The sequence below is a fragment of the Tasmannia lanceolata genome, unplaced genomic scaffold (genome assembly GCF_043159265.1).
Source record: "Tasmannia lanceolata isolate RefF3 unplaced genomic scaffold, GAP_Taslan_0.1 ptg000003l, whole genome shotgun sequence".
NCBI lineage: Eukaryota > Viridiplantae > Streptophyta > Magnoliopsida > Canellales > Winteraceae > Tasmannia > Tasmannia lanceolata.
The window spans coordinates 61,838,837-61,958,066 of NW_027518680.1; the positions used below are offsets into that span (position 1 = coordinate 61,838,837).

Sequence of the window (119,230 nt, forward strand, 5' to 3'; positions counted from 1 at the left end):
GTTAGGATGATCCAATGAAGCCGATTTTTGGTTCACACCCTATCTATGATGGGGCCTTGCAAATGAATGGTTTGGATCACCACAAACAATGTGGGACCCATGTGTTTGGGCTCTCAAGCTCATATAAGCTATATGAGCTTCAAGCTCACGATCATTTTCCTCTATATATATATATGTATATATATATATATATATATATATATATATATATATATATATATTTTATTATTATTATTATTATTATTTTTTGGCTACACGCAAAGTAATCTAATTGGATGATTCGATAAGAAATTACACATTTTGCAAAAATCCACGGTTTAAAGCCAAAAAGTAGATTAAATTGGATAGATAGGATTGTTCAATTGGTGTGATACAAATTAGGATCTCCCAGTTGGACAGTCCAGATCAGTCAAAATTGGGGCCCACCACATAAAAACATAGAAACCCTGCCACAGCCGCAGGGAACTCATATTCCACCCCTTTAGTTTGTCTCTTTTGCAGAACGAAGAGAAAAACAAAACAAAACAAGATAGAAATGGGGCGGTGATAAATTCACCCCCTTCTATGACGAATTCACTCCCTATTTTTCAAAATGGACAGTACAGCCCACACCACAGGATGATCCAAACCGTCCATTTGATACGCCACAACGTAAATAGGTAGTGCCCCAAAATTCATTCCCATATGATGATCCGAGCCCTCCGATCTATATAAGCTTCCATATTATGAGTCCCTCTTTAGATCAGAGGGCTAGAATCATCCTGTGCTAATGATTTTTGGGGCACAACCTATTTACGTTGTGGCCCATTAAATGGACGGTTTAGATCATCCTATGGTGTGGGGTATACAGTCCATTTTGAAAAGTACGGGTGAATTCATCATAGAAGGAGGTGAATTTATCACTGCCCTTTTACTAATTGTACCCCTTTTTGTATGCATTTACAGAGCCCCGCATAGAAGAAAGAATGGAAAGAGAGAAGATGGAGAAAGAGGGAGAAGGAGATGAAACAGAGCAGGCTTTGAAGGCTTCTGGGGCTGAACCCCTTCCTGAAGGAAGGTCAGGGCTTATCCTCCGAGGTTGGCTCATTGAATCCTGCCATAGATCGATTCTCACCTCTCTTGCCGTTCAAGAGTAATCCCTCCTCACCCTTTTATTCCCTATTAGTATTGTTTTTATCATTTTTGTTATAAATAGATGATACCCAATTGATTTTATCTGTTTGGGATTCAATTCAAGTAGTTGAGAAAAATGAAATTTAAGACTATCAAGATATCAAGACATATTCTTCTTCTTTGCATTAGTTTTTCTGTTTCTTTCTTTTTGTTTTTGTTCTGGGATGATTCCTATTTGTGGGGTTCCTTCAGTTACTTCATACCATGTGATCTTCATGCGCATGATAATGATGGGGATGGGTTTTATATTAAACTCTAAATAAAATCTATGCTGATGCATATCTGGTAGGTTTACCGAATGGTTTAGGGATATCCAAGATTTTCAATGTTTCGGACCTATGTGGATCTCATGATGCACCTATTAGATCTGCAATGGAGGCATCACCACTTAACTCGAGGTCGAGTTCTCTTGAAATGGAGGGGACTGATGGGATCCACATGGAGGACCTTGGGTTAAACAACTCCAAGAAAACTAAGCTTTCTACACTATTCCTGGGGCAATGTTAAGTATAAAGGATTACATAATGCCTTCTCCAACAGCTTAAGCTTTTGGAGTAATTAGCTGTTTCACACAGCAAGATGGGCTTTCTTGCTGTGTGATAAAGGATTAAATATGATAGGGATGGGTTTTATACCCATTGATTATGATTAGGTACTCTTCCAACGGTACCATAATTGTCGTCAAGGTAGAAGATCAGTAAGGATTACACAAAGGAGTTCTACATAGACTATCATTTTGGAACAATATCTCAAAAACTGAGACACAATGTGTAGCACGCTGTTGAAGTCTTTGTCAGGAAATCCAAGACTAGGTCACTCTCCACCTGATTTGGGCACTATCTGAGGCTGTGAAGATGGCACATCGAGTGGAAACCATGCTCAACTGGCCGACCCAGATGTCTTCTTACCCAATTCAAGCATCAAGAAAATCGTAAACCTCATTTTTGTAAATGTAATTATGGCCTAAGGAAGGAGTATATTTGGGAAGAATACAGGAACATCCATCCAAAATTGCACTATAAGAGCAGCACCGGATCTAGAGCTAGTAAAATCTTCGTATAAGTCATATCTTGGCCGCCTATGGCAAGAGTATTTGAAAAAAGTTATCATGGAATCATCGATTGATGATTCGATTGATCTGACGGGTTTGACGAAATGGAATGAAAGCAGTTTTGGATTAAGTACATGTTACTACAGAGAATACAAAAATAGAGGGCCAGGGCAGATACAAGGCATAGGTTGAATTGGCCCGGGTACAAAATCATGAATAACTCTGATAAAGCTTTGACTTTTACTGTTAAAAAGTTTCTCAATGGTGAACATTGGATACCATGGACGAGTATACCATTTACATTAGGGTTGATTAGTTAGTTGCTTGTTGGGCGTCGGGTTTGATGTAGCTGGCTTTTGGGGTGATTTCTTTATATGGATTGTATTAGTGAGATGTTGGGTGGTGTATTATACTTATACTGATTAATAAAATTGTGTTATCTTTTAACCTTCTCTCTCTCCCACTCTTCTTGTTGGAAGAGTACGTAAGCATGTCTAGGCATTCTCGGCGCGAGGAAGAGGACGTGGAAGAGATGTACCTTAAACTTTGGCGCAATGACCTCAATTCCACAATGTGATCCGTACAATTCGCATCGTGTGCAGAGAATCATATGCTACAAGTGCAACCAATTGGGTCACAAATCCATCAGCCTAGACATTGGAGACGAACATGAAGAGGATGATCTAAAGCAGTGTGATGAAGAGGAGTAGCATACAAAAGGAGATCTCGTCCCTACTACTTGTGCTCCAGGGCGATCCTTGGTGATGCGGTGTTTGATGTGTTCACCAAAAGTAGAGGAGTTCACGCAACATAACAATCTCCTCAGGTGCAAGTGCAAGGTTATAGAGAGTTTGCATTGTTAACATTGATGGAGGTAGCATGGAGAACCTTGCATCAAAGTACTTGATGAAGAAGCTCAAGTTAAAGACAGAGAAGCACCTAACTCCTTACAAGCTCCTCTGGATTACAAAGGGAAATGAGAAGACCGAATGTTGTTGAATTCCTTTTGATATTATTGCTTACAAATACGAGGTTTTATGTGAAGTTATAGATATGGATACCTGCCATCTATTTTTGGGATGGATGAGGAGAACCCCAAAGCTTCTCAAGTGAAGGGCACTCATGTTTGACGTTAAAGGAATCCCTTTCCAAATCCAAGAGGAAGAAGCGGATACATGAAAGCATCAAAATGAATCAAAGAAACCTTAGTGAGGCTAATACTAACTACAAGGCCAAAAAGGACAAATGTCAATGAGTCTAGGGCGAGGTCATGGTCTTGTTGAGAAAAGAGCAGTTTTTGGTTGGTATTTATAACAAGCTCAAGCAAAGAAAGGTGGGGCCTTATAAGATTCTAAATATGATCAATGCTGAGCATATCTAGTAGGTTTACTGAATGGATTAGGGATATCCAAAATTTTCAATGTTTCGGACCTCTGTGGATCTCATGATGCACCTATTAGATATGCCATGGAGGCATCACCACTTAACTCGAGGTATAGTTCTCTTGAAGTGGAGGGGACTGACGGGATCCACATCAACTTAGTTACGGAGGAGGACCTTGGGTTAAACAAGTACAAGGGAAAGAAGCTTTCTACACTACTCTTGGGCAGCGTTAAGTATAAAGGATTCAATAATGCCTTCTCTTATAGCTTAATCTTTTGGAGTAATTAGCTGTTTCACATAGTAAGAGGGGCTTTCTTTAGCACAAAACCCTACCCAAGACATATAAATCAAAGAGTGAGTGAGAGAGAGGGTTAAAAGATAACACAATTTTATTAATCAGTATAAGTATAATACATCACCCAACATCTTACTAATACAACCCATATAAAGTAATCACCTCAAAATCCAGCTACATCAAAGTATCAAACCCAACGCCCGAAAAGCAACTAACTAATCAACCTTGATGTAAATGGTATACCCGTCCATGGTATCCAATTTTCACCATTGATAAACTTTTTAACAGTAAAAATCAAAGCTTCATCAGGGTTATTCACGATCTTGTACTCGAGCCAATTCATCCTATGCCTTGAATCTACCCCTGGCCCTCCATTTTTGTATTCTCTGTAGTACAACTCAACTCAACTCAACTCAACTAAGCCTTTGTCCCAAACTAGTTGGGCTCGGCTAATGAATCCTTTAGAAAATTTTCATGAAGAAGGTGAAAGAATCTACCCGGCTCATATTGACTAAGTCTAATCCTGACACCGGTTGGGTTCGTCTACATGGATCATTTTCTTCCATTCTATTCTATCCAAGGGCATGCTCTTTGTTATGTTCCTAGCCCTCAAGTCTTTCCTCACTGTTTCTACCCAAGTTGTTTTCGGTCTACCCATACATCTTTTTACTCCATCAACTTGGCACGAGTCACTTCTGCTCACTGGATCATCCATAGGCCTACGTTGGATATGCCCAAACCATCTTAAATGGTGCTCTCTCATCTTCTCCTCAATTGGTGCCACCCCTCTTTTTTATGAATGTCTTCATTTTTAATTCTATCTAACCTTGTGTGGCCGCACATCCACCTAAGCATTCGCATCTCCGCTACACTCATCTTATGCATATGCTGCTTCTTGGTGGCCCAACATTCTGAGCCATACAGTATGGCTAGCCTCACAACTGTCTTATAAAACTTGCCCTTCAACTTGGTTGGTATTTTACGATCGCACAGAACTCCTGAAGCATGCTTCCACTTCAACCAATGTGCTCTTATTCTGTGGTTAACATCCTCTTCAATCTCTCCTTCCTTATGTAGGATTGAACAAAGATAGCTAAAGATATCCCTCTTAGGTACCTCCTGCCCAGTCATATTTACTACATCCTTACATTACTAAAGTTGCACTCCATATACTCTGTCTCAGTCTTGCTCAGTCTAAAACCTTTGGATTCCAAAGTAGTTCTCCATAACTCTAACTTAGTATTAACTCATGCTTTGGTTTCGTCAATTAATACTATGTCATCTGCAAATAGCATACACCATGGCACCTCATCCGGGATACTCTCCGTAACATGTACTTAATCCAAAACCGCTTTCATTCTATTTCGTTCAACCCGCTGGGTTAATTGAATCATCAATCAATGATTCCATGATAATTGTCGTCGAATACTCTTGCCATGGGCGGCAAAGATACGACTTATACGCGGATTTTACTGGCTCCAGATCTGGTGCTGCTCTTATAGTGCAATTTTGGACGGATGTTCGTGTATTCTTCTCAGATATACTCCTTCCTTGGGCCACAATTACGTTTACAAAAGGGGTTTACGATTTCATTGGTGCTTGACTTATGTAAGAAGTCATCTGGGTCGGTCGGTTGAGCATGGTTTCCACTCGCTGTGCCATCTTCATAGCCTCAGATAGTGTCCAAACCAGGTGGCGAGTGACTTAGTCTTGGATTTCCTAACAAAGCCTTCCACAGCGTGCTACGCATTGTGTCTCAATTTTTGAAATATCGTTCCAAAACGATAGTCTATATAGAAGTCCTTTGTGTAATCCTTTACTGCTCTGCTACCTTGACGACAATCATGGTACTGTTGGAAGAGTACCTAATCATAATCAATGGGTATAAATCTCTCATGAAGGATTTGACCCATATGTGTCCATGTTTGGATTGATTGCTTTCCCATCATTGTACAAGAGAGTTGGAGTTGCTCCCACCATGTGAAGCACCTCCCCTAAGCTTGGCAATCTTTGATGTGGAGTAGGCCGTTAAACTCGGGCAAATCCACCTTAATATGATAGTCACAATCACGAGCTGCGGCTTGCGGAACACGACCTTGGGATGCCTCGAGCGGAAGAAGTCGTGGTGTTCCTTCTTGGTAGAGTAATCTCCTCAGGAAGAGAAGGAATTCTAGGTCAGCGTGTGGAAGTGCAGAGCTTGAGCATGCTGTCGCTGATCGCCGTCGTCGATATGGGGCTGCTCGCGCTCAAGGGGATTCAAACATGTCAATTGCTCTGCTATTTGGTTAACAGTAGCTTGGAGAGCGTTGAACATCTCTAACGTCACAATCACTTGATTTTCTCATTTTCTGTGAGAAGCTATAGAATGTAGCAAGGCTTTGACACCACTTGCTGTAGCCGGAAAGGCGAAGAACGAGTCGAGGGTTGAACATCATCGACCTTCAATTGATAAGCCTTTGAATCAAAGAAGGGTGCTCGTCGAATTGATGGCGCACGAGATAAAATTACTACTCTCTCAAGAGGAAAGAAAGGAATTTTCGTTGATTTAAGAACAAAGTGTAAAACTCATCCAAAACACCCCCCTGGACATGGGTTTTATAATATCTATTAACCTTATTCCAACTATGACTCAACTATCTAATTAAACTTGGACCCAATTTCTATTCCTACCTAAACTCAACTGCCCTTAAACTCTTAGCAAATAGTGAATAACCAAGAAATTTTGGACTCAACTACAAGCAAAAAAAAAAAAACATACAAATGTGTTGCATCTCTTTGGATTTGTATAAATCCTCCTTTTTTGAATGCCAATGATGTTTGGCTGCCCTATGAGTCGTGTAGAAATCTTCTTTCCGTGGACTTGTTTAACCCAAAGTCTTCCTCCTTTACTAAGGTGACGTGGATCACATCACTTTCTACTAGACAAGGAGACCAAATTGTGAAGATGATTCAGTAACTTCCCATGCAGAATCTTAAAGGGAACTTTTCTTTGCAATTGATTTCATGAATTATTGTAAGCGAATTCAGTTTATGACAAGTTGATCCCATTGGTTCAACACTTCAACTTCTATTCAACAAGGCTCTAACGTAAGTGGCCCAAACTTCGGTCTGCGATTCCTGATTGGCCATCCATGTGGGTGTGATATGCATTACTATATCATGGTTTTATTTGTGTTTACCTCTAGAATCCTTCAAACTTCACTTGGAAAATTCATGTCACAATTAGAAGTAATTGATTTGGAAACTTCATGAAGCTGAACTATCTCCTTGAAATAGAGATTAGCAACACAAGCGCATCCATGGTTCTTCAACAAGGAATCAAGTTAGCTATCTTGCTAAAAAAATCTGCAACTAAAGGTGCAACTCGGGTTGATTTTTGGAAATTCGGGTTGAGCTTTTACCTTAAAATCGGGTCGGGTTCAGGTTGATTTCTATTCAGTTTTTAGCAAAAGGTCAACCCGACCCAACCTGACCCAAGTTGCACCCCGACCACAAAGATTAGATTCTTTACCTCATTGAGTTTGTAGAAGACTCAACCAAGTCCATGGTAACATCTTACCAAGGTGCCTTGGGCATGGGAATGGAGTATTCTGTGATTGAACCTTAGAAGCTTGGCGTGTTGACAATTGATCATGATTTGTTGTTGACAATTGGTCATGATTTGTGTGAAAACACATAGGCTAAGTGCGTATGCATCTTGATTGTGAATTTCGGACTTCTGTGCTTCAACACAAATCGGTATTCTTTCAAAGAAGATATCCACATAGCATGTGAGAACTCTATTCATTGCTTGGGATGTTGATATACTTCAAGGCCTCATAATCTGAAAATGAAATTAGTCCTTTTGTATCTAGTTATCAACTTGCTTGCCCTATGGCATAAAATTCTATATCACCAGTAGAGGATTGCCTTCTTGCTTAAATCAACACCTATGTGAACATAGAGCACATCAGAGTCCACTTCAAAGATCTTATCCAAACTAGATATGGTTGGCATTGGAGCTTTCAAGATCTTTCTCATCACTCCTGAACATTCATTAAGTTCCTTGGTCCATGAAGAAGACCCTTCGTGCAATCTGTTGTAGGTGCAATGATGCTACTGAAATTTCATATAAAGTGTGCATAGAAAGTGATTATGTAATGAAAACTCAAACTTCACCAGTGTTACTAGGTGCTAATGGCCTTTGCTTTTATCAATCTAAATGTCGCTAGTGGGCACAATATTGGCCCAAAGAATGAGTTGAACCAACACAAAGTTTCATTTGTTAGATTTACCACAATTCCTTTTGTATCACATGGCACAACTGAAACTTCTTATAGATTGGTTTACATGTTCTCTCTTGTTTGTCCTAGAAACGAGAATGTCATCAAAATAGACAACATATCTGCCAACGATGGTTTTAGTTTAAAACATTCAACAATAACAAAAAAAAAACGACAGAGTTGAGCCCTTGGTTCATCAAATCCATAAAAGCGCTTACTAGTGTGTTAATAAGCAAATCCAATGATAGCACCCATACTAATGATCACCATTTCAAATGTGAATTTGGTGGTGCCCACCTCGTAGATCAATCTTCGGAAAGACTTAACAATGTGTATCATACCCAATTACATTCATTTAGTGAAAACCTATTCTTGATTGTCATCTTGCATATAGACCTACTTTCAACATACATACGAGAACTGTGATCCTTCTTTGGAGTCATATAATTATAACCCATAATTTCGTTTAAAGGCTGTTTCCCACATCATCGAGTCAAATGGAAGTTGTTGGTGTCCTATGAAATCTTAGAGAAGACTTAGCACCATATCACATATTAAACAAATAATTCAATCTCAAAATAAAAAACTTGTACTTGATTGTTATCTTGTTTATAGCCCTACCATTGACACACATATGCCACCTATGATCCTTCTCAATGCCAATAGTGATGGAGCAACACAAGAGTTCCAGTCTTCCTAATCATCCCCTTTCCATCAGGAAAGAGATCTATTTGGTGCTGAATATCCCTCATTAGATGCAATTCTAATGGCAAGACATCTGAGAATTCCTCCCAAATAGGCTTAGCACACCCTAGAACACTAGAAACATCATCACCACTTTTCTAAGTGCACTTTAGACACTAACATTAACACTTGTTTGAACTCATGCGAGACAGACATAACATACTCTTACTTCCTTGAGGTGCTTTCCGGTCACCTTTGGATGGCTCTTATGTGAACTTCTCTTGATCTCTGTAGAAAGTATTAGTGAACCTCCGACCATCATGTTGAGTGTTGTGATCACATTGCCATGAGTGGCCAAGCGACACATGACATGCATCCATCAATACAATATCACACCATGTGATTTTTTTTAGAGTGGCAAAAGTTTATGGTCGGCTGCCAACCTGACGCCAACCCTCCTCCTTTATCCTGGCTTGGGACATGCTTTGAAAAACACAGGCGGAGTTAATATCACACCATGTGATACTTTTCTTTAATAGAAAATGTACAAAACAACATTTAGTAACTCATGCTTAACTAGAAATTTTCAACTATGCTAGAGTGTGTGGTTAAGGATGCGACTCGGTCTTCACTGCCAGCTTTTGGACAACATCTTTTGAGATGACATTGTGAAAACTCCCGGAGCCAATTGTGAACTTGCAAAGTCAGCTCCAATAGTGCATGTCATGGTAAATATATCGTGGCACAATTAAATTTTTTCATCTTTCTTAGGGATGTAATACATCGTTGAGCGACCAGACTTTGGCCATGTCGATCTTCTCGCAACACATAATTTCCGTCATCAATATTCTCAACCACGTGAGTATGTTTTTACCATCAAAGACTACTTTCATCGAGTCCTTCATCCTCAGGAATTATAAGTTGTTACTGAATTTTAGGACATGAGGAGGAAAGATGACCTATGCTTCCACAAAGAAAACACTTGACATTACCTTTGTTGGAGGAAAATTTTGCTTGCTCGTTTTCTGCACTAGCTTGAGATCAAGTGAAAGGTCATTTGGATGAAACTGAACCCTAGCTCGACCTTGTGCTTTAGAGGTCAGATTAGGAGTATAGGATGATTTGTTGCTAGCTAAATTAGATGTGAATCGGTAGGTACTCACTTGCACTTTGACATAGGCCTCGGAATGGTATAGAAGGTCAGGTGTCCATGTGCAAAGTGTCTTGAATTGATGGTTTCAAGCCACTCAAGTATCTTGCTACTTGCCCTTGTGATACATCCAACCGGTTGTGAGAAATTAACTTATAAAATTCCTCGGTGTTCTGAGTTATTGTTTCATACCTTGGGTTAACCGATGTAACTTTTGGTACGCAATTTATTGATAATTGAATGGTGAAAATTCATGGTGCACTCTTTCTTCATATCCTCCCAATTGGTGATAGGAGGTTCTTCAAGTTGTGCTTGTTGAGATTTTAAAGATTGCCATCGTGTGGCTTGCCACCTCGAACTCTCAAGGCGATCAAAGGAACTTGTTCGTGGGAACTACTTCGAAGTGAAACGCCTCTTCAGTGCTCGTGCTCCAATCCAACCATTCCTCCGCCTTGAGTCCACCATGAAATCCTAGTATTTCAACCTTAATTCCCTCCTCATCTTGTGTTTTCACATGGAACACGAATTATGCCTTGATTATCATGTCTTGGTGGTTGTCGTTGGATCGTTAGATCAAACTCTGCATCTTCATTGTCTTGGGCACGGGCGAATGTTTGAACTAGACAGTAGACCCTGTGGAGGGGGTATAACTTGGGCTATAAATTGAGTCATTTGTTGAACAAGAACTGCAATTTGCTCTTGTTGTCGTCCTGATAATTCTTGTTCCCGTATTAAAAATTCTTTTTTTGATGATACAAAAGCTTCAAGATCTGATTTTGAAGCGGAGCTGTCACCTCCATCTCCAAAACCCAGGATCTATGACTTTCCTTGGTGCCATAACAGAGCTCTAATACCAAATAATGCGAAGGAGAAGGCTGTGAGGAAAAGAGATGGATGTGGAAGCACAATTTCAATCTCTTGGGGAAAAAATCAACTGTTTGGAAGATAGAAATCAGCCCTTGCAAAGAAGTAAATTATGAAGAGAGATGTTAGGGTTCATGTGAAACCCGATAAACTATGAAATTATTCAAGCAAATTTGCTTCACACTCTCAAAGAGCAATTTCCATATCCAAAACTGGTCAATTCATATGTCTTTATATAGGCTTACAAACCATTCAAAGAAATTTTAAATTCCTCTCTACTATTCTGGGGTAATAATATGAGAAAAGACTTCAAAATCTGTAAGGAAGCCTGTGAGAAAAACACAAGAAATCTAAAAATAAATTTTGGTAAAACCATTTCTGCTGCCATTGTTCCACAAAAGTCATCGATAGACAGTTGAAACTGTCGATCAACGCTCTTGTTCATCAATCGATGAAATAGATCATCGGTCGATGCTTGCCTGCCTTTATTTATACTGCTTTGCACAATCTGCACTGTCGATCTATTCTGCGATCTTTCTATTGATGTTTTTGTTTATTGATCGATGATTTGGACTATTGATCAAGGTCCAGGGTAGGTCACACATCTGACTTTGGTTCAGCTCCTTCAATCTTTGGGAATGGTGCAGGACCTTCAGATGGTTAAGGGGTTCCAGAAAGTCCTGCTCAACTTGCTCTACATTAGTTGCAGTTTAATTTTGATTACACTAAAGAAACTTCGAAGAGTAATTTTCATTTCTATTCTATTTTCGGAAAGCTTCTGAAACTTTTGGAACATCTCACTTCGAAAACAAATCCGGGACAAAAACTAGGATAAAGCATTTTGGATGGAATTCCAGAAAAATCTGGAAATTTCGATCATTTCTGATTGCTTTTACAAATTCTTTTAAGAAAATCCCATTTCGAACAGAACTACAGTTTTATTTGGCTGCCACAACAGGATTCCTTATTTTTTCGAATTACAACCATTTTGGCAAGAAATTAGATGATTAAGGGGTATTTGAGGCATTTCACCCTCCATAATGAAATGGCACGGTTGAAATTGCATCAAAACCCCATACTTATAGGCAGATATAGGGCTTTCTCTCTTTCCCAATACCTTATCCCGAGTTTGAAGACAACCACATTTCAGAATTTTTTCACTGGATTTCTTTGTTGTTCTCTTCTGAAGTTCTGATCTATCGCTAGGTGCGACCACATTGTTACCCTTGCAACCAAATGATTTGAGGTACAATTTTCTTTCTTTTTCTCATATTTTTTTGTCTTAAAAATTTGCGAATGAGTATGAGGCCTTCATGAGCCAATTTGGGGGTAGTCAAATTTAGTTAATGGTTTAACTTCTAAAATGATTTTTACTTGTTGCATTTGGTTGTAATTCTTTTTCTAAAATCTGCTGTTTCTTTTTCTTTTTAATATTCCTTTTAAATATTTTTTTTCAAACTTTTCCCGTGTGTTTTCCGAAATGGAACACCGGAACGGGCGGAACACTGAAACATTCTAATCTGGAAGGAAAATGTTACCACCTCTGGAACAAAATTGACAACTATGATTAGAAGTAAACAACTGAGAAGTAAACATATATCATTTGTTCTTCTGATAGGCATGGACTTATCTTTGGGGATGAAGTCCTTCTAGAGTTCTTAAATACGTATAAAATGGTAAAATGCTGAAAATTCAAGGTCTAGCCATTCATATATCTGTTTATTTTATCTAATCATTAGGCTGGCTTTAATTCTTGATATATGGTTGCAGGTGGGAAGACAAACTCGGATCATCCCACTTACCTGAGATGGTTTTTGGGGAGAGTTCATTACTTCTTTTACATGTGGATAGTGGCATTAAAATTCACTTTAATGCATTTGATGCTCTTAACGGTTGGAAGCAGGAAGCTTTACCACCAGTTGAAGTCCCTGCGGCAGCAAAATGGAAATTCAGGAGGTACATAAATGAAAATTTTGTCACTTTTGCCTTGGTTACTTTTGAATTTGTTTGGATAAAAAATATGCACACATCTTGAAACTGGGAGCATGTTACACCTTTCATGTACTTCTAGTTCTAGGACACCTTTGGTGTGCAATGCTGTCATATTGACATGGTCTTTTTGTAGCACTTATAAGTGTTACTATCCAAGCTTCAGCCTCCCAGTTACAATACTAGGACTCCTCATGGCTTCAAACTTTAGGGCCCATTGAATTTGTTATGCTTTGGCCATGGTTTGAAATTTCGGCCGGAATACCAAAATTACGAAATTTTGGTATTTCGGTTGGGACAGAAACTGAAATCCCCTGAATCCGAAATTTTGGAAATATCCCAAATTTCGGATATTTCGGAAAAATATTATTTTTATTCAAAATTTTACCAATTTTCCAAAATTTCAGCCGAAATTACCAAAATTTAGGAAAAAAATATTTAATTCGTTTTTTTCCTGAATTTCGGGATTTTGGCCGAAACCGAAACTGAAATTTAAATCCATGGTTGTGGCTATTGATATTCAATCCCTTGTATATGCTTTATTGCCTTTAAAAATGTGGACATTTCGATTGATTTTTCTACCTATTTTTATTCATCTCTAAATTTATATACTATGCATGTTCCTTCCACAAAGGAATGGTTATCTCCATCTTACATTTTCTTTCTGGCTTTGCAGCAAACCCTTTCAGCAGGTGATACTTGATTATGACTATACATTCACAACGCCATACTGTGGCAGTGAAACAGTTGAGCTAAATACAGATAAGGTTCATATATGCCCCCGACTCATGTTTGTATTATCTTGTTTGAGAAATTGAAAAGATACAAGAGTTATTCCAAGTTGACGGTCTGGATGTATAATGTCATTTTGGCATTTTACCTTTTTATAGATTCTGATTTCTTGTAAATTTTATTTGCTCCAAATTAAATTCCTGTTCCATGCAGAACCCTTTGTGACATAAAAAGTTTTAAGGTCATTTCCATTCTTGGGCATCTTAAGTTTCCCATTTATCGGAAAAATCCCATTACCGGCACACTCTTCATCTGGGGTCCATAAAATCGCTCATTTCTCTGGAAAATCATATTTATATGTGGAGATCTGCCGCTCACTTGAAGAAGCAAGATTACCTTTGATACCTTTAGAACAAACTAAAGGGGAGGAGATGATGTATCTAGTTCGTGATTGCCAAAAATTGTTAGAATAGCACTTACTTGGTTCGAGACTGATTTCCAGGGAGACATCATTAGAAGCAGAATCGAAGGAGGCTTCACTACAGAAGAAATTCTCTGGTCTCTTGACCCCTCAACGATCACTGCAAGTGATCCAAAAGCATTCTGGTTGAGGGTGTGATGTTGCTGATTATGGGCATTTTGAGCTCCCTCTCAAATCAGTTTGGGCTTGAGCGTCTCTGCCATTGAGGATGCTAGTGGAGGTGAATTGCCAGCAATAGACCCTGTCAAATCTTGGGAACATCCAGGGGGTGGAGAGGAGTAGCAGCAGGGAGGACCTTGATTAGACGTGTATTTTTTTAGTGAGGGCTATGAGCATTAATCAAGAACCGGTAAGGAAGGGAAAGACCAGAGCATGAGAGCCCTTGTACAAACATTCTGAGGGCTTTAAGAAGCAAGGAGGACCACATCATCCATCGACTGACATTGGAAGAGAGTCTCAACCCGTAGGAGCAATGAAGACCCTTCATTTCCAAATCCTCTTCATCCTGTCTAAAAGGAATTTGAACTCTTGGTGCAACTCGGAGAATTTTCAGACCAAGCATCTCTTTAGGCTGTCAATTACGGGGCCGTTGGTTCTTCAAGGACCTGCATCCATTTGGATCCATCATCCTGAATAGCAGATTTAGCCATTTAGGGGAGGAGTCCCTAAATCCTTGAGGAAAATTATCTCCCATCACCGCCTCAACATACGTGAATGGTCTATATTTCAGCGAAGGGGATAGGTTGGTTGGAGGACTCGAGCCACCTCTGCCCCTTATTGGGGCATTAGACTCCCACACAAACATCAGAAACGAGGAAGCATAGGGCTGCCAGGTAGGCACCCACAAGCCTCGATGCACTCACCAGAAGCTTACAGGTGAGAGGTTGCAAAAGGCTTATACAGACAATAAGTCCCAAAGATTTTGCACAGAATCACAGAAGGGCAGTCTCAGGAGCTGCAAGATGTCGATAAGAGCACTCCTTGGGAAGTTGCAGGACACACTCCAATTTTTCTCAAACTATGTTCTCTCCGTATGCATTGCTGCATGGGCATGCCACATCAGAGGAACTTGTTGATTTTATTTCCTTTTTAAAAAACAAATTTTTATAAATTGCTAATAGTATTTAGCAATTGCTGCTCGTGATTTCTCTTGCTCCTTGGCTGGTCAGCCTACGGGGGTATTGGAGTGTTGGTAATGAAAGTCTGGTGTTTTACCGAGACTAGGGTTCTTTGGGTTTGGGGAGTGGTTGCAATCCCGATGTCTCTTCTGGAGGTGCAATGTGGGGCTACAAACGGGAGTTTTAAAGATCTTACTGATGGTGTTTTTTCCTTTTTCTTCTCTTTTTGGCGATTGGAGAATCCTCCTTTGGCAGCTCATGATGTTATGTAATGGGGTGGGACTACTTGTCCCCAAACTTTGTACATCTTGTTATTATGAATAGACTTGTCATTTTTAAAAAAAAGTATTTTTCCTCTTAATGATGTAGCGTGTTAAGTTGAAACCCTGCATTACCTATTAATAGCGATATTGCATGAACCTTACCTACTGCATATTTGTATATCTACGAAATCTCTCTACATTTGGGTAAAATTGTGTGTTTCAAAATTCGTTTGACTTTTAGTTGACCAGTGGGATCGTGAAGTGAACATCCTTTTGTAGTATGGTTTTTTTTTTCTACATATTCAATTCTAAAGAACCGAATATATAAGAATGGAACCATGAATTGATTCTTACATTTTTCTATAGGCAGCTCCGTTTGTTACTTTTGAGGTTGCAATTACATTAGACAAAAAACAATGAAGAATACCGTATATGAATAGTGTTTTTTTTATCAGTTTGGAACGAGGACAGTGTCAGGAGATGGTCACTGTGGTCTACAGTGGGAAGATTGTGAGGAGGGAATTGATTTGGTTGCACTGGCATCAAAAGAGCCCATTCTCTTCTACGATGAGGTAAGTAGCTGGGATCATGGTTTTAAATTTCGGTCGAAATTTAAGATTTAGGCAGTGGGGACCGAAACCAAAATTTCAGAAAATCCCAAATTTCAGATATTTCGACCGAAATTATGGAAAAATGTTTTTTTCTTTCAAAATTGTATGATTTTTCTGAAATTCCGGCCGAAATTTCGAATTGAATATAAAATTCTCCCCCCCCCCCCCAAATTTCGGCTGAAATTTCGGGACTTTCGGTCAGGGACGAAACCGAAACTGAAATTTAAAATCTTGGCTGGGATACAATTGTGACAAGAGATATCATAAACTCATTTTTCTGTTCTGCTCTAGCTAGTTCTTATCTGTGTTCCACAGTTGAAGTCTTTGATTTGACCCAACAGGTGGTTTTGTATGAAGATGAGTTGGCTGATAATGGTGTTTCACTCTTAACAGTAAAAGTGGTGAGTAAATTTCTGAGCATCTCCTGTTATGGACTTGGCCATCACAATATCTAGGAACTGACATATCATCTTACCCATGCTCATAATCTTGTAGAGAGTAATGCCGAGTTGTTGGTTTCTTCTCCTGCGCTTCTGGGTGAGTTTCTCTACCTTGGCTCAGCATTTACATGTTCATGATTTCAATTTTTTAAACTATGAAATCGGGATCCTTTAACACGGGTGGATTACCTGACTCAACAGGATGTGATAAGGGTGAGGAATATGTGTCGGATACGGCTGATCCATACCCTTGTTTTGGCCTTTTTTGTTGCTATTGTTTGGTGCCTGGTCTTTCAGATATAGACAAAAGAAAGATAGCCTTTTGAGCATATATATATCTTTATTATTTTACAGGGAAATGATATCACCACAACCATGTTTTGATATTGCTGCTAATGCATCTTGTCTTTTAACATTTAAGGAGCTGTCAAAAGGTTACTACAGCTCCCAAAATGCTCTCACAAGCCAATTAAAAGAGAAAAGACAAGCTAGGCCCGTGCAACTATTAAAAAATGGTTGTGCTGAAATCATTTCCCATTTTATATTCCTCATCATTAAGGAAATGAAAATCCTAAGAATACTAAGTTGTAAATGCGTCTTTATTCATTTCATACTTCTCATCATAAAGGAAACTGGAATCCTAAGCCAGAGAGATGTCTCTACGAAAGGATACATTGATTAGTCGTACAACAGAGACATGTGCTTTTCAAAATTCAAACTATGTTTTCTGTATGTTAAGTAGTCTGGGACCCGCTGATTAACAGAAGAAAAGATTATGTTGTGAAGAAGGGTAGTACATTTCCAATGGTCAACACATTTCCATTGGTGGACACCATGGGACCTCTACGAAATTACTCGGGACACACTGATGTAGTATACTAGTATGAGACTATGAATCCTGTTGGTTCCATCAGTGAGAGCCCGCAGGCAATAGATTCATGGCCCACATGGGCCTTGTTATGGCATCTTCTAGGGAATTGATAAATAATTAGTGGAATTGGAGTTCTTACGTTTTGTATGTCTAATTATTATTTTTCTTATATCTTGGTTCCTCTCATAATTTTTCAATCAGCTTTTGGGAGATCATGTAGCTGAAATGCACCCATAAGTTGTGAGTGTATATACATGTTTATCCGTTGATTCGTTTCTTATTGCAGCTTAGAATTGATGGAGTGCTTATGAGATTAAGAGACACACGCATGTATTGTTCTTTTGGGAATGAAGCCAGTGTCGCCACCATTATTCGAGAGAGCTGCTGGAGAGAATCCACATTTCAACACTTATCTGCTGTGAGTCCATAAGGCTTCTATCATTTCGCAATCATCTTTTTATGCATTTGCCTGTGTTAGTAAGACACTTGGCTAACACAGACATTAGCTCAGTCCCTTCTACCTCAACAGTTCTTCTCTGTTGGACTTTTAAAGTTATTTTATCTGGTTACGTTCAATTGTTTCCTCCGAAGATTGGAAAACCTTGTGTTTCTCAATGCTTAACTCATATTTTGTTCCAAACATGGATGCGAAGTGTCAATAGCATATTTTGAAGAAAATTTTAAAATACTATACCCATGATGGGGTAAGTTTTGTGTAGATTCCCGGTGTCTGCATAGAAAGTGTTTTCTGTTACTAATAAATTGTTGTCTTGTTGGTCACGCAGAAAGGCTTTCCTTCTGACCCCGCGGCATATAGTGATCCAAATCTCATCTGTCAGAGGCTTTCCATTGTCAAGCAGAAGACCCAAAAGCTGACAATCCCCCGGTAATCTGTAACCAACCCTTGGTATCAGAAAGAAGACACTTTTTAACTTTAGTCTTCTTGCCAAAAATTATTGTCAGTCACATTATGTCATATTTATGGTTGTAGGAAAAATCAGAAAATTCTTATTGGAGAGATCTATGTTTAGAAGATATGCAATTAAATATCCATGTTATATTTGCTTTATTTATTTCAGTGAAAGAATCATTAGAAAAGCATCGATAGGGATAATATAGGAGAAGACGAACACCATTACACAATAAATTGAAATGTTTATTTTCAAAAAAAAAAAAAAAAAATGGGAGAAGAAGAACCCGCACCATCAGCAGTGACTGCAATTCCCTCCCAGAAAAGTCATCTTATCCTCCAGCATTGCATTTTTCCATGTTGCAAAAAATTTGCAAATAAATATTCATGTTTTATTTTATAAAAGTAACGAAATTCATTAATATGCCATCTTTCACAAAAGAATATGCTTCATGTAGCATTAGCCTACTTCCAAAGAAGCAAAACTGTGAATCCGAGTATACATTTTATTTGACATGTGTAATATGGGTGATACATTCAAATATGGATATAGGAGAGATATAGTAAGGCGGATAGCAAATATAAATATTTAATGATTTTGAATCTATGGACTTTCAAAAATGGATTTGAAAAGAAATTCTTATTTTTTTTAAAAAAAACAAGACATTTATAAAACGAGTTTCTGATTTGGTTGTAGCTATGATGGCCTATAGATGTTGGTTTTGCTTATTATTATTATTATTATTTTTTGAATGGTAAATGTTGGTTCTGCTTATGGTTTTCAGGAAGAGTTTTTGTCAGTATTTGAAGATTAATTTAAGTTTTTCGTGAAAGAGAGTTATCTGCAGAACTTTGTTGATTTTGGGTTTTGTGAATTGTGATGAGAGCTAACATGGGAAACCCTAGCTTTTGATGTTTGAGAGTTGAACATTTGGATTTTGTTTTAAAGTTCAAACTTTAATTATCGAGTCTGGATGTTGAAGATTTGAATATTGTGGTCGACTTCGATTGTTTTGAATTTGAATTTTGATTCAAAGGATTGTTTGAATATTATGGTGTTCATCTTCTTATGATCCTTTAAATTATTGTTTGAAGTTGACCTATATATAGGTTGTGCCCGAATCAGATTTTTGAGTTCTTTATTTCTTTTTCATAAATAAAAAATATATACATATCACACAGAGATTTGTCCCTCTCTTATGGTCACATCCCTTTACGGGCCAATGACTTTGTTGGCTAGATATGGAGTTGATGGAGAAGCTTTGTGTATCGGAATGAGCTACTTGCTGAGTAGAGGTTTTTGGAATTTTCAGGTTCTTTCTTGTTTGTTGTAGGGTCTATTGCAGCAGTTCTTGGTATTTCTGTTTTCTATTTTTTGCAATGAAAGGTTCCTGTTATCTTTCAAGAAAAAGAAAAGAAAAGAATTTACATTTTATTACCTTTTTTCTGCTTATATGAAACTTTCTGTGTATTTTTCATGGTTGTCAAAATGCTTAAAAAGAAAATATCTCAACTCGATTGAGTCACCTGAGTCAACTCACCCAAGTCAAACTTAGGCCATGACCGAACTGAATCCAAGTCCCTAGTTTTCCAACCGTGGTCTGGATTTTGTGGATGCCAGATTAGTATTTGTCATCTCAAGAGGCGGCCGATAGCCTAGCAAAGGCAGGAGTCCGAAGGGAAGAAATATTGGTCGTATCTTTTTTGTAAATCGTACTGGGACTAAGGTCTAGGATCCTATTTCTAATTTCCGCAGGCCGGGGGGGGGGGGGGGGGGGGCACCTTGTCCCAACCATATTATAATAAATTGTCAATTTAAAAAAATATATATTTGTCATCTCATTCAAGAGTCAGCAACTGAACATGTGACACTTTTTAGAGAGTTTGGAGGATATATTAACAAATTTTAGAGTTAAAATTCTTGCTTGTCCATCAAGACGTAAACTCCAAGGGCGGTCCAAGGGTGGACAATTTGATAGAGTTAGAAGAAGCAAGAAAGTACCAGGGAGCACAGTTGCAGAGAGGGTGCCATGTCAAGGAAGCACCAGGGAGCAAAGTTGCAGACAGGGTGCCATGTCTAAGTGATAAAAGCATTGATGAGGGTGGATACTTAAGGTCCATTTTCGAGACATGGTGCCATGTCTCGGGCACTGATGAAGGTGGATAGGGAAGGATCATTTGGGACAATGAATGGTTGTGGAAGAGCTGGTCATGTCTCTAATGAGTTTCTTGTCTAAAGACTAAAGTAAAGTGGGTGAAGAAAGATCATGAAACATCTGGCAGATTGTGACTAGTAAAATGATAGATCAAGTATAGTAATTTAATTTATTTATTTTTAGGCGAAGTGGCTTATGATTTATAAGCTTCTTGTTCCTTTTTTTTGAGTTAGGTAAGATCTCAACATTGCGACATGGAGCACCTTCCAATTGAGCTCAGGTATCAACTAAAATGCTTGTACATCTGCCCTTTGAAACGCAAGGGTGCAAAGCTATGGCCAGTATTTTTACATGTGGGTTATGGGTTTCTCACCATAACAAACTCCTACAATTGGATCCCATATTTTCTGGCCAGTTATTAATTTTAATTGGTTTATCTCTTAACATAATAAGTAGGTAGAGTTGAAGCAAAATGTAGAAAACTGGTACTGCGAAAATATCTTGGTCTGAAACTTCAGGAAATCATTGACAACTTAGTTATGGGAAACCTAATGAAGAATTGAAAGTAGGATACTTAGATTTTCGAGTACAAGCTGCATAAATAGTTGGAATTCTCGGAATTCATTATTGATGAGAACTTCATTCCAGGCGGAAATCTTATCATTTCTTGTTGGACTTGTACCTATCTCAGTTAGTTTCTTTCATTTGTGGTTGAACAAATGCAAGATGAAAACATAGAAAGGACAACAAGGGAGCATCCGATAATGGGCAGTCCTAATAAATGGATGGATGGATGCAAGCATCAAAGTCGGAGATTCAAATCGAGCTCGAGCTCAGATGGTTTCCTGGGCGGCAGCAAATCCCTGTGAAAGCTTCCTTGCCACATCAAATCCATTGCTTCTTCGAGTGTGAAAGGTGTCCAACTCATCGCAAAGTCCGTGGCACCATCATCAAATCTCGCCACCATTGGAGTCCCATCTCTGTGTGGCTTGTGTACTAGCGAGTGTGGTCGAATGCCCAGCGAGCGGACAAGGGGTGTATTGAGTGGCATGCCTAGCATCATCATCCTCTGAGACTTAGACCTTCTAGCCATTCCTCTCTCACGCTTGTGGGCGTTTTGGTGTCCACCTAATGCTTGTGAACTAAAGAACTTTCTCATGCAGAAATTGCATGAGAAAACCTTGTTGGACGTGGGTTTCGATTGGGAATCAGAACTCCCATCTTGTAATGGGTCAGTTCCACCAAGGCTCAAATTCAACCACCCTAACAAAGTACTATCACCACCTTCGTCAGCTTTGTTGATGATATTGGAACTAGCTTTCTGATTGTTTGCCAATTTCTCTCTCAGTTCTGCCTCTTGGGAGATCGTCATCGCAAATCAGAGAAGGGTGGGTGGATATGGAAATGATAAGAGGCTTTGTGGGATGGTGGTGATTGCCCTTAAAAAAGGAGGAGAGAGCAAGGAAAGGAATAAAATGGAATGGGAGGGGAAGTGGTATCAGAAGGGAAAGGAAGTGGCAGTGGATATCTTTTTATTTCTATCTTCTTCTATCAATATTAAGTGGCCCACGAAGTGATGCTTGGTATTCTAGGGGCAATGTTTTGTCATGTTTACTGTGGCTCTTGTCAGGCCTGGGATTCCTTACTTCACATCTTTTCTTCATTTAATTCACACCAACTTTTCATGGTTCTCATAGGTGTAAAATATAATACCAGGTTGACAATCCAACACCAATTTCTTTTCCAGTCAAATCAATAACTTATAGCTTTGAATCAGTTGCCATGGATGTTAGTCCTTCCCAAATAAAAAAGAGGTCTGCTGCTAACCAAGTACTGTAATCTATCATTCTAAAAATCTAAACTAATCATTGGGTAAAAAATATCTTTTTGGGTAAACAAGGTGTACATAAACAAGAGTTTATGAGTTGGGGAATCTGCAATCCCCTGTGCAGTAGTAGTTTGAACTCTACTTGAAAATTATCTTTTATCATAAAGGTATAAAAACTAGTAGGTATGAAATATAATAAAGATGGAAACTTCAATGAAAATAAAGGTGAAGAAGAAAAGACATATGTTCATATGTATATAAAAATGGTTTTATCTGCAATAAGTGAGTGAATGATAAGCTTCTCAGCAGGCAGGTATTGAATTGAGTGGAGATGATATTATTTTATCATGTTATATTTATGAGGCCCACATAACTGCCAATAATGGTAATAAAAAAAGGGTTTCTAGAAGTGGGTGGTATTTATTTTTTATTTGATTTTCAAATATCTTTTTTGGGTGCCTTCATGTGGGCATTTGGCCCTTCTTCAAGAAGTGGGCAATGTATATGCACAGGAGGAGAAGTTCATTGAGAACCACTTGTTCTTATTCTTAGAATATTGTTGTTATAAAACTAAGGAGAAGACAAGGGGGAGCCCAATTACCCAAAAAGGGTATGTATTTGTTTCTCTCTACTGAATAATTCAAGCTTTATGGCCAAGTTTCCTAAGAGATAAAATTCTTGTGGTGTGTATTTGATAGGTCAAAAGCATGAGCATGAAACTTGTCTCACACCCATAACTGCTACAGGCAATGTCTCCATATTGGGGCCAGGATTATTTTGTTATTATTTTTTTTGCCATTAAGTATTTGTGACTGTATTGGTGGGCTCCACATATGGTGCAGAAATAATAATTTCAGGCATTGATATTTACAGCCAAAACCATTGTTGATATTCATTTGCAAATTGGAGAGCAAAATATGCTTGAATAGCAATAAAACTAATTATGATGCTATCAAGTGGAACCCAAATGGAAGCCTTACCCTTTTCAAGATGGAGAATGGGTTAGCTTTTGAAGAAGTTCCTTACATCAAAGAACAATGGAATGTGAAAGAAAAGACCCAAGAATCTCCAAAGTAGGAAGCTTTGTTTGGTTGCTTTTGATGTGTTGTTGGGAGGTTTTTGTGTGGGTCGTTGTTATAAGAGAATATGGAAGAACTTTGCACGTCATTGTCATGCTTACGTTTGTGGATTCGGTTCCCACTGGATGTTGATGGAGATATAACACAGTTGGAGACTGAGTCATCTAAACATAGTCATGTTAACTACATGCGAGAGTCAAAAGCTCACATGGGTGAAATTGAGAAGTTTAGATGAGTTGACTCGGCAGAAAACCTGGTCGAGTTCTAGTATAACTTTGCCCCAAACAACGCTGAGTCAAGTTTTAATGGACCTGACCAGATTTTGGCAATATTTTAGCTTTGGTGAAACACTAAATCAGTCTTGATCAAGGGTCTGGTATCATCAGATCAAGGTGTTCTAAATGGCATCTAGCCAGCCTTCTGGTTGCCGTTTGGATCAATATATCTGAATCACATAACTGAGACAACATGTACTTAAAATTCCATGTAATAGCTAGTAATGAGTAAGGGTAGATAAGATACATTACACCTACGGATTCTAAATAAATGCTTGTACGATTGTGTGTCCATCGTAAAGGGGACAATCAAGTAGTAATAATTAGGGTTGCAAGTTGGGTTGGGTTTTATCTGACCCGCATCCACCCGACCCGACCCGACCCGGAAAGAACCTAGGTCGGGTTTAAAGAAAAACAAAACCCGAAACCCAACCCGACTATTATAGGTGTACTGTAACTTTCTTAAATCTCTTGAATAACATACCAAATTATTTTATAATATATTAATATAATTGTTTTCAGTGGGCTTGCCACGTTTGTGATGTGAAAAAAAGGTTTCCTTTTAAAATTTATATGCACTTGATGATATAAATTTAGGCCACGTTTAGATACCAGCAAGATTTAGATTTGGATTTAGTTGATATTTTGAACCAGATCAGATCCTTAGATTTCAAAATCAGCTACAGCAGTGTAAAAAATTCCAATTTTCAAATCTTTTCTGCAAGACATTATTTGGAAATCAACATTTGTGGCAACTTCCGTTACCATCTTACTCCTCGATGTTGCTCCGGCAGCAGCGAGACATCCCTCTCTCTCTTAAAACATGATCATGAAGATGATTGATGTGTTTTGTATCCAAAACTCAAATCCGAATCAAAATACAAATGCATGAGGTATCCAGACGGGCCCTTAGAGAATTTTAGCATGAGAATTTGTCATTTTCTACAATATTTGAAATTGGTGTGTCCCCAATTTCATAAAAAAGAAGAAAAGAAAAAAACACTCCTTACTTTTGATCATACCACTCCCCAATTCATTAAACACCTTTTTTTTCTCACTGGCTGCTGATAATTTTTAGGAACGGGTGGACAATAAATGCAGAATTTTCTCAAGGGAAATGATTTCAACACAACCAAGTTTTGATATATGCGCTAGCCTATCTTGTCTTCTAGTATTAAAGAGCTGTTAAAATGTCAATGTGGTTCCCAAAAAACCTCTCACAACCATGTGTTGATACCATTTCCCTTTTCCTACTTCCAATCGACTAGGTGTGTATTGTGTCCTTGCTATTTTTTTTCCATCCTTCTTCATCTTTAAGTCATATAACCACCCAAAAGGGGGGCACATTTATCACAAATTGGAACTGCATTTGATAGCTAGTTAGAGAAGTTTTAAATAAAGAGAAGGGTGTCATTATTAAAACGAGCAGCTCATATAATTTTCCAAATAAAAAAAAAAGAATTAAATTTCACAAAAAAAGAAAATAAAAGTTCTTCCTAGTTAGTGATAGTTGTGAAGAGGAATGTCATGCATAAATGTAATATCATTAATGTATCAATAAATAAGAAAAAGAAGATGAGCAAACAGAAGTGAAACAGGTCACAGTGAATATGAGGAGAATAATTATTAAAAGGCACTATGAACTCAAATTTTAACAGATACCAAACAATTTTATCCCAAATTGGGAAGTTCCAAAATTCTCCCAGAGCAAAAACAAATTTCTTGTTCTTCGTCCTACCGCAGATAAATAAAAAGCAGAAAATGTTTCTACTGGATACCTACTACCACCCATTGAGCTGCGTATTCGCTGCACCTATTGGAATGCTGTTCAAGTACCTGCACCATGGAAGGGGATTATCCAAATCAATAATAAACAATCTGCGCACCATGTAGCCTAATTACTTCAAGACAAGAGTTGATAACATAATTGCATGAGACAAACAGAAGGTGCCCCAAAACAGGTGCTTTATTGCTATTGTTAAAATAAGTTTTCTTGTAGAGATTTGTATATTAGATCTTGTCAGTATCTGTTCAGAAAAAAGAAAGAAAAAGTCCTGTTAGTTGGAATTGCCTGTGGTTCGGTGGAATGATAAAACTTGTTGAACTCTAGTAACATTTTTAAGTGGATAAACCGATAAAGTACCATGCAAGGAAGGGGAGGCTTTCAAAGACGAAACCAAACAAGACTGGAAGGAACAATGGAATTAGCACCCGTGCAACACGGGAACTTCCCAATAGGTCACCCCATCCTAATACTACTCTCGTCCAAGCATGCTTGACTTCGGAGTTGTGAAGGGATCCGGCCTCACGGAGGCACAAAGAGCTTTGTTCAATACTTTCAAGTTTCAACTTAGAATTCTTCTCTACTCGGACATTGATGTGTAGCATAGTCTAAAAACAAATTACCATGGAAGGAGAAGGTGAAAAAAAATCTAGCAGAAAGCAGAAAAGTAACACCATGCTGACATCACCAAGAGGTGGATGATATCATCCAGTGGGCGCTAGTGTCTCTAATACTGTAGATTATGTACAACAACATAGAATTTTATGTCATGGGTAGAATACTATCAACATGAGTTTTCTTCAAGCAACAACGATGGATAAGTTTACTGAAATTAATGTCGCACTTCATGTCCGTTCCATGGTATCAACCATTTCATGACTGAATCCACTTCTCTTCATAGACCTTGACGCCTTTGGAAGAAGTGGCATAGCCCAAAAAAGATTTAGGCTATTCGTCATTAAACTAAACATTTTTCAAATTAAAGAACAATGTTGCTTTTAGATAACTTCACGAAGGTGTTATAGATGATTTGATGCACAAGTTTGTACATAAGAATGTGGCCAAAGTAAACATAAACAAATTTACCAATAAATGGATGCACCAAGTGGTTCATGAGGCACATAAAAGTTCCAGGGTGTCTTGGAGATTCCAAAAGCAACACCAGCCACTCATAGAATACCTCCGTCTTGAAGGTTATCTAAAACGTGTCTACAAGCCTTATGCAAATTTGGTGGTAGCCACTTCGTATGACTAACTTCAAAAACACCTCGGCATTAGTCTTGCTATTCAGGAGGGGATTAGATGGCGACAACACACACCAAATGGCTCAAGAGGGTAAAAATGCAATGTATTTTCACAGCATCACCGATGTCGAATGAATGCTCATAAATCCATAGTTTTTTTGTTAATGGAGTTGGGACAGAGGATCCTAAGGCCATTTTGGATGAAATGTGGATTTCTATGCCAAACCTTACAAGAGGGAGGGTTTTAAGCCTACCTTTGATGGGCTAGAGTTCAGCTTGCTTAGCTATGATGCCAATAGCAGCATCTGTGACCCCGTCACGAAAGAAGAAATTAGAGGTGTCGTGTCCTCTCTAGGTTGGGATAGTGCCTTAGGCCGTGATGCCTTCTGTATGACTTTCTTCCACTCTAGTTGAGAGTTTGTTAAAGAAGATTTGATTGTGTTCTTCGCTGAGTTTTATGATAACCACTATTTCAGTAAGAGCATTAGTGCCTCCTTCATTGCCCTTACACCAAACAAAGTGGTTGGGGTGGAGACTCATCGTGATTTTCATCCAATCAATTTGGTGGGGAGCACCTACAAAATTGTTGCAAAGGTGTTGAAAACAGGTTGAGGAAGGTGATGAAAAGACATTATCTCCAAGCCCCAAAGTACATTATTGCAAGTACAAAAATCCTAGAAGGCGCTCTCATTGCACTATTCTATGAAAATTGAAATGGAGAAAGATTATGATCATGTTGAGTGGGATTTTCTAGACCACATGCTATCCGGGATGGGTTTTGGGTCACATGGTGGAGATTGATGGGTTCTAGTGTTTTTTGTTTGCCTAGTCCTCCACATTGATAAATGAAACCCCAAGGGTTTCTTCAAGAGCAGCAAAGGATTGAACCAAGGGGATCCAGTTTCTAATTTACTAATTTGAGGTGGTTGCGGAGACATCTAGCTGGATTCTATACATAGCTCATCATCGTGTTCTTCAAGAGGGTGCAAAAGAGGGTGAATCTGACCTGGAAATTTCCCATCAACATGCCGATGATACATTGATCTCCTGTTGTGCCAATTGAAATCAGATTTGAAATCTCAGGCAGAGCTTAAATGCTATGAGGCAGCTTTTGGGCTGGCAGTGGATTAACTTAAATAAATCATCGATTACGGGAGTTCGGATTGAGGAGGATCTTCACCAGTTTTGCTAGCATCTTGGGGTGGACTTTCGTGCAGCTTCCTTGAACCTACCTCAATTTGCCTGTGTGTGGGGTGGCCATCTGCGGCTCTATGGGATCCTGTGCTGGAGAGATTTGAGAGAAAGCTAGCTATGCGGAAAAATAGTCTGCCTTCCTTGGGTGATAGGATCACTTTGACAAAGACAGCCCTTAGTAATCTTATGATTTACTTCTCCCTCTTCAAATGCCTGATTAGTGAGGTAAACAGGCTTAAGAGCATCACCAAAACTTCATTTGGAGCTCGTTTCGTTGGTTTCGGTCGGGAAACCGGAACGAAATCCGGTCGGACTTCGTTTCGGTCTATTTCGGACGTTTCAGTCTCTTCGGTCGTTCTGGTCTGTTTCAGCCGAAATTGTTTGAAAAGGCGGAAAAAATAAAAAAAAAATTAGGGGAATGCCATTATAGTCGTTGAGACTGGTTTTGGACCATTCTACCCTCATTTTATGACTGTTTATGACCGTTTTATAGGCGTTGGAAGGGTATTTTCCGTCTTTTCGCATCCTCAAACATTCACACCACTATATATACCCCATTAACCATTGTTTTTCCACACTCCTCTTTCACCATTCTCTCACAAACTTCATTTACACACTTTCCCACCAATTAAGATCTACTCTAATTTTCTTTTAAGCTCTCCAAGCTTCTCTAATTTTCTAACAATTTCTGATTTTTTTTGCATTTTTTCATATTTTTAACTATTTTTAAAAAAATTCCCTTTGGAAAGCAGAATGAAAAGGCCGAAACCCCGAAGCATTCCGTTCTGGTGGCCAAAACGAAATGGCAAACGAAACGGATTTTACAACTTAGCTTTGGAGTGTTCCAGAGGCATCCACAAAACTTCCTTTGGGGTGATTGAGAGGAGCAAAGAGAGTACTAACTAGTGGATTGGAGGTTTTTTCCAGCCTACCTATCTTTAGAGTAGTAATTGAGCAATGTGTGAGCGTGACCAATTCTTTTGAATGGGAGGGGGGCAAGATCTATTGGAAGTTCCAGTTCAAAAGGCACTTTTTTGAGCATGAGATTATCAATTTAGAAGAGTTGACCAACCAATTGGAGACAATAAAAATTAACACCCAGATGTGTGCAATTGACATATCTAAACTCAGGGCCCACTTCGTGTTTCCTCTGTTATGACATTTTTTGGCTATCTTGTTGGTAGTTGTGGCAGTTGGGCTATGGTTGACTCCATCTTGTCTCTCCACGTTCCACCCAGAGCATCAATCTTCAATTGGACTGCTTGAATTGACAAGATTCTGGCAATTGATAGTCCCATCAATAGGGAGCAATTCATTATCAACAGGAGTTCGATGTGCTTGGCAGATGAGAAATTTACTCATCTTCTACTTCTTCACTGTAGGACCACTTCGCAAATCTGGGACTTCATTCTTCAGTTATTCTTATTCAAGATTTCTTGGGTGACGAATTGTTTGGCTTATGGACTGCTTGAATTGACATGATTCTCACTGTAGGACCACCCAGAGCATCAATCTTCAATTGGACTGCTTGAATTGACAAGATTCTCACAATTGATAGTCCCATCAATAGGGAGCAATTCATTATCAACAGGAGTTCGATGTGTTTGGCAGATGAGAAATTTACTCATCTTCTACTTCTTCACTATAGGACCACTTCGCAAATCTGGGACTTCATTCTTCAGTTATTCTTATTCAAGATTTCTTGGGTGACAAATTGTTTGGCTTATGGAGTAATTCACTGTGGCCTACTTGGGGGGGACTGTGCTTTCACAACTGTCCTTTGGTTGTTTGAAAAAAGTATTATAGGCCCATTTGGAGAGGAAAAATCTGATCCACTAACAATATCAGGACAATGATATTTTGCTGCACCATCCAGGGGGGTGTTGATTGCCTCAACCTTTTAAGGCATCTTCATTGCTGATATTCGTCATCATTGAGATTTTTGTCATCATTTATAGTGTATAGGGTGAATTTTGATGGCTCTTGCCAGGGCAATCTCGAACTTGTCATCATTGGCAGCATCATTAGAGATCAGTTTGGCCAAGTTACCTTGGTTTTCGCCCAAGTTGCCTTGGTTTTCTCCAGTCCTGGAGACGTGGTTGGTTCTTTTGAGGCAAAGGTGTTGGCATTAAGATGCGAGATTCATCTCCTTTGGGAGAATATCACTGAGCCACCATTGTGGAGGGTGAATCTTATTATCATTCAGCAGATGCAAATGAAGGTATCAGTCCGACGCTTTACTGAGATCAAACCTTTCGGCCTTGAGAAGAAGGAGCCTTTCATGGCTTGAGATGCCTCATCACATAGCCTTTGGGAAGGCTCGGGAGTCAAGGCACAGATCGGTCCGAAGCCCCCAATCGCCAGGGGCTCAGACAAGCACGCTCCGGAAACTCCATTAACTCAGAACTCATAGCTCCATTCATATCGAAGTGGACTGCCGCTTCACTGGTGAGAAGCACTGGGATAAAAAGCCTTCGGGGTTAGAGGACGGCTGCTATAATGTCTGCTATTAACTCAGAAGATCAAATATGATGTAAGTGATCAATGGACCTGGCACCTTAAGTGAGACCAGACGAAGGAGATATGAATTCACGGATGCTTTGAGGAGAGTTTTTGAATGGACAGAGGGGAGGTGTGACATTCTAACCAAGGTTTCAGTTTCGGAATGTGTTTCGACCATGATGGAAATGGAAACATTCCAGTTTCAGATGTAAAGTTTGGTGGAAATCTTGTAAAATTAAGGAAACTCCAAACATATGCAAATGATGAACATTTAAGATGAAACTTCAGGAAGTGATAGAATAAACACAAATACACACAATTTCCATCTTAAGTATTGTTTGGAAGTAATTTCAGTACTGTTTGGCTTTTGAGGGAAGGCGGGATGTCCCTTCTTGTATTTCTTTTCTCATCAATAAAATCTAAGGTGCCGGCCCGGGTCCTTAAATAAATTCCAGGTTAATAACACACAAATACGCACTAAAAAACCATCACATAAGTAGAAACAATTCACCCATACCTTAAATAAATTCCAGGTTAATAACACACAAATACGCACTAAAAAACCATCACATAAGTAGAAACAATTCACCCATAATGGTTTAACAACATTGAACACCTAGTGATATGCAGTGCATGTCTGATACTTCACAGATCATCAACATGTTGTTGAGACTCTTTATGTTCTTTAACTTTCATCAGATAGTGGGCTTGGTTTGCAAGATCAAACATAGGATTAGTTGAATATCGTGTTGGATGTCCCTCATAGGAGGTAATTCATCCAGCAACTATTCTGAAATGATTTCCATAAAGTCTCTAATCAAGGGTTCTAATTCCTATGTCAAAGTAGTTTTTCCCACTTCTTCCTTATACACAAATGTATACATCACATCAGCTCCTCTAAACCCAAACACCCATTACACTGGGGAACTGAAAACCTGGGATGACAGAATCAACTCTATAGAAATAACAAAGTAGAATCTTTAAAGGTGCAAGAGAAATTAAGGACATGCTTTGAAATTATTCAGATGATGAGAGACATGGGTTCGCTATATTTCTTTCTATGATTCAAGCCCGATGAAGCTATTGATAGGATAAGGCTTACCCATCATACAAACTCGCTAAATTTGTTATGCAAATGCAAAATGGGCTTAAATAGAAAACTAATGGTAAAGGTAGAAGTTTTAGAAGATTCCCTAATGCAAAGAAGTTTGACGCATTTCAGTACCCTAAAATGCAACCTTTCCATGTTTTCATGAACTGTAAACATTATGCAACCTTTCTATGTTTTCATGAACTGTAAACATTCTAATGCAATTTTTATCCGGTTATGATGCACTAGTTAGTGGGGGATTTTCCCACTGAGGTGCACTGGTTACTGAAGTGTATAATGGTAACTACCCTAATCGTTGAACTTCTTGGTAACTACCCTAAACGTTGAACTCATGCATATTCAAATGACATTAATGAGTCATTATTTTAGAGGATCATTTTTGCTTCTTTGCTTTCGTTCATTGCTTAGAAATAAGCAATAAAAAAGAGAACAATTGAAAAGAAAATTTATGTTGTATAATAAATATATAATGAATCAGCGTAAACCATCTAGAAAATCCTTCCAGAAGGAATGAGACCTCCAAAAAAATATCGAAGTGGATGCAGAGCAATAATACAAAGAAACAACTTCCAAGACCTACAAACCATGACCAAGCTCAAAATGAGGCATATATTGTCTCTTTCCTCTCTCAAATGATACCTTCTTCTCACAAAACAGTCCTGCATGGTGTCATTGCATGGAAAGATCTGAAAGTTAGATCAAGAAACCAATACCCAACCTGATGTTCATATATGGGACTTGTAGAAAGTTAGAAACAAAGGAAATAGGGGAGGCTTATATAGATCCATGGCAACTCTCTGGCTCTCCGGGTACACATACAAGAAAAGCGAAAAAAATGTAGCACCAACCAGATGATGCTATTCTGAAAAGATCCCTGTTGGCATGAATCTCCTAACTTAGCACATGAAGTGTCAAACAAGGAAACTCTGGCAAACCAAACATGACAACACATCCATAATTGTATGATATATTATTATGTAGCTACCAATTCATATAAGTATAAAATGACACGAAAATTCACGGAAGAAACGTACAATTGTTGTATATAAGCAAGAAAACGAATAAATTAAGATTTTCATCCAGATGCACGCCAAGCATGACAATTGTTTGCAAAATATTTGCAGGCATGCAAGTGTCAGCCACATAGAGACAACACAAAAAATGCACATGTTTGATGCACAGAAAAAACCAAAGATAACACTTGTACCTAAAGTGCAAGCATATAGATCCTTAATTTAGAAAATATAAGCAGATTTTTCGTTGAGCGAATTGGGAAAAAAGAAGTAGCTAAATCAACTAATGGAACCACTGTACATAGTAGCACATCAAATAAAAAAGCACAGACAGTGAGCAGTACAGAACACAGATGCAATAGTTAATAAAGAAATCAAATTTAAAGTAGAAAAGAAATGGAAGTTACTGAACAGTCCCAATTGTTTGCAACTTCATATGAACATATGACAGAGCAATTGAGAAGAGAGCCAACATAGTTCAACTTCAACAAACATGCTTGAATCTCATCATATAAAATGAAGTACCCAGTGGCAAAAACTCAGTGAATTTCATAAAAACATTTGCTTTATGGCCATGGCGTCAGATCAAAAGCCCACATGGAGCAAGAGAAAGCAGTTAAATCCACACAAAAAAATAAGCATGGAAAGCCAAAAGATTAACAAACACGTGCCACAATACAATTAACGTAATTAAATGGAAAACACCTTTTCTACCCTTTAAAGATTTGCTTCTCATGAGTGTTTTATTTCTACCAACCTATACAGAATCCCTAGCCTATGAACATTTATTGTTTGGAAAGATTAGGAAAAAAAGGGGACCTACACAATGCTTGAAACGGCTGCACCATTCTCCCGCATTGTGATGATTCGTGGCCTCTCTCGCATCACCCATCTTTTCCATTCCTCCCTATAAATCCCAATCCGGATTTCCAATTTCACCAACCAAACTAACAAACTTTAAATTACGGAAAAAAAAATCCCTAGCAAGAATTCTCCTCTCATATCACCATTCAGTCACAGTTATCTTCCGCAAAATCATTACACTACTTTCACAGGGTAAAAAACCTAACTTTGCCCTAAAACAAAAACTCACAAAGAGACAATTAGCGATCTTGACAAGTACGGCGAAAGGTACCCTGAGAGAGCTCACAACAAGCTCGCGAGGTGACAGAGAGATGAGACGTTAGACGGGCAGCAGCAACCACGCTATGCAGCGGCAGGAGCGATTGCGTGCATCCAAGCTCTCCAAAAGACCTGTAAAAGAAGAATAAAAGGGAGAAAGAAGAAGAAAAAAGAACTTTTTTTTCTAACCCTAGAAAAAAACAAAGCAAGATTTCAAAACGAGGATTAAAGAGAAAGGAAGAGGATTGGTCTTCTTTTCTTCTTTGTTTAAGGGTTTAGGGTTTCTTCAGAAAATGGAGAAAGAAGAAGAAAAAAGAACTGTTTTTTTCAAAACCCGAGAAATAAATGCAAGATTTGAAAACGAAGATGATACTTCTGCTTTTCTTCTTTGTTTAAGGGTTTAGGGTTTCTTTTGAAAATGGAGGAGAAAGAAGAAGAAAAAAGAACTGTTTTTCCCAAACCCTAGAAATAAATGCAAGATTCCAAAAAGAAGAGGATAAATGCTTCTGCTTTTCTTCTTCGTTTAAGGGTTAGGGTTTCTTTTGAAAATGGAGGAGAAAGAAGAAGAAAAAAGAACTGTTTTTTTCAAAACCCTAGAAGTAAATGCAAGATTCCAAAACGAAGAGGATAAATACTTCTGCTTTTCTTCTTTGTTTAAGGGATTAGGGTTTCTTTTGAAAATGGAGAAACAAGAAGAAAAAAATTATTGTTCTTCCCAAACCCTAGAAATAAATGCAAGATTCCAAAACGAAGAGTCTTCTTTTCTTCTTTGTTTAAGGGATTAGGGTTTCTTTTGAAAATGAAGAAACAAGAAGAAAAAATTATTGTTCTTCCCAAACCCTAGAAATAAATGCAAGATTTCAAAACGAAGAGGATTGTTCTTCTTTTCTTCTTTGCTTTAAGGGTTTAGGGTTTCTTTTGAAAATGGAGAAAGAAGAAGAAATTAATGTTTTTTCCCAAACCCTAGAAATAAATGCAAGATTCCAAAACGAGGATTAAAGCGAAAGGAAAAGGGTTTTAGGGTTTCATTTTAAAAGAAGAAGAAAAAATAAGAATTGTTTACAAACCCTAGAAAAAAAAACGAAATGTCACAGATGGAGAATTGAAGAGAAATAAAGAGGATTGCTCTACTTTTCATCTTTGTCTAAGGGTTTAGGGTTTCTCTATTTTTGTCTTATGAGTTTCTCTTTTTTTTTTACCTTGGATGGGAGAAGGAGAGGCGTCTCTGTTGAAGGCGAGGAGAAGCGAGAGGCGTAGATCGGAGGCGAGGAATGGACGGTGAGGATCGAAGGGAAGAAGAAGAAGAAGGTCTTCTTGCAGAGGCCATTAGAGATCGAGATAGAGAGCCACCACAACGCCATGCCATTTTTTTTCTAGAGAGAGAGAGAGGGTTTTGTGGAGAGATTATGCCAGGAAGGGTTTAAGAGAATAGATGTAAGGGTTTGGATCTCCAAATGATGATCCTAACCCTTCAATATTGGAGGGTTAGGATTATCTGGTGGAGATGATTTACAGGGTGCAGCCTATTTATGCAAGGGCTCCTGTGACTTTAGCATCCCTCTGAATTATATTGGGAAGTGATAAATCCACCCCTTTTGATTACTTGGGACACCCAGCACTCCTCACTTTATTAAAAAGTATGGTATGGCCCGCACCATAGGATGATCCAAACCGTCCATTAGATGGGTCACAACCTAAATAGGTTGCGCCGCAAAAATCATTTCTATAGTTTGATCCTAACCCTCTATAGATCGAAGAGTTAGGATCAATCTATATAAATGATTTTTGGTGTGCAACCTCTTTAGGCTGTGGCCCATCTAATGGACGGTTTGGATCATCTTATGGTGCGGGCCATACCATACTTTTTAATAGAGTGAGGAGTGCGATCATCAAAAGATGGTAGTGCTGATAACATTTCCCTATATTTAAGTGGTATTCTTTGATGAAATTTTATACCTTGGATGGCCGTGTATATAAATCTAGCAAAACAATATAGTAGGGCCCACATTCTTGGGTGATCTAAACCATTCATTTCTTGGGCTCAATATGGGTTAGGATTAACTCATGGAGAAGATTTTTAGGGCATGCTCTATGGCAGGGCCCGACAAATTAATGGTTTAGATCATCCAATAATGGGCCCCAGTGTAATGTTTTCTGCTACACTTGCATCCAATAATGTGGCACAAATATATTTCATTCACTACTCAAAAGCCATTTAAAAAGACAAGTTGAGTTGGTGCAATTATCAAAACATGGCAGTGCCAATATCATCAGTCTCAAAAAATAAAAAAAAGTTTTAAAAATACTTTAATCTAAAATAAAAACCAATTTAATTCCTTAAAAAATAATTTCCCAATTTTAAAAAGGGAAAATTACATTTACACCCCTCTAGTTTCTGACACATCCGCTTCCACCCGTATAGTTTAAAACGTGACAAATACACCCCTGCAGTTTCAATTTGTTTAAGGTAGGCCCCCTTAGTTGAAGGTTCGTCCATAGATTGAAGGGTTAGGATGATCCGATGGAGCTGATTTTTTGGGCACACCCTATCTATGTCAGGGTCCATCAAATGAACGCTTTGGATCATCCAAACAATGTGAGCCCACACTATTTGGATGCTTTTTTGGTAGTGTTTGGATTCGGGTATGGGCTCACATTATTTGGATGATCCAAAGTGTTCATTTGATGGGCCCTGACATAGATAGGGTGTGCCCAAAAAATCAGCTCCATCGGATCATCCTAACCCTTCAATCTATGGATGAACCTTCAACTAAGGGGGCCTACCTTAAACAAATTGAAACTACAGGGGTGTATTTGTCACGTTTTAAACTATACGGGTGGAAGTGGATATGTCAGAAACTAGAGGGGGTGTAAATGTAATTTTCCCTTTTAAAAATACAAGTATGCACAACCAATCTTTTTACCCATTCTTTTAACTTTCATTATGCCATTAAAAAAACCAATTAACTTTCATTAGAACACTCAAAGAGATAAACATAGTACATAGGGAAAAGAGAATCCTCATCTAGATATTTTACTCTTAAAATCCAACAACAAGCTCTCAGACACTCCAACAGAAATAACTCAATATAGTTATCTTACAAAACAACACACAAAAAAATAAAAAATAAAAACCAACCAAATAACTCTTTGTTTCCCAAAATTGATGAAATAGTGCACTTATAAATTGAACAACAAATGGACATAATCTGAACAAAAAAGAAATGCTTTACCCGAGATTCACGTGATCTCGAGTCTAGTCTCATAGAAAAGCTGTTTATGAGAGAGACCTTGTCTTGAAGCATTTCAGTTGCTTGTTGAAAGTGTAAATTTTGCCAGCGGATAATGTTATAGTAGCAACAGTTCCATCATAATGCAATCTTCTCATAGAATTTTGATTTGTTGCCCAAAGACCAACTTCATGAAGCTTCCCCTCGTTCCAATTTATGTTGACAGTCACACCACCACGACCCTTCAATCCTTTAACACGCCCACTTGGCCATTTATCTCGTGGAAGCGCAGGGAGTAAATACAAGTCTCTTTCAGTGCTCTGAACAAGCATTTCTGCTATTGCAGCCGTAAATCTGACATCAACAATCACATAGGGTGAGCAGTTTGTTAGTCACTAAGGCTCCGTTTCATTCATTCAATGTAAAATGGGCATGAAACAAATTTTACGCCCGAACATTTAATGGAAAAAAAAATTAATGGTCGCCAAACACGGCCTAAATGATTTGAGGTCTTTGTATATAGCATTTGCTCATGAATCTGTGTTTAGTGTAGAATTGTATTTTTCTATATATGGATAGAGAATGTTGTTTACGCGAAGTTGGCGTCAATCTGGAATGGGGGGTGTGCGGTGAATAAGTTACTGTAAAGTCCCCCTTCAAAATCGGCTTCATGATCAGGGTCTACCAAGTTGATCAAATGCTTGGTCATTCTGTATGCATGTTCACTGTTGTGTAGACGTGCCCAACAGGCCATCTTCCATGTAGTCGACCATCCTGGACCATCCTCCCCTGCCCAAGCAAAAGAAAATATATAGTTGAAGATATTTTTTTTAGCAGAATATAGTTGAAGATATTATTTGTTCATTGTCTGCCAAAGACTAAGATCCTGCATAACAAACTGAAATGTAGTAGTAACTCTAAAGAGATTGTGGTCCTGTAATGGAAACCATATCTAAAGTTGACTTGTAGCATTATATAACAAAATTCGCACAATTTAAGAGAACCATATGCCAAACTCAGATAGAAGGAGGCTACATATCTCCATGGTATTGATTAATTTATATATGCTAAACTGAATAGTTCACTAATGCCACTTCTATAAATCAACATTACTAATAAAATGAAAATAGGCGGAGGAAAAGAAAAGAGTAGCCTCATTCAGCCAAGTAGTAGGCAGATAGTGTACTTGAGCAAGACTTCAAGCGAAAGAGTTTAGTTGATCTACGCGATAATTAATTGATCATTTGCAGTCCATGATGCAACTTTCAAGAGTCTTCTTTAAGTATGATTTTATCTGCTCAAACTGTACTTGGTAGGTGTAGCTTGAAGCAAGGAACCATAGAGTAGCAAAGACTCAATGGTCCAAGAAAGACTCTCCCAAGTATGACTTGTAGACTTAAACATAGAATTTACACTTGTAACTTTTTGCCCATGTACTTCATCTTTTACAGCTCGAAGTATTAGTATTGAAGAGTATCACTCTAGGGATTTAATCTATTGTACATGTTTTTCTTTTGTTGAATGGCCAATTGCATAACTTAATCTATTGTAAATGTTGTCATTCTATTCTTGTTGCATTAGGTCATGTGAAGGCAGGTTCCTATTTGTTGTGCTAATTTCATTATAAATATTACTTTTTTCGTCAATGGAATATGACAGAGATTTACACAAAAAAGCTAAAAATAATCATGCATAAAAAGCATAAGGATGAAATGGTGGTCTAGGATGGTTTTGTAGAACAAACCTCGTTTATAGAGGCTGTTAGCAGCAGCTTTACACAAGTCCGGAGTTTTCTCAAGGACAATTGTATGGCCAGGAAAAAGCCCAAACAGATGTGATATATGCCGATGATGCACTTCTGGATCCTCAAAATCTTGAGCCTGCCACCCACACAAACATGCAGGGTTTCTTAGATTAATATAGAATGAGCATCTCATATTTTGCTTCCTATTATTATACAGAAAAACCTTCAATAAAGTTCGCGAAGAAATCTGAATTGCAAATCGAAATTCTAGAGTTTGCTAACCCATTCCATGATGGAACCATCCCTAGCAATCTTTGTTGGGTACAGCTTTAATTGTGCAGCTCTGACTTTTTCAACTAGTTCATTCTTGCTTCTTCCCAAAACCTAGGTATACAAGGAATTCATTGTGTTAGTATATATTAAATGAAAATAAAGGCAATTTAATTTAACGAAAATAGGATATTCAATTACTAAAAATTACCTCAGCAGCAGAAATAATTGCAGAGAAAATTTCTCTTATGATTGCCATGTCCATAGTTGACGAATAGCTCACACTTGCAGACTTACCATCAGGAGCAATAAAAGTGTGCTCCGGAGAGGTTGATGGATTGGTTTCTAAATATTCTCCACGGCCTTCAATCAACCAGTCCAACAGAAAAGATGCACATCCTTCCAAGAGAGGGTATGCTTTATTTTCGAGAAAAGCCTGAAAATACAAAAGAATCTTAGCTAGCAAAATCTATATAGTGGCTCCGTTCAAACCACGTTTGTATCCACTATATCCAGGTCGATAATCCTTCGGACTTTTCAGTTTTGTTCTAATCAGTGCTAAAGAGTACCACATGTGGACAGAAATGCACTTTTTAATGGCATGGACAGAAATGCATATTTACCATAAGTAATTTATTTACTACCTCAATTTATTTCCTAATGTGATTATATGAATGAAGATATGAGAAGTCAGATGTTAATAACACATGATTTGATACTGTGTGTGATATCTTAACACATCAGCAGGCTGGTCTACCACTCAGATTGTGCATAGATTTAACTCATAAGAATGAGATTTATGCATTTTTTGACTCAGTCTCAAGATATTAGAATTTATTGGCATGAGTGAGCCAGTTAGAGATAATAGGGATGACCTATTAAAATTTACATCATACATGATGGATAGTTGGAGACCCACCATCATCTAATCCAAGGTGGATCCCTCATACATGATGGATAGTTGGAGACCACTATCATCTAATCCTAGGTGGATCCGTAGCCCTATTGCCAACTTTAGTGCCCTTGATCTCTCCATTGTTGTATGTGTAAATATTTAGAAATCAACCAAATTCAATTCATATGGGAGAATAGAAATTTCCTGGAGGTTGAAGTCCAACCCCATGTCCTATTGCTTTTCAAATATATGGAGTCGTGGTAACTTACAACTATGGCCATTAGGGCCATCTATGATGGACCTTATTAACCTAAAATAACACTTTCACAAGTAAAAAATGGGCAATTAAATGATTAATCACTTAAATGAAGAAACTAACTAACATTAGTTTTCGTGTTAATTGAATATAACCACATGTATTCATTATCATTATATATACACTAAAATGAAGTGTGGAAAATGGATAAGTTTTCACTGAAATGTACAATTAATCACTTACATAAAGCAACTAACTAAAATCACTTAATCTATATAAAATGGATAAGTTTTAAGTAACATGTACAATTGACCACTTAAATAAATCAGCTAACTAAAATCACTTAATCTATATAGTAACTAGTATATAAGCCCATACCACTAACATAAATTAACTAACTAAAATCACTTAATCTATATAGTAACTAGTATATAAGTACATAACTTTATTCCATTTCAAAAAAAATAAGTACATAACTTTATTACGCATCAACATTTCTTTTTTTGGTAGGTAAGCTGGGATCGAACCCCTAACCTCAAGGTGGAAGGCCAAAGCCTTTACCATTGAGCTGGAGGCTCCATCCCTATTACGCATCAACATTACATACACATTAAAATAAAGCATGTAACTTATCTCATATATGAATTGTGAAGAATAACTAATTGACATATAATCTATCAATGTTATTTTTCAAAAAATCTTTCTCTCTCTTCCCCATCTTATTTTCTCTCTCTCTACTTTCTCTCTCATAATTTCGGCTCAAAATTGGGTTTCGTCATCAACACGACAGTTGTTCGTGACAACTTTTAGAGTATATCCAGCCCACTTTCAGCAGTCACTAGCGAGCGCAAGCACTACAACGACCAACTTTGGGCATCCGTCCATTTCGGTTTGATCGCAGATCTGAGCCATCCGGGCGTCCGATCTGAGATTCGCGAAAATCATTGTGTTCCTTTTGACATGACAGACAGATCAGACGGTTGATTTTATTTTTTTCAGCGCCGATCCTTATGGCTCCACCATTTGTTCCATATTTCTATGGTTATGATGAGACCAATATCCTTACGGAGATGTCGATGATGCGTTTCTAGAATGGATCAAGGCCCTTGATGCATTTCATAAGTACTATGGTTATAATCATCAAATAACCATTCGTTGTGTTAAGGATACAATATGCAGAGACGCCAGGTCGAAATGACAATTCTTCGTGCTAGAGCGCAGTGACCTAGGCAAGCCACGATTCCGTCTATGGGAAGAAATTCGTTATAAATTTATTAACATTTATGAATATCATTATCAGCAAAGATTGAAACATGAGAGAGCAACGTGTAAACAAAGATTGATACGTGAAGAAGCCACTCGATGAGAAAAAGCCGCTAAACTTGCACACGAAGCTGAAGTTTAGGCAATATTGGAAAGGATAATGCATGACTTGGATGAGAGGAAATCGACAAATCAATCAGCTGAGAAGGACTTTGCTAACACTACTGAGGAGTCACCTGATGATCCAGCTGACATTGTTGATGAGATCATTATAGTTGAGTCCTTGATTATGTCAGTTACTGAATCAGTGATCTCCGATATAGACCCAGAGAGTCTAGCGATTGTTGAGGTCGACGTCGACAAACATGACGATTTAGAGATTTCCCCAACACTAGTTGCCGAGCATTTAGAGAGACAACTTGACAATTCCGCAGTCGAGACAGTTATTGTGGCAGAGCCATGTGAGGCTGATTCTTTGACAGAGTTGACCGAGCACCGCTATGAGTCAGAGGCGAGTGACCTGACTGATGAGCCATTACCTGAGACGGATGATCGAGAGCATATTGCTGAGGATTGCCCTATCTTTGAGCCGCTTGAGCAGATTGTCGAGCTCTGTGCTGACACAGAGGAGCTTGTTACGCAGATTGATCAGGAGGTCTTACAATTTGCAGAGACTGATTCAGCTGGGCCAGATGAGACTACAAAGGGGCGTATTATTGAAAAGTTTTGCCGAGGCTTGCTAGAGATTGACCTTGTAGAGCAGGGATTGATGCTACCCATGGCCATCACTCTAGTACAGGAGGAGTATGTTGCTATATTCCCTGCATCATTACTTGTCAGGAGGGGTTCGTTTCTTTATGGCTCTTCATGGATGATGGCTTCTATATCACTACACTCGCATTCCATACCACTTTCACAGACACCACGAGCGTTGTACATCATTCCAGAGTTCGACAGATTACAACTCTTACTGCTTCAGTTGATCGTTTACATATTTGATCCAGGCAGACTAGAACTCGAGGGCAAGTTCTTTTCAAGCGGGGAAGAATGATGCAGATAGTAGGCCAATAAGTGGCATATTTTCCCATTAGGATTTATTTCCATGTTATTTAGATTCTAGGATATTTATTTCCATGTTTTTAGTTGTTAGGACTTTTATTTTCCATGGAATTTTATTTCCATCCCATTGCCTATATATAGGCCTAATTGTATTAGGTTTATTAACTTTGAATGAATTATTGAGATTATTGAGTGTTCTTCTCTCCCTGGAGAATTCTTCTTCTTCTCTTTCTCCCTAAATTCTCCTTTTCTACTTCTAATATCCTCTCTTTCTTCTTCTTTCTTTTTCTTTTTCTTCTTCTATTTCTCTTTCTAACCTGCATCGCCTTTACTCTCGTTTTGCAAGGTCTCCTGTGAGTCTAGCATTCCTCTAATTATATATATATATATATATATATATATATATATATATATATATATATATATATATAGAGCCTCTCTACAAAGCAGGGGTAAGGCTGCGGACATCTAGCCCTCCCCAAACCCCGCAATGGCAGAAACCTCGTGCACTGGGCCGCCCTTTATATATATATGAGGAAACTGTTGGTGCGCTTAAGCTCACCAACCTTATGGTGCGCTTAAGCGCCCAATCACATGGGTCCCACATTTTCTGTGGTGATCCAAACCATTCATTTGCAAGGTCCTTATGTACCAAAAATCAGCTCCATAGAATCATCCTAACCCATCCATTTTTGGAGAATCATCCTAACCCATCCACAAATCTACCCAGTTTTGTCCTCCACAAATGGAGGGGTTAGGATGATCCTATGGAGCTGATTTTTGGTACACCCCTTATCTACGATAGGACCTTGCAAATGAATGGTTTGGATCACCACAGAAAATGTGGGACCCATGTGATTGGGCGCTTAAGCGCACCATAAGGTTGGTGAGCTTAAGTGCACCAACAGTTTCCTCTCTCTCTCTCTCTCTCTCTCTCTCTCTCTCTCTCTCACTCTCTCTCTCTCTCTCTCTCTCTCTCTATATATATATATATATATATATATATATATATATATATATATATATATATATACACACACACACACACACACACATTAAAGTATTGAAGTGTTAAAAATGTAAATTAGTATTTTAATTTAATCAATGTCTCAATTCAAATCAACTTATTTCTTATGTTTCTTGATTCGTCTCTTCCCCGTCTTCTTATGATCAATCAATTAAGGATAACTTAGCCAATATTCAAAAAAATCAAAAATAAAGAAAAATAGAGAAGAGGGGAAATTAAAAAAAAAAAAACTTTAAATACATACAGCTTCTTATAATTAATCAATTAAGAATCTCCATGAATAAATACTTACGATTTAATACAAACTTAAATTAAAAAAAAAGTATAGGATGGAATCAATCAAAAAAGAAAAAAACAGAAAAAAATTCAGGAAATAAAAAAGAAAAAAACACGCTTCCCACGAATCAGAAAACGTGCTTCCCCAATTTTTGGGAAGCGCGCTTCCCACGAATCGGAAACGTCCTTCCCCAGTTTGTGGGAAGCATCGTGATTCCTCCTTCGGAAGTGCGATTTCCCGGAAGCGCATTTCCACCCTCCGGGGGCATTTCTTGTAACCTTGGTTTGACTTTTCAAATGGTAAGGTTGAGTAAAATGATTAGTTTTCATTGCATCACCGCATCATCAATTTTCCTTTCGGTAAGAATCATGATCTAGTTTCATTTGTAATACTTGTGCCTTTTTATTTTTCCTCTATTTAAGGCATTTATTTCTGCAATAGGAGTCTAAAAGAACTAGGAAAAAATAAAATCAAAGTTCAGAAATGTTACCTTAACAAGGTCACGTAAAAAAATTTCCTTACAAAGAATGGCAAATGAAAAAAATCAGCAAGGTCAAGTAAAAATGAGTCTTAAAAAGAAGCACAATATCTTACTGTATCCATAGAGAAAGTATAATGCTCCCAAAGATGGGTGCAAAGCCATGCTCCACCCATTTGCCACAAAGCCCACACAGCTTCACCTCGATCTGGTGATGTTTTCGCCCATATGTCCGAGACTTGATGGGCAACCCAACCACGTGCTTCATAATTGACCTGTCACCAATATGATCGGGAATCATATGCAAAGACCAATGCATAAAGAAATTGAAGAGTCGAATGAAAAAGAAAAATTAAAACCAAATAAATTTATTGATTCAAACAAAAGAAGGCAAACAAAGCAAAAAGAAGAATAGTTAATATGCACACCATGGACTCAAAGAAGGGAGAAACACCAAATATTTGACTTTCCTTTACAATTTTACATTTGAAGCATACAAACAAAGGAATTTTAAGCTCTTGTGAGACAAAAAGAGAAGAAAAAACGCTAAAGGGTATCGAAGGACATCTTTGATAAAAAGTACGTGGTTCCAGTAATCACTTCAATCATGGTCGAATAAATCTAAGATTTCCATTGCTTTTGATGTTGGGAGTGACTGTTGTATCACTCAAGTATAATTTCTTTGAAAACTTCAAGAAGAATAATTTTGATGGATTCAACTCAACTCCCCGAGAGCTTTGACCAAGCAAATCAAAGAGGCCATCGAATTTGAAGCAATTGTCATAGGTATCTAGCTCGATGGGAATATCTTGGTCAGTGGTAAGGCCGATGTTATGGTAAGTGGAAGGACAATATCTAAATCTCTACTACAAGGTCAAAACGAGTAGGATGAATATGTTAATTCTACAAACACAAATGAGCCAACTTTTTGTCTACAACAAGTTTAAAGCTTAAAGAATATATTGAAAAAGTGATAATGGAGAGATTATATCTACTATAATAAGCGATTTCCATAGGCATCTAGCTCGATGGAAATATCTTGCTTGGAGGAAACACACAATCATTCTCTGTTCGTATGTGGGTCATTGGCAATGAGTTGCAGCAAATCAGTCATGACTCCTATGACCACTATTGTTTCCCATACTTGATGGAATCTAGATCTTTTCAAGTAGGGGAGAATGATGGTGACCATCCTCTACAAGAGTTACAAAGGAATTAGACAAGAAGATGAGGACCATCATTAGTGTTTAAATGCCCTTTTTTATTTTAGTTACAGGGTTTTAATTGAGTATTTTATGCTGCTTTAAGTCATTAGGGGTAAAAAGGTCTTTTCCTATTCAATTCACTTAAGTCATTAAGTGATTTTTGAATTGAGATTCGGACGGAGGGGGGGGGAGGAAGACTTCACTTAAGCCACTTAGGGTGCTTTCCGATGTCTGGAATCATGCGATGGAATCAGCATCCTATTCTGATTCCAAGTTTCCAACATTTGGTTAAAAAAGAATGAACGGCATAAGGGTTAGAATCGTCGAATGGAAGTGGATTTGATGCATGGCCCAGCCATAGCAAGACCTAACAGATAAGTGGTTTAGATCATTGCAAAAGTGGGCCCCACTTATACTGCTACCTGCTCATATTTTTCTTGGAAAAATATGTGCTCTCATCATATAAGAACTCTTGAAAAATATACAACTCATGGAATAGAAAATAGTTGAAGAAAGCTAACAATTATTAGGAATGCAATTTGTAAATCTTTCACATGTAAACATATAAATTTAGACTTTTCAGTTATACCAGTGAACATGCTCTCCGTGATACTATGAAATGTAAAATGTGATAGCACGAATATTCTCAAGAAGACAGTGGAAACTATAGTTTGAAAATGGATGTTACCTTTGCTGTTTTACTCCCATTGACGGAAAGAGAGGAAACATAATCAAACAAGGGCTCCTGGCATTCGCTTAGGTTACAAGAAAGGGAAGGCCAATAGTTCATCTGAAGATTGATATTCAGGTGAGGAGCGCCACTGGAAAAGTAAACGAACAATAAATTTTCTGGATACAAAATTTCAGGTGGCACGACCCTTAACCACTCAAATTAATATTATCAAAGACTCCTAAGTATACCTGTTTCACAAGTAAAGCTTCTCAAATAATAAACTGGTTTCATAAAAATATTAACACCTGCTTTTATTTAGGAAATGCATTCAGAAACACATGGGAACTATAATGCAGGAATCTGGTATGAAGACCCCAGAATTTTCCAGGCAACTAGAACTAACCATTAAATGTGATATACGATTGGATGCAATAAATATTTTTTGAAAGAAATAAGAAAATAATGTGTGTGTGTGTGTGTGTATCATCTTATGTCTTTGAAACTGACAAGAGGCTCCATTATGCATAAAGAGATGATCTTCCTTAAATTATGTGCTCTACATGTAAAATAATGACACTATCTTATTCTTTTTAACATACATATGTGATCAGAAACATGAAACAAAATTATTCATTCAGGTACCAACAATTTTATTTTTTTTGGAAAAGCACTCACTACTCAGATACTAGCATTGACAATATGCACATCCAAAAATTATATTTTTCTATATAGGCCTACCTAGTAATTTTGCTACTTTGGATATGCATTCATAAAATGGTAATAACTTGATACTTTTGCCATGTCGAACAGAGTAACCTCCTATCTTATGTCAACAAAACAACAATTTGAGGGGAAAGAAATGAAACAACATACTCCCATGCTGGTTCAATGTCTTTGTTCCATATCCCTTGCAAGTTTGAAACCTGAGTTCCAGGCCGTGAACACGAGATGAGCAAATATCGCCCGTAGTGGAACAGAAGAGCCACCAAAGAAGGATCCTCATCATCTTTGAAAGATTTCACTCTTTCTGCGGTAGATACCACTACACCATTGATGTCTTCAGACGAAAAATTTGTTCTTTTTCTAACATGGGTGTCTGTAGAAAAAGTTGTTCTTTCTTCTCCACGTGCATTATTTGAACTTTTGGAAAGATTGAGTGAGACACGGTGAAAAAGTTTTTGATAGTCATCCAAATGATACGCATAAAGTTCAGAGTATGACATCTTTCTGATTGAATTAAGTATGTCCAGAGACGCTTTAGTAGGATCCTTTGTAGAATCTGAAGGTCTAATGAAAGGCCCGTCAAACGAGGATGAAGCCGCCAAAAGCAAAACAGCCCAATTTGCACCTTCTACTTTCACCTTCCTTCCCTCTATAGTCTTTATCACTCCTACATCATCACTAATCCGCAACTCAAGAACCGCGGATAACTGGATTCCTTTAGGGTTTTCATCTGAATTTCCTTTTGGTGGTATTCTTTTACCAGGACAACTTCCCTCCATGATAATCTGATTTTCACTATTTACATGCGACTGATGGTGCAATTTACTGTCCAGATATACTGTAAAGGAGATAGAACCTGATACATTTGAAGAAATCCTTGTAACGATTACTTGATGTGGATTTGAAGAGAAGTGTTCCCTCGTGAATTCTACATTACCACGAGCATACTTCACCTTCACTGTCGCAGTATCCAAATCAAGCTCTCTTTCATAAGTTTCTTCTGCGTACTTGGCATCGGAATCACTGAATTCAATATTAATATCACCTAGAGGCTGGTATACCTTCACCAAAATGTTAATCAAGCAGGACATTAGATGACTAACCATGTAAGTATGAAGCTTTATTTCTCAACTATTCCATACCATTTTTTTAATGGTTGCAATTTTATATAAAACTTACTTCAGTCAGTCATACAACCAAAGCATGATTCTCTGTTCCAGTCATAATGAAAATTACAAAATAGTGAAACATGTAACCAAGCAGAGAGGTTATTTTTCCAATCAGAGATAACTTAGAGTGAATGATAGCAATAGCTTCAACTGCTGAAGAATAAATTTAACAATAATCCACAGAAAATGCATCAAGTAGAAAAAAATCGATTGTGTCATTTTATTTTTCTTGAACAGACAAAAGAACCTTAAATAACAAAATCCCGAAGCAAGGGTAACGCAAAAAAAACAATACAAAAGGATCATGTCTAGGCACTACAGAAAGGCCCTACAAAAACTATAATTTTGGTATATAGCAGTATAGCACCAAGATACAATAATTCCAGAACAAAAAATCCAGAAGTTAGTAAAATTTTCAGCAACGAATTTCCTTCCTGATGGATAATTAGAAACCAGATACATGCCAAAAGCCTTCGCCAATGAGGCCATATCTGAAAAAAACCTAAGAAATCACCAATGAGGCTAGAAGCTTCTCCTTAACCAATTAATAACTAGCAATGAAACCCCCTAAATTTCAGACCATTACAAAGAGTATAAACAAAAAAGAGTGGAAAGACACTAAGAAGTAATTAAAGAAATTAAAGTCCTGTCACAAACAATCATAATAACAAGTATTTATAAGAAAAAAATTATTACCTTAATATTCATGCTGCGAGAGCATAAACAAGCTGTGAAATGGTCGAAATAGGAAAAATAAAGTTTAAGATTGTACCAAAATTCAAAATAATTAATGATCTTGATTTAAAATTTGCATCAAATATGCATGGCAGCTTGACTAATTAACATCACTAACAAATAAAGAAAAAGAAAGCTTACATCTGATGGATGATCTGCCAAGTCGACGGCTGCAGTTGTGGCTTCTGCATATTTACCATTATCAACAAGTTCTCTGACCTTAGATAGAACACTAGGCGCATTAGAATTGGTGTAGTTTCCTGGAACTCCAGTCCAGAGGGTATCATCTACAGGAGAAAGAAGAAAGATTACAAACCGAAAGTCATCTTTCAAAAAAAAGTACAAGGGAAACAACTAAAGTGAATATCAACAAATAGTTATTGTTGAAAAAAAAAAGGTCAAAGGAACACAACTATAAATGCTTAGAATCAGGATAGACAAAAAGTAAAGTGACTATATTAGAAACTTCAAACTTCCCAGAAGATTAGAAGGAATAATCATTCAATTCTTTATCTCTTCATTTCCTTTTGCGCAAGTGAATAAATATATTAGTAGACGTTGAGGAAATATGAGAAGAATCATACCTAGGGACAAGCAAGAAACGAAGAAATATCATCTGGCATATGATTCCAGTTCATTATATTTTTGTTCTGTTCGTTTTTTTGGGTGAAGATTCCATGTCATTATATCCTTAAAAAAAAAATTCTGCTATGTTTTCTACATTGTATTTTGCTTTTGATGTTGCTTTGCTCCTCTTTGTACCATCTCAATCCCCGGTAATAAATCTTCTAATACCATTCAAGAAAATAAGGAAATAAGTGCCTTCATATGTCAAATATTCCCAGATAGAACATGAGGTGGTATAATATTCAGTGAGGGTTTTATCAACTTTACGGCAATGGGAAAACCCTTTTGCATATCTCTAAAATGGCTTGGGAAGTTTTGCAGGTTTGGCTTTCTGAAGACGTAAAACTGTAGACATGTTGGTACTAATAAAGGCCCATCTTAGAATACCATGCTTTTAGAAAAATTATAAGGTAAAATGGGACTCTCATTTGATGTGCAATCCGATTACTGGATCAATATTGAAGTGGAAGGAGATAAGTCTGCTAAGTGAGCAGGGCTAGATCAATGTACTTGGGGAGAAGCCTTGAATCACCAACCATGGACCATAGGGTATTTGGATGCAAAATTCTCGATGTCGGAACAATAATAATAGGCTTTTACATATGTGGAAAGATCCGATGAAGAAGACCTTCTGATGCATTTGTCAGAAGTAATGTAATGCACTTATCCTTTTCCCTGTGGTAATTGGACTCGGGCTCTGTCATTCACATCTCAAGAAGTAAAGAAGGCTTCACTAGCACAAAGTAGGTCCCGAGAGGAAGTAACATTCATACACACGGAGCTATCAATGCCCAACTTGAACGGTACAGTATAAATGCACCCATTTAAAGAGGGGATTATAGAATCAAGTACAAGGTCAAATTAGTAGAATGTGGGGAAACGGGGAAAGAACCAATGATATTTACAAAACAAAAACTTGAGCTGAAATGAAACAAAAGTAGCCCATCTTCCTGAACGAACTTGCATAACTGAATATTCGGAATATGCCTAAATTCCATATCACAATCATTAATGGAATTAAAAATTGTCACATCAATCTCACCCAGCACAACCATTGTATCAAACAGAGTGAGAACTAGCATCTACAGAGAGAGCAAGCCTGCATGCTCACTCCATGTGATGAAACACAATGTGAGACAACCCATTACTCCAAAATCTTAAGCTGTTTGAGTTGGTGTTATTTAATAATCATTTATGCTTCAACACTCCCCCTCACGTATGGCCCCTCTTTTTTTTTTGGGCTGGCTATACACATGGATTTTTAATATCAAGGAATTGTTGCGTTTAGAACCCAGAACCTGTCATGAGGCAATAGCTTTGATACCATGTGAAGCAACCAATTACTCCAAAAGCCTAATCTGTTAGAGTTGGTGTTATTTAATTACTTATACTTCAACAAAGAAAGATTTAGCAAATTCAATGTAGACTATCATTTCATCATACATAAAGCAATCTAGAACTATCCTCAGTAAATAAATAAAAACAAACATTTAACATGTAAATGACAATGATTTGCAAATGGGTATGATTTAATCTTATTCTATCTGCTGTAAAAATACAAAATGGGCAAAAATCAGAAGTTATTTACTGACCATTGAGCTGGATTTTCTCTGATGCAACCCCACCCCAAACCATGGCACCTAGACGCCCATTCCCAATCGGAACAGCATCAGTCCAGTGCTTTGCTGGAGCAGAGAACAGAACCTTCAGAGGCTCATCAACGGTTAAGATTTCATCATCTATATTTGTTGTAGAGGCTTGATGAGGAACCAAAACCCACTCCCCTTCCTCTACCTCCATTACTCAAAAATCAACAAAAGATTAAGAATGTGAACCAGAAGGGGATACTGCAGAGCTTGATTTTCTTCTTTTTCATTATCTGTCCTTTTGTAAGATCTCATTATATTCACATGTGAAGAGAGAGAGAGAGAGAGAGAGAGAGAGAGAGAGAGAGAGCTGACAAAAACAGAAAGCAGAGGGACCCTGTTGTTATGAATCCATGCTACACTTAACTACTCACATGCTGCTAACAGCTAACGTCTGTATGTCTTTTTTTTCTTAAAAAAATGGGTCCCACTTTGTTGAATACGGTGTTGCCTGGCATGATCTAACAGTCAAAGGAGATCAAAATCAAGGCTTATGAGATAGAAGGTATGTGTTCATCTGGTGGGTCCTACATGATCTATGCTGAACCAAAAAATTGTGCCGATTGCATCATCCTAACCATCCAATAAAATGTATTTTTGGATCATGTATAGAGACTCTTGATTGACAATTGGGATCATCCTAACCGTTGGATCACAATCCATTTTAGCTGGTTAAAGTCTGAGGTGGGACCAAGTAGATGAACGGTTTGGATCGGATAATAATCAGATAAAACGTGGGTGGCTGGTTTGTTATTTTGTAACACAAACATTCCTCGTGAAATCAAATGTTTTTTGCTTTTTACAAGGAACGGATTCTTCACTGTCTTCAAGGCCAGTTTTTTATACTGAGTCGTTCAGAAGATCACAAGGGAAGATAAATGATACGGTCAGACTCGGTCTGACAGTAAATGTAATGGGGCCTACACAGTGACTTTAGCATCCCTCTAAATTATATTTGGAAGTGATAAATCCACCCCTTTTGTTTACTCGGAACACCCACCACTCCTCACTTTATTAAAAAAGTAAGGTATGGCCCGCACCATAGGATGATCCAAACCGTCCATTAGATGGGCCACAATCTAAATAGTTTACTACATGTTGGGTGATCTAATTTCAGTCATTGGGGCAGAGACCCTAAGCTGAGTCAATGGAGTTCACACACAAAATAGGATCATTTTTAAAGAACACCTTAGTTGATACGACTGTGACTTTATAAGGGGTTGTTTTGTATACATAAGATAATTAGGGAAGTGATATATTAACCCCTTTTCTTAGCCCCCTCCAGTGTATTTATGACTGCCTTTTTTGTTACACTTCAAGGGGGGTGGCCCAAGAAAGAAAAGGGGGCGAGTATATCATTTTGGAGCTCTCATAATGAAGAGCACACACTAGAGAATGAAGAGCCTGGAGCAAGGAGTGAGCAAGAGACCAACAACTCTGATTTTGTAGAGCACATATTAGAGAATGAAGAGGTTGGAGCAAGGAGTGAATTGAACAGAGGAACTTCAAGTTGTGCTTCAGATCCTCTACTTTGATTTATATTTAATTATTCAAGATGATCTGTTAAATAAGGCTGTTGACATTCACAGTTTCACGTTACCATTTTTTGACAATTGCACTAACTTACTTTGTCTTTCATTATTTAACCAGCTGTCAAAGGTTTATTAAAATTCCTAAAGGGCGATGAAGAATTCGCACCCCCTGTAGGATAATTCGCACCCTTCTAAAGGAGGGTATGGGGCAGACTTTTGATGTTTTATACGTTAAGGGGTGCGAATTATCCTACCCCAGGGTAGCTCTCAAAAGCCATTTCAAAAAGACAAGCTGAGTTGGTGCAATTATCAAAACATGGTAGTGCCATTATCATTAGTCTTAAATAATAAAAAAGTTTTAAAAATACTTTAATCTAAAATAAAAAGCAATTTAATTCCTTCAAAAATAATTTTCCAATTTTAAAAATACAAGTATGCACAACCAATCTTTTAACTTTCATCATGCCATTAAAAAAACCAATTAACTTTCATTAGAACACTCAAAGAGATAAACATAGTACATAGGGAAAAGAGAATCCTCATCTAGATATTTTACTCTTAAAATCCAACAACAAGCTCTCAGACACTCCAACAGAAATAACTCAATATAGTTATCTTTCAAAACAACGCACAAAAAAAAAAAAAAAAAAAAAAACCCCAACCCAACCCAATAACTCTTTGTTTCCCAAAATTGATGAAATAGTGCACTTATAAATTGACAACACATGGACATAATCTGAACTAAAAAAGAAATGTTTTACCTGAGATTCATGTGATCTCGAGTCTAGTCTAATAGAAAAGCTGTTTATGAGAGAGATCTTGTCTTGAAGCATTTCAGTTGCTTGTTGAAAGTGTAAATTTTGCCAGCGGATAACGTTATAGTAGCAACAGTTCCATCATAATGCAATCTTCTCATAGAATTTTGATTTGTTGCCCAAAGACCAACTTCATGAAGCTTCCCCTCGTTCCAACTTATATTGACAGTCACACCACCACGACCCTTCAATCCTTTAACACGCCCACTTGGCCATTTATCTCGTGGAAGCGCAGGGAGTAAATACAAGTCTCTTTCAGTGCTCTGAACAAGCATTTCTGCTATTGCAGCCGTAAATCTGACATCAACAATCGAATAGGGTGAGCAGTTTGTTAGTCACTAAGGCTCCGTTTCATTCATTCAATGTCAAATGGGCATTAAACAAATTTTACGCCGGAACATTTAATGGAAAAAAAAAAAATTAATGGTCGCCAAACATGGCCTAAATGATTTGAGGTCTTTGTAGATAGCATTTGCTCATAAATCTGTGTTTAGTGTAGAATTGTATTTTTCTATGTATGCATAGAGAATGTTGTTTACCCAAAGTTGGCGTCAATCTGGAATGGGGGGTGTGCGGTGAATAAGTTACTGTAAAGTCCCCCTTCAAAAGCGACTTCATGATCTGGGTCTACCAAGTTGATCAAATGCTTGGTCATTCTGTATGCATGTTCACTGTTGTGTAGACGTGCCCAACAAGCCATCTTCCAGGTAGTCGACCATCCCGGACCATCCTCCCCTGCCCAAGCAAAAGAAAATATATTGTTGAAGATATTTTTTTAGCAGAATATAGTTGAAGATATTATTTGTTCATTGTCTGCCAAAAACTAAGATCCTGCATAACAAACTGAAATGTAGTAGTAACTCTAAAGAGATTGTGGTCCTGTAATGGAAACCATATCTAAAGTTGACTTGTAGCATTATATAACGAAATTCGCACAATTTAAGAGAACCATAAGCCAAACTCAGATAGAAGGAGGCTACATATCTCCATGGTATTGATTAATTTATATATGCTAAACTGAATAGTTCACTAATGCCACTACTATAAATCAACATTACTAATAAAATGAATATAGGCGGAGGAGAAGAAAAGAGTAGCCTCATTTAGCCAAGTAGTAGGCAGATCAAGTACTTGAGCAAGACTTCAAGGGAAAGAGTTTAGTTGATCTACGCAATAATTAATTGATCATTTGAAGTCCATGATGCAACTTTCAAGAGTATTCTTCAAGTATGATTTTATCTGCTCAAACTGTACTTGGTAGGTGTAGCTTGAAGCAAGGAACCATAGAGTAGCAAAGACTTTATGGTCCAAGAAAGACTCTTCCAAGTATGACTTGTAGCCTTAAACATAGAATTTACCTTTCTTTTTGTTTATATATATAAATTTCAACAATTGAAAAAGGGACATGATACAAGAAAGACCTTAGAGTACCAAAGATATTCTAGAATTCTTACGTGCCCAAGACTAACACTGATAACTTTTTGCCCATGTACTTCATCTTTTACAGCTTGAAGTATTAGTATTGAAGAGTATCGCTCTAGGGGTTTAATCTATTGTACATGTTTTTCTTTTGTTGAATGGCCAATTGTATAACTTAATCTATTGTCTATTGTAAATTTTGTCATTCTGTTCTTGTTGCATTAGGTCATGTGAAGGCAGGTTACTACTTGTTGTGCTAATTTCATTATAAATATTACTTTTTTCGTCAATGGAATATGACAGAGATTTACACAAAAAAGCTAAAAATAATCATGCATAAAAAGCATAAGGATGAAATGGTGGTCTAGGATGGTTTTGTCGAACAAACCTCGTTTATAGAGGCTGTTAGCAGCAGCTTTACACAAGTCCGGAGTTTTCTCAAGGACAATTGTATGGCCAGGAAAAAGCCCAAACAGATGTGATAAATGCCGATGATGCACTGCTGGATCCTCAAAATCTTGAGCCTGCCACCCACACAAACATGTAGGGTTTCTTAGATTAATATAGAATGAGCATCTCATATTTTGCTTCCTTTTTTTTTTTTGAATGGTTGCTTCCTATTATTATACATAAAAACCTTCTATAAAGTTCACGAAGAAATCTGAATTGCAAATCGAAATTCTAGAGTTTGCTAACCCATTCCATGATGGAACCATCCCTAGCAATCTTTGTTGGGTACAGCTTTAATTGTGCAGCCCTGACTTTTTCAACTAGTTCATTCTTGCTTCTTCCCAAAACCTAGGTATACAAGGAATTCATTGTGTTAGTATATATTAAATGAAAATAAAGGCAATTTAATTTAACGAAAATAGGATTTTAAATTACTAAAAATTACCTCAGCAGCAGAAATAATTGCAGAGAAAATTTCTCTTATGATTGCCATGTCCATAGTTGACGAATAGCTCACACTTGCAGACTTACCATCAGGAGCAATAAAAGTGTGCTCCGGAGAGGTTGATGGATTGGTTTCTAAATAGTCTCCACGGCCTTCAATCAACCAGTCCAACAGAAAAGATGCACATCCTTCCAACAGAGGGTATGCTTTATTTTTGAGAAAAGCCTGAAAACACAAAAGAATCTTAGCTAGCAAATTCTATACAGTGGCCCCGTTCAAACCACATTTATATCCACTTTATCCAGGTCGAGAATCCTTTGGACTTTTCAGGTTTGTTCTAATCAGTGCTAAAGAGTACCACATGTGGACAGAAACGCACTTTTTTAATGGCATGGACAGAAATGCATATTTACCATAAGTAATTTATTTACTACTTCAATTTATTTCCAAATGTGATTATATGAATGAAGATATCAGAAGTCAGATGTTAATAACACATGATTTGATATTGTGTGTGATATGTTAACACATCAGCAGGCTGGATACACTACTCTGATTGTGCATAGATTTACCCATAAGAATGAGATTTATGCATTTTTTGACTTAGTCTCAAGATATTACGTAACATGTACAATTAACCACTTACATAAATTAACTAACTAAAATCACTTAATCTATACAGACATACAGTAACTAGTATATAAGTACATAACTTAATTACGCATCAACATTTCTTGTTTTTGGTAGTTAAGATGGGATAGAACCCCCGACCTCAAGGTGGAAGGCCAAAGCCTTTACCATTGAGCTAGAGGCTCCATCCCTATTACACATCAACATTACATAAACATTAAAATAAAGCATGTAACTGTAGAAAAATAAGGATCAAAGAAACAAGGCTTTGATACCTCTTGTTAAACCAAGGATCCAAAAATCAAAGCAAAAAGCAATACCCATAAAAAAACACAAACCACAAAGGACAAAGGAGATGGGGGGGGGGGACGGAGGGAGAGAGTTTCACTTTGATATTTTATTCAAAAGCATAAACCGTACATCACTCTTGTCTTCTCTTCAACACATAAAGTATTTTCACTACACTCACTGTGTATGCACGTTTTCACTTTCTTCTCTACAACTCTACTGTTCACGTTTTGGACTACTCTCTATTTATAAACTAAGACTCTAATTAAAATCCTAGTCTAATTCAACTTCTAACAGACCCTATTATAACTCAATTGAAACTCTTCAACAACTAAAGTCCTATTAGGACTTAACCTCTCAGCCCACACACAATTTTCATCCGGATAACTATTAACTTTTAAGCTAATTAAATATCCTAGTTTAACTAGGATTTAACAATGCCTGTGTAGGCCCGCATCGCGCCATGTCCGCACCGGCCCGTACCCTCCGGCACGTGTGTAGAGTCGGTGATGACTCTCAACAGGAACTTATCTCATATATGAATTGTGAAGAATAACTAATTAACATATAATCTATCAATGTACTTTAAAAAAAATAAAAAAAACACATACAGATTACAATCATATATATTAAAATAAACATTAAAGTATTGAAGTGTTAAAATTGTAATTTAGTATTTTAAATTAATCACTGTCTCTATATTTCTTTAATTTTTGATTTTTTTTAATATTGTCAAGTTATTCTTAATTGATCGATCACAAGAAGGGGGGGAAGAAACAAATCAAGAAACATAAGAAATAAGTTGATTTGAATTGAGACAGGGAAACAAACAAAAACTTTAAATACATACACTTCTTATAGTTAATCAATTAAGAATCTCCATGAATAAATACTTATGATTTAATACAAACTTAAAATAAAAAAAAGGATAGGATGGAATGAATAAAAAAACAGGAAAAATTCAGGGAAAAAAAGAAGAAAAAACATGCTTCCCCAGTTTTTGGGAAGCATCGTGTTTCCTGCTTCTGAAATGCAATTTCCCAGAAGCGCGCTTCCACCTTCCGGGGGTGTTTCTGGTAACCTTGGTTTGACTTTTCAAATGGTAAGGTTGAGTAAAATGATTAGTTTTCATTGCATCACTGCATCATCAATTTTCCTTTCGGTAAGAATCATGATCAAGTTTCATTTGTAGTACTTGTGCCTTTTTATTTTTCCTCTAAAGGCATTTATTTCCACAATAGGAATCCAAAAGAATTAGGAAAAAAAAATCAAAATTAGAAATGTTACCTTACACAAGGTCAAGTAAAAAAAATATCTTACGGTGTCCATAGAGAAGGTATAATGCTCCCAAAGATGGGTGCAAAGCCATGCTCCACCCATTTGCCACAAAGCATACACAACTTCACCTCCATGTGGTGATGTTTTCGCCCATATGTCTGAGACATGATGGGCAACCCAACCACGCGCTTCATAATTGACCTGTCACCAATATGATAGGGAATCATATGCTAAGACCAATGCATAAAGAAATTGAAGAGTCGAATAAAAAGGACAAATTAAAACCATATAATTTATTGACTCAAACAAAAGAAGGCAAACAAAACAAAAAGAACAATAGTTAACATGCACACCATGACACCATGGACTCAAAGAAGGGAGAAACACCAAATATTGACCTTCCTTTACAATTTTACATTTGAAGCATAAAAACAAAGGAATTTTAAGCTCTTGTGAGACAAAAAGAGAAGAAAAAATGCTAAAGAGTATCAAATGACATCTTTGATAAAAAGTATGTGGTTCCAGTAATCACTTCAATCAGGGATTTCCATAGCTTTTGATGTTGGGAGTAACTATTGTATCACTCAAGTATAATTTCTTTGAAAACTTCTACAAAGATGAATGACCCAACTTTTTGCCTACAACAAGTATAAGCTTAAAGAATATATTGAAAATGTGATACGGGAATATTATATCTATTATAATAAGCGATTGCCATAGGCATCTAGCTTGATGGAGATATCTTGCTTGGAGGAAAGCACAATCATTCTCTGTTCGTATGTGGATCATTGGCGATGAGTTGCAGCAAGTCAGTCATGACTCCTATGACCACTATCATTCCCCATACTCGACGGAATCTAGATCTTTTCAAGTAGGGAAGAACGATGGTGACCATCCTTCACAAGAGTTACAAAGGAATTAGATAAGAAGATGAGGACCATCGTTAGTGTTTAAATGCCCTTTCTTATTTTACTTATAGGGTTTTAATTGAGTATTTTATGCTCCTTTAAGTCTGCTTTAAGTCATTAGGGGTAAAAAGGTATTTTACTATTCAATTCACAAGTCATCAAGTGATTTTTGAATTGAGATTGGGACCGCGCGTTTGGGGTGGGGCGTGGGCGGGGGGTAACTTCACTTAAACCACTTAAGGTGCGTTCGGATGTCTGGAATCATGCGATGGAATCAGCATCCTATTCTAATTCCAAGTTTCCAACATTTGGTTCAGAAAGAATGAACGGCATAAGGGTTAGAATCGTCGAATGGAAGTGGATTTGATGCATGGCCCAGCCATAGAAGGACCTAACAGATAAGTGGTTGACAACATTGCAAAAGTGGGCCCCACTTATACTGCTACCTGCTCATATTTTTCTTGGAAAAATATGTGCTCTCATCATAAGAACTCTTGAAAAATATACAAATCATGGAATAAAAAGTACTTGAAGAAAGCTAACAATTATTAGGAATGCAATTTGTAAGTCTTTCACATGTAAACATATAAATTTAGACGTTTCAGTTAAACCTGTCAACATGCTCTCTGCAATACTATGAAATGTAAAATGTGACAGCACGAATATTCTCTTTGAATAAATCACAGGAAGACAGTGGAAACTATAATTTGAAAATGGACATTACCTTTGCTGTTTTACTCCCATTGACTGAAAGGGAGGAAACATAATCAAACAAGGGCTCCTGGCATTCGCTAAGGTTACAAGAAAGGGAAGGCCAATAGTTCATCTGAAGATTGATATTCAAGTGAGGAGCGCCACTGGAAAAGTAAAAGAACAATAAATTTTCTGGATACAAAATCTCAGGTGGCACGCCACTTAAACCACTCAAATTAATATTATCGAAGACTAATAAGTCCAGCTATTTCACAAGTAAAGCTTCTCAAATAATAAACAAGTTTCATAAAAATATCAATACATTTGCTGCTTTTATCTAGGAAATGCATTCAGAAACACATGGGAACAATAATGCAGGAATCTGGTATGAATACCCCAAAATTTTCCAGGCAACTAGAACTAACCATTAAATGTGATATACGATTGGATGCAATAAATATTTTTTGAAAGAAATAAGAAAATTATATATATATATATATATATATATATATATATATATATATATATATATATATATATAGAGAGAGAGAGAGAGAGAGAGGAAACTTATGGTGAGCTTAAGCTCACCAAACTTATGGTGAGCTTAAGCGCCCCAATCACATGGGTCCCACATTTTCTGTGGTGATCCAAACCATTCATTTGCAAGGCCCTATCATAGATAGGGTGTGTACCAAAAATCAGCTCCATAGGATCATCCTAACCCCTCCATTTGTGGAGGACAAAAATGGGCAGATTTGTGGACAAATAATGTCTGTCCATTTTGGCCTCCACAAATGGATGGGTTAGGATGATCCTATGGAGCTGATTTTTGGTACACACCCCATCTATGTAAGGGCCTTTCAAATGAATGCTTTGGATCATCCTAACAAAGTAGGCCCCAATGTGATTGGGCGCTTAAGCTCACCAACACTTTCCTCATATATATATATATATAGAGAGAGAGAGAGAGAGAGAGAGAGAGAGAGAGAGAGAGAGAGAAAACGGTTCCTACACATATGTGTAGAGAGTTCTCTACACACTAGCTTAAAATACAGTGGGGGTCCACATTGTTTGGGTGATCCAAGCCATCCATTTTAAAGGCCCTCACATAGATTGGTTGTCTACAAAAAATCAGATCCATAGGATCATCCCAACCCTACGATTTGTGGAGGTAAAATGGATGTCTTTAAACCTTCACAAATTAGTTCATTTTTTGCCTCCAAAGTTCGAATGGTTAGGATGATCCTATGGATCTGATTTATTGTGGACACCCTATCTATGTGAGGGCCTTAAAAATGAATGGTTTGGATCACCCAAATAAGGTGGCCCCCACTGTATTTTAAGCTAGTGTGTAGATAGCTTATCTACACATATGTGTAGGAACCGTTTTCTCATATATATATATATATATATATATATATATATATATATAGGATCCTTAACTTCCCATGTATACAATATACTGTAATGACCCGCTCCCAACAAGGGCCTATAAAGATTCAAATCCTAATTAAATCTAGACCGTAGATCTTTCGATCAAAGATTAACGGCTAGATCTGCAATTTTGAGTTTTCGGACAGTAAGATATGCAAATTAGATATTGGATCGATCCCCAATCTGTAAGATTCTTGTGTATTTCCTTTAAACGATCTTAAAAATCGACGGTCATAGTGTATTTTCGTCACTTTTAGTATAACCTATTTTTGGGGCATGATTTTGGTCTCAGTAGATGGGTATTTTAAATACCTATCCAATGGACCTAAGATTTAGCGATTCGGAAGTGATTTGATCAAGTTATGACCATTTTTCTATTAGGCTTAAGCATAGTTATGAGTTTTGTCTTATTAGGCAACTTTTAAGTTGTTTTATTTAAAAAAGATAAATGTAAAAGTACCCTAATATAATCAAAATACTAATAATATATTAGAATAAGCTAGGAAACCAATATTGATATTTCCACCCTCTTAAGTTAGTATTATATTATAATAAGGAATTTAGTAATTAGAAACCTTCTTAAAATAAAACTCTAGGCTAAGTTTATAAATAAACCCATCTAGGTTTATTTTTAATCACCTAAAATTTAAGGAAAGAGAAAGAGAGAGAAGAAAAGAGGAGAAAAAGAAAGGAAAAAAGAGAGGAAGATCAAGGGTTTTTCTCCGATCCGATTTTTCGTCTTTGAGTAAGTGCCCGAAAAACCTATTTTTCGTATTTCTTGTTCGAATTGAATGTTTTTGCTTTTATTTGTTCTTGATTGTTCAAGCTAGGGTTCTAGTGGTAGTTACTTATCGATTTTGGGTTTCTTTTGAATCAAGAAAAGAGTTTTGATTTTTCTTTTTAAGGTTTTTAAAGTAGAAATCCTATTTTTCTTGATTGAACTATTTCTAAATTTATTTTAGAGTGTTGGAGGGTTTGTTTATATATGTTTTAACCCACATGTGAGATTTAAAGAAAGTTTTTTCACCTCTCTATACATGCTGATTTTAAAGAGTTTTGTACCATAAAAATTGCTGATTTTTACAGTTTTATGTCCCTAATTAGTTGCTGATTTTGAGTATTAAATAGGTGCTGATTTTTCACAGTCTTTAGGACATAATAAGTGCAGATTTCTATGGTTTTTAATGCATGATTAAGTGCTGATTTTTGTAATTTTATTTCGTGATTTGTCGCATATTTTTATAGTTATTTGGACTGATTTAGTTGCAGATATTTAGAGTATTTTTATGAACACACACACACACACATATATATATATATATATATTTTTTTTTTTTTTTTTTTTTTTTTTTTTTTTTCGGTATGGAAAATATGATTTTTAGGACCACAAAAAGAGTAGTTGAACAAATAAATAAAAATACATATCATAAGACAATAATAGGCATATGTTAAATAACTTTAACATAAGACCGAAAGAAGAAATTGACACCAAGCTAAGTATTAAATTTGGACCTCAGGATTCTCATCTTCATATCAGGACTCCGTGCGATCACCTAGACTTCAATATCAAGGCAAGTGATGACTGACTTTTATAATATTAATTACAATTATGATTTCTGTAATTATATTTATGTTTCCTATGATTATTTGTATTCTTTTTGCACATATGTCATTGAATTAACTGATTATCCCCGTAGAATTTCCTGTAGTAGGACTTTATTTTTACGCCATAATCTATATACACGGTGTTTTGTTTATTATTAATATTACGCCTCGTACAATAGTATGGGAAGGCCATAGAGCTACGTGTAGCCACTTACGGACATGTTTGTGATGATTTCCACCATGTATATACTTATGAGGAGATAGATAAGACCCATATACCTCATCGAGATGATATGATACTTCTCATAGTTTACCTGTTTCTATATGTACTCTGTATGATTGACTCTCTCTAATATGATTCCATGATTTGCCATATTTAGTATATTCTCTTGACATTCTCACATACAAATTGATATTCGTTATTCTTAGCAATAAATCTTATAATTCTTATTGCTTTTCCTTATCACATGTAAATGCCATGAGAAATATCTTTATAATGCAGATTTTCATTCTTGTCACTTGTATTATCCAAGCTAGTCACATGAGCTTGCTGTTGACTTAGATAATTTTCCAGACTTTGTAGGTGAGGAACGTGAAGGAGCCTTTGTCGATGAACAGGTCTATGTGGCACTTAGGATGGGAGAGAGCACTCATATGATTTCTTTTGGGGTTGAGATAAATCATGTAATAGACATTCTGTTAATGTAATAGAATTTTTTTGTTGTTGTTTCCCTTTTTAGGGTAGCGATTCGGATTTTGGGATTTTGACAAAAAAATCATGTTTAAAAAATTTGACCCAAATCCTGGTCGTTACATATACACTACTGTGTAGAAACTCTTTTCTCCACACAGGCACACACACATATCATCTTTTGTCTCTGGAATTGACAATAGGCTCCATGATGCACAAAGAAACGATCTTCCTTAAATCATGTGCTCTACATGTTAAATAATGACACTATCTTATTGATGCAAATATTAGGATTTATTTCTGTATTATTTAGTTTCTCGTATTTTCATTTCCATGTTATTAGTTTCTAGGTTTTTATTTTCCAAGTTATTTTTAGGAATTCTTATTTTAGTAGGTTTCTATCTTTTAGGTTGTTTGTTTGCCTATATATAGGCCTCTTTACATATTATTTTAAAAACTTTTGATGATTATTGATATTGAATAAAGATTCTTCTCCCTCTAATTCTTGTTTTCTTCTTCTCTCTTCTGATTTCTTCTTCTTCCCCTCAATCTCTCTTCAATTATCCTGCATCACCTATTCTTTTTCACATACATATGTGTTCAGAAACATGAAACAAAATTATTCATTCAGGTACAACCATTTTTTTTTTTTGGAAAAGTACTCAGATACTAACATTGTCAATATGCACATCCAAAAATTATATTTTTCTATATAGGCCTACCTAGTAATTTTGCTACTTTGGATATGCATTCATAAAATGGTAATAACTTGATACTTTTGCCATGTAGAACAGAGTAACCTCCTATGTTATGTCAATAAAACAGCAATTGAGGGGAAAGAAATGAAACAACATACTCCCATGCTGGTTCAATGTCCTTGTTCCATATCCCTTGCAAGTTTGAAACCTGAGTTCCAGGCCGTGAACACGAGATGAGCAAATATCGCCCGTAGTGGAACAGAAGAGCCACCAAAGAAGGATCCTCATCATCTTTGAAAGATTTCACTCTTTCTGCAGTGGATATCACTACACCATTGATGTCTTCAGAGGAAAAATTTGTTCTTTTTTTAACATGGGTGTCTGTAGAAAAAGTTGTTCTTTCTTCTCCACGTGCATTATTTGAACTTTTGGAAAGATTGAGTGAAACACGGTGAAAAAGTTTTTGATAGTCATCCAAATGATAAGCATAAAGTTCAGAGTATGACATCTTTCTGATTGAATTAAGTATGTCCAGAGACGCCTTAGTAGGATCCTTTGTAGAATCTGAAGGTCTAATGAAAGGCCCGTCAAACGAGGATGAAGTCGCCAAAAGCAAAACAGCCCAATTTGCACCTTCTACTTTCACCTTCCTTCCCTCTATAATCTTTATCACTCCCACATCATCACTAATCCGCAACTCAAGAACCGCGGAGAACTGGATTCCTTTAGGGTTTTCATCTGAATTCCCTTTTGGTGGTATTCTTTTACCAGGACAACTTCCTTCCATGATAATCTGATTTTCACCATTTACATGCGACTGATGGTGCAATTTACTGTCCAGATATACTGTAAAGGAGATAGAACCTGATACATTTGAAGAAATCCTTGTAACGATTACTTGATGTGGATTTGAAGAGAAGTGTTCCCGTGTGAATTCTACATTACCACGAGCATACTTCACCTTCACTGTTGCAGTATCCAAATCAAGCTCTCTTTCATAAGTTTCTTCTTCGTACTTGACATCCGAATCACTGAATTCGATATTAATATCACCTAGAGGCTGGTATACCTTCACCAAAATGTTAATCAAGCAGGACATTAGATGACTAACCATGTAAGAATGAAGCTTTATTTCTCAACTATTCCATACCATTTTTTTTAATGGTTGCAATTTTAAATACTACTAACTTCAGTCAGTCATAAACCAAAGCATGATTCTCTGTTCCAGTCATAATGAAAATGACAAACCAGTGAAACATGTTAACCAAGCAGAGAGGTTATTTTTCCAATCAGAAATAACTTAGAGTGAATGATAGCAATAGCTTCAACTGCTGAAATATAAACTTAACAATAATCCACAGAAAATGCATCAAGTAGAAAAAAATCGATTGTGTCATTTTATTTTTCTTGAACAGACAAAAGAACCTTAAATAAAAAAATCCCGAAGCAAAGCTAAGGCAAAAAAACAATACAAAAGGATCATGGCTGGGCACTACAGAAAGGCCCTACAAAAACTATAATTTTGGTATAGAGCACCAAGATACAATAATTCCAGAACAAAAAAATCCAGAAGTTAGTAAAATTTTCGGCAATGAATTTCCTTCCTGGTGGATAATTAGAAACCAGATACATGCCAAAAGCCTTTGCCAATGAGGCCATATCTGAAAAAAACCTAAGAAATCACCAATGAGGCTAGAAGCTTCTCCTTAACCAATTAATAACTAGCAAGGAAACCCCCTAATCCAAATTTTGCTAGGGTTTAATTCCACATAAATTTCAGACCATTACAAAGAGTATAAACAAAAAAGAGTGGAAAGACCCTAAGGAGTAATTAAAGACATTAAAGTCCTGTCACAACAATCATAGTAACAAGTATTTATAAGAAAAAAAATTATTACCTTAATATTCATGCTGCAAGAGCATAAACAAGCTGTGAAATGGTCGAATAGGAAAAATAAAGTTTAAGATTGTACCAAAATTCAAAATAATTAATGATCTTGATTTAAAATTAGCATCAAATATGCATGACAGCTTGACTAATTAACATCACTAACAAATAAAGAAAAAGAAAGCTTACCTCTGATGGATGATCTATCAAGTCGACGGCCGCAGTTGTGGCTTCTGCATATTTACCGTTATCAACGAGTTCTCTGACCTTAGATAGAAAAGTAGGCGCATTAGAATTGGTGTAGTTTCCTGGAACTCCAGTCCAGAGGGTATCATCTACAGGAGAAAGAAGAAAGATTACAAACCGAAAGTCATCTTTCAAGAAAAAAGTACAAGGGAAACAGCTAAAGTGAATATCAACAAATAGTTATTTTTGAAAAATAAAAGGTCAAAGGAACACAACTATAAATGCTTAGAATCAGGATAGACAAAAAGTAAAGTGACTAAATTAGAAACTTCAAACTTTCCAGAAGATTAGAAGGAATAATCATTCAATTCTTTATCTCTTCATTTCCTTTGGCGCAAGTGAATAAATATATTAATAGACGTTGAGGAAATATGAGAAGAATCATACGTAGGGACAAGCAAGAAACAAAGAAATAGCATCTGGCATATGATTCCAGTTCATTATATTTTTGTTCTGTTTGTTTTTTTGGGTGAAGATTCCATATTTCCATGTCATTATATCTTTAAAAAAAAAATTCTGGTATGTTTTCTACGTTGTATTTTGCTTTTGATGTTGCTTCGCTCCTCTTTGTACCATCTCAGTCCCCGGTTATAAATCTTCTAATACCATTCAAGAAAATAAGGAAATAAGTGCCTTCATATGTCAAATATTCCCAGATTGCACATGAGGTGGAATAATATTCAGTGAGGGTTTTATCAACTTTACGGCAATGGGAAAACCCTTTTGCATATCTCTAAAATGGCTTGGGAAGTTTTGCAGGTTTGGCTTCCTGAAGACGTAAAACTGTAGACATGTTGGTACTAATAAAGGCCCATCTTAGAATACCATGCTTTTAAAAACATTATAAAGTAAAATGGGACTCTCATTTGATGTGCAATCCGATTACTGGATCAATATTGACGTGGAAGGAGATAAGTCTGCTAAGTGAGCAGGGCTAGATCAATGTACTTCTTGGGGTGAAGCCTTGAATCACCAACCATGGACCATAGGGTATTTGGATACAAAATTCTCGATGTCGGAACAATAATAATAGGCTTTTACGTACGTGGAAAGATCCAATGAAGAAAAGTTTCTGATGCATTTGTCAGGAGTAATGTAATGCACTCGTCCTTTCCCCTGTAGTGAAATGCACTGTCGGGTTCTAGCGCTCACATCTCAAAAATTAAAGAAGGCTTTACCATCACAAAGTAATTCATGAGAGGAAGTAAATTCATCCACATGGTACTATCAATGCCCAATTTGAATGGTACACTAGAAATGCACCCATTGAAACAGGGAATTAAAGAATAAGTACAAGGTCGAATTAGTAGCATTTGGGGGGGAGAACCCCTGATATTTACAAAACTAAAACTCAAGCTGAAATGAAACAAAAGTAGCCCATCTTCCTGAACGAACTTGCATAACTGAATATTCAGAATATGACTAAATTCCATATCACAATCATTAATGGAATTAAAAATTGTCACATCAATCTCACCCAGCACAACCATTGTATCAAACAGAGTGAGAACTACCATCGACAGAGAGAGCAAGCCCGCATGCTCACTCCATGCGATGAAACACAATGTGAGACAACCCATTACTCCAAAATCTTAAGCTGTTAGAGTTGGTGTTATTTAATAATCATTTATGCTTCAACACTCCCCCTCACGTATGGCCCCTCTTTTTTTTTTTGGCTGGCTATAGTTATACACATGGATTTTTAATATCAAGGAATTGTTGCGTTTAGAACCCAGATCCTGTCATGAGGCAATAGCTTTGATACCATGTGAAACAACCAATTACTCCAAAAGCCTAAGCTGTTAGAGTTGGTGTTATTTAATTATTTATACTTCAACAAAGAAAGATTTAGCAAATTCAATGTAGACTATCATTTCATCATACATAAAGCAATCAATATAGAACTATCCTCAGTAAATAAAATAAAAAAAACAGTTAACATGTAAATGACAATGATTTGCAAATGGGTATGATTTAATCTTATTCTATCTGCTGTAAAAAAACAAAATGGGCAAAAATCAGAAGTTATTTACCGACCATTAAGCTGGATTTTCTCAGAGGCAACCCCACCCCAAACCATGGCACCTAGACGCCCATTTCCAATCGGAACAGCATCAGTCCAGTGCTTTGCTGGAGCAGAGAACAGAACCTTCAGAGGCTCATCAACGGTCAAGATTTCATCATCTATATTTGTTGTAGAGGCTTGATCAGGAACCAAAACCCACTCCCCTTCCTCTACCTCCATTACTCAAAAAGTCAAAAATACAACAAAAGATTAAGAATGTGAAGAAGAAGGGGATACAACAGAGCTTGATTTTCTTATTTTTCATCGTCTGTCCTTTTGTAAGATCTCATTATCTGTACATGTGAAGACAGAGAGAGATAGCTGACAAAAACCAGAAAGCAGAGGGACCATGTTGTTATGAATCCACGCCACACTTAAACTACTCGCATGCCGCTAACGTCTGTATGTCTTTTTTTTCTTCAAAAAATGGGTCCCACTTTGTTGAATACGGTGTTGCCTGGCATGATCTAACAGTCAAAGGAGATCAAAATCAAGGCTTATGAGATAGAAGGTATGTGTTCATCTGGTGGGTCCTACATGATCTCTGCTGAACCAAAAAATTGTGCCGATTGCATCATCCTAACCATCCAATAAAATGTATTTTTGGATCATGTATAGAGACTCTTGATTGACAATTGGGATCATCCTAACCGTTGGATCACAATCCAGTTTAGCTGGTTAAAGTCTGAGGTGGGGCCAAGTAGATGAACGGTTTGGATCGGATAATAATCAGATAAAACGTGGGATCATCCAATTAGCATGCTTTTCATTTGTTTAGAGATCTTCAATTGGGGACTACCAAAAATGTACGGTCTGGATCGATCAATGATTGACCCCATTTTTTTAACTCGGGACAGCCCCTTATGGTGTATTTCGAACTAATTTTTTACATTAGAGGGGCTGTCCCAAGTAAAAATAGGTCCCTTTTCTTTTAAATATAATGGGGCCCACTTTGTTCGAAGATCCAAAACATTCATTTGATTCGACCCAACGTAAATAGGGTGACATTTGTTGATGGATCAAGCAGTTTGCGAGTCTAAAAATTCCCATAAAAAAAGCCACTTTCCACATTTCTTTCTTAAGAAAGCCCATCTTTGGCAACCATGAAAAGCTTTTTCTTGGATTTCATCCCAAACACGGATTTTAGAATCTTGGATTTCATTAAAATCATGAAGGGAGATGATATTTTCACCCCCTCTGCGATTATAAGGTGATTTGAGGTGAACAGTGTGCAATTTTAGTGCTTTTTGACATCAAATCACCTTATATGGGGAGTGCAGGCGTAATGCAAGGGGTGAAGCCCAATCATGAATGGTAGACTAAGAGAAAAAGGAGACCAGCAGTTGTTTTTTGACTTCACGCCCTTCTTTCCGACAGCAAGAGAGTAGACGACTGTCCCATGTTTCCTCGTTTTAGAAATCTCGGGATGGGGGAGAGATTTCTAAAACTGGTTTTCTTAAAATCCAAGAAACACTGCAACAGCTTGATCATGAACCCTCCTTTCACACTGTTTTCAAACTAAAATCTGGATTCTAAATTTTCAAACTAAGCTTCAAGCTAGTTCAAATTTCAACACATTTGATGCATGAATGTACCTCAATTTTGTCTAATTTGATTTCCAAATTTAATGCCATAGATGCTTAGTATGAGGTGCATTCTACACTCATTTGAAATGTATATTTGCGTTTGAGAAAAGCACTAAAATTCTATAGTTCAGAACAAGACCCAAAATTACAGGATGTTGTGCCAAGGCAAAAGGAAGCTCTATTGTTAAGTACCAAATAATAATAGCATTTCCCTAATAATAATCCACACCAAACCAGTGGGGATATCCCTAATAATAATAACAATAATTAGCAGCAAATTTGTTAGTTTGTTATGCTAGCTAGCAAATAATGCCTGATAATTCTATAGAAAAACTGGAAAAAAGTTCAATTAAACAGCACAGGTGGAAAATATGGTTTCCACAAAGTACAGCAACTGTTTAGGATACGTGAATCTCCGTTGCGAGCACATGTTCACTTGTCTGCTAGCCGTCCAATTAAGAAGAACAGCAAAGGAATGGTCATGAAGCAAATCTACGGCAACAAATGAATCACCAAGGACGCTCAATTGATACCACCTATCTTTGCTAAACTTCCCACATTGTGGGGGTTTGACACCTTACCGGTTTTCCATTGCATCAACCCCCTATGGATGCCGACATAGGGGATTTTCGATCTACATTCTGAAATCTAAGACACATACTGTGTTGTTTGAAAAACATGCGGCAATCTTATCGCCTTCTTTGTTCCAACACACTTCAAAGATGCCACCGCCACCTCTATACGTTTTCACAACCTTCCCTTCTCTCACTGACCAGATATGTATGGATCTATCGAGTGACCCACTTGCTAAATACTCCCCATTCGGGCTAAATGCAAGAGAATATACAGGGTCCCTGGTGTTTCCATCAGAGAATCCCACGGTAAGAATGCATATGATCATAACCAATCTACCATCATTACCTTTGACAAACATTAAAATGAGATTTTGATAGTTAGTAGGTGGTACCTGTGGCTGTTCAAGCTGTACAGAACGCTTCCTAGCTCCACATCCCATAGCTTGATCGTTGAGTCGAAGGATGCACTGGGCACAAGCCAAGGCCAATAGATTTAATTTGTAGAAATCATGAAAAATAAACAAGTGAAGGTGTTTTGATGATCAGAAGAAAACAAAAAATCAATCACTATCTCCTTCAAAAAAAAAGAAAAAGAAAACGCAAATGGTAAAAAAATCAATCATTATCCTTGCATGATTATTGAAAAAGAAAGAAAGAATTCAAACAAGTTGTTTATGGTCAAACGACCTAGCTCCTCTACGTTGGGCACAATGGATCCCAAATTCCCCACAACCATAACTTCATTATACTTACTTGGAAACACTCCATGCATGTCACAGGACCACAAATATCAGATTGTAACTCAGAAGAGATGCATCATCAGTCCTATTATAAAAATCTTCATTTTTAATTCCTTCATTAAAGAACATAGTCCACAAGTCTGAAATAAACCGTAGTATCAATGTGCTTTGAATCCTAGATTTTAGATATTTATGTTTTAATAGATAATTCATTATATTATAAAAAAAGATGAAAGCAAATTTGGAGGGTTATTTAGTTCAAGGTCAATGTTGCAGAACATTCTCAAGGCTGAGGAACCAATCAAAGGTATACTTCATTCTTTCAGACAAAAATATTAAAATTACAATTCCAGTCAATCCAAAACTCTGCAGAATTGAATCAGAAACAGTGGACAACTTTGATGACTAATAGTTCACATATTGTGTGGAATTGGAAATTGCTAAAGTGGGTATGGTGCATTCATATTATATGTTAAGATGTGTTTAAGTATTATCGTAATTTCGCATTATTTTATATCAGCAATGTACATAGTTGTCGACGGTGTGTGATTGTACCCAAATTTTTTGCTCCTCAAAATTGTCTTTCCTTCCTCTTTCTCTCTTTTATTCATTCTGCAACATGGTATCAGAGCTTAATCGAATCTTCGCCTGATCACGCTTCCGTCTTCTCTTTCTTTACCTTTCTCTCCTCCAAAGCAGATCTAATCTCACCCATACTCATATTTGACCTGATCATGCCCCATTTTTCCATTTTTGTGCAACAACCGTAATGGCCAGTTGCTGCGCCTGTGCCTTGTGGGATAAATATCCGGTCTTCTCTAGAAGACGACTCCCATAAAATTGTATACCATGTGCTGATTGTGCTCTGCTCGCTTGGATCAGATCTGATGCCACTCTTGCTCTGTGCTAATCGTGAAATGCATACTTGTCTTGACTCTTGACAGTGTTTTGATTGTGGGATCAACTCGTGTTTTGCATCTGAGGTCTGGAAAACACTCTACATACCAGATTTGGACCGTGTCCTGCGTATAAAATTTGCTTGTGGTCTGATTGTGCTGCTGCTACTTGTATTCTGGTCGTGTGATAAGATCTGTAACCGCTTGTCATGGGAGTGTAATCATATTAGTGATCAGTCTATCTCAGTTTTCCACTGTGGACCACACTACAGATTCCAAATATGGTGTGAGATTGTCGGGTGACTTGGGAGTGCAATCATATTAGTGAATACTGAATAGCAGAATTGTTGCAGTATGTGACAAGTCCCTAAAGGCAAGAGATGTAGTAACCACCCCCATCACTCCTCAAATGCTTAATACTAGGATGAATCTGATTTCATTAACTCACTGAAAGACTAAAACACCCTTAAGTACTTCTAACATGACTATCACTGCCAGATGAAATAAGAAATCAGGAATAATAACTCCAACAATAAATATACATCCATTACATTGAACTATACATTGCAAAGTTTCTTAAGAACCTGTATAAGTAAATTAAAAATAATAAGGGGAGAACTCATATAAGCATTAGTCGAATTACTTGTATCAAACTAAAACCAAATATCTGAACCATAAATATCAAATAAGAACACTTAGTTCGGCTAATAAAAAATTATGCGATACACTGTTATCAAAGCAGCAATCTGTGTTTACCTTGCTAGTACTAACTGCTGATTAGGGTTGCTTGTACCCATGCCAGTAGGACTCCATCTGATAGTATATATCTCCTGAAAGGGATTTAGCACTAGGCTTGTGAGTCTGTGGCATGATCGTCTAGAAATGAATGATACCAGAACCAAATAAAAAGTTAGGGAGAACCTTGGTGTGTTCTTTCAAATCATGCACGCATTTGTCTTGCTTCAAGCTCCAAATCTGTTTCATATTTTAATAAAGTTATCAAATATAATGCCACAATGAACTACAAAAGATATAACAAAATAATGAAGCCTTTTTTTAACAGTAAAACTGCATTGATAAAAGAAGAATTCTTGGTTCTTTCTAAGTGGAAAAAATAAAGCCTAGTTAATAGACATGTTGCTCTTCTAGAAAGTGAATAAAGAAATATAAGAAAATAATAGGTTCTGAGTAAGTGGAAAACATTTAAGTAGACATTCTAATTGCTAGTACTTGAGTTTTAAAGACAAAGAAATCACCTTTGCTGTGACATCGTCAGAGCAAGAAGCCAACAAAGTACCTGTTGGATCCCATTTGATAGCATTAACTTCACCCTGAAATATTAGATACAGATCTTTTAGCCTTGCCTGACACCAATAACATATCAAGTATGTTTATTGAGATTTCCAACGTTTTCCAATTAGTTTCATATTTTTACATATTTCCTCAAATTTTATTCACTGGATTATCTTTAATTTCATGATGTTATTTATCTATGTATTTTCAGGGAGTGTCCTTGTGCTGAATGTTACTTTTCCTCTCTGTATCAATGGCGCCTTAGATAGAAGGCAGGCTAAAATCGCCCCATCAGATGACCATAACCAACTGATGGAAGGCTTTTGACGATAACAAATGGACAGTTAAAAATCAAAATGACTGACAGTTCGCATTCACTAGCGAGTCCTCGAATCAGACAGTTATGACCATTTAATTGGTGTGACTTTTGTTCTATGGCCCAAAATGGACAGAAGTGTTCTCCTCAATGTTTCTTTTCTTTAACAGTGAACATAATCCCCGTCTCTTCATACGCCAGGCCAACATGTACAAGAGATCCCGACCTCTCATCCTGGTGGCCGTAGAGAAGATGGACCAAAAATGACACCAATCATACAACACAAACCATCCAATGGAAATAGGGACAAATGTGATGGTCGAGCAATTAGGGTCATCCGATCAGTTCTGAGTTTTGGTTGTAGCCCATCCACAGTTGACCACCGGGTGAATAATCAATATCGCATGTGTACATGCCATGTATACTGGGAGTAAGTTTGAGTCTGTGTCTGACATGGCTAGGGAATGACATCAAGCTTCAAAACTTTGCCACTGCTATTTTTGTTGAAGATTAACTATCAAAATCAGGAGCACCACAAAAGGAATAAAGAGACCTACCTGGGAATGGAAGTGTATCCCTCGAAGGAGGGAGTTTATTCATGCAATAAATTTTAGTAAACTTTGATTGTATTTTTTCACTACTTTTCAGGTATTTAGTTCTAGATTTTATATTTTATCGCATAGAATAGTTGTTGAGCTATAAAATCACAGAACTCTATGGAAATGGATAAAAATGATAGAAATTTGAGATGAAACATCAGGAAGCTAACATCCATATATTAATGATATTTGAGCATGTCTGAAACAGTAAGGTCCATTCTAAACTGAAAATGTTACAAACATAGACACAAGGTTAAAAAAAATACAAAATATAGGAAAATAGCCACTCCATTCATTACTTTCATAAAGATAGTACACTATAACAAAGGAGTACAGTATAATGATGGAAATTTAAAGGATTTTCTAACAAAAAAAGTAAATTATATAAAATTTGAAATGAAAAATTAATTTCAACCCTTAATTGGTAGATCGGGCAAGAATAACTCACATATAAAAAATTTGAAGCTAGCATCCATATATTACAAGTTTTTTCCAAAAAAAATGATTTTAAGTAATTTTTAAATAAAGCACCATAATTAAAGAATTAATAAAAAAGGCATAAAATTTAAAAAAAAGTTTTCCCCAATTTTCAAAACCATAAATCCATGAAAATTGAAAACCATAAATCCATGAGAATTGAAAAGTCATGCACTAACATAGTTGATGCATTTTGATCAAAATTAAAGAAACAAGAAAATAACATAAAAGGAAGACACTTCTAAAACGGAATCCCGTGCTGAAAATAAGGGGAGAAAATAGCCGATCAATTAGGCTATTTCACGATTTTTTGTGTATCTGTGGGGATACCTGCGTTTTTTTTGTTTTTTTTTTGCTTTTTGCGCACGTGTCACTATATAGGACTCCATGCTTTTTTCCAGCACGGGATCCCGTTTTCCTAACCCTAACATAAAATAAGCACCTATCAAGCAAAAATGTGAAAACCCAAGCTTCTCCATGCACATTGTTTGAAATAATGACGTGTTGCCCGAGGTTCTATAATTTACATATTGAGGTGGCAGTGTTTTGGCGGACATGATCATAACACTACCAAAGTCTATACATGTTTTTTTTTTTGAAATGGACCAAAGTCTATACATGTTGACCTAAGGATTTCGTCTCAGTGGGGATAGAAACAAAAACATGTTGGTTATTTTGTTTTGGTTTCGGCTAACATTTACAGCAATGCCCGAGGCATATTTTCCAACATGGCTGAGTCAAGTCCAACTCACAAGTTTCCAAAACTTGCATGACTAAACATTCTTGAAGTCAGACTAGGGAAATAATGAAAGAGGAACGCTAAGGGCATCTGAGTGAATAGGATACTCTTGATCTTGGTAGGCCATTGTACATGTGGGATATGAATGTGGTGATTAGGGCCATTATTCTACATCACCACCATCAGATAAAATTGGATTAGCTGGTCCTACATCGATGATCCTAAATCCTCAGCAGCGAATGTAACTATTTGGGGTTTTCCAAAGATATTTTGACCATTGATATTTGCAAGCCCGGATAGAGCGGACGGAACTTGCATATGGTGTAGGATTAGACAATCTCATGCGGTCCTATTGTGGCCCACTAATGGCACAAAAAACACATACATACCATGCTATTGTGTGAGTGCAAAGTTTTAAAAAAAATGTAAATTTTGCAAAATGCAAATGTTCTTAGCACAGGCACCATGAAAAAAATGAAGATTGCCTTTGCAACATATATTTATTTCAAATGAAGAAAATAGAAACAAAAAGATGTGGTACGGAATTATTACTATGCATATGAAAAGTCGAAAAAACTAGATGCCCTGGATGACTACTAAATAGATGAACAAACCTGATGCCCTGAAAAGGCCTTGATAGGTCGGGTCTCACCAAGCTTGCAAACATAAATCATATTGTCCGTTGAGCAAGTAGCAAAGGAAACATTGTTTCTCCAATCAACATCAAGTGTTGGAGCTACAAAGAGACATCAGATAGTTTAAATAAGACCTTACCCGATATGATAAAAAGCAGTATGCAATTTTGTCATGCACATTGTTTTAAATTTTGGCAAAAATTTCAGATTCCGGTTGGGACCGAAATCTGAAAATTTCGGATTTTGGTTTGGATTTCGGCCGAAATTTGTAAAGAAAAAAAATTCTGTTTCGGTAGGGACCGGAAACTGGAATTTAAATCCATGGTCATGCAAGTGGACATCCAATAGTTATATCTTCAATCACTAAAAAAAGGTGCAATACCTGTATGATGTTCAAATTGTTGTTTCCAATCCCCCGTCTTTACATCCCATACAATAGCTGTTTTATCCACACTTCCACTAAGAAGATAGTCACCTTTCTTATTCCACTTCAGAGCAAATACGGGTCCTTTATGTTTGATTAGAGTACTTTTAAGTTCCCCTGATATTCCCATCCAAAAAATGACTAGTATGAGACACCTTTAGTGAAATACAGAACCAACAATCTCATGCAAAATGTTACCAACAGATGGCAGCAGAAGTTATGTTCAAAAGATCATCTATCTAAGACTTTAGCAACACAATACGTTAGCAACACATATGGTTAAGCTAGTAATAAGGGATTACCAACAATTATAAAATTCTAACTAGCGATGAAACAACAAAATTCAAAGAACTAACTTGTGCGAAGGCTTTTAACTTTAAAGGACTGCTATAAATGATAAATTTCTAACTATTGATAAGCTAGTAAAAAGAGATATAGCACCGATGATTTATTATAGTTCTTGCAGCATTTTAGAGAACATGTGTGCACATTATAATTCATTATCAATGGAGTAAACAGGTACGGTCATTTTGCTTTCAAGATATTCAACATTTTGCCTCTTTATTCAGATTTTCTCCTCAATTATGGAATTTGAGGTGCCAAGGAATGGAAAACGAAAATATGTACAATCTCTAGTGCATTCTTCTACAGTCCACAATTTAGGAAATGAAGATAAGAAAGTAAGCCAGAGAATTCTATCATAGGTTTTTACTGGTGTTATAGTTGTAATTCAAGGTGTTTCTATTGAGGTATCCAAAAGGACTCGTATATATGATGCATTGATGGTGTAAAGATTTTGAACCTGGAAAGAAGGCCCCAGCATTTGGATCCCAACCCCCTATGACGCCACCCACCCAATTAATAGTAGGCTAGCTGAAAGTAAACTTCGACAGCAGTAACAAGACTGTTCAAAAATCAGTTGGGTTGGTCCGCCCTGATAAATTTGACGGAGAGAACACAAATGAAAAAGGTGAGTGAGTCCCACCCATACAATAGAGATAGAGATAGAGGCTATGCACTGTGGTACAAGCCAAGGTTTCAATGGATATATCCCATTTGGAAATATGGATTGAAAGTGACTCCTTGCACTATCATGGTCGAAGAAAATTTCAACACCGACATGGAGGTCTCATTAATTTAGATAAATGGGGTCTCACATCCAAGGTTAAGAGTCGTAATTAAACTCATTCATAAAAAAATTCATAGTCCAGTGGGCCACTTCGCTTTGTCATTTTATTTTAAACAGGCCATGAGTTTTTTTTCTCAAAAAGGTGAATGAGATTTTATTAGGCATAACATAAAATAAGGCCTATGACCGAGGTGGTCAAGGCCGAACAGAAAAGATACACAAAAGACCAAATATATGGTTTCTTTCCTGGCGCTAGTTATTTAAACCCTAAAAAAACCAACGTTATTTCTAGTCCTTTTTCTTGTGAAAATAAAGTATGATAAAGAAAAATCCGAGATATAAGAAGCGTGCCCCTAAGCTCTTGGAGGAGGAATTATGTAGGCCGGCAAAAAGGTAAATGACCATAACAAAGAAAACAAACCAATAGGATAAGCATGTGATCCGATGACAAAAAGAAAAGGGTAATGAATAACTTCGGTTGATTATAAGAAGATAGTAGTATGATCCTCTGCGGGTCTAGGCAGTGCACCTTGACAAAGCAAGGAAATGCTCCTCCCAAACTCTAGAATTTTTTTGACAGAAAATGCTCCTCCCAATATCTAGAAATTAAGAATCGATCTTTAATATATCGTAATTCTTTAGTACTAAGTATACTATCCATGACGTGTGTTGGGAGCAAAGGAGTCTTTGGACTGACACTTCATCCAATGTAAGGTCGCAGGCAAGGTGTGGTTGACTTTTCGAATGTCCCAGAGGTTTTAATGGGGGTCCTCGGCTTCAAATTTGGATCCCTTATTGGATGGAAAAAGATATGCCGGCATCAAAACAATATTATTTCAATTATTACTCAGTTTATGGTCTGTCGGCAGTTTGTGGTAGGGTCCATCCTTCCAGGTTAGTTGGTTGGTAGCATCAGGCTGATTGGCTGCCAATGATGCAGTGGACTCCATCCATGAAAGGGGTTGATTAGGCTAATTGCAACACTAAGTTACATTGCCACTCTTGTGAATGACACATGTTTTTTTTGCTTCTTTTTCCTTCCTTTCTTGAAGTTACCACGTGTTCTCTCATTTTTCTTAGAAGAAAAAAATTGATCTAATTTAAGCATTCTTGAATTCTCTTGATTGTTCATGATAGTAAACTACAATTCATTGAGAGAAAGATCCACAAACTTATTTCAACTTAAAATCTTTTTTTTTTTTTTTTTTTGAATTGAATTTCAACTTAAAATCTAAAAGCTTACACCTACACATTAGCAATTAAACTTCCCCTCTTTTCCTAATGGAATGCCTTGATCCCCTCCCGTCATCCACAAACACATCAGGAGACTCCAACTAAACTTCACCCTGTAAAATTCTTTCGATATCATTCAAAACTTTTCCAGGTCATTTGACTGATATACCAATGTTAGTAACCACTGAAATCCATCCACCGATAGTCCCATTTCTTCTCTATACTCCTCAATCTTTTCTTCTTTTTTTTTTGGAAATGGTTACACAATCAATTTCTACAAAAGATTATTTTTACCCATGTCGATCTCCTCACCAGAATGCACCTCCACGCAAAGTTCCTTTTCCCCAAAGGTCCACTATTACCCTGCAATCTAATAACCCACACCAGTAGGATTACACTTGTCCAGTTATCAATGTATTAGACAACACTGATGGCAGAAAGGTGGAGGACCTTGTGTTGTAGAACACAACTTAGAATTATACCATAATAGCCAAGATCAGCAATGATAAAGTTGTTGGATAGCTAAAATCTCAGAAGAGGTCACTCCAACAAGGAGATTGGGCCCTTAAGTACTGGGAGATGGAACATATTCTACTTTCTTTAGATTACAAAATCTCATAAATTATCACAAAACAAAAATCTGAACAATAAAACTTCAATCTTCACTGGCAATGCAATTCCCCAATAAGATGGCTCCCAATGCAAAATTGTTTAATTAGAATTTATTGGCTTTTTTTTTAATGGGAAAAGATTTCATTAAAGGGACCGAGATGGTCAAAAAATACAAAGGGAGAAGCAGATAGAAAGAATACAAGCAATATACAAACGAGGGCAAGGATTTGACGACTTATCATTTTATGAATATTTGAAGTGTATCTTTGTAATCATTTTTTTGGACAGAAGACTCATCATGTATCTTTATTTACTCCGTGTCTGAAGATTCAGCATGTACTTTATTTGTTTATTTACTTGCACACAATCGATAAACTGTAAATCTATTATTTTTTATAATTTAGCCGAAACTTTGTGTTAGAAATGAGATTAGGGTAAGAAGAGAGGAAGAAAAAGAGGAGTGAAGGATGGAGAGACTCCACTAGGGAGCTCCTCATGTAAATGATGTATATATAGGCCCAAACTAGGGCAACAATGTACAATGACTATAATATCCCTAACTACTACAAGTAATGTCTAAACTACCCTAATACATTACTCAACACTCCCCCTCAAGATGGACTGCATATGCTATGGAACTCCAGCTTGGTACAAAGAAAACTACAACAAACAACTAAAAATAACAAAAAATACATAATCTCATACACACATCCAGCTTGGTATAACACTCCTTAAGTTGGTGTGGTGAATACATAAGGTACGCATAACAAAAGATAACGGCCAGTCGGCCATCATGAGAGTACGGTTGACGAGATCAGCGGCCACCAAAAAAGGAACAGCTCCCCCTGAAATAGCACTACGGCGAGAGCAGTCACAACTGGGTCTCCCCCTGAATGAGAACCCGACAAATAAGTCTGGAACCACAAAGGATCGAACCGTGCACCTCGGCAGGGGAATAGCAACGATCCAACGAGCAAAAAAGGCACACCAAAGGTGCGCACGTGAGCAACGACGAAGAACCATGAGCAGTAACACCAGCTAAGCAGCACCACGCCAATAGAAGATAACCATCGATGTGGAAACCATCGAAGACAAGGTCGACGGGGAAACCATCGCCTGGAGAGAAGAAGAGATAGAGAAGATAACCAACCAACGATGGGGAAACCATCGTCCGGTGACAAGGTTAACGGCATGAACATCGTCGCCTAAAGACAAGAACATGGTTTCAAGGAAGCCGGATTCGCACCCGGAGTTGGGGATTCGCGATTCCCCGAATCGCGAATCGGAATCGCAATTCGATTCGATTCCCCGATTCTGGGGAATCCCGAATCCATACTATCGGAATCGCGAATCGTAATTTGGGAATCGCGATTCTGTTTACACCGGAATCGCGATTCGGGAATAGTAAAAACGCGTTTTATGGAAATAAAATCCGCGATTTTTATTCATTTGGATTCGGGAATCACATAATTGGAAATCGCGATTCCCATAAGATCAAATCCGGTCTTTTAGTGATGGGAATCGCGAATCCCAACTTTTGATGTGAAATTACTTATATAGCCTATTTTAACAGTAAGGGTTTTTTTTTAGTGGGGTTATTTTGGTAATTTCACTTTAAAACCTATAAAAGCTTTAAAAAAAACCGTAAAAAACGAAAAAATCAGAAAACCTAAAAATCTAAAATCCCTCTTCTCCTCCTCCTCACAGCCGCCCCTCTCCCCCATTCCTCTCTCGCCGCCGCCCCTCCTCGCCGCGATTCCCGCCGGCAAGAAGAAGAAGAAGAAGAAGAAGAAGGGAGTAAGGGTATGTATATTATTTTTTCTATTTTTTTTATAAATACTAAAAAAAACGGAAGGGTTTGAGAGGGTTTCTGTGTGGATGGTTTCTGTGAGAAACCATTCTCACACAGTTTATGTGAAATGCACAATTATGTTTTTGATTTTGAATTTTTGATTATGGTTTTGATTTTTGATGAGGGCACTCCTCACGGCATGGCCCGCACCACAGGATAATCCAAACCGTGGATTATCATCACGGTTTGGAACTTTGGAGTTTTGATTCTTTTGAATTTTGATAATCCATGATTTTTTATTTTTTGTATTTTTGATAATCACGGCATGGCCCGCACCAGAGGATAATCGAAACCGTCCATTAGATGGGTGGCCTAAAAATATTTTTTTTGCCCCAAAAATCATTTCCATAATTTGATCCTAAGTTCCTAAGTCTATGGATCCGAGTTAAACTGGGTTTTTTTTTCTGAATGGTTTAACTATCTGCAATACTTTATGTTCACAGATTCAAGCAAATCCATTTTATCCCATCTGTACACTCTACTTGCACATTAATTCATTAAATCAGCACCTATCATTTGTGAGGATAATTTAAAGTTAGTTTGAACATTTCATCTTCAACCTGAGGTTGCATCCCAATTTTTTGTGCAAAGTGGATCATGAATTACTGATACGTGTGTTATCTTAGCTTAAGAAATACTGTTATATTATGGGGTATTTACAAGGGATTTATTCTTCATATGTTGTTAATTTTACCTCCTGATTTTTATGGCTAATGTGTAAAGGGTGCTTGTGATTAGAGAAAAGGCTAATATAACTTGGTTTTCTTTATGGCTGTTCTTGTGTCATACTTTGGGAGTGTTGAAGAGGAAAGTGTATTTGAATTGGAACGCCAATAAGGAAAATTTGTGCTGACACATTGATTTAAATGTAGCTATTGTTATGTGACTTGAGATTTAGGTCCCTTTTCTGATTCTTTTATCACAGTTCATGTTGTTTATGTAGCCTCTAATGTAAGAATCAGACAGTAGGAGGAAATGTTCTGAAGGGGTTAGCTTTAACCCTAATCCTAATACCAATTCATTGTTTCTTGGCCCTCTAGAATAGTATCAGCACAATTTTGTTTGATAATTTCACAAGCTTTATCTGCTTCCATAGTGTCATTTTGAAGGGTTATAATTGTTGTAGTCTGTTGATATAAAGATAGTGAAGAAGTTGATGCAAATTGTCGGAGTGTGGTTAAGGGGACATTCATTCCATGAGTAGTGACATGGTGTATGCATCTGCGTGTGAGTGTGTTAGTGACATGGCGTGTGTATATGCGTGTGAGTGTGTGAGTAACATGGTGTGTGTATGTGTGTGTGAGTGTGTGAGTGTATGTTAGTATATATGTGTGTGTGAGTGTGTGAGTGTATGTTAGTATATATGTGTGTGTGAGTGTGTGCTAGAGCTGTGTGGTTCTTTACCTCAATATGGTTTGTATGTGATTGGATTTCTCTTATGTTATGCGTTTACTATCCACTTCATCAAGCTCGAATATTATGCACCTGTTTGAGCTAATAAGATATTGTTTATCATTTGCCATTCGATAATAGTACGAGACTACATAACGAGCCTACGTGGGGCCTTTATGAGTGATGGCGAGCGGAATGGCTGAAGTATCCAACAATGGTTTACTGGCATGGATCAATGGGTTGCATCAAGTGGAAGGAGTTAATCTTGGCACGGTGGGCTTATGCACCTTACGCAATATTGCCACTATCTGTGTCGATTGGGGTTTACTTCGTGCCGCAATTAGTTGTTGGGATCCAGATTCGCATGTGTTTCATTTTGGAATGCAAGAGCTTTGTCCGACTCATGAAGATATTTGCATGATGCTCTGCATTTCTCCAGATGGTCCCATATTCAAGCCTTCCTTTAAGGAAGGCTATGATAAGGCATTGAGCCGTCTGATTGGCGTGCCACAGAAGTCCCTACGTCACTACCGTCAGGCAAGTAGTATCTTCGTGCATAAGCTAGTACAAGTCTTTTCACCAAGTAGAGAACTGGATATGGAGTATCGTCGTTGCCGTGAAAATGCATTAGCATTGTGTGCTTATCTAATGTTTCTCTTTCCGGGCCGATCAGAGTCATCAGACTTGATTCCATTATATTTTGTAGACTTGGTTGATCAAGTTCGCCAAGGTGCAAATCTAGCTCCTACTGTCTTAGCGGAACTTTTTGATAGCCTAGATAGTGCTCGCCAATCTACTGGATCTGACTTCTTGGGAAGTTCCGTCATTCTTTATGTAAGTATTGGATGGTTTATTAAAAATGCTTGAATGATGTACTTGGTTATGGATAATTATTGTTTCTAACTTTTTTTTATTTAGGTTTGGCTAGTGGAGAGATTACGAATTTTGGCTCCACCACCTTTGCCAAGACGAGCCTGGACGAGGAGTTTTAATACTCGGGAGGTGTTTGTTTCATTCGATGATCACGACAGTTGGGCTATATGGCTTAAGGGTCGCGAAAGTAAGGACATTGAGTGGACTCTCCCATGGGCTCCCATTTCCTCTGCAGTCCTCGAGACTTCTGGCCAGAAGTGCGTTCGGATAATGGGTTTCCAGAACAGTTCCTTTTACTTGCCTCTTCGGATCCTCCGACAGTACTTTGGAGCCCAACATCACATAGCGATGATGAATGTTTCGGTACCAGACTCCATTCGCCCTCAATCCTTGAAGAAGATGACAGTGAATGCGATTGATAGAGACTGGAATCGGCGAACCATCGTTGTCGTTCAGAACAACCCCACCCCTGGAGAGGTGAACAACTATTTTTGGGAATGGTATGGGACCGGTGAGGCAAGTGATGCTCCCGAGTCAAGTGCTGCTTCTATGAGCGGTGCTTTTGAATTAGTTGATTGAGTGATTGACTGGTGAGGCACAGTCAAGTGCTGCTTCTATGACTGGTGAGGCAAGGGGGTGATTTATTTGTATTTTGATGATGTATTTTGTTGAATGGATATCAGATCTATGTAATAGTTAATTAGTTGATTACTATTTTATATTCTCAAATACGGCTTATGTAATGGTAGTTGGATACAAAATAGTGAACACCCTCCTCGGGAATTCCCACGGAAACCCAACCCTGAGCCTACCGCTGCATACCCTTGCATGCATGCATGTAAGAGTAAGACATTCACAGTAGAAAATATCTATCAGACTATTCTAATATTTTACAATTTGATTTTGTCAGAGGAAATTGAGGAAAGATGGATGAGACTGTCGACCAACAATTTCAAGGCCAAGGTGTAGGTGATGATGACATAGTTTTTGAAGGGGACCTGGAATACAACTATGAGGAAGAATATGTGGAAGAAGATTATGACGAGGACATAGTGTTGACTCCGAACGCAAGGTCAGCGACAATTTTATGGTCACACGTAGTCAAAGGAAAGAAAGCTAGCGAAGGACATGGGGGAACCAAAAAGTGGAAATGTAAGCACTGTAAGAAGGTTTACACTGGGACTTATACAAGGGTGCACGCACACCTTGTGAAAGCACCAAGAGGTCAAGGTCAAGGAATAGCATATTGCAGTGCGGTTGCAAAAGACAAACAATTACAAGAGCACATCAGAAGCCAAGTCCAAAGAGCAGAGAATTTACCTGGGAGACTACCACTGAAGAAATCACGGTTAGACATGCTTGGCAAGTCTTCCAGCTCCGGTGCGACTTCTTCAAGTAAGGTTGGTGAATCACCACTTGGCAAGTCTTTTAGAGCAAAGGATAGAGACGATGTTGATCATAAAGTGCTGAGATTTTTGGCCGCCAATGGGATTCCCTTTAACGTCCTCCGATCTCCATATTTTCAAGAGATGATAACTGCCGCCAATTGTGTGCCTGGATACAAGTTGCCTTCTTATGAGAAAGCAAGAACAACTTTATTGGACCATGAGAAAGATAATGTAACAAAAGATCTAGGTGTTGTGAGAGAAAAATGGCCTGAACATGGGCTTTCTATTGTCTCTGATGGATGGACAAACGTGAAGAACAAAGCCCTGATCAATGTACTGGCATCGAATATGTTCGGTTCAATGTTTCTCTATGCGCACGACTTCTCTGCCGTGGAGAAATCAGGGAAAAACATTGCAAAGATTTTGTTGAATGCCATTGAAGAAGTAGGGCCTTTTAATGTTGTGCAAGTGCTGACAGATAATGCAGCCAATTGCAAGCTTGCTGGGACAGAGGTTAATAAAGTTTATCCCCACATATTTTGGTCTCCTTGTGTGGTTCACACATTAAATCTGATATTCAAAGACTTGACCAAGCATAAACACCTAGGTTGGATTGGAGAGACTTACCGTTCCTGCAAGGATGTCGTCAAATATATTACCAATCATTCGCAGGCTCTTGCTATATTTAGAAGCAATTCGAAGTTTGAGTTGCTGAAAGTTGCGAAGACGAGATTTGCAACTCATTATACTACACTTAAGAGACTTCTTGATGTAAGGGAGGCGTTGCAGATGACAGTATTAACAGATGCTTGGAAAGATTGGTTGAATGCTTGCACCGACAAAGTGATGATAGAGAGGGGCGAGATGACAACTACTTGTGTAGTCTCTGATGAATTTTGGACGAACATAAAGTTGGCATTATTAATTACGAAGCCCGTCTATAAAATGATTAAGTTCACTGACCAGGAAGGCTGTCTGATATCAGAAGTGTACGAAGGCATGGACAATATGTTAGGACAAATAAAAGATAACTTGAAAGATGTGCCTGACATGTACAATCATATTCATGGTATTGTGGTGGGACGATGGGGGAAGATGAATGTTCGAATTCATGCCTTGGCTCATGTACTCACTCCAAAATATTATGACCCTGCATATCTCAATATTCCAGCACCAGGCGGTGGTAAACGAGTAACCCCAGGTATGTAATTGTTTCTCATATTGTGAATTTTCATAATGTAATTGTATTTATCTTCATTTATGTTATCGACTGATCGATTATTCAATTTTATTTTCAGATAAAGACCCTGAAATCATGGATGCTGTATATGAAGCCATTATGGATCTCTCCCCTGATGATGAGATGAGTGGTATGATTAGACGCCAGTTATATGATTTCATAGGAAGGGTTGGAAGGTTTTCCAGTAAATTTGCCAGGGACGATGCGAAAGATCCCAATGTGTGTGTCACCAAATGGTGGAACTTTCATGGAAGTCATGTACCAGAGTTACAGTCAGTGGCCATCAAAATTCTCTCACAGCCTATTAGCACATCTTCTGCAGAGAGAGTATGGAGCACGTATAGCTTCATTCACAATGTAAAGCGTAATCGCTTAAATTCACATCGTGCTGATACTCTTGTGTACATCCACTCAAATCTTCGACTCCTATCCAGGTTTAAAGTTTGTTTCGTTTTTGCATGCAATAATTGTTTTTTATTATTTATGTCAGATTATTTATTTAATTTCGAATCTATTATTTAGATTTAATGCGGCTGCATACAAAGAAGGACAATATAGAAAATGGGACATCAACCCAGAGCTCCCACTTATGGATGACTCCTCTATCAGAATGGAGGATATGCGATGGCAAGATCTCGATGATGATTTCCTTAGACCTTCTACATTTCGTGCGTCATCTCAGTCATTACTTTCAAGTCCTTCACTCACTATTCGTGACTTAGATGACAATGACGAAGCTGCAGGATCTGGGACTCCAAGAGTGGGCAGTAGCTCGGAACTTGAAATTGGACGACCATCCAACACTCAAGGTCGTATTACTAGTTTCCTGGGGCGTGGAGAACGTACAAGGGAAGGTACAAAATCTTTAACACTTGCAATTTCCCAGTGAAGATATTAGTCTTATAAATATTAATTCATTTATTTAAACTTTTCATTTACAGAAAGAAGAGGACGAGCTGATCATGCTTATTTGAAGGGAAAGAGAAAAGCCTAACTTTATTTCTTTTTATTTGAAAGTACTGGAGAAATTATGTAATAATTTTGATATTTTGCTTTTTGGAAACTGAATTTTTTGTTTAATGGTGGAGTCCTGGTTCCTGAGGACCTGAACTCCTGGCCTCCTGGCTCCTTAATGAAGAAAAACTGTTATAATTTCAGTATTTGGAGAATCATGTTTATGTTTAATGGTGTATAGTTGAATGCTTAGATTTTGATTTTCAGGTATTTTTCCTTAAATTTTATCTTTTATTAATTTTCTATCGCTCTCCGACGACTCTCCGGCGAATCCCCGGCGATCTCCGGCGACTCCCCGACGAATCCCCGGCGAATCTCCGGCGATTCTCCGGCGATTCCCCGGCGAATCCCCGGCGAAAAATCGAATCCCGCTCCCAGCCATCCCCGGAACCTTCGAATCCCGCTTTCGATTCCCGAATCGAATCCCGAATTCGAATCCCGACCTGGCAACCTTGCATGGTTTTAAATTTCGGTTTCGGTGGAAAACGAAACGAAATTCACAGTGAGTCGGAAAAGTACCAAATTTCGCCGAAACGTTTCGAAAATTTCGGCCGAAACGTTTCGTTTCGGTAAAATTTCGGTGAAACGTTTCAGAAATTTCACCCGAAATTTCGGAAATTTCTGAAATTTCACCCGAAATTTCGGAAATTTCACCCGAAATTTCGGAAATTTCACCGAAATTTCGGAAATTTCACCGAAATTTCGGAAATTTCACCGAAATTTCGGTGAAATTTTTACAAGATTTCGGCCGAAATTTCGTACCGAAACCGAAACGTCGGTGATGACCGAAACCGAGATTTAAAACCTTGGACAAGAAGAAAATGAGGGAAAAGATAAACCAACCAACAATGGGGACACCATCAATTGGAGAGTAGGTCGATGGCATTAACATCGTTGCCTGAAAAGAGCCGACCAACGATGGGGAAACCATCGCCAGGAAAAGAGAGGTCGACAGGAAAAGACAGTCGCTTGTAAAGAGAGCCGACTAACGATGGATGTGGAAGCCATTGCCCGGAAAAGGAGAGAGAAGGTAGCCAACCAACGATGGGGAAACCAACGTCTGGAGACAAGGTCGATGGCATGAACATTGTCACTGAAAAGGAGCCGACCAACGATGGGGACACCATCGCCCGGAAGAGAGGCTAACGGAAAAAGATCGTCGTCAGTAAGATAGCCGACCAACGATGGATATGGAAGCCATCGTCCGAAAAAGAGGGGATAAGGCATAAAGCCGAGAAGACAAAGACTAACTAGGGAGCAAAACAGCACTCCCTCTCGGGCGAAACTATATGAGCCCGGAGATGACAAGACAAGGAGGACAATATCAAGACAAACGGAGAGATAAGGCATAAAGCAGACAACATGAATAGACATAAAAACAAGACATGAAAACAAGAAAGACGATAATAATCACCAAGGGTACAAACGAATAACATAAAGAGAAGACAATAACACTCTCCCTCAAGAAAAGACAACAAAACAACATAGCAACACTCCCTCAAGAAGACAACAACACTACAATACTCCACGAAGAAAAGACACAAAGAACTACATGAGAACAACATGAGAACACTCCCCCTCAAGTTGAAGGTAAAATACCTTTAACTTGCAACGAAAACACGACAGTCAAGGGACCAAACCCCTTTGAGACATTTCATCAAACACTTGGAGGGCACCTTGGAGAAGAACACAAAGGAATGAAGACAAACAAGGCATTACACCTCTCCTAGACATTTGAGCTAACACTTCGCGTGCGCCTTGTAGAACTACATAAAAGAAACAGAAAACATAGAAGACAACACTAGACAAAGGACCATGGAAGACAACACAACACACAACACACAACACAAGAGATGAAGTAATGGAGCAATCACAAGACAAAGGAGTAAAAGGTAGTCGCAACTGAGAAATAATCGCAAGAAGGGGATAACATCATGTATACTAATTGTATCATGCGATTGGAGGGAGGAGTAATCGCACTATGCGATTAACAATCGCATGGTGAAGAAGGATATGGAAAGATACACAGAGAGAGCGAGATCTGAGAGACCCTAGGGTTTGTCGCACAAGTAGAGAACCCAAAGAGAAAATAGAAAAATAGCGAGAGAGACACGAGAGATGGAGTCGCAAGAATGAGAGAGAGATGATGGCGTGAAGGGAGATAGACTCTTCTTCTTTCCTTCTTGAGGATCAGCCCATTGGCTCTGATACCATGTTAGAAATGAGATTCGGGTAAGAAGAGATGAAGAAAATGAGGAGTGAAGGATGGAGAGACTCCACTAGGGAGCTCCTCATGTAAATGATGTATATATAGGCCCAAACTAGGGCAACAATGTACAATGACTACAATACCCCTAACTACTACAAGTAATGTCTAAACTACGCTAATACATTATTCACACTTTGAATGTATTATTGACACACGACAGGTGTCATATTGTGTCGACACAGACACACATGTAGACACATATCGACCCTCATTTTGACACTTGTAAATGTACTAGAAGTGCCAAGCTTAATGTGGTTGTTACAAAACATTTTTGTACCATGTCAAGTTTGACATTTTGTTTTAGGGCAGTGATAAATCGACTCCCAAATATCTTAAATCGACCCCCCGTGTGTCTAAGGAGAGACACACGGGAGGTCGATTTAAGATATTTGGGAGTTGATTTATCACTCCCCTTTGTTTTATTATTGATTATTGTATTTACCTCTTTTATTATTGTTAATTAATATTTGTTGTTATATCCCCTCCCCTAAATGAAACACCCTAAACAAACTCTTCTTCCAATATTATATTCATTGTATCCTATTGTATCTACAACATTGTTTAAAAACTCGTTGACTCGGCTCGGAACTTGGCCGAGTCGGCGACAATTTTTGGTGCCCGCGTCATGGTGTCACGAACTCGGCGAGTCCAGGCCGAGTCATAACAAGCTGCCATGAAAGCTCTGTAAAGAAGAAAGGGAAACGGAAAAAAAAATAGAGAGAAAGAAGAGAGAAGAAATAAAAATTTTTCATGAAGATATGAGTTGATATGACAGCTTGCTTCCACTTTTTCAACAACATATGTTGATTTTTAAGAGGGATAGCAGGAAAGTCAACCCAGATCCCAAAATAGCTGGGCTTGTCAAATGGACGGTTTTGATATATAGTGTCTGAAGCGAGATATTTCAATTTTTTTTTGTAAAATTAAAGTACTGTACTGCCCATAAGGTTGTCAATTTTGGCTCGGGCTCGGAAGCTCGCTCGAGCTCGGCTCGAATCCTTAACGAGCCGAGCCCGATTTAGGCCAGGCTCAGCTCGGCTCGGCTCGTTAAGGCTCGTTAAGAATTTAATATATTTAAATATATATATATATATATATATATATATATTATATATTAATATATACACTAAAAGGGTTGTCCAGGGAGTGAAAGGGGGAGGCAAAATATGTCACTTCATTTTTGGAACCCCATTTGTTACTTGGACCACCCCCCATAGTGTAAAAAAAGTAGTCAAATTACACTAGATAGGGCTGTCCAGGGAAGATGAGGGGTGTGAACTTCATATAACCCGAGCTCGGTAAGGCTTGCGAGCCGCTCGAGAGCCTGACCGAGCCGGGTTCGAGCCTGAGCCGAGCCTGGCTAAGCTCGGCTCGGCTCGGCTCGTTTACACCCCTAACTGCCCATACAAATATACAATAGCCCATAGAATAGGATAATCCAAAGGGTGATAATAAATGCGCGCCCTTTTTGGATAAATGCGCTCCCCCTCAAGAGTGGAAAATGGGAGTAATGGGTGCTGTATTTATCCAAAAAGGGGGCGCATTTATCATCTCCCTAATCCAATACTGCCCATACCATTGGATAATCCAAACCGTCCATTGCACATCTAGTATTTTTTTTTATTTTTTTTTTACAAAAAATTATGACTCAGCCACGTCAACCGCGTTCTTGACCGCGTCCGCGTCGAGTCGAATAGGTTTTTCTTTGGCTGCATTCCGCGTCGCATCCGTGTTTTTAAACACTGATCTACAATTCATATATATATAGCAGAAGAGAAAATGCTTGAATTTTTTCATTTATTTGTAAATTCTGTGAATTTAACACCTCACCCCAAATAGATAAATACCTCTTATGCCCTCAAATTCCAACGAGTCTAAGTGAAAAATACCTCCTATGCCCTCAAATTCCCACGAGCTCACGTCTTCTTCTTCTTTCTATTCTATGAAGATTTTTTTGGTCTTTGTTTCCACTGTGAGAGATAGAAGACTACATCAACCTCCATTCCCATCTTATCAACGTCCCTCTCTCTCTCTCTCTCTCTCTCTCTCTCTCTCTCTCTCTCTCAACACATAGATTAGGGTTTTTCATCATTTAAATTAGGGTTTTTCATCATCATTTTCAGTTTTTCTTCATCTTCTTCCTCTGTTGTTTGCCACCTAACAACAGATGTACTTTTTATTTTAAAGTTATGATTTTTTGTCCCCTTTTCCAAAATGAGAGAGAGGGCTGCTTCTGATCTCCCTTTTCCCCCTTCTCTTATTCAATTTTAGGGTTTTCCTGATCTTTTTTTCATCCTCTTTCTTCAATTTTGGGGTTTTTTAATCCGGGCATATGTGTTTTCTAAAGAATACATGAATACCTAGAGTGGTGTTTCCATCTTCTCTATGTGTTGCTTGATTGAGAAATTAGACATGGTATTTTTGGGATCTTTGCCAATTAGAAAACTCAAGCCTCAGCCCACACAAAAAATCAACCCGAATTACAGCCCTACTTTTATACATATTGATCGTTGTTGTAGCTCTCTATGATATTCGGGTTGGCTATTCCAAATAAGTCCGTACAATTTGGAGCATTAGAAGGATCTGAATGATATAGCTGCTCTAATTTAATTCAAGCTTATTTAACCCATTTACTTTCAATTGCAATATCTGATATATAGCTGCTCCGTTGAGTGGGAACTATAACTTCTTGAAGGTAATTTTTGCACCTCAACCCTCATTCAACTTCTAATTTTCTCAGTTATTTTCATTAAGAAAAAAAAAACCCAATCTCTTTTGTCAGGAAGGCATCCTACTTCATATATTTTTAGCGGTAGACTGTTAATCTCGGGGCTCTGCTTTTATGTTTCCTTATGTTTTCTGTGGTTTAGAGATCAGGAAAGGTTGAAATATGAATTTAGATGGATTGTTGTTTAGGGTTTCTTAAATTAGAGTTTTATATCTCAAAGATCATTTCTGCTAGATCAATTTAGCCCCATATCAGTAATCCATTTCTTCGCTTTTTCATTAGATACTTAATGCTCAAGTACATGCTTTTGTTGAATCATCTTATTCGGCTAGATAGATTCCCCCCCACAGTAGTAATCAATTTCCTTGCTTTTCTATTAGATACTTAATGCTCAAGTAACTGATATTATTGAATCATTTTAATGAAAATTTGTGTATTTTGAAGTGTTAGATCATCTACTCATATGTCGTTCCCTAATCGATCAAGACCATGCTCATGATGTGATTGAAACACAATTTAGACAAGACACAAAAAATAAAAAAAATAGAATGACAGTGCTGTGGGTGGGTAGTTTCTCCGAATGTTAGAGTGAGGTGAAAAGGAAAGCCTCCATTTACCGACAATTCATGAAATATGAATGAAGATGGAGTTCACTTTTTCTCATGTTCTAGGCGTAGAGATCTCCACACGTAGCCGCTGAGAGTTGTTTCAAGTCAATTTTGCAGGAATCCCTTTTACAGCCCCTCTTTTTCAAGAGAGTAGTGCCGCCTCATATATGGATTTGTTTTGCTATCTTTTACACATGTTATTTTCTTCTTAATCATTTACTTTTGCAGCTTCTGATTTTCAGTACTTATATTTTCTACTTAACTTTATTTGTCTGCATGAAATTGAAAATACTAAGAACAATATGTTACTTTTAATCAATAAATACAAATGCAGAATTTGTATATTTTTGTCTGTGTCTGCAATAGTTTATGCCCCCCATGTCTATGATGTTTATTCTCATTAAAATTTGCCAGTGCAGACCCTGTTTGTTTCACATCGTGTAACTTTCTTAATAAATTGGTAAATCATGCTTTAGAAAAAACCTGTATGTATTGTATCTTTAGCTTCAATTGGCTAAATGAAATAGCAGATCAGAGTCTGGCCTCTCTTTATCTGAAGTTATAAATTACCCTCCTAGATTAATAGCCATTTTTGGCATCAATGTGATCCACAAGCCACATATTCATGCATTACGTACAATTAGTTTTTGGGCAATCATATTTTCACTCCCCCTGGAGTACGCATTCACGCCCCTTATAATGTGAACAATGGGCAACTTTAACGCTTTTTGACGTCAAATCACATTAAAAGGGGCCCTAATGCGTACTGCAGGGGGAGTGAGAATATCATTGCCCTTAGTTTTTTCTTATTTCTTTTGTGAATTACAACCTCTTTGTTTTTTTTTTTCCTTTACTAAAATAACGATGAGGGGCATGGTTTACCCTTATGCACTAGAAAACTATGTCGACCTTCAACTTCATGTACGATCTGCATTTTTACCCTTGCATTGCACTTCTGTAGCCGCCTCTTGCTGTAAATCGTCTTGGATTATTTTCTATCTATACATGAATGGTATTAAACCATCTTTTTATTAATTATTTACATTCTCTTTGTCGCCCGTGCATCGCAGGGGCTTTTTTACTAGTGTATATATATATATATATATATATATATATATACACTTTCTGTTTTAGTCGTGTCCCCATCATTTTGGAGGGTTGCCGTGCCGACACTTCGTGTCCGTATCAACAAGTGACACTCATGTCCGTGTATACAAATCATAGATTATTTTTGTATTTCATATCATTTAAACTCGAAAAATAAAGTAGTTAAAATTGTTTAATAAAATATACAAGAATGTAAAATTTAGAGTGTTCATGTGCTCTTGACCAAAGCAACTGATGCTCCTCAAGAAGGTTAGCAAACCTAGGATAGGACAAGAATAATCTGAATAATCTAAATCAACCAGCCTAATCCAGGAAAAGAAGAAAAAATATGAGTCAGATTTTGGTAAAAGCTACAAACTTTCATTAGAAAAGTTAAATCAATCAACAATACAATACATATGTAAAGTTCGTTTTAATGTCTACATGAGAAAAACGGGAGCAGGATATAACTAACAAATTCAGTGTATGATAGAAGGATAACACAGTAAAACTAGAATCAGGAATATCCCAAGTCTGACAATTAAGAAATCAACAACATGAAGAGCATGATAAAAAAGCTCACCATCTCTACCCCATATTCTTGCCTGGCCATCATAAGAACCCGTTGCGAGTAGTGTCCCATCGCCCTAAGCATCAAAGAAAGTAAGGTGACAAAATATATATAAAAAACCAGACAGCATATTTCTGCCCAATGTTCCAGTTACAATACATTCATGAATGATAAAATATTCATAAAATGTTACATATGCATATATAAGAAAAAGTGCCTCTACACGGGTGACAATATATCAACGACTTTAATCACAATATTGTGGGTGAAACCGTGAAACTCACATTCCAATCAAGTGTTGTGACATCCTTGCTTTTCTCATTTGTTCTACCCTTAAAATGTTTCAAAACTAGTGCTTTTGTAGGTCCGTTTTGCATGCTAGAGCCACAAGGTCCATCTGCAACTGTCCAAATCCGTGCTGTTGAATCTCCAGACCTAAAATTTCAAAACAATAACATAAGATCTGGATACATGGTCATAACTAAGAAAAGACCAAATCAAATAACAATTATTCAAAATCATGAATTTGGATCACTTAATCACCATATGGGCGCTGAAGTGCATTTAATAAGTGAACGTAAGTCACCGAGTGCATAAGGAAGAGGAGTGCATTCATTGTGCCTATGAGAACTTCAACATTGTTATGAAAAATTGATGTGATCCGACCGTTGGATCTACTTGGCACATCATCATTTATGATGATTTATTTGAGGATTATTGGTTATTTTGGACATTATTTTAGGCCTAGATGTGGGGGATGTCCACTTCATCTAGGGCCCCACTCATGTGCACACACCACTCTTTTATTTTCCTCTTTTTAGTAGCTTGTTTCCTATTTTACCCCCTCACATGTTTATTTGTTTTTTGTTGGTGAGAGGCATTGTGGTCCTTTCACCCACAATTAGACCACTTAAGTGATTTATGGGAAAGAAAGAACCCCATTGGCTTGCAAATGAGGGCCCACTCAAGACAAATATAAGAGAGAAGTGTGTGGTGCAGGAACCCTAACTTTGGAAAAATACACAATACGTGATAGGAGTCGCCTCTTCCCTCAAAACGCCAATGGTGTCATTCCCCCCCCCCCCCCCCCCCCCCCCCCAACCCACACAAAGGTGAGTTCTCCTACCTTCTTCTTTCTCATCTTCTCCTCTCCTCCTCTCTCTTTCTTTCTCCTTCTTCTTCTCTACTTCTTCTCCCTCTCTTTCCCTCTATTACCTTTCTCTTTTTTTCTTTCCAAACCCTAGTCTCTCCTCGCCCCTGCACCCCACTCCTCACCCACGCACACAAAGGTGAGTTCTTCTACCTTCTTCTTCCTCATCTTCTCCTCTCCTCCTCTCTCTTCTTTCTCCTCCTTCTCTACTTCTTCTCCCTCTCTTTCCCTCTACTCCGTTTCTCTCTTTTTTTCTTTCCAAACCCTAGTTTCTCCCTCACTCTGTGTTTCTCTCCCGCCCTCTTCTCTCTCTCTCTCTCTCTCTCTCTCTCTCTCTCTCTCTCTCTCTCTCTACTCTTCCCCCATCTCTTTCTTGATACCTCTTTTTTTCCCCATTGCCGCCTCCATTCCTCTTCTTCTATATTTTCTTCCCCTTTTCTCTATTTTATTCATTTTTTGGGAGATAGCTGATGTCCCATGTACGAATCGAACCCACAACTCTCTCCCACACACTCTTGGGCCCTCGATTGCGCATATCCAAGGTGAAAGGACTGCTACAATCCCCCGGTGATGATTTTCCGTTTATTTCAGCACTATTTTGAGACCTTTACCTCCTCTTTTACCCATAGGATCCACACCCTTGGTTTACCCTAGATTATTTTAGAGTGACTATCATTGTTTAGTGTTGATTTGGGCCCTAGATCTTATATTTCTTTTGTGGACAGATTGTATGTGCATTCTCTTCATTATATTTGACCCTATTTTTTTCTCATCTTTTGCGTGTTACAAGCTTAAAGTAGAATCTTCCCCTTAATGGTTTATTTCTAAAGCTAACCCTCATGAATTCCTTTGGCTGAAATTAATCAACTGTTTCGCTTATCGCTTATTTGTTCTGGGAATATGGTTAACTACTTTTGGTTATGAAGGTTAACACCCGTACAAAATTTACCCTTAAATGATATTGCTGATAACATTGTCAGCATACCATCAAAAATCTGATTACTATCAACAAATCCAAATTGATTAGGAGCCAGGGAAGACATAACTCTTTTGGTGTGAAGGGAGCCATGGATATCTTAGAAATCCCTGTGAATAGGTTAATAGATCTATATTCTTGGATACTATCAACATTTTACAAAGGAATCAAGGCAAAATGAAGTATCGAAGGTCCTTACAGAATGGTGAGAGAAATAAAACTCCTCAGAATCCTTTAGAAAAAAAAAAACAATTGACGCCATTTAATCCCAGATGCCAAAATATCATTTCTCTAAAATTAAGTTTTATCTGCTCCAGCTTCAATTGAACTCGAAACAATCTCTTAGCTTGGTGAGGCGTTAGTGGAGACAGGTTAATGGTTAATGAGGCGTTGGTGGGGGTCAGCGAAGACATCTAAAAAGCTCTATTAAGAGCTTTACTTGAAGGAAAGTAGATGGAAGCCAAACCTAGATGATATTCAGATGTTTAAAATATCATACGAAATTTTTTTCTTTAATGGTATATCATACGAAAAAGTTGTTATTTTGGAAGGGCTTTAAGTGCAATCATTTATTGATAGAGACAAAGATCCGAATCCAAAAGGCTTTCTTTCCCGTTTCTTCGGTATGTGATTATTAATGGAAATTTCATGAAGCTGATGGACGAAATCTTTCACAGAAGTAGTTGAACAAAAGCATTAATTGTTTTTTTTTTTTTGAATGGCAAAATTCATTAAAAAAGACCGAGATGGTCAGAGATTACAGAAAAGAAATAAACAATACAACTCAAGAAATAACATCATCAAGGAGGAAGAAAATCAAATTTCTCCAGAGACTCCAAACCAACCCCCCTCCTAGCTTGAGAATCTGCCTCTTCATTTGCCGACCTCCTAACATGATTGAACGCTACATGAGAATCTCTGATAATATCTAGGATCTCATTAAAAAAGTCCGCAAACCTCCAAGAAAACTTATGAGAACCCGATAACCATCGGATAACATTAATAGAATCACCTTCCACCACAACATTATTAAGATATTCCCCTTCAAGAAGCTTTATTCCTTGATGAGCAGCCCGCACTTCCGCCTTGTTCGAATCGGCAATCCCAATAGGACCGGCAAATGACCAAATCACCTCACCCTTACAATCCCTTAAAACCCCTCCAATACCCGCCGGGCTGGGATTACCTAAGCTTGATCCATCAAAATTAAGCTTACACAAGCCATAGCATTAATTGTTACCTTCATCACGATAATTCGTAAAGAAGAGGGGGGGTAAGGAATATGTATATAATCATTAAAAAAATCTAGCTTTAAGATTGAAAAAGGTGATAGGGACGTCATTTTCCCTTACCAAGAAACTTTTGTGGAGAGTAGGCGAATTCTTGATGGTACCTTAATTGTTAATTATTGTCTAGAAACATGAAGGATTAAAGGTATGCCAGGAGTGATCTCTGAGGTAGATATCAAAGACCTAAAATCCTACTGACTGTGATACTGTGAATTACTTATGAGGCGGGATGATCTTTGGTGCGAGATGGAGGAGGTGGATGAGGGAGTGTCTCCACTCCCTCATCATTAGTCCTTATTAATGAGAGCTTGAGAGATTTCTTTGCAAGCTATTGTGGTTTTCGCTTAGGGGATCCACTCTCTCTCTCCCTTCTTGTTCACGATTGTCAAGGAGCCACTGAGCAAAGTTCCCTTTAGAGTGGAGGCGAAAGGAACCGTGGAGAGGGTATCCATTGGTGGGGTTGGTTCCAGCATCTACATTTGTTTGTTGAAGATACTTTAATATTTTATAGCAATTCAAGAGCAAGTGAGTAATTTGAAGAATGTACATAGTTGGGGTAAAGGAAGTGTTAGGATTAAAGGTCAATAGGCAGAAGATTGACATGGAGGGACACAATGTAGATGACAATAGAGTGGTGCTAGTTGCAAAAGAAGTTGGTTGTAAGGAGTCTCCCTTGACTTAGTTGGGACTTCCCTTGGAACTTGGCATCCCTTCCAAGGCCTTTTGTGGTCCCAAATGCTGAGAGGATAGAAAGGAAGTTATCTAATTAGAAGAATCTTTTTCCCTTTGGGTGATAGAATCACCCTCATTAAGGCTGCCTCCTCTCCCATGATCCCACCTCACTACGTATTTTTATGTAGCCCTTCAAGATTTCGATGGGCGTGGCTAGGAGGCTTGAGAAGTTGCAAAGCGACTTCCTATGGGAATGCAAAGAAGGGAATAAAGCTCAAGCAACTAGTGAAGGGGCATGAGGCCTATAACCCTAACAGGATGGTGACCTAGGCATCAGAAAATTGGCCTAGAGGATAAAGCATTACTTGGAAAATGGTTGTGTAGATTATAGATAGAAGAGACATTATGGAGGAAAGTTCTATGAAATATGGGGAGGAGGGTTGGGGTGGGTGGAATCTCGAACAGTCTTTCCACTCATCCTTGATCCTTTGCTTTTCTTTCTCTTTTGTATATAGTTTGTGTTTTATTTTGTTTCTTCTTTGTATATCTTGACCATCTCGGTCCTTTTAATGAAATTCTTTACCATTCAAAAAAAGGGTTGGGGTGGGTGGCTGGTGAGGAAACCAAAAGGTTAGGTTAAGGTTGAGGCTTGGGGTGCTTGGAGGTTCATACTTCTTGTTAAAAAATGAGTTTTTTGGGGTATTAGATTTAGGGCGGGAGAGGTGAGGGTATCAGGTTTTGGGAGGATGTGAAGCATTCCTCATGGCTAAGTTTATCCGAGACTTTACGGTATGTTCGATATAAAGGAGTGAAAAATTTCTAACTGCCATGAAAGAGTGCACGGGAGGGTAGAATGGAGGATCAGTTAATTTTTTTTCTTAAGCTTCATTGCATTCTTAAAGATACATATATTTCATGGGTGAAGGAAGATAGAAAGATTTGGAAGCTCAATCCAATAGCCATTTTCTTGGTCAAGTCTTTCTTCATCTTGCTTTCAAAGGATTCCTGCTCAGCTACTATTTGGAACGTAATTTGGAAGGCTCATCAACTCCAAGGGTCCAAGCAATATTGGGGAAGATCAAGGCCCATGGTAGATTGAGAAGGAGGATCAGACTAGCCACTAGGCGCACCCATTGCGAGAAGGATGAAGAGTCGGCTGGCCACTTTTTCATCCAAGGCAAGACAAATAGAATCATATGGATCAAGGTCTTCCAATGGCTAGGGATGATGACTTGAGTGCTCTCACTATGGGTTAGTATTATACGCTGTTGGGCAAAATATTGTGGTCTATTTGTCTATTTGGCTGGAGAGGAATGTTAGGAATTTTCATATTAAGTTAATATTGCATGCTTATTTCTGAACATCAAGATGCTTCACTAATAGGGCATTGGATAGACAATAATATTGTGGGACATTAGATCCAGTTTTTCGTTAGAAAGTGGAAGGAGATCTTCTGGGGGAAGAGTTCGACGAATATTAAAGGCATATGGTTTCCTTTGCTAACCAGCCTAATCAAATCAAACTTTGACGGGTATTTATTTGGTAATCTGGGTTCGGCTAGTATTGGTGAGGTTTCTAGGGATGAGAATAGCGAGATCAACAGGTCTTTTTAGGTAGATTAGTTAGAGTGATTCTAATGTGGTTGAGCTTTGTACGTTACTTATGAACTTGAACATTCAAGAGGGACATGGGTAGAACACTGATTGTAGAAGGCAACTCAACAAGCGTACTCACGTGGGCTAAGGAGAATATTGTGGGTCCATGGAGGCTTAGCTAGATTTATTGATGAGATTCATGGTTTTGTAGGGGAAATGATCTTTCCTTACATCACACTCCTAAGAGCTAATGATGTAGTAACCATATTAGCTAAGTTCGAGGTTTGTAGAAATTACTTGCATATGGGTCAACCTGTGCTCCCTAATGCAATTTTGTAATTTTTTATCATTTAATATAAATTGCTAACGTTCTAAAAAATCTTAGCTTCAAATAAATTGGATATCTCCTCCTAGTTGAGAAGATCTATCTCGACTTTAATAAAAGCTTCCCTACTTGCTAACTTAAGTTTTCCACTTTTCCTTATCCTATAAATGAATGGCCAATTTAAGAAATTTACTTTTACAAAATAACCTGGGCCAACGACAAACTTTGAAGGAGTTCAAATTCCACTGATTAATCACATATTGTTTACAGTCATGATGTGTTCGCCATAATCATTTGAACCAGACGGGCAGACATTCTAAAGTTCTCCATATTGAGAATCGCAGGCATATGGTCTGAAAAAAGGCTAGGGGGAATGATTTGAAAAAAAAAACAGGGAGAGATCTCTTCTCCTTTGAATAAATAAAAAAATTGTGCACCCAGCAAATTGAAGGTTATGGATAATCGAACTGGGGAGATTCCCTCAAGAAAAAAAGAGAGGATTAATCCATCCACATGAATTTGATCAAGTCAACTCAATTGAGTTTCAAGCTAAGTCTACAGGATATAAACCAAGATTTAGAGTGGAAACTATTATTAATATATATTCAAAGAAAGCATGAAACAAGCAAAAGGATAAGAAAGCATAAGGAAACAACAATTCCATAAAAAATCAGGAAGCAAGACACTAAGAAACATCATTAAATAATTTTAATGATGTTTGTGAAATGCATGCAGTGGAAAGGGTATCGTTATTGTGAAATGCATCTCCTTGAACAAAGAAGACCCAACTGAAGTAAACAAGGAAAAAGTACCCACCCCGATGCTAGAAGGGAACCTGTTGGGCTCCAAGCACAAACAAAAACCTATATGCAGAAAAGACAAAAGGGATGTTAGATAAAAATTGCATCCACTATACCCACTACATTGCTGAATAGAAAAGGAAAATGCGATGGTGAAATAGTAAGAATCCCAGACCTCAGAAGTATGCCCTTCCAAAATAGTTACATCAGAACTAGGGATCTCACAATTCAAATGTGGTGAGTCAGTAGATGTATCCATTGGTTCTGGACCTATAAATATACCGATAACCGTCAGCCAATTTATACGAGAAATGGATGTAAACAACAACAATAAGAGAGGCGGAGAAATTTAAGAGGAAAATAGCATTATAAAATGAGAATATTAAAACCATGCAAGACTCTGGAGAAACAACAACAGTCTAGCAGGATTTTATCTTGTCCAAATCCTGTGTTTTTTCTTTTCTCCATAATCATCCCATTAGATCTCTACTTTCCATCTTCATAATTAACTAGGACTTCATATTCTTTCCAACCTACGAACTATTTAGAACCCTTTTCAATATCTACGATCAATTCAAAACCCTGAATAATTACTTTCCTTTTTATAAAACTTCCAAAAAATCCATTCATGCTGCTTTGAATTTATAATTTTCTATTATAAGATCGGAACAATTAGATCAGTTCCTATTGCATTATAATTGTATCGGTGACCCTATTCTAATCTTTCTGTCCAATTGAAACCCAATTAAAACGAAACATATTTGTTTCTTCAAATTAATGCCCCCAGCCAGTTTATCTTCTAGGTTCAAATCCTGCATTTTTTCATTAGATTTTCCTCCCATAGTGGTCCTGTATGAGTAACTGTTTCAACAGAATAACCAAAAAGTCCAAAACAGTAGAAACCAATATTAGTTGTTCAGCGTATTCAACATCAGTAACTGGTTCAACAGAATAACCAAAATAGTAGAAACAAATATTAGAAGTTCAGAGTATGCAGGAACAACTCTGTCACAAAAACAATGTATGTATATACTCACAACATTTTGTTTGAAATTGTCAATGAAATTTTGAAATCAAAGCATGCCCGTATCAATTTTTTTTGTGAAAAAACAGATCAAAACAGTATGGTTGGGAAATATTTACCCCCAAAAGTTTTGTTCTCAGGTTTGACGTTAGCCTTATCATCAATATCTCTACCCAATTCTTTATCAGTGTGCTCCTCAATTTTCTTTTCCTTTTCTCGCTCCCTATCCTTCTCTATTTTCTCTCTATCCTTTTCTCTCTCTTTCTCTCTCTCGGGCCTTTCCCTCTCTCTTTCACGCCCACGCTCTCGTTCCTGATCCCGGTCACATTCCTTATGTTTTTCCTTCTCTTTCTCTCTTTCCTTCTGAACATTCTCCTTCTTTTCTTTTATAATTTGTCGCAACGCATAGACATCTTTTGTAATGAGATCCATAGGTTGTAGAAAAGAGAAGTCATCATCAACATCTGATTCATTCTGCCAAGCTTAAACCAGGCTGGATCAGCATAAGACATGTATTCTAGAATATAAAGATCATTTCAAAAAAAAAGAAAAAAAGAAAAAGAAAATAAAGATGCTATAAGAATATAAATATAAAGCAAGTGTACTTACATTACTCAAGTTTGCTTCCAACTCTAGATACTGAAGTCCTTTCTGTACAAAAGTAATAAGAGCACCAGGAGGAACTAAATTGCCATCAATAGGACTTTTGTTGATCCCTGCCTCATATCCTAAAGCAAATGCTGCATGCGTGAAACCTGAAATGGAGTGCATTGGAGAATAAAAACCAGAATGTAACAAGTTGCATAACAAACGCAAGCATACCATGACAATTTGAAATCACCTAAGTAAAATGATTTACATCAGTTATAACATCACTCCGATATTTAAGTTGCAAAGATTTGCAGAGTGGCTGAAAATGTAAGACTCAATAGTGTCATGGAAAAGATATGATAAAGACAAGAAATGCATTCAAGAAGCATCAAAGACATGCTGATCAGGTGATGCACTTTGAGTGGGCCCACAAGCTCCAAATATGTCTCAACAAAAGTAGAGCAACCAAAAGGGGCAAAAAGAGGATCAAAATTATAACATCAGCGGAGACATGCATAGGTTCTATTTAAGTTGAAATTGAACAGCTAGGTCAACTTGACTTTTAACGAAGTAGAGAAATTTTTTGTTTATTTTACAAAGACTTAGACAGGTGTTTTGGTAAGAGTGTTAAGAAAGTCAGGCTACTTGCTTAAGAAGTCTGTCTGTTTAAGCTCAGTAAATAGCAAGTGTAGAGTTTGGAAAGTTAATTGTGACCGAAAAGTAGTCCAAAATTATAAAGTGAATCAGAATAAAAGTCATTTAGTTGGTTTTCCATGTGTGTGTGTGTGTGTTTGTGCAGGGACAGAGCTAGGAATTTGCTCCAAGAGAGGCACAAAGCAACTGGATCCAACTATGTCCATCGGATACATATCCTAATGTCCAAAATTATTTCGGATAATGACCCAAATATATTCCTAGGATCCAATGGAGTACCCTAGATCCCAATGAAGTGCACTAATTGTGAAAATACCCTTCTATTTTGCGTTCATTTATGATTATTTATGAGAGGTATTTTTGTCAGATTTAAGGCTCTACTCAAACCACAAACAACATTTCATTTTCAAGCGTTTGGTTTGATGACTTTGCTTCTCGTAGGTAGGACCTATGATCCTATGAAGCTGATTTTTTGCGCACACCCTATCTATGTCAGGGCCTATCAAATGAATGCTTTGGATCATCCAAACAGTGTGGGCCCCCTGTGTTTTTTGAGTGATCCCTTAGAAACACTTTCCCGATATATATATATATATATATATATATATATATATATAGAGAGAGAGAGAGAGAGAGAGAGAGAACGGTTCCTACACATGTGTAGATAAGTTCTCTACACACTAGCTTAAAATACAATGGGGGCCACATTATTTGGGTGATCCAAACCATTCATTTTTAAGGCCCTCACATAGATAGGGTGTCCATAAAAAATCAGATCCATAGGATCATCCTAACCATCCGAACTGTGGAGGCAAAAATGGACTAATTTGTGAAGGTTTAAAGACATCCATTTTACCTCCACAAATCTTAGGGTTGGGATGATCCTATGGATCTGATTTTTTGTAGACACCCTATCTATGTGAGAGCCTTTAAAATGGATGGTTTGGATCACCCAAACAATGTGGGCCCCCACTGTATTTTAAGCTAGTGTGTAGAGAACTCTCTACACATATGTGTAGGAACCGTTTTCTCATATATATATATATATATATATATATATATATACTAGTAAAGCACCCTGTGCGATGCGCAAGCGAGGAAAAAAACTTAATAGTTATAAAATGATGCCTTAATACTGTTGTTTAAAAAAAAGAAAGGAAAAAAAATGCATTGATTCTAATTATTTCAATGAGAAAGAATATAACAGGAGGAAGTTTTGATCTAAAGAGGTTAAAAGGAGGCCGCACTTTACCTTTTGTAAAAATATTGGACCGAAGGGCTTACATGATAAAAAATCTTTCCATTTCAAAAAAAGATTGGCCTTTGCTGGAAGCCCTTATAACCCCGTATTTTTCTAAAAGTATTGTACAGCCTGCACCATAGGAAGATCCAAACTGTCCATTTGATGGGCCACAATGTAAATAGGTTGCGCCAAAAAAATTATTTCCAAAGGATGATCATAGCCCTTAGATCTATAGAGGGAATGCATATTATGGAAACCTTTATAGATGGCAGGGTTGAAATCATCATAAGTAAATAATTTTTTGGTCACAATGTATTTACGCCCATTAAATGGACGGTTTGGATCATCCTATGGTTGAGGCTGTATAGTACTTTTAGAAAAATATAGGACTATAAGGGCTTACACCATATAAAATATTTAGAACCTCGATTCAAGTTTTCACATTGATTTATAATGACCAAAAAGCCATACTCCCCATTTAACGGTTGGTAAAAGCTATTACAACTCAGAGCAGCCAATTAAAAAGGGAAATCCAAGGTGAGTTTGTTTCATGAAATTTTATATGCAGTAAGCCCATATCGTCCCGTGTTTTCCAAAAAATACTAAGGCTTACTCTATAGGATAATCTAAACCGTCCATTTGATGGGCCACAATGTAGCTTTCTTGGATGTTTGCTACCGAATCCCTTTCAGAGTTTATGCGACAGACCGGACGAAATGCCTTTTGTGATGGACCCTAGTAATTCTGGACCCTAGTAATTCTCTTTCATAAGCTATTGAAACTTTGTTTTGAAGAACAACCTATTTACATTGTCAGCTATCACATGAACGGTTTGGATCATCCTATCATATGGTCCGTGTAAGTTTCTTTTGGGAAATACGGTACAATATATAAGGGCTTAGTTTTAGTTTTATGCATTTTAAGTCATCTGATGTGGATCGGATGTCTTCACATGCAAAAGACATCAATTATACCATATATCATAGAATGATCAAAACCGTCCATCTGATGGGCAGCAATTGAGGTTAAAGAATATTACTATAAGGGCTTACATCATATAGAAGTTTTTGTTTTATGCATTTTAATTCAGCTGATGTGGATTGGATGTCTTTCCATGCAAAAGACAAGGACGAAATGGGTTTCCCCGTGCCACTTTCTGTTCTTTTCCTCTCATGCATTTAATTCATTTGACGTTGACTGACACATTTTGAAGGGATTAAAAAACAATTTTAAAAAAATGTCTGACTTTTCTCTTCTGTAATAATCATGCATAGTAAGTTTTAGAGACAAATTACGAGAAAAAGGTAATAAATCAGCAAAAGTACGGGAAAAAAATACCGAACAAAGGTATCTATCCGGCAGAATTACCAAAAAGCTACCACGAAAATTCATCAACATATGAAAATTACGGGAAAAAAAGAGACATGAATGAAGACCGGTAAAAATTTCATGGCGACGTGTAATTCTGATAGAATTTTGGAGGAAATTCAAAAAATTCTTCATTTTCTCTTCTGCTATATAGTAGTAGATATATATATTCAGCTCTCTCTCTCTCTCTCTCTCTCTCTCTCTCTATATATATATATATATATATATATATGAGGAAAGTTTTTCTAGTCGGCCGACTAGAGAAGCTTCTCTAGTCCGCCGACCAAAAAACACAGTGTGCCCACATTATTTGGATAATCCAAAACATTCATTTGATAGGCCCTGGCATAGATCGGGTGTGCCCAAAAAATCAGCTACATAGGATCATCCTAAACCTTTGATTTGTGGAGGTTAAAAATGGACAGATTTGTGGAGTTTATACGCGTCCATTTTAACCTCCATAAATCGAAGGGTTAGGATGATCCTATGGAGATGATTTTTTAGGCACATCCTATCTATGTCAGGGCCCATCAAATGTATGCTTTGGATCATCAAAACAACATGGGGTCACTGTGTTTTTAACCTCCACTGTCCATTTTTAACCTCCACAAATCAAAGGGCTAGGATGATCCTATGGAGTTGATTTTTTGGGCACACCCTATCTATGATAGGGCCCATCAAATGAATGCTTTGGATCATCAAACAACATGGACATACTGTGTTTTCTGGTCGGCGGACTAGAGGAGCTTATCTAGTCGGCAGACTAGAAAAACTTTCCTCATATATATATATATATATATATATATATATATATGAGAAAACGGTTCCTACACATATGTGTAGAGAGTTCTCTACACACTAGCTTAAAATACAGTGGGGGCCAACATTGTTTGGGTGATCCAAGCGATCCATTTTAAAGGCCCTCACATAGATAGGGTGTCTACAAAAAATCAGATCCATAGGATCATCCCAACCCTACGATTTGTGGAGGTAAAATGGATGTCTTTAAACCTTTACAAATTAGTTCATTTTTTGCCTCCACAGTTCGAATGGTTAGGATGATCCTATGGATCTGATTTTTTTTGGACACCCTATCTATGTGAGGGCCTTAAAAATGAATGGTTTGGATCACCTAAATAATGTGGCCCCCACTGTATTTTAAGCTAGTGTGTAGATAACTTATCTACACATATGTGTAGGAACCGTTCTCTCTCTCTCTCTCTCTCTCTCTCTCTCTCTCTCTCTCTCTCTCTCTCTCTCTCTCTCTCTCTCTCTATATATATATATATATATATATATATATATATATATATAATGAGGAATAAGATTGTGCGGTCGAGGGCCTAAACACATGGGTCCCACATTTTTTGTGTTGATCAAAACCATTCATTTGCAAGGCCCCATCATAGATAGGGTGTGTACAAAAAATCAGGTCCATTGGATCATCCTAACCCCTCCAAAAAATGGAGGGCAAAAATGGGCAGATTTGTGACAAACTGTGTCTGTCCATTTTGACCTCCACAAATGGATGGGTTAGGATGATCCTAAGGAGCTGATTTTTTTGTACATACAGTGTCTGTCCATTTTCCCTCCCACCTTTGATTGGGTTAGGACGATCTTATGTGGCTGATTTTTGGGTCACACCTTATCCATGGAAGGGCCTTCCAAATCAATGGTTTTGATCCCCACAAAATGTGGCCCCCACCCTATTTCTGCACTTGTGTGCAGGTAGTTAGTTACCTGCACACGTTTGTAAAAGCGCCTCACATTAAATGGGACCCACTGATTTGGGCGAATGGGAAGCCAAAAAACATTAGTGCGCAGATAACTTCTCTATGCACCTGCGTAGAAACACTTCTCTCATATATATAGAGGAAACTGTTGGTGAGCTTAAGCTCACCAAACTTATGGTGAGCTAGCTTGCCCAATCACATGGGGGCCCACTTTGTTAGGATGATCCAAACCATTCATTTGAAAGTCCCTTACATAGATGGGGGGTGTACCAAAAATCAGCTCCATAGGATCATCCTAACCCCTCCATTTGTGGAGGACAAAAATGGACAGACACAAATCTGCCCCATTTTTGTCCTCCACAAATGGAGGGGTTAGGATGATCCTATGGAGCTGATTTTTGGTACACCCCCTATCTATGATAAGGCCTTGCAAATGAATGGTTTGGATCACTCCCCAAAATGTGGGACCCATGTGATTGGGCAAGCTAGCTTAAGCTCACCAAACTTATGGTGCGCTTAAGCGCCCCAATCACATGGGTCCCACATTTTCTATGGTGATCCAAACCATTCATTTGCAAGGCCTTATCATAGATAGGGTGTGTACCAAAAATCAGCTCCATAGGATCATCCTAACCCATCCATTTGTGGAGGACACAAATGGGCAGATTTGTTGACAAACAATGTCTGTCCATTTTGACCTCCACAAATGGATGGGTTGGGATGATCCTATGGAGCTGATTTTTGGTACACACCCCATCTATGTAAGGGCCTTTCAAATGAATGCTTTGGATCATCCTAACAAAGTAGGCCCCCATGTGATTGGGCGCTTAAGCTCACCATAAGTTTGGTGAGCTTAAGCTCACCAACACTTTCCTCTATATATATATGCAAGGACGTTCAGAATAAAAACCATTTAGTTGGTTTTTATGTGTGTGTGCAAGGACAGAGCTAGGAATTTACTCCAGGAGAGGCACAAAGCAACTAGTCTGACTGTGTCCGTTGGATCCATATGCTAATGTCTGAAATTATTTCAGATCAAACATATTCATAAGATTCAATGGAGCTAAGGGTGCAACTCGGGTCGGGTTGAAGCCAACCCGAATCTCTAAACCGTCAACCCGACCCGACTCTCAACCCGATGAAGGCTAACAAAGCCCGGCCCGGCCCGACAAGTTAATTTCTCAACCCGAACCTAACCCGATTTCCCAATTCAGGTCAGGTTGAGCCAGTTATGATGGTATCTTTCCACTTTAAGTTTTTATTTTCTAAAAAAAAAAAAAAAAAAAAAAAACTCAACAAAAAAAAATGTCAGGTTTTGATGCGGGTTGGGTCAATCCGACACCTCAACCTAAACCCGAACCCGATCTGACCCGTGTTCAACTTCTTCAACCCCAACCTGAACCTTTATCTCCACTATGTATTTAAACTTCTCCAAAATTGGAGATATTCGATTTCCTCCCTCCTCGACCTTTATCTGCACTATGTATTTTGTATCTACTGCTTATACGTTCTTTGTTCTGTAGCTATGACCACCTCGGTCAGGCTCTTTAACTCCCCATATTAATAAAGATCTATCTTCCAAAAAAAAGAGGAAGATGCAGAATAACCGAGTCTGACGAACTTATTGAAGGTTGTGGGAGGCATGAACTAGTGGTTCTTCCCTTTAGAACACAATATACTTGGTCTAAAAATAAGAAGTCTTGGTGAATGATGTCCACTAGATGGACTTTATTCCAAGAGTGGATGGTGCATTTTCTTGGCATTATTCAAAAGTTCCCACCAAAAGTGGCATCTAATCATTGTGCACTTATTTTAGACTCTCAAATAGGTGCACGAAACCTCTTTTCAATTTGAGCTACTGTGGCTAGAAGAGCTAGGGTTCGTGGGTCACAGTTCGTTCTAGCTACCATGTAAACTCAACTCAACTAAGTCTTTGTCACAAACCAGTTGGGGTCGGCTCTAGCTACCATGTAAGATAAAATAAAAAAAATGGAGGCAAGATACAAAGCAAAATCATTTATAAGGAATAGTGATGCTAAATAGGAAGGGGTATAAAGCAAAATTAGTTGTTAGAAGAGAATGATTCTAGATCGGAAGGAATGAAACAAAATTTGGGGGCTAGATCAAAACCAAGCATGGAATTAAAGAGAATTAGAATAGTAAAAAGGCATGTGGCAATAAGTGCACGTATGAGAGAAAGTGAAATTCATCAATGATATATAGAGAGAAGTGTGTCTGGGGTTCCTAGCGACAAATCCTATCACATGGGGGAGAGAGATGAAGAAGAATTGTAATTTTAAAGGTTTAAGGGTAGGTAGAGCGGTTACGAGGATGTAAGGACATGGGAAGTGGATAACTTATTCTACTTGGATTCTTTTCAAATTTATCATGTCTTCATGTGAAATGGTAGACGGTCATCCATCTAATAAAAATTAAAACTTCGAGAAGAAGGGTGTTGGTAATATAAGAAAGAGGCAGCATATAGTTTGGCGTGGGCTGTTTGTTATGATTGAAAAAAATAGGTGGGAGACAAAGAGGCCAGTTAGATAGTTGGGAAGAACAGTGGGTGGGGTCTCGGGTATAGAGAGATTCGGGAAGGAAGTTATGGTTTTGAGAAAGAGAAAAAGTGATGTGCGTGGTGTGGGAGTTGGTTTAGAGAGAGAGAGAGACATGGATGGTGGTAATTTCGTTCCAACTCCCTATTTCTATACATATAACAATTTAAATTACTTTTTATTTAATATATATATATATGTATATATTTGAATTGCAATGGTTATAGATTACATTAAAGAAAATCGGGGATGAGACCCCACAACTGAGGTGGAATCTAGTGTCACTTGGACGATTGGACTCCAGAGGTTGCAGACTTGCAGGTATTCAGCTGCAAGTGGAGCCATAAAAATCACACACGGTTGTATAATTCTAATGAAAGGAGAAAAGTGTGACGGATTATATCGTACGATTGGGGAAACGGTGACTAGTGTTCCTAAGATCTTGATGGCTAGTTGGAAACAGAGTGGTAGCGCATGCACGCGTAGGGTCTCTTTCGCAATTGGTGCAGAGATGGATTTTCAAGTTGCAGATGATGGTGAGAAAGTGACTGCACCTGCGTTGGGGAGGATGGATCGATCTCCCTCTCCATGGTTGACTGGGTGAGTCAACGGGTTTGCAGCTACACATGTGGATTGGTTGTGTTGATCGAATCAGGAGGAGTCAGAACCATGATGATTCAATGGTGTGTATTATGTACTTCGAAAGGCCAATGGTGGTTTGCGGCAACAGCCACTGACTCCCAATCGGGTTGCCTTCCCGGGTCTCGCCGGTGTTGCCTGTAGGTCGTGATGTGCCTCGAGATGGCGTCTCATGTCCCCCTGCCGGTGGGGAATCCGCTCCCGGGTCGTCACTCTGATGCGTCTAGCCCGTCCTCTAGGCACCTTTGGAAGTGGTGGCGACATCAATGGAAAATCTTCAGGTGGCTGGGAGACAAGCTAAGGTGGAGATTGTTGGGAAAGTTGCCTTTTTTTTCCAAGATACCCTTTACAGTGGGATTTGGAGGAGGCAAAATTAGAAACAATGTTGTTTTAGGTTTTAGAAAGCCTAGGTATAAAAGGTGTGTTTATCACATGAACAGGGTGTGAGAACGTGAGAAAAAGAGGAGAGAGAGAGAGAGAGAGAGAGAGAGAGAGAGAGAGAAGTGAGCTTCTTCTTGGGTTTTCTCAGGTTCCGCTTGAGCTATGTTGCATCAGTACGGATACGGGTGTCAGAATCCGACATGGGTATTGAGTGTCGGATTTGGCAACCCTCAAAAAGAACGATTCGTGGATTCAGCAAAACATTTTAATCAATTCTCAAATTTTATTTTTTCACATAACAGTATGCTTATAACAAGTAATATATTGAAATTTTTTATAGGTTAGTGGATACAATTCTTTATTACTATTTTAGAAACTTACTATTAGGATGGGTAAAACTCAAGAAATGAGGTAATTGTAAAGTTGTGGTAGTGGTATTCAGAAAAAACATATAAAAGAGATTTCAAAGTGTCTTAGAGAATCCTGAAGTATTGGAATCTGAGGCGTATCCGACACGGATTCTTCACTCATTTAGAAGAATACATGCAACATAGCTCTTGGGTTTTCTTGTCGGGGTTTTTCTCGGGTTACTCTCTTGTACGATCTTGGTTGAGAGGGCAAGGAAAGGGTTGCGGGTTTGTGGGTTTGGATTTAATTCAGTGTAATCCTTATATATTGTTTTTCTCATAGTGGAAGATCATGTTTCTCGCCTGTGGATGTAGGCAATTGGCCGAATCCGCATAAATCTTGTTGTTCATCTCGTGGCTTGTTTTTTCTTATTTTACTTTTCCGTTAATTTGTGCACGATCGGATCAGATTTTCCCCGCGGGTTTTCTCAACACCAGGTCTACAATTTTTCTCTCCTCTCCATTCTCGTATAATCCTTGCTAATTTGCTAAATCTGTAGGCCCCTGTTTCTCTGTATTTTAGGCTTTTCCTCTTTATCTTCATGAGCTTAATCAAACATGATCGATTCACTAAACTAAGTGTATCTATTTATATGCTCTTAAAAACACTAAATATGCACAAAAAAAAATCGTAACTTTACCCTTACATATGCCCCAAAATAACCTTGCAAATCATGTTCAATGAGCGATTTCCTTGTGTGGGTATCTAATGAAACCCTAACAATTTCTTTCTTTTCTACTTTCTTCATCAAGAAAAGAAACCCATTCAAAAAAAAATCAAGAAAAGAAAAGAGCAGTGAAACCCTAAAATCCTTGAATATAGCCCAAAAAGGAAACTAGAATGAAAATTTTTTCAGGGTTGAGATGAAAAAAAAGGGGGAAAAGAGAGATTTAGAAGTAAAAAGAGATGAAAAGGACCTGATTCTTGGAGATAACGAAAGACGAGGTAATTCAACTCCACTGAAGTAATTGAAGCCATCCCTCACAAAAACATAGAATAACCTTCGAATCAGAGCCAAATAGATAAAGATCAAGGCCTCTCTCTCTCCCTCTCTCTCTCTCTCTCTCTTTCTCAGAAACCGAAACAGTTTATATCGATCTATATAAAGCCATAAAGACGAGGGATTTAATAATGGCACTCCTTTCCTTATTTTTGAGTTTTTATATAGGGTAATGATATATTCGCACCCCCTGTAGGATGATTCGCACCTAATGATGGCACTCCTTTCCTTATTTTGAGTTTTTATATAGGGTATTGATATATTCGTACCCCATGAAGGATGATTCACTCCTCTTTTGGCGTGAATTCTGGCTGGCCAACGCTCTTTAAAGTGTGACAGTGGTGCGAATCATCCTGCAGGGGGGCGAATTTATCATCTTACCTTATATATATGGTATAAAACCGTATATTCCAGCCTTTTGAAAGAAGTACCGTACGGACTATACCGTAGGATGATCCAACCCGTACATTTGATGGGTCACAACGTTTGTGCCCCAAAAAAATCACTTCCATAAGATGATCCTAGCCCTCTGATCTATAGAGTAGCTGCATATTAAGGAAAATTCTATGGACTGTAGGATTGGGATCATCCAATGGAAATGATTTTTAGGGCACAACCACATCCTATGGGGGAGGCCGCACCATAGTTTTTAGATAAAATACTGGAAAATACGGGCCTACGCCATATAAAATTTCATTTATTTTTAAAAGAAATGATAGGCGTAAGGGAGCCCCTGCATAAACAACCGGAAAAAGGCCCTTGATTGGATCCGCGTCGTTAAGTGAAACTGATTTACTTTCTCAACCGATTATAAAAAGTTACCGAAAATGAGGCGGATCCACTCAAGGGCCCTTTTCTGGCTGTTTATGCAAGGGGGCCCCCATAACGAAGCATCATTGTCAAAAAAAATACAAAGGAGGGTGACGTTAGATTGAGTGGATTTTCTAAAAAGTTTGGAAATGAAAAATATTTTTAAAATTTGCTACTTTACAGACTAAAGAATATGAAAAATATTGGGTGATGATATTTTCACCCCCGCTGCATTATGCATGCGCCCCCCTTATAACGTGATGTGATGTCAAAAAGGGTTACTTTTGACGTCAAATCATGTTATAAGGGGACTGTGCGCGTAATGCGGGGAGTGAAAATATCATCTCCGAAAATATTTCTAAAATTTGCTACTTTTTTTTATAGCCCAAAAAAGATGAGATTTGCTTAGGGGTGCAACTCGGGCCGGGTTGGGTCGGGTTGAGGCCAACCCGATTTCTAACCCGACGAGGTTGAACCCGAACCGACCCGAGGAACCCTTTTTTCCAACCCGAACCTAACCTGGCCCGATCTCAACTCGAATTTTTAAGCTTATAGAAAAAAAAAATCATAAAAAATGTTGGGTTGAACTCGGGTCGGGCTGCCCAAACCCTCAACCTGAACCGACCAGACCTGACGTTTTTTCGGGTTGAACCCGACCCGAGTTGCGCCCTAGATTTGCTAGGAACCATCGCAATGGCGCCGGCTATTGCACGAGATAGCAGCCTCATACGCTCACTTTTCAACAGATTTGTCGTATTCATTTAATTCATTTGAGGTGGTTGCTCTCTCATGCAACAGCCGGTCTGCGGAATGCCTTCTGCAATGGTCCCTAGCAAATCCCAAAATAGATAACATGAACCATCCCTGTTCAATTTTCACCTAGGTGGACCTTCAATTCATGATAGCACAGATATCATTCCCCTCTAAACCGTGGAAAGAAAAATCTTTCCGTTAAAAATGTTGTTCTTGCAATCCAAAGAGGGCGTAAGGACCTGCCTAGTTCCTACCGAGATATTTTTCCTGATCATCAACCTAGGTTCCCCATGTGATACTAAATTGAGTCCGTTGATGTGGCTAGCAAACTCAAGTATGGCCCATTGTCATTGCCTCTATCTTGATCGAATGACCATAGCACATTGATTTTGTGGGCCTCCTTTGCGGGTTCCACAGATCAAGGGTCTTGATTACATATGAATGTCCCATGTGCCCCCCATATTCAAAGATCCAACCCATTCATTTGGATTGCCCCAACATAACCCTTTGATCAATATAGTTTCTATAATGGACCGTCCCTCTATAGATCATAGGGTTATAATCATTCTTTGGAGAAGATTTTTCGGGCCCAACCTATTTACATTGGGTAGAACCAAATGAATGGTTTGGATCTTCAAAAAAAAGGGTGGGCCCACTATAAATACATGTTCAAACATCCTATACAATCCCCATTTGGCATATTGCATTGTCAAACTCATAAAATATTGCCTTAATGTAGTAAATAAAAATGTGAGATATGGAAGCATGATGGATAACTTTATAATGCAAGTACAGGCTCCTTGTACAAATTTTCGAGTTCATGGATCAACTCATTGAGAGGTTGAAGAATGTCGAACCTTGAGAAAGATATGCAGCCACCTCGATTCTGGTTCAGGGCCCATGCATGACTTTGTAAAGTACCAAGGTCTATAGGTCTCTACTTGTACCCAATCGCTACTTATACCCGTAGTTTTCTTTTCCTTTTCCTTTTCCTTTTCTTTTTTGGTACGTAAGCTGGGATCGAACATATAAACTCAAGGTTGAGAAACAACTCCTCAACCGTTGAGCTACAGGCCCAACCCCAGCCCGTAGTTTTCTCATTATGAACAAGTTAATTCATTGATTTTAGAGTAATTGGAATTCACTAGTGATGACGTGCAAATGGCAATCTAAAAATCAACAAAGGGCGTGTTTGGCAACCATCTAAAAAGTGGTTTCTCCTGATTTTCTATGCGTTGAAATGAGTAAAGCGCTAAAAATCCCTAGAATCTTGTTGAGAGAGAGATGGCCCATCACGATCCGTTTGTAAAATTGCTCATTTTTCGCTGTTATTCGATGAGATTTTGCGGAGCGGATTTGCTCCACAGATCTCATCAATCCGCTTTCTACCCCATTTTGTATGGCGAGAATGAGAAGCCTTCCCAAACAAGCCCTAAAATTTTAACCAAAATAAAATTATAGAAAATGGGGAATAAGAAGTTGCACAAATGCACAATTTGATCATCGTTTTCAGCAGGCTGATTGGTGTCTTATCTAACACAAGTTCATTTATTAGAATCCCCCCTTACAAGGCTAAAAGGGTTTTTTTTATAGAATAAACACTTTTATGATAACATAATGGTTAAAAAATCATTTGTTAAAGCCTAACCTAATAAAGCCTATTTATTTTCATAACCATGTCATATTTTGAAAATGATTTTTTTTATTTTTTATTGGTAAGCTGGGGTTAGGCAGACCCCAGCTAGAATTCATTTATAAAAGAAAGATTACAATCATGGAGGCCAACAATTTGGGGATAAGAATCCAGCACAGCCCACAACAAGAGATATCAATACATAGTGGCCAGTCAAAACAAAGTAATCTGCACCAAGAGGCAGGACGATAAGCCATCAAACCAAAAGCCTTTAGGAGGGAACAAGGGTGGAGGGGAAGAAGATAGCAGCTTCTAGAAGAGGGATTATAACCCAATGAGGGGGCACCATGAAGTGGATCACAGAGGAGCAGTTTTCCAGTAGCATCATCAACAACAGAAGAAGCAAATTACATTATATGGTATACATGTCCATCTCTGTTCAAATTTAAACAAGATAAGAGACTCTGAGGGCAAAGAGGAAGAGGGATGGAGTTTCCTTTCCATGGATAGGATCTTTTAGATAAAAGATCAGCAGCATCATTAGTTTCTCTCCAAACATGAGAAATCCTCCACGAAGTGAAAGAGGATAGAATTTTTCTAATGTGGAAGATGAGATTAATCAATCTCCATGGGGGCTTTATCTTTCCATTAATGACATCCACAGCGTAATTTGAGTATGATTCAATCCAAATTCTCCGGATGTCTCTGAAAATGGCTTCCTTGAGATCTTTGTAGATAGCCCTGATTTCCAACTCAAAAATCTCCTTTCTTTCTGTATTCAAAGAGAACATCGATAGCAGCATACCTTCATTATTTCGAATGAGGCCCCCCCAAGCTTCCACCATCAGAATCAAGGGAGGCATCAGTGTTCAGCTTGAACTCTTCAGAGGTTGAGGGGGGGGGGGGGGGGGGGTTCCAGGAGCATGTCTTGTCCGATGGCTGCTTTGCATTGAACTTGTACCCAAACAGCAGGGCAGTGTTTCTTCTCTCCTCATAATCTTCATCTTGTAATTGCAGCCAATTTGTTCTTTCTTTGACATCCACAATGATCATCCGAAGGATCACTGATTTATGGAGATTTTTATTCTGAAATTGCCTGTAGTTTATTTCCTTCCAAATTCTGAAGATTGCTGAAGCAAAAGCAATTTTCAGAGCAGCAGCGGCTTGACCTTTTCCTGTTCTGTTAATTCTAATCCGTTCTTCTTCATCTTTAAGAGTAACACGAGGTTTTCTTCTGCTGTTGAATCTCCAAAGCACGGATCGCCAAATTCAACAAGAGTATCCACATTGAAAGAAAAGATGGTCGACAGTTTCAGCATGTGCCGGACACAGGTTGCATCTGGTATCAATCTGAGGAAGGTAGGCACACAATTTGTCCTTCGTGAGGAGTTTGTTTTGGAGAGCTCTCCCAACAGGCAGAGAGTGCTTTGGGATATGGCCAACGAACCAACAGGTTTTGGTCCATGGAATTGTAAAGTATAGTGTTGAACATAAAAATAATAAATTTTGAACATATAACTAGAAGACCTAATCGAGATTAAAATAAAGTTAACCAAACGGGGATTAAAAGTTCTAAACTAATTAAGCATCCCTGAAATAAAAAATCAGTTTACATACCTTTCAAAGAGAGGTCCAAGGTTGTGCTCCTTAGCACTAATAAGTGCTAATATTAGTGCTCTTTACATGTCAATTGATCTTATTTTTCATGCTAGTAGAAAACATATTGAGTACTATATTTTCTTTAAGAGAAGTAGCTCAAGGTCAGCTTATCACAAAAACTTCTCATACCCATGAATAACTCGGCAACATCTTTACTAAGCCTGACTCCAATGATATGTTTGTAGTATTCTTTTTTTAATCCCAGAATTTATCTAGGAACTTGGGCGGGCACATTAAATTTTATTAATGTGAAGAAAATTACTAGAGAGAGACAAACCACCTTACCTTACAAAAATTTACTTATATCAAATACTTGGAATTCTCAAAGCATCACATCTCGCAGTACCCGTCATGATCTAGTTGGGAGCTCCTTCCAATATATAAAATCTTTGTTGTTTTTACTTTCACAAGTATTATTGGCCAGTGAGTTTGCAACTTGATTAGCTTCTCCGTAAGCATGAGAAATCCGCCGGTTCGGCTCCAAGATAAGCAAAATAGATTCCTACCCATAAAATTTAATGGACCAATGAGGGTCTTTATCATTATTAAAAAAATGTTTGTAGTATTCAATCCAAGCTAGGAGTTTAGTCGCCCTCTCCCCTCAAATTGAGAAGAACTATTAAGAAAGGTGATATGGGATATACAAATACAAGTTCTCAAATCGGTTTTAGGTTTCCTTTTTTAGAACCCACTTGTTCCAACCATATTAGATTTGGAGTCGGGCCTAATACAGAGTAAGTCTTTTGTAAGGTTTCCTCTTCCTTTTAGATAATTATTGGGAAATGATATCTTCGCCAAGTGTTTTTGATAAACATGCGTTCCACTTGTTTGTCGTGTAGTATTTAAAGGGATGTCAGAGGATATTACAATTCTCAAAAAGCGCTTAAAACCCTTTAAATGCTAGACGACAAACAAGTGGAGGGCATGTTTATCAAAACACTTGGCGCAAATATCATTTCCCTAATTATTATCTTTTGCATCTTTATGTATCTCGTTGTAAATTACAATCTGTTCTGATGAGATCATCTTCTTGCTCTGACACTTGAGAAGAGTGGGAATTAAATACTAGGGTAGTCAAATCATTTTCTATGATCATAATTTGTAGATCTAGAATGCCATGATTACTTATAATAGATATGTTGAAAGCTAAGCAAATATAATCATACAAATAATCTAGAATACAAAAGGAGATCAGAAACTGACCTCAATCAGCCATGATGGATGGTCAATCTGGGCTGGATCTTCTATTGTGTCTCTTGATGATCAAATCTCAAGTAGGATAGATCTCTTGATGATCAATTGCAAGGTAGTAGAAACCAACCCTCTTATTTATAGAAATACCAATTATTAGCATTCTACCCATAAATGAACTCTAATTCAGTTTAATTGACTTGATCTAGATCAATTAAATTAACTATTTTTTTGAATGGTGAGATATATGTATAAAAAGGGATGGGAGAATCCCAAGACCACGGAGGTCAAGACTAAGAGTACATGAGAAAAACAGAAAAGCAAATACAAAAAATCAAATAACTCTAGCGACAACCGATTCACCCCCTCTCTGACTAAGCGGTTTGCCTCACTATTAGTCGAACGTAGAACGTGTTGAAAGCGGACTAGGTGGCCTTCCAAACGAACCCGAATCTCATCGAAAAACCTCGCTAATCCCCATGGATGAGGCCTACTAGTGTCCATCCACGTGGAAGCTACGTGGACAATCTCGTCCCTCCACGCGGTAGGAACGTGGGAAC

The 119,230-nt window shown here is 37.7% G+C and overlaps 7 protein-coding genes across 12 annotated transcripts; 2 read left to right on the forward strand and 5 right to left on the reverse strand.

Moving 5' to 3' along the window:
• Window positions 1-928: 928 nt before the first annotated feature.
• Window positions 929-18,436, forward strand: LOC143858184 (TIP41-like family protein). Its single transcript, XM_077368827.1, has 8 exons — window positions 929-1,132; window positions 12,633-12,818; window positions 13,528-13,618; window positions 15,901-16,017; window positions 16,398-16,457; window positions 16,552-16,593; window positions 17,654-17,785; window positions 18,153-18,436. Exons 1-8 carry the CDS (start codon window positions 966-968, stop codon window positions 18,255-18,257), a joined length of 900 nt encoding a protein of 299 aa, XP_077224942.1. The 5' UTR covers window positions 929-965; the 3' UTR covers window positions 18,258-18,436.
• A 2,799-nt stretch (window positions 18,437-21,235) lies between these two features.
• LOC143870000 (zinc finger protein 7-like) lies at window positions 21,236-21,805 on the reverse strand. Its single transcript, XM_077376529.1, has one exon. It carries the CDS (start codon window positions 21,803-21,805, stop codon window positions 21,236-21,238), a length of 570 nt encoding a protein of 189 aa, XP_077232644.1.
• A 3,409-nt stretch (window positions 21,806-25,214) lies between these two features.
• Window positions 25,215-35,075, reverse strand: LOC143858215 (uncharacterized). Of its 4 annotated transcripts, none has more exons than XM_077368871.1 (4): window positions 34,784-35,075; window positions 33,556-33,716; window positions 33,286-33,369; window positions 25,215-25,451 (listed from the first exon to the last, which is right to left on the reverse strand). In XM_077368871.1, the coding sequence occupies exons 1-2, from the start codon at window positions 34,948-34,950 to the stop codon at window positions 33,566-33,568; spliced, it is 318 nt and encodes a 105-aa protein (XP_077224986.1). In that variant the 5' UTR covers window positions 34,951-35,075; the 3' UTR covers window positions 25,215-25,451; window positions 33,286-33,369; window positions 33,556-33,565. The 4 variants fall into 4 exon arrangements, with proteins under 4 accessions (XP_077224986.1, XP_077225001.1, XP_077224995.1 ...); XM_077368886.1 differs by having other exon boundaries at window positions 33,598-33,716; window positions 34,784-35,072; XM_077368880.1 differs by lacking the exon at window positions 33,286-33,369.
• A 1,461-nt stretch (window positions 35,076-36,536) lies between these two features.
• Window positions 36,537-51,138, reverse strand: FUC95A (1,2-alpha-L-fucosidase). The gene is made up of 10 exons (XM_077368864.1): window positions 50,808-51,138; window positions 48,730-48,875; window positions 46,835-47,745; window positions 45,977-46,109; window positions 44,200-44,358; window positions 39,040-39,264; window positions 38,841-38,942; window positions 38,559-38,694; window positions 37,408-37,603; window positions 36,537-37,168 (listed from the first exon to the last, which is right to left on the reverse strand). Exons 1-10 carry the CDS (start codon window positions 51,013-51,015, stop codon window positions 36,862-36,864), a joined length of 2,523 nt encoding a protein of 840 aa, XP_077224979.1. The 5' UTR covers window positions 51,016-51,138; the 3' UTR covers window positions 36,537-36,861.
• A 1,779-nt stretch (window positions 51,139-52,917) lies between these two features.
• Window positions 52,918-68,297, reverse strand: LOC143858193 (alpha-L-fucosidase 2-like). Of its 3 annotated transcripts, XM_077368857.1 has the most exons (11): window positions 67,919-68,297; window positions 65,825-65,970; window positions 64,693-64,816; window positions 63,906-64,611; window positions 59,351-59,483; window positions 57,728-57,919; window positions 55,523-55,747; window positions 55,324-55,425; window positions 55,016-55,151; window positions 53,748-53,943; window positions 52,918-53,505 (listed from the first exon to the last, which is right to left on the reverse strand). In XM_077368857.1, the coding sequence occupies exons 1-11, from the start codon at window positions 68,124-68,126 to the stop codon at window positions 53,199-53,201; spliced, it is 2,475 nt and encodes an 824-aa protein (XP_077224972.1). In that variant the 5' UTR covers window positions 68,127-68,297; the 3' UTR covers window positions 52,918-53,198. The 3 variants fall into 3 exon arrangements, with proteins under 3 accessions (XP_077224972.1, XP_077224955.1, XP_077224963.1); XM_077368840.1 differs by having other exon boundaries at window positions 63,906-64,816; window positions 67,919-68,296; XM_077368848.1 differs by having other exon boundaries at window positions 57,761-57,919; window positions 63,906-64,816; window positions 67,919-68,295.
• Window positions 68,298-69,631: 1,334 nt separating this feature from the next.
• Window positions 69,632-112,700, reverse strand: HOS15 (WD-40 repeat family protein). The gene is made up of 14 exons (XM_077368894.1): window positions 112,542-112,700; window positions 102,662-102,807; window positions 102,172-102,526; window positions 101,204-101,298; window positions 101,045-101,091; window positions 94,506-94,656; window positions 94,234-94,297; window positions 76,185-76,343; window positions 75,782-75,903; window positions 73,000-73,074; window positions 72,665-72,718; window positions 72,500-72,573; window positions 70,500-70,574; window positions 69,632-70,386 (listed from the first exon to the last, which is right to left on the reverse strand). Exons 1-14 carry the CDS (start codon window positions 112,600-112,602, stop codon window positions 70,167-70,169), a joined length of 1,698 nt encoding a protein of 565 aa, XP_077225009.1. The 5' UTR covers window positions 112,603-112,700; the 3' UTR covers window positions 69,632-70,166.
• LOC143864080 (uncharacterized) lies at window positions 84,087-87,308 on the forward strand. Its single transcript, XM_077374889.1, has 4 exons — window positions 84,087-85,906; window positions 86,004-86,379; window positions 86,468-86,799; window positions 86,887-87,308. The coding sequence occupies exons 1-4, from the start codon at window positions 84,244-84,246 to the stop codon at window positions 86,937-86,939; spliced, it is 2,424 nt and encodes an 807-aa protein (XP_077231004.1). The 5' UTR covers window positions 84,087-84,243; the 3' UTR covers window positions 86,940-87,308.
• Window positions 112,701-119,230: the final 6,530 nt, after the last annotated feature.

Excerpts from the sequence above, each read along its gene's own strand:
- FUC95A (XM_077368864.1), bottom strand. The coding sequence starts at position 51,015 with ATGGAGGTAGAGGAAGGGGAGTGGGTTTTGGTTCCTCATCAAGCCTCT. Across the intron at positions 38,695-38,840 it reads ATGGTTCCATCATGGAATGG|GCTCAAGATTTTGAGGATCC; the intron begins GTTAGCAAACTC and ends TGTGGGTGGCAG. Across the intron at positions 37,169-37,407 it reads CAGATTGACGCCAACTTCGC|ATTTACGGCTGCAATAGCAG; the intron begins GTAAACAACATT and ends TGTTGATGTCAG.
- LOC143870000 (XM_077376529.1), bottom strand. The coding sequence starts at position 21,805 with ATGACGATCTCCCAAGAGGCAGAACTGAGAGAGAAATTGGCAAACAAT.
- LOC143864080 (XM_077374889.1), top strand. The coding sequence starts at position 84,244 with ATGGATGAGACTGTCGACCAACAATTTCAAGGCCAAGGTGTAGGTGAT. Across the intron at positions 86,380-86,467 it reads AATCTTCGACTCCTATCCAG|ATTTAATGCGGCTGCATACA; the intron begins GTTTAAAGTTTG and ends TCTATTATTTAG. Across the intron at positions 86,800-86,886 it reads TGGAGAACGTACAAGGGAAG|AAAGAAGAGGACGAGCTGAT; the intron begins GTACAAAATCTT and ends TTTCATTTACAG.
- HOS15 (XM_077368894.1), bottom strand. The coding sequence starts at position 112,602 with ATGGCTTCAATTACTTCAGTGGAGTTGAATTACCTCGTCTTTCGTTAT. Across the intron at positions 94,657-101,044 it reads GGTTCCCTTCTAGCATCGGG|GTCTGGAGATTCAACAGCAC; the intron begins GTGGGTACTTTT and ends TTGAAATTTTAG. Across the intron at positions 72,719-72,999 it reads CTGACGATGTCACAGCAAAG|ATTTGGAGCTTGAAGCAAGA; the intron begins GTGATTTCTTTG and ends AATATGAAACAG.
- LOC143858193 (XM_077368840.1), bottom strand. The coding sequence starts at position 68,126 with ATGGAGGTAGAGGAAGGGGAGTGGGTTTTGGTTCCTGATCAAGCCTCT. Across the intron at positions 55,426-55,522 it reads CAATTATTTCTGCTGCTGAG|GTTTTGGGAAGAAGCAAGAA; the intron begins GTAATTTTTAGT and ends TTGTATACCTAG. Across the intron at positions 55,152-55,323 it reads ATGGTTCCATCATGGAATGG|GCTCAAGATTTTGAGGATCC; the intron begins GTTAGCAAACTC and ends TGTGGGTGGCAG.
- LOC143858215 (XM_077368880.1), bottom strand. The coding sequence starts at position 34,950 with ATGGCATGGCGTTGTGGTGGCTCTCTATCTCGATCTCTAATGGCCTCT. Across the intron at positions 33,717-34,783 it reads CTCTCCTTCTCCCATCCAAG|GTCTTTTGGAGAGCTTGGAT; the intron begins GTAAAAAAAAAA and ends CTTCTTTTACAG.
- LOC143858184 (XM_077368827.1), top strand. The coding sequence starts at position 966 with ATGGAAAGAGAGAAGATGGAGAAAGAGGGAGAAGGAGATGAAACAGAG. Across the intron at positions 1,133-12,632 it reads ACCTCTCTTGCCGTTCAAGA|GTGGGAAGACAAACTCGGAT; the intron begins GTAATCCCTCCT and ends ATATGGTTGCAG. Across the intron at positions 16,458-16,551 it reads CACTCTTAACAGTAAAAGTG|AGAGTAATGCCGAGTTGTTG; the intron begins GTGAGTAAATTT and ends ATAATCTTGTAG.